The sequence below is a fragment of the Saccostrea cucullata genome, unplaced genomic scaffold (assembly GCF_032062105.1).
Source record: "Saccostrea cucullata isolate Sc308-1 unplaced genomic scaffold, CSIRO_AGI_Scuc_v1 ctg2296, whole genome shotgun sequence".
In the NCBI taxonomy this organism is placed as follows: Eukaryota; Metazoa; Mollusca; class Bivalvia; order Ostreida; family Ostreidae; genus Saccostrea; species Saccostrea cuccullata.
The window spans coordinates 220,457-364,635 of record NW_026930278.1 but is presented as its reverse complement, the minus strand read 5'-3'; the positions used below and the strand labels follow the sequence as shown (position 1 = coordinate 364,635).

Sequence of the window (144,179 nt, the reverse complement as noted above, 5' to 3'; positions counted from 1 at the left end):
GCACTAGAACCCCTGACCCTGGGGCCATGAAATTCACAATTTTGGAAAAGGCGGTCATTTTCAACTTACATATGCACTTGGTTAGTTTGTTTAATGCCAAGGAGCAGAAAAGAAGAATTTCAAAGAAATAATGCATTTTCACTATATAACCTGTTTAGCCCCGCCCTAGCTCTAGAACCCCTGACCCTGGGGCCATGAATTTCACAATTTTGGTAGAAGATTCAATGTTGATTACAACCATACCAACAGTTTGACTGTTTGATGTCCAGGAGTAAAGAAGAAGATTTTTAAAGATTGCACCAATTTTAGTGGTTTTAGCCCCACCCTCAAGGCCCCAGGGGGGCAGGGACCATGAAATTCACAATTTTTGTTTGCCTTTACCCATAGATGCCATATGCCAAATTTTGTTGAAATTGGTTAAGTGGTTTCAGAGAAGAAGCTAAAAATGTTCAAATGTTAACGCACGACGAACGACGCACGACGGACGACGACGGACGAAAACAGATAGCAATAGGTCACCTGAGTTTACTCAGGTGACCTAAAAATGCAAGGCATACCTCCTCTGCAAGTCTGAATGACAAAGATCTTAGGTTTGCCCAATAAACTGGACAGTTGCTCTCGTCAAACAGCTTAAATACACTGTCTAACTGGAGTTTACGACCATCGCTCCCAAAAATATAGGCGTCCTCTCCGTGACTCAGAAAGATTGGGACATAACGGAAAAATCACTTTCAATTCGGTGTATAAATAATTGACTGACAATTATTATGAAAAAATGTCAGTTAGCATTTGACTCAATGATAAATTGTATTTGCTGAATATAAACAGGATGTTACTCATGTTCCCTCAAGTAAAATCAATTAGCCTTACTCGGCTTCGAAAGTAATTGTACACTGAATATTTCTTGTGTATCAAATCAATTGAACACCATTTGCATATAATTATAACTATATTGCTACATAAATAAAGAAAGTTGACGATAGAAAAGGTAAAAATTTAAAGTCTTCGCTTTTATCATTAATTTTAGATGTTAGGTTTAAATTCATATCATTGTGTAGTTAAATACTAGTATACAAAAATATAAAGAAAAATGTAACCCTCTGTGATGTTCAAAGTTCTACCCTTCTGAAACCATCCTTTTTATTCTGTACAAATACTTGTCACTTCACATTCCAGTTTAGTGAAATTTTGATTAAAATTTAAAAACTACGCGGTGAAACTTATTAATTTTATTTATGAAAACATAACCCAAGTAATTATTTTCAAAATTTCTGACAAAAGTTTGTTTGTATTAGCTGTCTTTATAGGAGATACATCTATGTACATATACTGAGTATGTATTTCATGCCATTATGCCCAAGTCATAACACATTTTTTATTGTAAGAAGGTAATTGCAATTACATGTATATAGATTTTTTTAAAATAGCCATTAACCTTGAAACAATTGCAACAGTACTTATGTGTATCACATGTACTTAAAGTATCGATCTAGCTTAAAACAGTCGTTTTTCAGTAATCCCGACAACTCTGTCAACGATAAAATTGTCATGATAAATAAATTGTCTGCAAAAGTGAATCCTTTCTCATAGAACATTTGGAAACATGGACACCTGAATATGTAGTAGTATATAAAGTGAAGAAAATAAGCAAATAACTATACTTTTTTATTTAGATTGATTTTTATTTTCAGTGTTTGATAAGAGGAATTAATGAAAAAAGATTTTAAATGTACTCATTTTAGAGTAAGCAATGTTCTACATCCTTTCTGTGCGAAAGGAAGACTTTTTTCTCAAAAATTTCTACCTTTACTAAACAAGAAGAATCAATACCCCATACAGACACTTTGGGAAAGGCATTTGTCAATCAATAAATATAAAACAAATGTGATAGAAATTTATGACAGAATTGCCTTTACACGAATGAAACATATTAAATTAGAAAATTAATATATACAAATGCAACTAAATGATATTTTTTTAAACCTTCTTTTAAAAAAATACGCATCGTACGTAAAGACAAAAAATCACAATGCTTCTATTCTCAACAAGCTAATTCAGAGAGTTTGTGTCCCCCGCTTAGGGAAAAAGTAAACCATGCGCAGTTCGTGGAGGGGGGGGGGTGTCGGATCCCCCTGACTTAATTTGTAAATAATTAAATTTGTAGAATTATTAAACGTATACATGTATACTGAAGCATATAAAATACATTTATGTCAATATGCATATAAAGATTTGATTGCTTATTCTTTATTATGTGTATAGAAGATTCTTTTTATATGGAATATTTATCACACTGTAATAATGATTTTATAACCTCATAAATTTTTCATTTCACATGCTGAATACTATCATTGAGTAAAAAAAAAAAGTATTTAAAAAAAAAAGAAGAAAGGATCGACCGAGATTCGATCCTGGGACCTCTCACATTTGAAGCGAGTGACATGACCACTTGACCACAGAATCACTTTACCTGACATGAAGTATATGCAGAACTGAAGTCACATACATGTATATATTCATGTTTTCATGTTCGGTATTCTCAAAGTTTTACACAATCCATGGTGTTTGATTTATTTAGCCTTTATTAAACAGTTCTAATAGATGTAATAAGAACATAAAGTCCGCCGAGAACCTGTTTTATACGCAATAACTCTCCTCATGCCCCTGCGCTAAAAATAGCGACATGTAATACTATAAATACTAATAAAACAAACGGGGCGGGACACTTTGAGAGGGGCGAGAGACGTCCTAGGGAGTTTTGGTATAAAATTACATTGCATAAGCTCAAGATCTTCTTGAAATATCACCCGGAAATGATAGTATTACACAGACAGAATGTATAAATTTACGACCTTGAACTTTGACCTTTTGACCTCAAAATCAATAGGGGTCTTCATTAGGCCACAGGGAGTTGTTATATAAAATTTCATTGCAATAGCTCAAATGGTTCTAGAGATATCGTGTGGAAACGAAAGTGTTTTAACAGACAGACTTTTCTTATTTATGACCTTGACCTTTGACCTTTTGACCTCAAAATCAATAGGGGTCTTCTTCAGTCCATAGGGAGTTGCTATGCTAAATTTCATTGCAAAAGCTCAAAGGGTTCTCGAGATATCGTGTGGAAACGAAAGCGTTACAGACAGACAGAAAGACGGACGGACGGACGGACGGACAGACGGACGGACGGACGGACAAACCCAAATTAATATCCCCCACTTTTCAAGCGGGGGACAATTAGGGCTCATTAGAGGTTGATTGTAAATTTAACAATAATTTTCTTTCAATTTTTTAAAAATTTAAAATCAGACTCATTTTTTTCTCAAAGATCGTTATTCCTAAAGAGCTATGGATGTCTGAGAACACTGTGGACAACCCTCGTCTTTGATTATTGCAAGCTTAATTTCAGGTGAATGAAAACAAAATTAACAAGCAGAGTTCTATTATCGATAACGTACATTCGAAATATTCTTGATAATCATTAAAAATTCTCCACCCAATCGTTCAGGTATGTCACTCGTGAAATTTGTTAAATCAAGGATTTATTGAGAAGTATATTTTGGATAAGTACTCATATAGAGTGGCTCAAAATCGCACAGAAAATAGGTGGTCAGTGTTCATCTTACTAATCTACGGCACAATGAAATTGATCTTTTTGCACTTAAAATCTAACTCTTTGGTTAATTACTTAAACCTTAATTATATTTTATCAGATGTAATCATGGAAACAAGTATTATCTTATTTTACGTAAAATATTTTGAATAATATTTATCACTGAAAAAATCTTGCAAATTAATGCGCGTAAATTATTGTGTGACTTTTTTGCACTAACAAGTAACATATTTTGGGGTTTTAAGAAACTAAATAGGCATCAAAACATTTTCTTAAATCAAGCTTTTTACGACTTAAGTGCTGATCAGTCACAAGTATCGAATACTTTAAAATAATGAAAGAAAAAATTGGGGTCAGTGATGTTAATTTTGAAATATTGGTCAAAATATGTGATTTTCCGGCAAAAAATGGTGTAAATTTTATATTGACTTATTTGACATATCTTCATTTTTTGGCAAAGTTTGTTGAAGGAAGGTGTAAAACTTGATCTAAAAATATGAAGTAAGACCTATATTCAATATTCCTTGCAATATCATAATGGAAAATATTCTCCGAGTAAAAGTATGTGGGGCTAAAGTTCCAAAATATTAAATCTAATAAATGTGCAGATTGCAGAATTATCTGCAAAATATCCTTCCACCAAAAAAAGGGTCCCTTACAAATTTTGCTTCTTTGTAGCTTTTTGAGCAGTTTTTTCATTGAATGTTAAATTATTAACATTGTTGAAATTAAATATCTAATAAAAATTGAATTTTGAGAAATAGTTTTGAAGTAAGAGGATCTGCGTGAACTTTTCTAAAAAGCTGACGAGTGACCTACCTTAAGGTAGATCGCGGGTTTACTGTCTGCCTGAAAACATAGGCTACAAATTTGTCAGCTAACTCCTCTCGTTTTAAATTTTACTTTCTGAAATTTTGTTGCGATTCGTCTGCGTGGTTAGATTGTAATCGTAATCCAAATGCGCTAATGTTGATGAGAACTGGTGACGCTTTTTCAATGAAATATATAGTAAAATGTCCCTTTTCTGCCGGTATATGCATTTCAAAACCATAATCATAACATTAAAACGAAGCAGACGAATTTTATATTACTCTGTACAATGAATGTGAAGTAAATTTAGAATCGATTTATTAAAAAAAAATTAATATGTGTTCTCGTTCAATTTCTTGCAAAAAAACTTTAAAGTTTTACAATTTTTCACCAGAAGTATTATATTTTCATCACGACGTTATATTACGTTGGTGCGACTTCATTATTTTCGTGTGCCTGCATGACTCGAAAAAAATTAAATTAATCAACAATTCACGCAAAATAAAGCATGCAATCCGTGAATTCAATTTCCCGATATAATCATTACCATATTTTACCAACATCGTGGCACTATTTCAATGTGTGCTTTCTTTTTCTCGCAATAAAGTACAGAAAAATTATAACAAATGTACATGGATGTAAGAAAAAATACATCTTACCGGATTTGAGAACATTTTTCAAACATATATATTTTTTGCATCATTTTTATCTATTAATAAAACGTACCCGATTCTAAATCGGAAATACTGCAGATGAATTAATTTTGATTCAATTTTCCTTTGAAAATGTCGTAAAGGCAATTTCTTTTCATTACTTTGCCGATATATAGAATACTAAAGAAAGCATATACAGTATACTATATAGAAAACAGGTATTAATACCAAAGAAAACATTACTAGTATTTACTACTACAGTGTATTTGCTCGTGTCCCCTCAATAACAACGCCTGATACTCCCTCCTTTTTTATGCTTGTCAAGGAATTTTTGGTTGTTGATAGTAGCCCCAACTGAAAATATAAACGAGTAGCTGTGCCCCTGACTGAAATTGCTTCCTACGGGCCTGCAACTCATGCCTTGACCCCCCCCCCCTCCGCACTCCAACACAAAACACCAATTGCAGCTGTAAGCCGAATCGCTATTGATTGCCAATAATGAAAGGGTCTGAGTTATAGATGACAATATATAAGACGTATATATTTCATTTGGTAATGTTACCTAAATCATTAACGTCTCTCCTGTTGAAAATTATCTACCCCCCCCCCCCTTGCCCCAAAAGAAAAAAAATCATCAGTAAGAGAAACAGTTCATTAAGCATATTGACGTACCTTATACTGTCCATTACTTTCTCGTTTTAAAAATCTTATACCTGCACTTGGTTCAGACAATATTGTTGCGCATAAAAATATTACCAATCTAGACGTACATCATCATGAAGAAAATGGATACCTTGTATAATGAGATAATTGTAAAACAAATAAAAATAAAGTAAATTAGTATGTAAATTAAACAAACAAAAAAATCATAAAAGTGAACAAAAAATTAAACTGCAGGGCAGGCGCCAGACACACCGGTTGTGGATCTGTTTTTGTATTGAATCAACAATTAGGCAATAGTATTTTGATTTTAGAAAGGCACGTACACACAGTAGATATCAGCGTTAAAAACTACTTATAATGTAAAAGATAACCTTGATCAAAACATCATTTATTCTCAATTACATCCAAAAAATATTTCAATACACCAAACAACCTTTAATATACATGTATATATTTCTTTTTACTGCATATAGTATTTTTTCCTTGCTAATATGAACGCGGCAAGCTTTTTACGTCAAATCCCATTGTGACGTCAGCAAACCCGCGATCTACCTTAAAGTATGACAAAAATTAAATGTAAATTTAAATTAGTCATGGTCAAATGTAAATTTAGTACCACTGGCAATATCACTGGAATCCCTCTTAATTCAAGTACTAGTCAATTTTGCTCCACCCATCATCTGTCGTGAAATGTAATCGTCAAATTTTCTTTGGTATTCACGTCCTTTTTTATCATTTCGAGTCCAACAAAACATACTTGCAACTACCTCAAAATGTTCCGGAAATTCGTCTGAAATTTCTTCGATTGCGGTCATATAGATGGCTATTGGATGTGTACACCCATCCAAGAGAGAAATTTTGTAAGCATGAATATAGTAATAAAATAATCTATTTTTGAGATTTCTTTTGAAATCTTTTTGCTCTATCATTATTTCTTTTTGCAGCTCTTTGTCTTCAACCTCTTCCGTATTAAACAATTCTTCTGAAATCGCGCGCTTAATACAAAGAATTGCTATATCTATTGCAACGGTTGATATATTGACATTTTCCATTTGATACTGAGAATAACTGAGATCGTAGAAAAATGACGCTAATAACGCAAAGTTGCGCGATTTTTCTGTTGGTATTCTCATCCAAGCTAATGTAAAGTCTACTTTCCAAGGAACAACATCTTGGACAATTTTAAAACTCTCATTTGAACAGCGTGTAAAAATGTCAGATTTATTGTTCTTATCAAACAGCTGACCCAAAATCCCTCGTGTTGTTTTTTGCTTAAATTCGCGTATTCCCTTGAGAAAGAAGTCAGAAAATGTTGGTCTTTTGAGGGTTTTTTCTTCATTTGGTAGATGTATTTCCAACATTTCCTCAAACATTTTTCGAATCAATTCAAATGCTGATTTGTAAAATCCTAGACGACAAAAGAATTTTGAAACTCGTAGTGTCATCGGGGCAAATTTTTTCCGGTACAATCCATTCAAATTTCTAGACTTTGAAAACCCTTTGCAGTCATTTAAAACACCTAAACGCAGATTTTCAGTGAACGTGTATCCGTGTCTTCTCGCAACTAAGCTTACAAACATCGCTGGAAATAGACGCATTGCCTCGACAAAGACACATATAGTGTCAATTTCATCCTCCGTAAAATCATCTATGATATTGTTCGATGATATGAAATAATGTGGAATATATCTCCTTTTCAGATAGATAATCATCAATGAAAGTGTTCGTAAAACACACCCAGTAAGATTTGTCTTCCATTTCTGTTGAGGTATTTCCTCGCACGCATACAGAAAAACTGAGAGAATATGCTTTCTTTTGAGTCCTTTGGTTAATATTCTAGTCGCCTCTTCGACCATAATTTTAACAACATGATAACCATGAATCTGAAAATTGTCTAGGGCTTCCAAAAAAAGAAAAGAATAGGCCATTGAAAAATCTAATTTCCATTCAATGTCGGGATGAACACTTAAAGGATGACCCTTTTGAATCAAAGTACATGTGCCACCACTCACAATCCTGGATATTATGTAGGAGGGTGGCCAATCGAATTTTCGATTGCGTTGTACCCATTCCTTTGCAACTGCAGGAAATTCTTTGCAAACTAATCCAACGCAGCATTGCCTTGTAAAGGGAGGAAGTGTTATTTCTTTGGGCAATTCTTGTTTTGTGAGGAATACTCCATCATTAAACCCAGGAACGCTTTTTGTGACAAACGAGGTTTGACTTTCTAAGGGACGTAACCAGCAATATCCTGGATGTGTAGCGCTGCAGTCAGCGTGCACAATAGACTTTTTGTTTCTTAGACTAAGACCAGCTGATTCAAACTGTATATAATTGTCACTATTAACAGCAACTACTGAGGGATCTCTTTTCATAAATCTGCATTGATTTTTAAATATTTTTCTCTCTTGTGTAAGATCTTTTAAAGCAACATTGTCACCAGTAGCAAATGTTCCAATACACAGAAACCATTGATTTTCGAGTTCCATACATCCACCTATGTAAGAGTAATTCTTAATACGTTCTTTTGGAAAAGTAAGCTTAAGAATAAAACTTAGATGTGGAAGAGGTATCCCAGTCAAGGCGTCGACATGCAAAGGGTCTTCAATTAGACAATCAAGCAAATCTGAAAAATTACAGAATAACAATTTCTCATAAGTCAAGGGGAAAAGATTATCATTTTCTACATGTATATCATAATCATTTTTGTTTTTTAATGATTGTTTTTATCCTGGAAAAATATATTATACAGTAAAGAACTATATGCGGTATATTGCATATGTTTGCCCCCACAAAAGTCAAATTTTGAAAACTTCCTGAAATGTGCTGAATTCAATAAATTGTACGAGAAATATAAGTTAACAGAAAATATTATAGTTCCAGAGCAGTGTATTCACAATTTCTGTTTTTATGACGTCACAAACTAGTCCGATTTTATATCCTTTTTCAGAAAGAGGACAAAATGGACAAAATTTCAACAATTTAAGCTTTAGAATTTTTAGAGCGCATGTGGGTTCAGGAACAATATTGACATATTTCATTGATATTATCATTCTACACATTATATCAAAATATTAATCCTGAACACACATGCGCTCGGTGACTTTCATTTAAAATATCGACGAAATATGTACATTTTTCTGCAAAATTCATAAAAAACTGAAATTTACGTCATATTTGTGACGTCATAACGTACATATGACGTCATTACTTATGAAATTATTCAGTGCTTTGAAGTCAGCATATACTCCCCTGTTTAAGGACTTAATTAAATATTACTCCATCAAAGTTTGATTTTGGGGGGCAAATGTTGGTTAATACCGCATATACTCGTAGTTCTTTATCACTGAAAAATCATTAAACAGTGTGCATAGAACCTTACCATTTGTATTATCGTTTTGGAGTTCATCTAATCCATAGGAATTGAACGTGGATATATAACAACTCTCTTGAGGAATCAATCTCTCTGATTCTTCTCTTTTCACACCACCCTGGTCTTCACCTTTTGCCTTTTGTGATAGTGAAGTAACTAACTTTTGAAATCCAATGTCGTGGATGTTCCCTTTGATACCAGCATCTTTATATCTTTCTAAAGAGTGCTTTGAAATTCTGTGCGATGGATATTTGCTTTCACAGAAAAGTGTTCGATGAAGAAGTGCTCCTGAAGAAATTTATTTCAAAAATTGAATTAGTTTTATATGTCCTGAAATTGACATATATTAATTGACAGAGAATGTATGGAACTAAGAAAATAATGGGTACAGTTCCTGAAACGTTCTAGTTTCCCATTTTCCGTTCCCTCACCCTTCGTTCACCGTTCCCTCCCAGTTCGCAGTTTTGCGTTCACTGTTCGCCGTGCGCTCGCGTTCACCGTTCACAAAACGTTCACCGTTCGCTCTTCGTTCCGTTTAATTTGCGTTCACCTTGCGTTCACCGTTCACTTATCGCGCAGTCTTCATAGTCATTCGGAACTCCGATGTGAATGGACTTATCTTTTTGATGGTTTTTACAGTTTTTTAAATGAAATAACTAAGATATCGTGATTGAAGAATAATTATTTAACCGCAAAAAGTATCATATATATATTTCTATTATTACTTTAACCATGAAATTTCCCTGGAAAATAATACATTAAATACCTACATGTATGTAGAGCGATGCTAAAATGTTAAATTTAATTAGGGGCAATGTACAAATGCTTCAAGCACGATAACATTTTGTAGTAATATAAAAGACGACAAATCATTAATGGATGGATATTAATCAAAGTCTTTTACAAGACAAGAATACACACACAAAAAAAATTATTTCAAGCACGTATTTGAAAAAAATACATCAAAACATATCAAAACTGCATGTAAGTCTGAGAATTATGAACAGTACTGCAGATATATTAAGTTAATTAAAAATCTTCAGAGCTAGTTAAATTGATAGTGTGATTCTAAATTTTAGAAAAAACCAACTGTTTAACATGTAATACATCAGAATTGTTCTACTTTACGTTAAGTCTATCATTAGAGAGGGAAAATCCCTTCCTTCACCGTACCTAAATATATGTTTGCTATTCAGTATGATTAAGAGCCCCCCTCCCCCTCCCCGGCGCCTTTTCTCCCGAAATCAAATTCTTAATTAAGTTTATTTTCAGCATATTTTATCTAATATCTAATGTGTATTGTAACACAAGAAAATCAGTCTGTAAACGAACATCAAAACAGTCATTAAACAATAGAGTATTTCAAAATATATATGTGCCGATAGTAATTTTTTTAAATTGGCAGGGAATATGCTTCATAATCATTTTCAAACTTAATCCTTCCAAGTATATATTCCCATTATTTATTTATTTCTGCAGGAATGCAAAAATCAGATCTGGAAATGATAGGGAAAATATGAAAATTTCTTGGAATACTAAGTGACTCTTTGCCTTCGGCATGTTCGATGAAACGTGATTTCCACACCTCCACTGTGTCGAATGATTTTGATTGATATGAGAAGCACGTGGACTTCGTGTGAACCGTGTGAACTTGAAGATGGAAAATAAAAGCTGGTGATTATCAAATGGATTTGTTGATCTTAAAAAATTCATTACTTTTACTGCTTGGAATATTTAGGAAAAATAAGAATTTTTATTTGATGCAACAGATATCTGAGAATGGAGGGGGATATCTCTCTCTCCTTTCTCTCTCTCGTGCGTGTATATTTCTCTGGTCAATAAAAACTATGACAGCCTATTACTTATTTAGGTTTAGAAATTTAATCTACTACAAATAATTTGATTGCCTCTTTCCATCATCTTGTCCGAGTATAATCACGGCCGGGAAATGTCTAGAGATACATGTACATGTAGAAGTTAGCTAAAATAATTTCAAAATACGAATGTATTTATGCAATATGTCAACAGATACGTATTTGTAAATAAAAAAAAATCCGCCACTTTACTCAGAATTGCCTTGGTACGGAAATATACATGTATGGTCTTTTCAACCGGGTACAATATATGTAATTCATTCTATAAGTAGTAGTTTTACCTTGTAAAGTCCACATTATTTTTTAGTTAAAAGAATAAGCATATTTACTATAAAAGTATATTAATTTTATATTTATACTACACGCGTTCAATAACAAATACACATGTTTTACGGCAATTGAAACCGTGATATTAAAATATCGATTTTAAGCATAGTATGTGCAGAAAAAAATGTTTTTATTACTTATTTATTTAGCTTTTGTTTATTTATATTTAAGCACCTGAAATAAGAATTATAGAATAATAGAATAATTTCAATGCAAGGAAAAGATCGGAGGCATTCCAAATAAATCGTTCATCTTGCGTTCACCATTCGTTTACCGTTCACTTTGCGCTTGCGTTCGCGCTCCGTTCGCGTTCTGCGTTCACCCACCATTCACCGTTCACAAGTCGTTCACCAAGTTGCGTTCAGCGTTCGCACATCGTTCACTCGTTCACATCGTTCTCTCACCGTTCGCTCTGCGTTCGTTCAGCGCTCGTTCACCGTTCGTTCACCCTTCAGGTGGGAAAGTAGAACGTTTCAGGGACTGTATTTAACGATACATACTGTACGTCCATAATTTTTCCCATTTCTTTGGACGAAGACTGACATAATGAAATTCTCCCAAATGTCCGAGGTAAATAATCAATGCTGGGTATGGAACATCTTTCCTGGAGGATTTCACTTCTGTGCGTCGAACATCATCTTTATAAATATTAAATACAACGGATTCAAGATGAAGAGCATCAACTATTGCCTTCAACATTATGTGATCGCTCCATTCTATCGGATTAGACATTCTTGTCAGATATTCTTCCCAGCTTTCGGAACTTAAAAATGATGTTATTGGACAACCATCCTCCTGCAAAGGATGGTCTCGGAGATACCTATAAATGGAAGAAAAAGTGTACATTGTTAGATATGCCATTAAAAAGCCTTTGAACAAATGCCAGTCAGAACCTCTAACTGAAAACTATTTTTTATAACATGTCAATTTAATTCTTATAACAGATTTAAATTAGGTAATACAAACTATGCAACTTTTAATTAAAAAAATTGTTTTCAAAGTCATAAAGAATCAAGATTTAGGGGAGGGGGGGTCGTGATGAAAGGATATTTAGAAGAAAAGTCTTAAATTCCACGCTTTTGAAAAAAAAATCATATTTTGGAACTTTATAATTATTTCCATATATTTATCACTCGGAGAATATTTTTCTTTTTCCAGAGACATGATAATACACAATAAAATTACTTTGTTTGTTGCTACCGGAATAAACGTTATCTTTGCAGGTATTGCAGAAAAAATTATAATTTGCTTAGTACCTGGGTTATGTATTTTTCGGCGGTCGCTGTAATATTTATTCCGATAATATTTAATGTAAGAAAGAAATTCATTGTTTTCAGAGTAAAATGTACGAGGTGTTAATCATTTTTGAAAAAAAAAATCTTGGACTGATGCGATAAACTTTATACTTTGTGGTTTGTGATTACAAAATATTAAAAGAACATAAAGCAACTAGAAATGAAGAAGTATTGTAAATTTATCTTGATACGCCGATAATTTTTCAAATTATCAAAAGATACAAAAGCCATTATATGACCACCTAGGTTGTTACTGTTTAGTTTCATAACGTGTAATAACATCATTGGTTCTCGATGCCTGCGCTCCTTCTACCGAATACACTTACTTTGATGACAATTTCCCTTTACTTAATTATTGACTTGAACCCGTCTTGTTTATATACCTTACACTGGCATGAACAGCTGATTTCATTGCACGATATTGTAAATTGTTATATGCAGAGCAAAAGATTCTCACTTGTTAAACTTGGCAAATTTTAAACACCCTGACTACAAATAAACACTAACTGTACAATCTTCATCTTCTTAAACGTTTCGGCATTTGAAAACAAGTACTCTAAATGCGTTTTATTTCTCTGTAGCCGGTTAATAAACATTTCCCGAGCGTATGCCATTTTTTCCTTTCAAATTTATAGAATATTGGAAATCGAGACCTCCTTACTCGTTTAATTGTTACTAATGTTTCTTAATTATTTAGATATATTTATTTTAAATTTACGATGAATACTCTTAGAAGGAAAATAATTTGGTACAATCTGCCAATTAAATGGAACAATTGTGTCCTATCGCGTGAGTGAAATAACGGGATTTTTTAATGATAAATGCCTATATCAAAAAAGGGTTTTAGTAGAATAAGGTCATTTCGAAGTTGTTCCGCCTTGACAATCCATTACTTACAAAACCAACAATTCATAAAAACTTAACATAATTTATTATATAGAAAATGTAGAATATACATTAAAACGATTATTCTATATTAACGTAAAAAAACCACTGATGTTCCTGAAGCAGTTTAATTCTATTGTGCTAGTCCACGAACTTTTTGATAACCCCTAGTAGATATATTAAATCAATGAAAGTTAAATATTGTTTTTCTTACTCAATAGCCAAATGTCTTAGCGTGTCTGTTGTATGGCCAAAGTGACCATTTATCATTAACTGGTCAGCAATTGATCGGAACATGCAACTTCCATCGGTTTTTCCATTCCACAACTCAAAATTATTATCCGTAGCAAACTTTCGGATTGATCTCAAGTAAACTGGCATATTCACAAACTGCTCTACACCTTTACCTGAAATTGTATGTTTTAAATAAATATTTCTTATGCAGAACTGAGAAAGACATTTATTTACTGAAATACTACCTTAAATGGAATTTAGTTAAATATGACAAAATTTGTTTTGACAGAACATTAATGGTACAGCTTCTGTACTTATCTTGGTTATTCTTGAGCCCACTTACTGTATCTACCGTCTGTCTGTGTTGTACTGTAGCGATCGAATCCCCCATGTATGAAGTCATCATCGGCTTCCCTCATCAGACGTCTATTACAGGACACTTGGTATTCGTCATCACTATCAAAGTAGTCTGTAGCATCGCCATCATCGTCAGAGAAATCCTCACATTCCTTCGAAGAATCATGTAACCTGTCAGATTTTCCTTCTTTTACAAAGTACATTTGGTTCGGATCAAAAGAACATTGTGCAGCACCTAATTCTGGCACATTGTCATCTTGTGGTTGCAATGGATCACTCTCGAAGAATTCTGTTTCTTTTAAATTATTGCTAAGTACCTCATCTTCACTCTCAACTTTAATTTCATCTATTTCTGCAGATGTCCCCTTTGTCCAAATATTATTTAGGAAATTCGACGATTTTTCGGTTGATTTTTCAATCAAGTGGGCAACACACTCTGTTGTTGAATAATCATGGAAATTATTTCTGTCAGATTCATCCATTATTTTCATTCACTTTAAAGCAAATGCGCAAATAGATTATGAATGTTCAAATAATATTTCAAATTTAATTTCCTTATTCAAAAGAAGGACGGAAACTGTTGACAAAAATACTTTGATTATTTATAACTCTTAAAACTAAAATTTCCGTTTTTAAGTGCATGTATTTTTTTATTGTTCATTTGTTGGTAATGTAAGAAGATTGGGGTCTTTTCAGCATATTTGATAGACATTTAGACCTCACAAATTCAAACATATTTCGTACTAAACTTAACACTTTATTCCATTAAGCTGTGTGGAAAATTTTCGTATTGGTATATGAAGAGATCTACTGAGACAAATGTAGAACAATTTATTACTGCCCTAAAAATACAATATTGTAAAACTAAAGAAAAATCATACTTTAAAAAATACATGTGAGTGTTTGTACTGTAACAGTAACATGTTGGTATAAAAATCTACACAATCTGTCAAAAAAAACTCTGGTCTAAACATAAGAAATCAAGCACAGATAAATGTTTGGTAAATAAACCAAATTCAAACAATGTGTTTTATTTTGACGACATAGGTAAAAATAAAAAAATTACATTCATATACATGTGCCATGCTTGGATTCATAACCCTTCATTTTTTCTGATGCCATGTATTGAATATTTTCTGATGTTTGTACTTGATTTGGAACATTGAAGGCTTAATTAACAAACGAATAACATTAATGAATTGTATATTTGACATTTCAATGAATAAAAGAAATCACCACAAACTCAATGTGTGAAATTGTATAAATGAAGATTGGATGCAAATCCAAAAGGAAAAAAGACTGTATACTTGAAAAACAGCAGTAACTCTGTAAAGAGCAGATTTACGGAGAAGAAAATCTAGAGGTGTTAGAGGAAAGGACAACACCTCAATAATACAATTCTGTGCTTACGTTGAAAAGAAATCACTATTAAAGTCCTGTTTGTGCATGTACATGTAACTATATTTTTTTAATGCTAGTAATACATGTACTTACACGTTCACTTTAGTGAAAACTAAAATAAAGCAAATTGAAATTTATTAGATTTATAAGAGTTCATGTCGGCCATGGTATACCAAGTGCTTGAAATTCAATTGCAGGGATGAGTTCTATCAAACAGAACACTCGTAGCAAGAGATCATCAAAAAAGATCCTCCCCTCGCATTGAGTATTCTATTAATCAAGATACATTAGGCATTGCACATCGATCCCAATAAAACAATTTATTTAAACAATAAAATGCTTTCTTTGTTTGTTATTACTGGAATGAACGGAAGCAGCTGTTGCAGAAAAAATACATAACCCGCGTAAGCGGGTTATGTAATTTTTTTCTGCAATAGCTGCGACCGTTCATTCCAGTAATAACAAACAAAGAAAGACATTTTATTGTTTATATTTATATCTGTTTAAATTATCATTTTAAGTAGGATTAAAAATATTAATTATTGTGTTAATGATGCGAACGTCTTTGTACGTTTCATTGATGGAACGGCCACTGGTCAAGAAATCTGTACAGGTGATATGCCTAATGTAGTTCATGCAGTGATGAACGCAATGGGTTTTCTTTAGAAATAAAGAAGAAAATATTCAGTGGATGTAAATATATGGTGAATAGAACGACCAGTAATTTTCATGAAATTAAAACTATGAGGTTTAAATAGTATGTATAAAAATAGTATTTCCTAATTACATTAGTAACATAAGCATGGCTTTTGAAATAAAAATATTACGTTTTTTTGTTTCCATAAAATAAAGCGAAACCATCTGAATGTTTGAGTCAACGTTCTTCAAATAGTTTTTATAGCGAAAATATTGATTGATTATAAAATCAAAGTACTGAAAGTACTCATGGGAGTTGAACATTCTTAATCTGAAAGATCCCACGGGAAGTATAGGAACAGTTTCATACTTTCAGATTTAAGTCAGCTAGAACTGATTTGTTGGAGATACAACACGAAACATTAAAAAAGAAATTTCTATTGCATTTGAATATGATCATAAGACAGCTCTTAAATTAGCTGCAGAACTGTAGCAGTCCGAAAAAAGATTTTGACAGACCGGAGAGCTACAGTGCCATCCATTGAAAAAACTGACTGTATATTTATTGCGCGCGAACAGTTAAGTTCTGTTCTGGATTTATTCTTTCTAATTCTTACCTCAACAATTTGACCAAACCAAACAAACAACCCCCACCACCAAAAAAAAAAATTTTCCAAACTCGAAAATACTATTTTGTGGGTAGGTTTCAAACTTCTTTCAGTACCATTTCTTACTCAAACTCAAACACTTCCTTTATATTTCTGAAGCATTTGAATCAAAACGCCCCCTACTATCTTTAGAAAGTGTACAAGATATTTGGTCCCAAGAAACAAACAAACAAACACTCTTTATATTCGATGTTACCATCACCAGACACTAGATTGTCATTTTTCTTCTTCTGATTAAAACAAGTATTTGCTATAAATGTATCTATCTTTATAACTTAATCATCAAGTTTTGTTATTCCATAATTTTAAATTTCATTTCAAGTAATTTCTATATAGAAGTAAGCATCTGAATACTTTACATTTTGTTTGTTTTGCGTTCGATAATTTTTCAATCATATTGAGACACTACCACTTGTCGATGGAGCTAGCTACATGCAAGTCTACAAATTTTTACCTATACACGGCACTCAAAACCATTGAGTAGTGAGGCATCGTTTTGTGCAAGCACATACTGCGACATGGGATTTCGGGTTATATGGTCTCATCAAAAGAGACCATATCTCATCCAAATGCATCCCACAGGATTCGAACCTGCGACGTAAGGATCAATTAACACCTTACTTCGAATCTCTAGAGCAAACTCTTGTAACAACTGTATTCATTAATCTTAACTGTTTTAATTATATAATAAAATCAAATGATATATTTTATAAGGTAATACTGCAATGCAAGTACATACACATTTTTAAAGATCAGATTTGGTGTTGTACACGTGACCAACTGAATGCTGATAAACTCATGAAATTAAGGATGTAAAATTAATGTCATTTGAAATTGTGAGATCGAATATCAACAAACTTTAATGCTATTATTTTTTCCCTTTACCAACGTAAAAAAATGAGCTAAAAATTTTCCAGTCTAACAGATCATTTTACTTGTCAGAGCAAATAAATGTCTGACAGTGATATTTTCCATAGTATTTTCTTTAAAAAGTAATGTTGTTTTGTTTCTTTATTGCTGAAACAAATTGAAAGGAGTTCGGTTAAATCTTAGCGTTCCTTTAACCTTACATCATTGTTTACATCTCTATATTTAGACAATCGCGTCATTGTCAAACCATTTAGACCAGTTGTTGCTCCTTTGATGACCTCGCACGTTTTGTAATGGAGCTAAGTGGAGTCAGCCGAGGATTGCCGAATGGTAAATGACGGAAAACTGGGACTTTTTTCATAAGGAAATCAAATTTACGTGTCATTTCTCAAGAGAGATGACAAAAATATGTTATTCAAATTAAGTTAAATAAAATTTTATTTCATTTACTTTCAAATCATTTATGAAAATTAGATTAATACAGAAAAATGAGATGGACTATTTTTATTGCGGATGTTTCTTCGAGTTTATATAGACTGGTGCGAGTTTGTATTGAATATCGCAGGGCAGTAAATTTTCCGACACAGAAACACCACGACAGCCGCTATATAATTGTAAAATTACTGCGCTAGAAACCGCGTGACTACCTAGGGAGTCTGAACATGTTTCAACTCCCAAAAACTGTCATCTGAAATATTATACTCTGAGATGGAAATGAATACAGTTTAAGCAATTTCAAGGAACTGAAATAAATTATTTTAGGTAAACTATTGTAAGTAATTAGTTAAGAAAAAATTGACAATTGAAACTATAAATCAATTTTTAAACATAGTTCAGATTTCAATGAGATGATAAGATAATGGTCATCAGTATTAAACTCTAGTAAGACAATTCTCATTGAATTGCTAAGAAAAGAGTCGTTTGAAAAAATGTTTTATTACAAGAGGATAACCTTGAGGTAATAGCCGAGTCAAATCTTCACAAGAACAGACGAATGTGCAAAGCGAACCGCACCGCTACACGACGTCTGTTTCTGAGTTTGGACTTAACTGTGAAAAAATACGTTTCTGACACATCCTAGGCCTGGGACTGCCAACCGGACAATACGACGTGCAAGAAATAAGAGAACTTCAAAATAAGGTCGATGGGTTCGTTTTGCTTACAGTGGACTTGCATGATATAACCGCTAGTAAGATCTCGAGTAAACCAGCAAGCAGTCAACAGTACTACTCCTGCATTGAATCTGGCTTTTATTACCTCTTGCTCGTTTACTCGAGGTCTTACTGGTGGTTATATCACGCAAGTATATTGTAAGCAAGACAAAATGTTCTGCCTTGAATTGGCAGGTTACACGCGGGTGTAACGTAGGTCAACAATCCTTTCATTTCTTTATCGACTGATGAAAAATTTCAGAGGTGGAAACGTTTGACTCAGCATGAATTCACCCTGTTGTGGCTTTTGAACTTGCATAAGAAATACCCTGACCGCCCAGAACAACAACACTACAACATTGTAGAACAACAGTTTTCAATATAAATACCGAAAAAAAAACATTAACATGAGGGCTATTTTAAAATTTCCAAGATATTCTGATCTCATTTTTGTTATTAGGTAATATATTCTTGGAATTCAAGTTAAGCATATTATGTGTAAAAGTAAGTTTTCATAAATTTAATTCAATATGATAATAATTAACGCATATTTCTTAATTTAACTTATCAGACTAGTATTCTCAAAAATTATTCGGTCTATACCCTTTTAACACATCTGAATCAATACCATTTATTTTAAAGTACGTTTGATCTATCTTGTATTAAGTTAGGTAAGCACTGTTTGAGTGGAATAAGTTTTGTCGTCATTGTATTTTCATTTTATTTCTAAATGTGTCGCTCTGCTTTAGAATCACACCAGGGTATCTTCCTATTCTTTCAACGATGTTTCGAACTCTCAGTTAACTTCCTCAAAGACAGCAATCCCTGTTTTACAAAAAAAAAAAAAAAACATACTCTACTACGAAATAAAATGTCGTGCCTATTACACATAGACACAGGGTTTATTTTTGATACATTTCCCACTTCCTTAAGCATATTCAGACTTTATTCTCGTGTTTTCCTAGTTATTAGTCGGTGCTCCGCGACATTCAACGGCGTCATTTATATAACAGTTTAGCTAAAAATATTCTGAAATCGTTCCTCCTGGTGTGATCGAATGGCAGGGGTTCTTACTCTGTTATGGCACTTATTTTGTAAAGGCATGTGAATGCTGTTTCCATATTTCATTAATTTCTTTTCAACATATCAACATGTTTACCAAAATTGATTTGTGATATGAAAATTATTTTGGTTGGCGTCATGATGTAATTTTTTTGCAACTTTTTAAGGGGATAGATTTCAGATATGATTTAGTACAACACTTTAATATCAATTCTCTGTAATTATCAAACAATATCAATAATGCTTGGCCACGCTACATTTTCAATTTCTATAAAACTTTCTGTGTGTACTCACATTGTCACATCATTAATGGTTTTATATTTTTTTTATTTCAAAAAATGTCTTGTTGCCATGGTAACAGCACCTATTGTTTCCCCTGTAAATTCTTCCTAAAATTTGACCAAAAAACGTGATTTTGTAGGTTTTACTGAATACAAATGAGCTTAAAAGAAACAAGTGAATGAGAAAATCTACTTTTGTTTCAAAACTACCATTATTCCTCTCTAGTATAACAACATGATTTTTTAAAAACTGTAATTCTACATAATGGCTTAACAACGCTTAGCTTTGGGGATTTTGGCATTTTGCCAAATTGAGAAAATTACCATTTTAGACCCTTTTTCAAAGCGATTTTTTAATACGTTGCACACTGATTTAAAATTCAGGAAACAGTGCATTGTGTAGATGGTACATAAGTTAGTTTAAACACATTAAAACATTTATGGGACACTTAAATGTTTTTTTTAAAAAGCTGATGAAAAATTACCCAAAATATGCAAAATTTCCGTATTTTAAGGAACATATGCACATTTCATTAAGTTCATATAGAAAAGAAATGTTCCTTTCTACCTGTTTTGATGTCATTTACAGTAAAATTAGTCCATATCTAGGAGAAGTGTCATGTAAAAATATTCACATCCCATTTCCAAGAGAATTAATACATGTAAACCTGTTCTTAGATAAGAGAACTGTGAACACCTGCACAAAATGCCCCCCTCCCCCTTTCCGTAAAATTGACAATTTTGAAGTACATGTAGACTAACCAGGGCATGTTTCAAGTTTCCTGAAACTATCCCCTTAGATTGAAACTAATATGAAATAAAATTTTCCCTATCCATTCTCTATTACTATGGAAACAGGAATGCAAGATTTGTTACCATGGAGACAGGAATACCAGATTTTTAACCAAAATGGCTGTGTTTAACGCAACAATATTCCCAAAACTACACTTATTTACTCTTTTATAAAATCTGTGTAATGAGTTAAATGTGAATGTGAACTAAATTTTTTGGCATCTTAAATTTGCATCTTTATGATGTTGCAAAAATATAATGCATTTTGTAATGCTATGTCAAATAATTGCAAAACCTTGTGGCTTTTACTTTTTCAAGATTTGGTCAAACTTGAAAAATTCTGAAATGAAACTAAAACAAGCAGGACATTCATAATATTTTACTCATTTCAACTTGTTACTTTGTATAATTATTTATTAAATTCATGGGCAACTGCAAACCACAGATACTTTGAATGAAGTCAAAAATTTACCCCCCCCCCTTTCTGATCTTTTTCTTTAAAACTTATGAAACACGGCTTTAAACTTGAGAAAAATTACATTGGTTTAAAAAAAAAATCACATCCTCTTGGGTAAGTTATCTTGGATTTAAACATAAATATCCAACAATGGAAAACTTTAAACATAGTGTTTGGCATATAGTTAATAATTAGGTTTACAATGGATCTTTTGTATTCTGTAAAGTCAGTTGAAACAATGCCCCCCCCCCCCCAATGAGTCCCCCACAGGTATCATTTTAAGGAAGTTCTTCCTTTCATTTTACTAGGTTCCTGCATACATCTCATCACACCAACTATATCAATCTCCTTTTCTTTTTTTTCACATGTAAATATAAATTCTGAAAACGAGAACTCTTCGCTTTTTTTTATTTTTCATATATGCAACATTTAGAGTACATGTATTCTCAACTATGGTACATATCATTAGATTTACGTGACAAATTCTACTGTTTCTGCTGCTCTGAAAATCTTGTCTCTGATTTTTCAATTTTAGAGTTTTTGTTGGTCAGGCATGTACCAGTAATGACCTACATTGACATACGCAAGTAACACTGATAATTATTTAATGAGAATTATGCTGAGTTGAGTTTTTTTGGCAAGGTACAGGATAAAGCTTGATAAGTTCTAAAACATATTGTTATACAGCATAAGATTTGAGGATGCCATCACATAATATGATAAACATGTTCCTATTATATTTGAACTTTGACATCTCAAACACTGATATCTTGAAGACAGACGGTACAAGTATGTTGATGTAGGTTGGAATTCAGCTTTCACTTGCCTGGTTTCAAACCTAAAATATGGCATCCCTTCTCAACCTGCAATGGTAAATAATTCCTGCACTTTCCAATATACACTGATTTCACTAATTAAATGTGTATGTAATCCCTTAGAAAGTTGTTTTCTTTATTCTAGTATAATAATTCTTCTGTTACTGGACAGGTATTAAATATTGTTTTAAAAAAAAAGAAATAAGCAAGGTTTAAATTTAGATATAAAACTGAAATATTTTTTAACAATTTAAGGACAGATGATATAAACTTTTGTCAAAGAATTTGAAAATAACAACTGGGGTCATGTTTAAATCAGTAAAATTAATAACTTTCTTCAAGTACTTTTTAATTTTTAAGTCATATTTGCATAAAAGTGGAATTTGAAGTGAAAAATATTTGTATAGATTAATAAGGATAGTTTCAAGAAAGCGCGCAGACTTTTGAACATCACAGAAGGTTTACAATTTCTTAATATTCTAGAAATTTATAAATAGCATCATTAATTTGCAATTAAATTATGCCAAAAAAATATATACCAATCCAGGCATCCATTTTTTGTTTGTATCATCTGTCCTTAATTTACTTTCATATTTTAAGAATGGTTTATACCTTGAAAAGAACAAAATCTAGGCTGTCCACTTTCTTGCAGTTGCACTTGAATTTCAGTCATGACCTATTTGGTCCTGTTTTGGTTTACTGGTCTTACTTTTTCTTTATTCATCTTATATGGTAAATCCTTTGATGAAAAAAATGATGAAAATAATTATTTTCCTAGGAACATGATCAAAAGGAAAATTCATTTCATTCATACACAGACATGTTCATGTGTGTGATCATCTTACCAGTAGTGAATATTTGCCTGAGTATCAAATAATTTGTTTAGAATATTATAAAACATTGTAGGTGTGTATAAAATAATTATCACTATAAATCAGAGGTGAATATTCTACATGTACATGTATATAGTTTTATTATACCCTCCGCTTGAAAAGTGGTAGGGTATACTGTAATCGGTATGTCCGTCTAGCTGTACGTCCATCTGTCTGTACGTCTGTCTGTCTGTTACGCTTTAGGGTACCCATCTCTTATTATCCGCAACTCCTCTTACACCACTGCAATGAGTGAAATTTAATGAACCTTTCACAGAATCTTAAGACATATTGCCATTGTGCACCTCCTATTTCACTTTTTGATTCGACACATATTTTGGGTTTCCCGGCCACAGTAAAACATGGATTTGTCATCAGTTATAACCATATGGGAAACAAAAATTTTAATAACTCAATATTTCCAGTGCATTTTTAACCTAGATCTATTTTGTCAACACATATAGTACAGTTTTGGAAACATATAATAAATTTAAAGTTTAAAAGATAGAAGCTATTAAATAAAACAATGGCATCAAAACAAACATGCTGTTTTCCTATTTTCTGCTTATGAACATCACATGACCATATTTTGCTGATATATACATTGTAGAATACTATTTTAAAAACTTAGCTACTTTATGCTTGTGCTCACACATTATAAACGTTTGATGCACTTTTTTTTTATGGAAACAAACTTGCTCTAGTTAAATATTTTAACAACACAGTTCTGTAAAATATGTGCCTAATGCCAATAAAGTTAAGAATTGAAATAATAGGATAAACAATGAATGAAAACTGACAGAAATGGAAATTTATATTATAAAAATAAATAATGTTCACTTAAAAGTCTCTCTCAGCACATCATAAAAAGTAAACCTACTGAATGGCACAGATTTTATACAATCTCTATATAGATATTTATATTTCGGGCGGGGGGGGGGGGTCAGCTGTATCAGCAAGTGATGTTTATATGCTTCAAATTCATTTTTATTAATAAAAATAATCAATTCATTGGTCGGAATGTCAAACTGTCAAAAGGTATAGTTCGCTTGATTTGATAAGGACCATTGACCACTACCGGTAAAACAACTGTGTATTGTAAGGCAAATAAAATTAAGAAAATATGCATTTGTTAATCTTGATATTTTTGTACTGCTCAGTATATACATGAATTTACCTTCTGTCTTCATTGTTTAAGATGTCTAGCCTTCTTCCAGACTGTAAATTTTTGATGAGATAATGTTCAGTGCTGTTTACTAAATACACATATTGTACCTCCAAACGTTACAGAGTAGTTCAAGGGAAGTAATTAGGAAGCAAAAAATGCTTCAAAATGTAGAAAATAGTAATCTTTACCTTTGAATTCCTTTTACATCTTTGAGTCTCCCACCAATATTTTACATATTTTGATATAATCAAATATCAGCCCTTCATAATTAATTATTACTAAATTTGTAATCAGTGTGCCTTTTTTGCTTTAAGCCTCCAAAAACTCCACTAAACCAATCACATATCTGATATGTTACAATATGTAAAATGGCCATTTACTATTGAGAGATTACTATTGAAAGATTAAATTAAAACTACAGATATAATTACTTTAATCTGTGGTATTAAATTTTAATAATGAAAACATCTTAAGTTATCCCTTTTCATCTCTGGACACATTTTTTCTTGATAAGTACACGTTTTTTCAAAATTAACGAAATTGAGAATTTTGCACCCCGTTTCTATGGCAACCAAGGGTCTTTTTCATAAACCCACTTTAGATTTTACAATTAATGACATAGCTGTTTAAAATTATTATAAAAAAATCAAAATGTTTTTCTATGCGTGGCCAACCAATTTTGATAATTACAGAGAATTGATATTAAAACTTACGAAAAGAAATACCTTATTTTTTTTTCTACTTAGCGAAATATTCGCATTGAGCTTAGGTACCATAGACTTATCAAGTACAGGCTTTCCTCTTGTATATTGTTCATCATTTCATAGATAAATTCAAACTTAAGATAATAAGGCACATGAGAAAATTATCACTGCAAGGTGTTTTCTTGATAAAGGGTATTAACATTTGTTATTAATTGACGTTCACCATACAAATATGGTACAAAATGTATGAATAGTTTACTTGACAAAAAAGTAAGACTTCTTTTAACATCTACATGTTAAGATACAATTTTATATTTCTATATTTCTATAAATGGTGTTGATTAATGCTTCTTCGAACACTGTTGTGAAAATGCTGAAAAAATACATTGATTCATTTGTTTAAAAAACACCATGTATTGAGAATATTTTTTTGGAATTTATTGAAACTATTTCCGTCCTTCTTTGGAATCAGGAAATTTGCAATATAAAAGTGAGTGAACATGTTTAAATACATATAATATGTGCTGATACAAAAGAAAGATATGGATGGGTCTGAAAAAGATAACATACAAGATTCTCATGATACCGTGTGTACTTCCCACTTGTGTGGAAAAAAAACTGAAAAATCATCCAATTTTCTGAACAGCATTTGGGTAAATAGGACCTATGAAGACAAAGACGTAACTGACAATAATGATGAGGTACTAAAAAAAAATTTAAAAGAAGTAGAATTCTTCAAGTATGATTCATTGCAACTGCGAGAAGATACTCGGTCTGTACAGAACTTTGCACAACCTCAGCAGCTATTGATTCCAGCAAATTGTACCCTGGAAAAGAAGAATCACACATTTCAAGTCATATGAAGGAAGATGACGATTTCTCAGACGATGAAGGCGATGCTACAGACTACATTGATAGTGATGACGAATACCAAGTGTCCTGTAATAGACGTCTGATGAGGGAAGCCGATAGTGTGTTCGTTCATGGAGGATTCGATCGCTACGGTTCAAGACCTTTAGAGGGAAGATACAGTAAGTGAGTTTTAAGACAATAAAAATAAGAAACTTTACAGTCTGTGCTAATTTTGTTCAGGCAATCAAGATAAGAAACTTTACTGTCTGTATAAAATTAACTTCCAAAATCAATAATCGCCTTATTAAAACATTATACATTTTCAGGCCAAGGTGTGGAACAGTATATGAATATGCCAGTTTTCTTGAAATCAATCCGAAAATTTGCAACAGATAATAATTTTGAGTTGTGGAATGGAAAGCCTGACGGTAGTTGTATGTTCCGATCAATAGCTGACCAACTGACAATAAATGGTCACTTTGGTCATATAGAGGACACACTTCGACACATGACAGTTCAGTAAGAACCATATAGTAAAATCACTTATATACGTAGGTGTATTCAAAGTTTAGCGCAACAACGTGGTATTTGACTGTTGGTATAATCATGCTTGCGTACATATAAGCGTTACGCATGTCCATGCCAAACATTGTCTTAAACTTAAGCCTAGTAAATGATTTTAGCGTGATTTAGCACACCATTGTCGGTACTTAATCCACTAAAATATATATTAAGCCTGCTTTTTAAAGTACAAATACAGTTTCATAATTACATACTGCGAGAAGTGGAAAACTGTTAACCCTTATCCTGCGGTCAAAGTTATGGCTTATCAGTTCCACTGCTGCGGCGAAAGTTAAGTGTAAACAGATATCCCAGTGAATGCATACTTCCTTTACTTATCAGCTTATAGCATCCTTATCTTTGATGCAATCAACATATAAGTTGTGTTATAAATATGAAGAAAAGAAAGAGCTTTTTATTCATATAAATTTTATTTCTATATTCCTACAATTTATCGCATTTACCTCGAATTAAATTGAACAGTATGGATAATGGATAATAAGTCCGAATAACTATTTAAATGCCATAAATATCAATTATAATGATACTTTAAATATCATTATTATACCTTTAGATAGTAGCTTAATTATATTCCTTTTAGTGTATAAACTTCTTTCCTTTCTTACAAAGCTCCGGAGACTAAAAGCATGCATATTTAGGTCAGCCATTTTGGAATATTTCTTTGTCCTGGAGTACCATCTATTTTGGATGGTGATTATGTGCATGATTCTTTCTGATTGGTGTATATTTTTACAAATTCTAAACCATTGGTTTATATTTATACTTGTTTCATTCATTGACATGGGATGCTCTGCTAAAAATAGCAGGGAAACAAGCATCAGATGAGGAAACCCCTCAAAACGACCTGAGGTCGCGATCCGCAGCAGCAGATCAGATAAGCCAGCGCGACTCAGAGTCGCGATTAGCAGGATAAGGGTTAAGTGTCTACAAATTGTAATTAAAAAGGGAGAGATTTTCAAAACTTCAAAGATGCTTATTTCAATTTTTTCAAGAATATCAAAACGTTTCTCTATAATATTAATTTTCTTCCTGTATTTATTTTTTTCTAGGTATCTTACGGATCATCCTTTGCAGGAAGATGGTTGTCCAATCAAATCCTTCCTAAGTACTGAAACCTGGGAAGAATACCTGACAAGAATTTCGAACCCGATGGAATGGAGCGATCACATAATGCTGAAAGCAATAGTAGATGCACTTCATTTGGAGGCTGTTGTGTTTAATATTTATAAGGACGACGTTCGTCGCACAGAAGTGAAGTTCTCTAGAAAAGATGTTTCGTTCCCGGCATTGACTGTTTACCTTGGACATTTAGGAGAGTTTCATTATGTTAGTCTTCGTCCAAAGAAATGGGAAAAACTTTGGCCGTATAGTACGTATTGTCAATATATAGCTTTATTTTATCGACTTTGCGGTATTCTCCATTGTTGATTGAATTGTCAGTAACATAATTCAGTTTTTTTTTTCTTTTCAAAACTCTTGTTAAAATACCAAAATTGAACCCAACTGAAATTTCTGTTTATTTGGTACATGTATTTTTTTTTGTTAATTCTCTAGGAGCGCCACTTCATAGAACTCATTTCTGTGCGAACAAAAGTTCTTCACATGGAATTACACAGAAATTTGAAAGATTTCAGAAGCTTGGTATCATAGGAAGCATTCAGGAACCTGGACTTGAGGAATTATTCTTGTCCTTATCAACAGGGACGATTTCTTCAGATACAAGGGATGGAGAAGATCAAGAAAATTCGACAAGATCGTTCCATCAGGAGAAAAGCTATCTTTCCCTGTTTAACTCCTATGGTTTAGATCAACTCCAGAATGAAGATACAGATGGTAATGTTAATTACACATTCTTTTGCATACATAAAGAGAACAAACAAGAAACGGCTTTGGCTCTTGTTTCTGTTTTTAAAGAAAAAATGCCCTTTTATTCCGAAAAAATGTAAATAAAAATATGTACAACAATGTATGATCGTCAGCCCGTTTAAGCTAAACACGATTCGTCAGCCATGTAGTATTCACTATATTTTACAAAAGCATATTTTGAAAGAGCAAGTTTGTTTGTTTTGTAACCAAAATTAACCCAAATATGATTTTGGGTGATGATCAGATGATTAGGGATCTGATAGGAATGTCATAAACATAATTGTTTCTCACAAGACGAAAGACCACCTTTAAGCAATCGCTTAATGGTAGCTTAATGGTGACTTAATGGTGGCTTAAAGAAGTTAATTCCTTTAAGCCACCATTAAGCCACCATTAAGCTGCAACTTACAGGTGCTTAATGTCCAAACTTCATTAAGCTACCATTAAGCCACCATTAAGCTGAGCTTAATGGTGACTTAATGGTCAACCCTCATTAAACTTTTACGCATCTTATATAGAATCTTTGAACTAATTTTTAGTTATTTTAATATCATTTACGCAAAATCTATTCCAACTCATAATTTTGTCTCGATCATAATTTCTACGAGTTTTTTGTCAACATGCATAAACTTGATCACTGGGAACAAAGTTAGCTAATAGCCACAGGGGCTTGCTCGAGGTGTCTAATTTTTAAAAAAAATCATTTACAGTGATAATAAAACAAGACATCCTGTATCAGAACTGTATATTAGTTTTTTTTAAAATAAATCATTATTACATACGTTGTTTTTATTTTTAGTGTATATGATTTTTAAAAATAGATAATTATTACACACCGTGAGCAAGTCCTTGTGAAATATCTTAAATTTACAATACCAAAAATCAATTTGTTCTTAAAATTATCTATATTCATGAACACAAAATATACATTACTTTTTAAAAACAAAATGGTATTTTTATTTCATGTGTTAAAAGAAACATTCCGCTACAGAATTCACAGGAATATAACTATATAATCTCCTGAGAAAAAAAAAATCTCTGTCCTTTTTTTGGGGGGGGGGCTACTGTTATACAAATATTTAGTTTTCAAAGATTGACTTTTACCATGAAAAACTTTTTAATGGCTTTTACATCATGAATAATTCTAATTAATTTGTTTTGTTTTTTTTTAATAATGCAGCGGCAAGTATCTGTCCAAATCTAATCGGTCTTCAATGATTGTTATTTCAAAATCGATTTTCAGAGGAACGGCCGATCAGACTAAACATGACATCCGACCAGATGTATACACATTGAGAAACGGGGTAAGATTAACAGATGATCAGTGTACAGTAAACCGACTGGTCAGACAATAGACCTTAATTAGGTGTCCCCGGTAAACTAACAGGAAACTATACATACACAACGTACACTGACAGATTTTAATAATCAATTATTTTTACAAAATTTAAATTTAACGCAAGCATATAACAAATTAAAAATTATGATTCATCGTAAAAAGTCAATTATTTTCATACCCATTATGATACAAAAAGAATTGAAACTGAATATGATATTCTAAAAAACGTTTTTGTGAACGTAATCAACCAGGTAACTCTTACGCGAGGATTGTCACTAAATTGTTGATACAGAAACCGTTAATATCCGCAGTATATTAAAAATAATAGTAGAATCGGTTTTTCCTCTTTCTTTTTCGATAATAGATTTTTGTGTTTTATCTTTAATTAATTTATTTTCAATCATGATTTAATGTTTACATTTCGAAAATTTTCGAAAAACAGAGCGAAGAACTCAATCACATTACATCAATCTAAAAGCCGAACTCAGTGTAGAAATATTAATGTGTTATAAGCCTTTCAAAAAGATCTACAAATAAAATTGTTTATATTTTGATTAATAAATCAATTCAAGACTTTTGGAAATGTTCAACAAAATACTATTAAATACCTTTACAAGTCCAAACAAGTTCTGAAAAAAAATAAAGGTTAAATATTTAATATTTTCCTTATATTATCAAGAGCGGCGATAGGCTAATGGATAAGGCGTTCGCCTTGCAACCCTAAGGTCATGGGATCGCGCCCCGACTGTGGGTTTTTTTGTTTTTTTTTTGAATTTTGAATTTCGTTCTTTTTCATTATTTTTACCAAATCAAGATATGTGCGAACTCTACATTTATAATATTGATAACAAATCACTATAAAAATAAATTTTCACCCATATAAACAATATTATCGACTGCGTAATGTGACTTAATGGTGGCTTATTGGTAGCTTAATGGTAGCTTAATGGAGTTTGGACATTAAGCACCTGTAAGTCTAGTTTAATGGTAGCTTAATTGTGACTTAATGGTGGTCTAAAAGTTACCATTAAGGACCTGTAAGCCACCATTAAGCTACATTTAAGCACCCATTAAGGACTTTGAGTTGGCTTAATGGTAACTTAATGGTGGTGTAAATGTTACTTAAAGGTACTTAATGGTGACTTAATGGTGACTTAAAGACAACCATTAAACCACCATTAAGGACCTATAAGCCACCATTAAACCGGACTTAAAGGTCGTGTTTCATCTTGTGTCTTTTATTGGAAAAATATTGTTTCATACATTGAACAAAGGTAAATATTCCTTTATTCCTTTTTATGATTTGATATTTCTTTTTCAATCATCAGATTTGCTTGAATATCTCATTGAAGACCCATTGTATGTCGACGCTTTGACTGGAATTCCCCTTCCGCATTTGGGATTTATCATAAAAAATAGCTTCCCAAAAGAACTGATTGAAGAGTACTCAAATGTAGGTGGAGCTAGAAAAAATGAAAAACAATTGTTTCACTGTATTGGTACCTTTGCCACAGGTGACAATGTTGCTTTATAAGACATTTCGCAGGAAAGAGAAATAATAAGATATCAATTTAAATTTGTACGTAAAGACCAATCTGTGGTTGCAGCATATATTAGCAATGACATACAGTTCGAAACTACTGATCATGGTAGTGGAGATATAAAATCTGTTTTACATGCTGATTGCAGCGGAACGCATCCAGGTTATTGCTGGTTACGACCTTTAGACACTAGAACATCCTTCACAACGAAAAAAGTTTCGGAACTAAATGATGGTTTGTTCCTCACAAAACAAGAGTTACCGGTGGGAATAACACCTCCTACATATACGCGGCAATGTTTCTTTGGATTTGTTTGCAAAACATTCCCCACTGTGGCCAGAGAATGGGTTCAGCGCAAGAGAAAATTTGACTGGCCTCCTCCATTTATAATATCCAAAAATTGTAAGCCAAGGTACATGCACTTTGATTCAAAAGTGTCATCCATCAAGTATCCATTCTGATATTGAATGGAAGCTTGATTTCTCAATGGCGTATTCTTATCTTTTCTGGGAAACCCTAGAAAACTTTCAAATCCATGGGTATCATGTTCTTAAAATTATAATTCAAGAGGCCACTAGAGTTTTATCTAAAGGACTTAAAAGAAAACATGTTCTCTCAGTTTTTTTAAATTCATGCGAAGGAATTCCTCAGCAGAAATGGGAGACAAATCTTGCTGGATGCATACTGCATACGCTTTCCTTGCTGATTTTCTATCTCAAAAGAAAATATTTCCCACATTATTTCGTATCATCAAACAACCTAATAGATCATTATACTGAGGAAGAAATCGAAAAAATACGTGTCTACTTGGAGGCTATTAGACTGTTTCCAACCATGGTGGTAGGCTTTATTTCAGAAAGACACGGTTACACGTTTAGTTGAAACCTAAATAGGCAAGTTTTAAATGAATGCAAAGATTTTACAAAATCTAGAGACTTGCATGAAATGTACCGGGAAAAATTTGTCCCCATTACCTTTCGAGTCTCAAAATTCTTCTGTCGTCTTGGGTTTTATTCGAGAGCATTCCGATTAATTCGAGAAGTGTTTGAAGAAATGTTAGAAGTTTCTCCAGAAAATGAAAAAAGAAACTTCGAGGCACCGAACTTTTTGGACTTCTTTCTTAAGGGATTACGTGAATTTAAGCAAAAAACATCAAGAGGAATTTTGGGTCAGATGTTTGATAGGAATAACAAAACTGAGATTTTTAAGCGTGGTTCAAAAGAGAGTTTCAAAATTGTCGGTGAAGTAGTACCTTGGAAAGCTGACTTCAGAATAGCTTGGATGAGAATTCCTACAGAAAAAAATCGAGACTTCTCGTTAATAGCTTCATTCTTCTACGAACTGAGCTTATCCCAATACAGAATGGAAAATATCAGTTTGGCCACACTTGCTGTTGATACAGCTATTCGTTGTATTGACCGTGCTATTTCAGAAGAATTGGTTAATATTGAGAATATTGAAGATAAAGAACTGAGGGAGGAAATCATGTCAGAGCAAAAAACTGCTAAGAGAAATCTCAAAAATATATTCACGTTTATTATATTTCTGACCTAGATGGTATTACCTATCCAATAAGCAAGTATTTGACTGCAATTGAAAAACTTTCAGAAGAATTTCCGGAAATGTTTGAGATAGTTGCAAATATGTTTTATTTTATAGGAAATGAAGAAAAAGGCAACGAGTACAAAAACAAATTTGAAGATTACTTTTCAGGACAAAGGAGAGATGCCCGGAGATTGTGGTATTGAGTTTAATAAGGAACTTGATAGTATGTTTTGTTTGAATGCTGTTTAACGCCCTCTCAGGATTTTTTTTCTATATGGACACGCTACCATATGCCGATGGAGAGCTACAAATTTTGACCAAAACCTGGCACTCACGGCCTCATCCCAAGGTCTCCACGTCCCACAGTGGGATTCGAACCTTACTTTGCGACTCTAGAGCAGACGCTCTTATCACTGCTCCACGCGGGTGACGACTTGAAAGTATGAAAACAATTCTTAATCTTCATTTCAACAATGCTAGTAAAGTTTGTGTCTTATATTTGTCTCGATCATTTTGTTTTTATTAAAGCTTTAAGTTTGTTTGACAAATAAAGAAACTTGATGTTCATTATCAATAACCAAATATGAATACATATATATATATGTTATAGAAGGAGGTTAAAGTTTATATAATTCTCAAACATGAAGAAATTGCTTTTGTCATTTTTCATGTAAAGATATGTGACTCCCACTCTTAGAAAACAGCTGCGTATCAATTTTATAGCAAATAGATGTACGTAAATCAACTTGTCATATATGCCCAATGAACATAGACTTAAGTCAACATTTTGATTCTGAATAACTTAAGCCTTTTTAACATATGTTCCTAAACTTTTACAGTTATGTATAATATTCAAATTCCAACAAATGATGCAAATATAGTTTCATTATTAATTTTGTCGTAAAAGTTATATTAATTTGAAATTTAGACTTTCTAATTTCGACTACCACAATAGGTCTGAAATAACAAATTCATCATTTTAAAAAAGTGCTAGTACATGTAAAAAGACCTTGAAAAAAAGTGCATTAAATAAGGATAACAATTTATTTCGCCACATACTACAAAAAATAACATATAATACTATAAAAGTTGACATATATAGAAGATTACAAGCACAACCACTTATTCACAAATGCTTTGAAAATCCTGAAAGCATTTATAAAAAGATAAGAAATGAGAAACTTCTTAATCTAAATCAAGATAAATGGAGAACAGAGTGATGTCACTCATACCATAGCTGCTAAATTAACTGCAAAGTATCGAGTAGCACTTGGTGAATATTTATTTTCTTAAACATTGTTGCTTGAACATTTTTCTCAGGATGCGGGAACATTCAGCAATAAATCAGCCCATAACAACATTGTATTATCTGGAAAAATTATATATTTCAACATTTCATTTCCCGAAAAATCAGTGAAGTACAGAAAACGTCGTACTCGCTCTCCTGAAAGTAGTGCTGAATGCATGTATATCTATTATCAAATATGCAAATGACTTTAAATGCAGCAATCAGCAGATATTTGGAGTAACTGTATATTTATCACAGACAGTTTGTTGAAACTTGAACACAGAAAAAAAAATACACTGAAATCGATTTCCTCAAAGTTACAAAACATGAAAATTTGTTGTAAAGCTAAATTATAAAAGATATCAGATCTCGTTCTTATCAAATAATTCATTCATAGCTTAAGTCTATCCAATCTATATATCACACTAAGAATACATCCTAATGTATGTCAGCAACACTATAAAGATATATTTTAATTATTAAGTGATATAACTCTTAGAGGTAAAAAATATTAATTAAATTCAACATATCTGATACGGTACGTACACACCCTCTCACTCCACATATACGGCTTCTTTAAATTTAACAGTTGTATTATGGTGTTCAGTATCATCATCAACATAGGACTCAACAGCATAGTCATGAGGAGGACTACTATAGTAACCATTAGAAATCACTGGGCCTATCCCTTTAACAGTCATTCCAAACTCTTTGTTAATGTCTCTGGATTGAATAGGCCTTGGTTTATTCACCTTAGGAGGAGATTTACGATATAAAGTCTGTTGTGTTTCCCTACTTGAGTTTCTACTTTCAAAGAGTCGATGTTCTTATTCCTCTGCTTCTGGTGTTTTCTGTGAACGTTTAGGTGGAATTGGTCTCTGAGAGGTAGCATAGCGACCAGGTACGTGATACCATGCAGAACGGTGGTGTACATTTCTCACTAGATCATGGGGAGATCGTGGAATGAGACTGTCTAAAGTCGAGTTCGGTCCCGCGGTGACCAATTTAGTATTCCCTGGCGTGATTGCATGCGGACCAGGAGCACTTCTTCGAGAATAACTACTTCGTACACTAGTCCTAGAGTGTGTACTGTAACCTGTTACGTGAGAACTCTGGTAGCTTTTAGCACTGTTTCCCCTATTTAATCCCCTATCTTGTTGTCGTGAAATAGATGATCTAGAACTACCTGCACTGCTATACCGTTTGAATAACTCAGCTGGGCCACTTTCCATTTGCTCTGCAAACTGAGTTCTCTTAGTTTCCTGCCCGACAGCTAAACTTTCAGTTTGACGAATTTCGTCACCAAAGCTATCTATTTGGGGATCGGCATCTCTCGTCTCCATATCCATTCCTTGTGGCCTTTCATTGCCGTCTTCAACTCTTATTTCAACCGTTACATGTCGTCTATGTGAATTCACCTCAGAAGAAGGAGGCGAAACTTTCAATTTTCTATCTATATTATCACCATGGAGCAGCCTTGGACGATCTGCATCCATAAGTAGCTTCTCAGACGCGCTTAGATGACTGACGCTACTATAGCGACTAAGATTTTGTCCATGAGAGTCCTCTTTATAGCTTGAGGGTCGAGACCTCAGCACAGATCCAGAGTTTCGACTTGCATTTCTTGACCTTGAACGTTTGTCTAAGTTTGCGAGATCTTTCTCGTGCCAGGAAAGTTTACTAAAAGGTCGGTCTGCTGTTCGTGTATCAGTCAGTCTCGCCGACCCAAACTCATTTATAACCATCTTGAGCGAGACTTCTAAGTGATACTACACGTATAACCAAAGAAAACCTTACAAATATGTGCGTAAGTATTCAATGTCTGTTCACGTTACTTAGTTTGTTCGTGTACTTTCCATCAAACAATTCTGCTAAGTGTTGCGATTAAAAGATGTCTGTATGGAATTCGTTTAAAATAAACACCACTGATAATCTGAGCATGAAATTAACCTTAAAATATTTTTAAACATACAGTTGTACTGTACTCGTAGTTACATGTAGCCCAAAACATACTTTCTAAAATATTTAGTCACATGACAAATTTGAATATCCACATACAATGTAGTTACTTATGTACCAAAGGTACGAAATCACGTGGTTGTCAATTTGTCAAAGCCATTAGTTAAAATAGAGAGACCAAATGTATAAAAGAATTTTTTTCTCTTCTTTACCTTGAATGAATGCTTGTTGTTTGTCTATTAAGATCCTTTAGTCAAAACAATTTTAATACAAATACCCAGAAGCCGAGAAGAAGATTTTTAAAGAATTATTGCATTTCACTATATAAATCCAAAGAGCCCCACCCTACACCGAAATACCTGACCCTGGGCCCATGAAATTAACAATTTGGAAATAGAAACCTTTCCTCAGTATACCTATACATTAAATTTGATTAATACCCAGCAGCAGAAAAGAAGATTTTCAAAGAACAAATACATTTTTACTCTCCATCTCCCTCTCTCTCTCAATATCATCAGTCTCGTTTAAAGTCATTATTTCGTAAGTTCGATACAATGATCTCGTCAGCAAATACAATTTATCATTGAGTCACATGCTGACAGAGTTTTTCATACGAATTGTTAGTCCATTATTTATACACTGAATTGACAATGGATTTTTCCGTTCTTTTCTGATAATGACAAGGAGCACATGGCGGGTGTGACCGGTCAGCAGGGGATGCTTACTCCTCCATGGCAGCTGATTCAATTTTTCGGCGATCCGTATTTGCTCTGCTTCTATTTAGTATTGTTTTATGGACTTTAATATTGAATTCTGTTATCTCCATCTCTCTCTCTCTCTCTCTCTCTCTCTCTCTCTCTCTCTCTCTCTCTCTCTCTCTCTCTCTCTCTCTCTCTCTCTCTCTCTCTCTCTCTCGCCCTGGGGTCATACATTCCACAACTCTGCTAAAGAACTCAATCTTTTTATAAACATGCGAATAGTTTGACTGCTTAATGAGAATATTTTCAAGGATTGTACTAGTTGTAGTAGTTTGATCCAACCTCTCAAGCCCGAAAAAGGAAACCATGACTTTGAAATTCAAGTTTTGTTTCCCTGCATCCAAAGTTGCTTTATTCCAAAATTGATTAAATTGGTTATGCAGTTTCAGAGAAGAAGCTTTAATTGTTCAAATGTTAACACACAACGCATGACGCACGATGCACACCACGAAACGACGGACGGAAATGTAATAATAGCAGTAGGTCACCTAAGTTTACTCAGGTAACCTAAAAATAATCATCTTGATTTAAGTACCTCCCAAAATACTCAGTACATTGTTTTGTGGGGGATTTTTTTAGAGGCTTATCATACACATATCGGTTTTAAGAAATGACTGACCTACATTGCAATGATGCATGTACTAAATATAATATCCATTTCACGAAAAGCCCACACGATCATATGCGCAGTTTCAAATTCGTGTAACCTTGAATCATGGCAGACAGAGGTTAGTTTTAATTTTTTCTTAAATATATATATTTGAATGGAGACTTGGACATTTGTCGACATTATTTAGTTAGTATTAACGGTTATTGAACTTATATTGGTGAAAATTTGCACAAGTTGGCTTTTCAAATGCACGAGCTTGCGAATGCATTTGAACAGCCAACAGTGACTCTTTTATTTTATAGCTACAAAATTTCCACATCATTTATAATAATTATTCCAACTAAAAAACTCAAATTAAGGATTTTTTTAGAATCGGTATTCAAATTAATGTCTGATTAATTTATTTACTTGTAAAAATATTTTTTTTATAGGAAGCGCAAAAACCCGCACACAACATTAAATTATATTTTCTTCTTCATAACAATCGTCAAAGAGAGTTAAAAATATTGAATATAGTCCGTTTTCCATTCATTTGACCCTGTTATTTCAGGAAGAGTGGAAACTTTCTCCATTTTTTGGTCATCACTTTTGTGTACAAAACAATATAAGGAAGCGGTTACCCTTTTCTGCACATAAAAATTAAGGAACCCTTTTTTCTATGCTGAAGCAGCCTATAAGTCATACCTATGAACGATAACTCATAAATCGGCACTTAGTTGGTCATTTTTCACAACTGAGTTACCTGTCATTAAAACACAACATCGAAGAAGTCAATTACAAATAATTAAACTTTTTAATGATTTAATTAAGGGTATGCATAAGTTATTGTCTTTTTTTGATAATTTTATGTACTTATAAATCTATGTCTGAAATGTTTTTATCATATGTGCAACTTGAAAAATTAATTGAAAGGCCTACTACATGTACATGTCGGCCACGAGTTTCGAGTGTGCAATCAGGTGTTACGAAAGCGAATCGTTTTTATACCCGTCTGACAGTTCCTATTCATGAGAAGTGTTCAGCTGTAATATGTATGACTTTAAAAACTTGTACAATGAAGCGCATTGAAGTGGTAAAATTTTCCATTTGGACGAAACGTTCTGAGTCATGTTTTGAACGTCAATTATAACATAACGACACGCCCATTTCTTTAGAAACGAGAAAGGAATATCCACTGTAATGTTTTAGGACACTACACTTCCCGTAACATTAGTTACATTGAAATTAAGAGTTTTAAATAAGAAAGAGCTATGTATAGAGTTCCCGCTTATGTAAAACACGCATTGCAACGAATTTGTCCATAATTATGATTTTATCATGTTTATTGGGGTTAACATAGCACATGTATCAGTCGAACACGTGCTTACTCGGTGTTTATGTAAACCGTCAATTTCATTGGATGTTATATTTATGAAATACCTGTTCTACAGGTATTCGATTGAATCATTTGACCGAGTTTTCCTTTCTAAAGAAATGGGCGTGTCTAAAGATAGCTCAAAACGTTCCATCCAAACAGAAAATTTTACCACTTCAATGCGCTTCATTGTAACAAAGCAACTGAATATATGTAGACAATGAAACATAGCTGCCCATAATGGATATAGGGCAAGGCCGTACACAGTACCAGATATATCGCATGTATCAGCTATTTGTCACGTGACCAGTATAAAATTAGAATTGTTAAGCTGAATGTAGGAAATGAGGATCCATAATTCAAGGATATTTGTTTGTTTTTAAAGACAAAAATTCATACACATTAAAAGATTTTTATTCTCTCTAATCAGAACGTGCCGGGAGCTAGTCTGTACTGTCTAGAAGTACTATAATTTTTGCCAAAAATGTTAACAATTTGAATAGATACAGATTTCAACTTTACTTTAATTCTGGTATGAATAAAAAATAATGTTAGATACATCAGAATCAGCTCCCTGCACTTTTCAAAATGTACACCATAAAAGTAATAAATATTCCATATTTCATATCAGTCAAACAAGTCTATGCCCTTGCAATTTTCCTGTAAATCACGAATGCTTTTCTTGTTCTAGCAATATCCAACATATTTCTACTCCCTGTGCAAAATCAATGCCACTAAGTAAATTTATTTCTACCTACGTTGTATTTAGTATATTAATTTCTTTTAGTTTTAATGATTTGGATAGAACATTATCGATGATTTCATACTAAGTAATTTTTTTTTTGTAATTGCCTAAACCAGTGAATCGAGTTCTCAGCATCACTTGTGCTGCGTCATCTCAAGGCTGATGACGTCATATTTGACAAGAGACTATCATCTATTACTCGACAATATTGTTATACAAGAGTTTATATACATGTATAATTAATTTTATCAATGAATTCAAGTTGTTATTTAAGCATTTTCATCTCGTTAATTTGATTGTTTTGGCACGTTTAATTTTTTTGACGTCTCAATTAAACTTCCAATAATGTGTACCATGAATGTGAACTCGACCTTCCTTAATATATCTGAGTAGAAATATATTTACTTTTCCATCCTTTTTTAGCTCACCTGAGCTGAAAGCTCAAGTGAGCTTTTTTGATCATATTTTGTCGGGCGGCCATCTGTCTGTCTAGCTGTGCGTCTGTCTGTAAACTTTTCACATTTTCATCTACTTCTCAAGAACTACTCAGCCAATTTCAACCAAACTTGCCACAAAGTTTTCTTAGGAAAAGAATTTAAGTTTATTCAAATGAAGAGTCACACCCTCTTCCAAGAGGAGATAATTCTGAATTAGAGAAAAATTAATGGCATTTTTTTTTAATCTTCCTCTCAAGAACCACTTGGCCAGGAAAGATAAAACTCATGTGGTATCATCCTCCTGTAGTGTAGATTAAAATTTCTTAAATCATGACCCCCGGGGGTAGGGCGGGGCCAGAATGGCCGACCAAAGATTTACGTAGAAATATATAGGAAAATTCTTTAAAAATCTTCTTCTCAAGAATTACAAAGCCATGCTTTATCATATTTATATGGAAGCATTGTCAGGTAGTGTAGATTCAGGTTTGTTCAGATCATGACCCCCGGGAGTAGGGCGGGACAATAATGGCCGACCAAATTTTTACATAGAAATATATAGGAAAATTCTTTAAAAATCTTCTTCTCAGGAATAACAACGCCATGATTGGTCATATTTATATGGAAGCATTCTCATTTAGTGAAAATTCAAGTTTGTTCAAATCACGACCCATGGGGGGTAGGGTGGGGCCACAATGGCCGACCAAAGTTTTACGTAGAAATATATAGGAACATTCTTTAAAAATCTTCTCAAGAATCACAAAGCCATGATTCATCATATTTATATGGAACCATCCTCAGGTAGTGTAGATTCAAGTTTGTTCAAATCATGAACTCCGGGGGTTGGGCGGGGCCACACTGGCTGACCAAAGTTTAACATAAAAACATGCAGTAAAATTCTTTAAAAATCTTCTCAAGAATAGCAAAGCCATGATTGGTCATACATGTATTTATATGGAAGCATGCTCAGTAGTGTAGATTCAAGTTTGTTCAAATCATTCCCTCTCCCTTTCAAGGATTAGTTGGGACTACTTTTGGCTTTAAAATTTTCAATAATAAACTAATTTCTGCTTTTATGCTAGCCACAGTGCTCAGATGAGCGATGTGGCCCATGGGCCTCTTGTGTTTATTTGCATGTATATTATAATTATTTAGCAAAAAAAAAAATCTTGCAACCATTCCTAGCATGTCATTGTTATTTTCAATATCGTTCTGGCAATTTCATTTCCTATCACCCGGGGCATTTTGACAATATTTTTAATAATTTTGGCTTACTTTTTAATCGTCTAAAATTCTGTAACCTGAGTTCCTATACACACAAACGTATTTGCAACTGAAAGAGCACGTAGTCCGGTCGATTCCATTAATTAGATAGCTTTATTTAGAGCAAAATAACCTTCCTTGTCGCTTTTTTTCTTTCCAAACAGCAACACTTTAGTGAGTTTATATACATGTCTAAAGCAAAAAGTGTAACTACATACATGTATAATTTATTATTTATTTTTACTGAATTAATTCCGCTTCTCCTTACATAATTAATGCACATGTCGATTTACCCTCTCTCACGCTTATAATTATTATGCATATTTTGAAAGCCTTGTCTTAAATTCCCGAGTGTAAATCACACCTTAAAAATTACTATAAATGACTAGTATGTTTATTAACTATAGCTTACTCTAGTTAACAATTGTATTAAATAAATTTTCTACAACTTTTGGTTTACTATAATAAAACCTTTGAAACTTTGGGTTATTACGATGAAAACTTCCGAACATTGATTTACCATTGTTAAAACTTTGGAGCATTGCTTCACAACATTTAAACATTGAAACGTTGATTATTATTGATAGTGATAACATTGGAACACTTTAATAAAAAAAAAAACTTGGAATTGCGATTAACTATATTAAAAAAACCTTTGGAATTTTGTTTAATTATAGTTAACTATACTAAACTATTGTTTACTATATTTTTGTTAACGACAAAACAAAATTAACGCCTTAAGGATGTCAAAAGTACTGTTTCAAGTGAAAAACGAGTGAACGCTGTCTGCGTCAGGTAGTTGACGTTTCATGAAGGGCTATTATATAGGATTTTTCATCGAAACACGGGTGACTGTCTAACAGGTGTAACCTTTTGCTGGTAAAGTGCGAATCGAGAAAATCTTGGTTTCGGACACCAGCTACTATTGGTTCACATCAATGAGGCAGTTCATATCAACTAAATGATCAGAAATGATAGAACGTTTGATTAAGACATAATTATTAATGTTCAGTATGGTTTTATGAATTAGAATTGCTTGTTGGTTAAATACATTTAAGTAGCAATGCAGTAACTGCTTTAGATTACACCGCGTCAATGTATTTTACTGGATCTATTCATATTTACTTTTTACGTGTTCAACAAGATTTACACTACATTATTTAATATGTTAAAAGTGATATGCGTATATACTGCATGGATCATTTATGATTCCCTGTCTTAAATGTTTCACAAGATTAAAACTTTTGATGCAAATGCAATATAAAGTTTTCCGATAACAGCGCGAGTATGGCTGCTTTATGTTCTGTTTCATAAGGTGCAACGTTTTACTGCTGTATCATAAATGTATTGTTTTCCGCGAAATATATTTAGATTTAATATCGACACACCATCCGATAGTGTAACGTCCTTGACTAAACCCCCCAAACAATCTCCAAGTCTAGGACTCATTACTGGTTGCTTCTATCGAATATTAAAAATGTATTGCATATACACTTGTAGCACCCCCCCCCCCCCCAAATACATGTAATTTGTTCCATAATGTGAAAAATAGGATCTGAAAATACTAAATTCATTCTAGTTAGTTTATATTAGATATCATTCTTAAAAATCATGGACTTGTTTCACTAAAATATGTCACCGGAGTAAATGTTCATTAAGGTTCTATCCCAAAGTTTAATTAGTTTAATCAGATTCGTGTTGCAAGTCATGTTCAATTGACTATCTCGAATTTTAAGATTTACAAACTTTCTATGCACGCAGAAGAACCGAAAAAGACCTTGTACCCACCCCCAACCCACCCCGAAGAAGAAAAAAATGACCTCTCTTCAATAAAACATACATGTATTTGAATGGAATAGACGATGATGCAAGTGTGTTTAAATTGTTTATCCCATCCTGACTAGTTTTATCAACCTTTGGCTTGAAGTGATGACATGGACAGGTATTAAGTGTCTCCGATAATTAACTTGCAATTGTTTGGAATATTTTAACATCTCAACAAAATATTCTCATATTTGAATGATATAAAAACAGTGGTCTTTTTATTAAATATGTAGACCCGTGACATTTTTTTTCAATGTACAACGTATGTGTAGGAAGGATGAGATTCGCAGGCGATTGACAAGCCAACAAAAAATGTCAAATCTCGGAAAATCAAAGATCCAGAACTGTAGCGTTAACTTATGGTTTCATGTTTTCATCTTTAACTATAAAGACTCAAATATAAAACCATAACGCTGCTGTTCTGCAGCAAGGAAGAAGAGTTCTATTTCTTCGCATGTGTGGGACCTTTCACTAACTATTCCATTTTCCACATAGACCATCTCTGCTAGCCGCCAAAGGTTTCTGATACGTTACTTTCCTCATAAACTAAGGAGAATAGCGGATCAGAAACCCTTGGTCAGCGAAGATGACAACGGCTTGATTTGCCAACCTTAAGGTTAGCTGCAGGACTGTTGTCTTTGAAGACGGGTGAACTGCTGTGTCACCAACTGGAAAAATGTATATTCATCGATCATAAAAGTGCGCTGCTTCTCGGTTTCAAACTGTCACATTCTCAAAATATTTCTAACCGGGTGTTTCAAATGATTTTTTTGTAATTTGCACTAACTACGAGGGGCATTTCAAAAGTCCTGAGAACTGTTTAATAAAAAATTAACCGTTTTACGGAAATTATTGAGTTTGGTATCATTGGAAAGAACAGAAAAATACACACATATAGTGACGTCACTTTATAATTTTTATGACGTAATATCACCGATAATGACGTCAAACTTCCGCATACGTACAATACTGACCATAAAAATGACGTAACAAAAGACACAATTTCATCAATGTAAAATTTTAAAAACAACTTTTGCTCATTACTCGGGTGCAAGCTACCGGACGTAAATGACAGTTGGTAAAATCTTTAAATAGACTACAATCTATCATATGGTGGTCTATTTCAGAGATCTTCTTGTTCTGAAATGGTTTAAGCGATTGTCAAACATCTCAAGTTTTTATAGAATCTTGCTCAAAATATTGCGTAAAACCGACCCAACTGTTAGAATAAAGCAAAATTGGCAATCAAAGAAAAATAGACGATCATGTAACTTAATTCCATGGCATCAATTCGTCAGGTGTTTTAACCATATTTGTGGGATCGATGAAGGCTCAAGAGAAGTTAAGTTTAGTGTGGCCCATATTTTCTCGTAAAATCCAAAATGGCGCGGGCGCAGTTGTAACCCCACCGTACCTCCACATATTCGCAAAAATTAATTCCTGGAAATTAAATAAGATTCTACATGTCTGTGTAACTTATAAACCTTTTTTGGAGTTAAAAGTCAAAATCAGTACTGAGTTTTGGGGGCGCCGAAGTTGAATTAATGAGAAAAAATACGTACAGAAACAAGTCAGGGGCAAGACTTTTGTACATTTTATTTGTAAACGATAAGAGTACTGTTACTCAAAATATATTTGTTGAAAATTGCATTAATATACTTTAGTTTTATACAGATTTTTTTTTTATTTCATACAATGGAGAACTATATAAAAGACCGATAATACAATCGTATCATGTAACTTAAAATCTTGGATGAATGTCGATGATAGCATAACCGGACATAAACCTCGCTAGTAAACGAACAAAACAATGAAATATAGTATTGTTGATAAACAGTACCTTAGTCCTACTCAACTTCTTTGCAAATGAAAATTTACTTTGAAATATATTTTCAAATAAGCCTTTGGCAGCACTTTTAAAATTGTGCCATGTGGATATAAACGCGAGTTTTTAGTATGCTAAACATTCTATATTCTGACGTCATTTTCGGTAATATTACGTCATAAAAATTATAAAGTGACGTCACAATGTGTGTGTATTTTTCTGCTCTTTCCAATGATACCAAACTCAATAATTTCCGTGAAACGGTTAATTTTTTATTTAACAGTTCTCAGGACTTTTGAAATGCCCCTCGTATTTCCACAACAAACAATTGTTGTAAATATCCCTTCATGAAATTCAGACCATCCAACTTCGCAATTTTACTGTCATTTTTAAGATGGCAAGACACAAATCCTTTCGATTGCAACACGCTTCGTGAAGAAGTCTAGAGGTCATGATATTTTTTTTAGTTTTTGTGCAGTAGAGAAAAAAATTTGGAGGAATTACATGTAATTCAGTACCAATCACAGCTTTTGTGCATAATTTTCTAACAGATTTTTTTTTGGGTGGCACTGTAGAGCTTCGGTCGTTTGTCTCATTTTCCCCCAAACTAGTAAGTTACAGAAATGCAGGTAAATACGGTTATAAAAAAAGTGGGGGGGGGGCATGTCTATATAAAAAATATATAAACATTAATCAAAATGAAAGCAAAAACTATTTTCAGGAAATAAAGTATACCCAAACTTACTGGCATACTACGTGCCTGAGATGATATAGGATAAATGTAGACTAGACGCAACACAATTTTAAGGATGCTTTGAATATTTCTGAATTGCAAGGAAAAATATTACCATTATGTATTAGTTTATTGCTTTAAAATAAAATTGATCTCTTGATCACGACATTCGTATATGTATACCTAAGGCAGTTTTAAATTACTTGCTGTCAATGTCTTGCTCATTTATACAACATCAGTTTATTTAAATGTTTTAAACAAAAGAATATAACAAAAAACACACAATCCATAGAATAATTGTTGGAACAATTTCTATTTCTTCTAGAAAAATCATGAATGATTATAAACTACAAGAAGTAGTATAGTTTTCATGCAAGTTTGAATAATTTCATATTATTCACGCTAAGTAACATAAACCAATAGTCTCAGAGACGTAAACCAGTCGTCGCATTTACACAAATAAAAAGTCCCCAGTGTCAAAATTTTACAGAAACCAATTGTAGCACCTTCCTAAAGAATTTGCTAGTTATTGGCTAATTCCAGGGAAATAATTCAGTAAAAGCATATGTTTGGTGTTCAGAGCATTAAAAAATATTGAATTAAAGTTAAATTTATCCACTTAGCTGTTCATTTAGTTTTGTAGTACTTTATGCATCATTCGAATGCGAGTACATGAAAAATACTATGTAAATAGCCATTTGTCGATATTGAGCCCTTTTCGGGTATAAAAGCAATCCAATTACTTAACTATTTAATAAATTTGCTTCTAAAAAGTGCTTTTTATTGTGATATATCAAAAATATGTATTTAACTAGATAATTCACAGGTGCAAATAGTAGCTGGTGTCCGAAATCAAGATTTCTCGATTTGCACTTTACCAGCAGTGGTATATATTCCTACCATCAAACTTTATACATGTATCCAATTTGATCGCATTCGCAAAACACCCTGGATTGCACAATATTCTCCATGTCTTTCACATTTATATAACAGTAAAACCAATGGACAATTCCAATCGCTATTTTATTGATTTCACTGAGCACAAAGTCATGAAAAAATTAACACAACGATAAGATCCCTCAGTCATAAATATTTCTTGAAATATATAGCTTTATGTGCCTTAGCTCTCCTGCCAAACGACTGAGCTTTTTTTTTTTTTTTTTTTTTTTTTTTTTTTTGTTAAAGCAGCAAGAACAAACAGCATTGTTTAAAAGTGAAAGAATGTCATTTATCTGTAAGACGTAAATGTCGAAAAAAAAATCAGGTGACAGGCAGGTCTGTAACGGGAATAGTATATTTCGTAAGTGCAGAAAGCAAAACTTACAGTATATCTTGTACGTTTCTTGGAAAATGGAATACATTAGAAAACTGTGTATTAAAACGAAATGTTCTCTTTTATAGGATCTTTTATACGACATAAAAGATATGAAATTATTCTTCTTTTCAGAGATACCGGTATTTAATGAATATATATATGGGTTTTATTTACAGATCAATTATCAAAAATGATTAAAATATTTTAGTTGCTGCTCTGCTGATAGGGTAATTTGCTTTCTGGCTGCCATTTGATTATTTATAGTTTATTCAGGGGATGGCCAGGGATCATGCTCCCTATAAACCATTTAAAGATGTGCAACACACCAACCCAAAATCTTCCTGTATCTTAATTTTGGCTATTTTTGTATATTTATAAATGCCAATTTCTATCTTGAGTGTGTGCATTTCGGACAAAATCGTTCAGACCTAATATGTTCACAGGAATTCACTATAGATACACTATTTTACTTATCAAGAGTCCATGAAGTAATCGACCAACAAGTTATCATAGATGTCAATGCCCGTGGGGATCCGGGTTAGAATAGGTCCTCAGTACCCCCTTGCTTGTCGTAAAAGGCGACTAAATAGGGCGGACCTTCGGATGAGACCGTATTAACCGAGGCCCCGTGTCACAGCAGGTGTGGCACGATAAAGATCCCTCCCTGCTCAATGGCCCCAAGTGCCGAGCATAGGCCTAAATTTACAGCCCTTAACCTGCAATGGTGACGTCTCCATATCACTGAAATATTCTGGAGAGGGACGTTAAACAGTATACAATCAATCAATCAATCAATCATAGATGTCAAAATTTGATGAATCATTCGTTTAAAGAACACGCAATTATTATAGAACAGTCGCGGTTTAATGAATGGCACATAACTCAGTCGGGTTAGCATGGAATTATATGAAATATATGATTTACTGGAAAACTGGTTTGGTGAAGAAATTAAAGCTAATGAGTTAATGAATATCCTTGTAAGTAGAATCTGAATTTGCTGTATGTTTTCTGAAAAAAAAATCCTCTACAAAATGACGTCCTCTGCAACTTTTAAAGAAAATACGGGAAAATACACAAGTTCATGCTATCACAATCAGCATTTAGAAGATCATGTAAGAAAAACAATTTGTAGTATTTATCTGCATAGTCATTGGAAATTCAATAATTCAGTGGGTTGAGGTCAACTTGTCTGCTTATCAGATAGAAGAGAAAATACAACTAAAACGAAGACGAACTCAAAGACAGGAGGCTGACGCCATAGGCCGAGATGAAGACCGCTGTTAGACAATTAGATCAGTTATCAGGTTTATGGTCGGGAGTGTGAAATTGTCTATAAAACAATTACTCCACAATCCTCTGAAAGGAATTTTATTATTAGAGACACAGTATCCAGAACAAAATCACAAACACTAAGAGCTACCTTCTGACGTCATCAGTGGATTTGTTAGATTAGTTTACCTGAGAGAAAAATCTTTAAAGAGATATTTAATTGAAATTCAAAGGCATTATTTAAAAAGATGTTGATCATGATGTATGCCATATTTTAACTTTATAGTCTTAATGATTGGGACAACCCTCGTACATTAAACATGTTCAGATAATCAAACGATAATTACTTTTAAATTCTAGATATAACTGATGGTGAAGCCTTGCAAATTATCCGTCTAACCGGTGACGAAAGTAGACCTGTGGAGATAGTTGAACAAAATTTGGAAGCTATCATGATGCATCCTGACGTCAGAAATAACCCTGTAGTTGTAGTTTCTGTGGCTGGAGCCTATCGAACTGGAAAATCATTTCTACTCGGATTCTTTTTAAAGTATCTACAGTCTGAAGTAAATGTGTTTTAAAATTTTTAACATACAGTATATATCGATATACATTGAATATAAGCTAGTTAGCTAAGAATTTTTCTTAAACCCTTAATACATGTAGTTATTGCTTTTAAAATCATAAACTATCACATAATCCTAAATATACTATAAAGAATTTAACAGAATATTTATGTATAGATATTGAAACTGAGTTTTACAAAGATGTGATATAATCAAACAACTAAAATATTCCTTTAAGCTAGTTTTACATGTAATAGCGACTGAGACCGTTGCAGCTGTCGAAAGGATATGTAGCAATTACATTTATTATTTTCAGTTATCCACTACTTAGCGTCTCGCAACGTGAGCAGCACAGTAAAATTTGAAATGATAGAGTACACTGTCAATAGTTACATGTACTGTAACCGAACTTCATGTTCCTTACATGTATTCACACCCATGGAAATATTTAATTCTGAGTGACTCTTTTATGTTCGAGCTTCGATAAATTTTAATTAACGTGTCATTTTAATGCAATTATAATTAAATTCAGGACAGCGACTGGCTCAATGAAGATGATACAATCAGAGGATTTGAGTGGAGATATGGACCTGACGGAGTAACAAGTGGGATCCATATTTGGAGTGTACCATATCTTAAAGTTGACAGTTCTGGAAGAAGAGCAAGTCTTTTTTTCAAATATTTGATTTATTTACAGAAGCATTACGTTGTCCTCTGTTTTAGAAAATATCACTCTGCGCAAGTTAATATCTAATCGAACGTTCGCCTTTTTCATTGTAAAAAGTATTTGTTGCTGAAGAGTTTGATTATCAATTCATAAGAATGATAAAGTGAATGAAGAAAGAGATGTTTTATTACAAGTGCTTGTAGATAGTACACGCTTATCCTACCAATGACCATACCCCGATACACACCAATGTCCTATTTTGATGGATTTCTTGATCTCATTTATCCACAAGTTATCGTAGCGTTATCGTAGCTATCGCAGGAGAAGAAATTGTAAGTTGTAAAAACTTGTTTCTGATCTTTTTGTGTTAAACAAGAAAAGGTGTTCAAATCAAAAACTAGATATCGTTCTAGCATACTTTTCGTTATTTCAAAGAGTAAGAGCCACTTTCTTTTTCCTGACAATATATGAAAATTCAAAGCTGTTCCATCGTCGCAAAGCACGCCCAATATATACGATCCTCTCCTATTCTGGCCGTGGTTGAACGAGGTGAGAATTCTTCATAGCTCATTAAAAAATTGACCAATGCAAGTAAAGCATAGTCGGATGATGTATTTTATCACGACCTTTCGATGCGTCTTTTGCTATCACAATAGCAGTTTGTCCGTATATTTTGTACTACTTGGGGACTCAGTCAATAAGACTTCGCTAAGAAAACTTTCATTTCATTTATATACTTATGATCTGGTGATTTTTGTCATATTTTCTTTCCTCTGCATTCATTCAAAGTCTCTTCATGTGCCATTACAACACCCTTATCTAACTGAATTGTTTTCCGATGCACCGTAACGTCATCAATAATCGCGATTTTTTGTATATTGTGTTTACCACTTTCCCATTTCGAATGCTCGGGAAACTGACAAAAATTAACCAAACACCTTGAAAATTTTATAAAGACCACAAAATTGATTAAGGAATCGAATTATGATAACTTTCATCCCAATCTTATGTATTGAAAACTATTATTACGAATTAATTTTTTGTGTATTCTCTAATATAATCTTGTTGTTTTTACAGTGCGCCGTAAGACCGTACCCTGTGCACATTCAAGCAAAATAAAATCTTAATTTTTGTCTATATACGAGGGCTGTTCAATAAATAATGCCTTCGGTGCTCGGAAGGAAGCAAACTACGCTTTTCAATTATTTAGTCTTCATGATTTAACTTATTAACCTCTTTTAATTAAAACACATGTCCGTAACACTTTTTATCCAATTTCTGATTGTTTTTAGAACTCATTTTTGGGTATGACCCTTAGTATACTGGAAAATAGCAGATCCATTGATTTCCTGGACTTGTTTCTTCCTTCTAAAAGGTTTTTTTTTCAAGTTTGGAAATAGAAACAAGCAAAAAGGTCAAAGATCTGGCGAATATTGTTAATGTGAAAAAAAAACACTAACTTTGAGTTTATCCCAAAAACCTCTTTACTCTTCAGGACTTGCGGGGTTTGGACGCTGCCATGAAGAAAAATGTAGTGGATTCCTGAATCTGGGTCCTTCCTCTAATAAACCTCTCGATTTTTTTGCAAAAAAGTTGCTTTCTAGACTCCCCCAGAAATAAAACTATCTCCCCAAATACGAATTTGAACAACAATGCCACTAATATTTAAGAAAGTTGCACACGAATCTTTCTTTGTGCTTTTGGATTTCTTTCCTCTCGTCAGACTTTCGCTATTTTAATGAAGAACATCTTATGGTAAATTTTGTTTTGGGGGGTTTAAGCAATAAATTTAAGTTCCACATCTGTTTGAATATCAAAAACACGTTGATAACTACAATTACTGATATTTTAAAATAATTGTTAAGACATTCGTACACGCTGTCGTTTCCACTCATTTTTCCAAATATAGGGTAACCTTTTAGTACTAAGTTTTTTTTTTACCGTCAAACGTTTCTTACAAACAGTGCAAATTACTCTCGATATAATGTCTATCAAATTTTCTATGTGTCTTAAAGTAAAATCATACACCATCAAATATTATTTCTTGAAATACATAAGTTGTTATTTTATTTTGCTGGCAAGGACGGTACCCATTTTTGATGCCCATTATATAATTTTTTATCATTGAAATTCGACTGCTAATTTGCCTATAAAACAGGCATTGGTTGTTGTAAAATTTTACGTATTTCAGTGAATATTTCTTTGGGATTTTTAACAAGTTTTACACCAGCTTTAATAAAGCTTTTATTTTTACTCTAGTTTACTGATTCTTTACCTTTCATTTATAATGCAGTGTCTCGAACAGCCCTTGTTTTCCAGCTTCTCACAATGAAACTTTGCGATGAAAAGTGGTCACATTAACTGTTATAAATTCATTAAAGATTCAATAATGATAGAAAGTCAAGCTTAATGTCATATGATATCTGTATTGTATGTCATACAGTTCAGGACATTATTTATTGAACAGCCCTCATATTATCAAAAACATATTGATGCACTTAAATATGATGAATAAACATTTACTGAAAATATCAGCTTCGTATGCCAATTACTTTTTGAGAAAAATGCTTTGTCCACGATTTTACCGGACAGCCCTCGTTGGTATTTTAATAAAAGGAATTAAGGATAGAACTGAATTGTCGCTCATATTCATGGGATTACCTACACTACATATACGGGTAGTAAAGCCAATGTCTATTCATCAAAACATTAAAAAGCTAAATTTCTAGGGGAGATAGTGCTAATATTAGGTTTATTAAAATGGTTGGTGTAATTTCAATAGTGAATTTAATAGTAAACTCAATAAATGAATTAAAATGTCGGAGAACACAAAGAACAATTAATCCTTGTATTTTTAATAGTTAAAATATTTCAACAAGTCTTGCAATGTGGTATCAATAAATATCAAATTAATTATTTAAATCACTTTTGAAATCATAATTTCAATACTATTTAAATTTTTTTTCAATAATATGAACATTATTTCAATATTGGTTGCAACCTATGCTTGGTATTAAAGTGCATTCCAAACCACTATTGAAATAATTATTCCAAAAGTGGTCGTATTTCAATAGTGGTTGAGACCTATGTTTGTGATTGAAATGCAATATTTATTTCAATAGTGGTCGTTTTTGTCAATATTGGTTGCAACTGAGCTATATATGCGGACTCCGGACCGTGGAATGAGACAATGAAGCTGTTCAGTTTATGTTAAGAATGCAGTATTTATCAACAGGACTGTAGGTGATCATGTATCTATTGAAGATGACGTAATTTTTCCTCTAGTCAATGCATTATGACCTCATAAATGCGTCACTTTTACCATACCCTGTAAATTTCTTTAAAAAATGGCTGAAATTGAAGCCTTTTATAAAATTTCATTTAGAGCACAACGTTTATACCCAAACATGGAATTACAAAATGAAAGATCTGTTTCTGAGATTAAAAACCTTTTTTTTTATTTTTGGATTGTGGGTTGTGGTCCTATTTTAATTTGTTGTCGAAGGTAGTAAAATACGCATGTATTCTACAAAATTCAAGGACACTGCATTTTCTTAAAGCATGTTTTCCAATATACCTATATTCTCAAAAAGAAATTTTATTATAGAAAATGAAATTCTCTACTCTCTTTTGAAACATAAAATAGGAAGGATGATGATTGTCAATTAATTGATACAAGGACTGAGCCATTATATGCACAAAGTGTACCTAGTTCTTGGACTATTCAAAATGTTGATGCATTTACCACGTTTGACGATGAAAGCTTTATTAGAGAGGAATATATAGACAATAAAATAGCACGATTAATGACGAAAATATCTACCGAGACAAAAGAGATTGACATACTTTGAAGTAGGTAAATGATTTCTAAGCATTGATATTCACGAGGCTTCCAGTGTAAACAAACAAAAATGATAACTTAATTACGATCTTTTTCTTAATATGTGGGTATGATTTTTTATTAATAAAACAATTATTATTTTTATTACTGTGTTTGATTTTTCTATGTGAAATGCAAGGTTAATATGTGCTAGAAGAATAATTTTTTGAAAGAGGACAAACAAAAGTATCTTCGAACCATAAATTGACTGTGTGTCCTGTCTACAACAACTTGTAGTATCCATATGTGTATTACAGTAAAAGTCGCTTTATTGATTTAATCGTTGTAAATTTAGGTTGCTGTTTTGCTTATGGACACATAGGGTACATTCCAAGCCAGATCAACTCCGAGGGAAAATACTGTCATTTTTGCTCTCAGTATCCTTATCAGCTCTGTTCAGGTGATACAAGCAGTATTTACAATTTTATTAATTTAAAACACAGCTTCAATTTACAATGAAACGCTAGACATTGCTTTCATTAGAACACATGCACATAGAAACTAAAAAAATCAACATATTTTTTTTATTTACAGATTTTTAACGTGCAAAGAGCAATTCAGGAAGATCAGCTTCAGGATCTGTTGGTAAAATCAAGAGAAATAAAGAACAGGGTCACATATGGTGTTTTTGACCCTGAGCATTTCTTTTGAAAAATCGGAACTGCTCAGTTTTAGTTGACAAATGAATATATTAGATATAAGTTGATCCCTTGGAGACTGCACACCAATTAAAAATGGCATATTTTTTTCCTGTTATCTTTACACGTTGACCTCATGAATTGCGTCATATCTCTCAAACTTGAAAATTTCTTTAAAAATGCTTAAAATGTGATCTGTTTTGATATTTTGAAAAGCCCAAATATCTGTTCTGAATTGTTTTAATTCCATGTATATATACTGAAAGAACTGTTTCAGAAGATTCTTATCAGAAAATCGTTTTGTGGGATCGCAGGATGGATTCATATTTTATTCATTAGTAGATGATGCTAAAATTCACCCTTTTTTCTTTCAAAATTCAAGAATAATTAAGTTTCACAAAAAGTCTCTTTTTATATATATGTTTCATGTTAGAATGTGGACATTGACACTTGGTCCATTAATTCCTATAAGGACAGGGCCATTATATGGAGTTAATCAACATACATGTATCTCTTTACTAACTCTTCTTAAGTAATAGAATTATTTGGTTTCTGTTTGTCTGCATATGTTATACCTTTCTATCAAAATCGATGAATATTTCGATATTTTTACAGCTAAAAGTACAAATATATTTATACCTTCAAATCATTGTTTTTTAGGTATAATTTATAAAATTCCTAAGTATTTATGCTTTTACAAGTATCAAATAGAAATTATGAGCTCGTTTATACAGCATAAACTCATGTAACCTAGTTACATGTATTAAAATACCTAGTCATACATTTTTAATTAAACATTTCTTTCTTTTAGTTCTTCGCAAGTTATGGAAATTTAGCAACTCAAAGTAGTTCTGCAATTTCAAATGAGTTCCACTTATTCCAGGTAAGTTGAACAAAATATTTGTTGATTGTAATTTCTTATTATTAATTCATCTAAAAGCGACTGTACGTTTGCTTTTTAATTGAAATTTACCCAATATACCATTAAGGAAAAAGGCAAATAGTTGAAGTCAGCAGTTAACGAAACATAAATATTCTCTCCTCATACAAAATTAACGTAATAAGAATCTGCCGGAAAATCACGGGTCGTACAACTTACACTGTATATCTTTTTAATTAACTTGTACCGCGTGAATTCTAAAATACCGCATGCCTACACCTTAGGGTTTAAAGTTATAATTGAATATAAGGTAAAAGCAGTTCCCAAAAGCAAAATATCATAAATCTCCGATAGATTAATACTCGTTTACATTTTAGTCTACATTCAGACGAATTTAACATAATTTAGTACGAATGTTGATGTTTTGTGTATTGGGGTCCAGGAAAGGAATATCTACTAAATTATACGTCATCGCGGCAAACTATCAAACAAAATATTTTTGTAGTTCCACAAGTTCCATCCGAATGTGCACTTTAAATGGAAATATTTTTTATAAGTCATAAGTAGACTTTAATGTTAAGCTTACACTTTTTGCTTTGAAAACCATGGACATACGAGAAATAAAAACATGCATCAACGAACCTATAGAGAAGGACTTTTGCAAGCCCCACGTAATTGTCGCCTAAATAATACCGTTTCTTCTTCATCCAATGAATATATTAATCTCCCAACTAAATTTTTGTCAGGAAAGTTGCTTCTCCAAGCCCTGTTTTATGTTTCTTTTTCTTTTTTTTGGTCGACTTTGCTAACTTAAAAAGTTAAAAACTTTCTTATACTAGAGATTGATATTCCTTATTCGTGACTGGTAGTGGCCTGGACGTCATTCATACGGTCGTGATGGTGGTAGAAACTACACTGAGGATATGTTACAGGTACATTGATATTTTGGCTGAGGAGCTGGTTATGCATTCATTGCTTACTTGTCAGTACAACAAAAAAGTGAATTTATTCTTTTTTATTCTTAAACAATGACAATTATAATTTTTAGCCGGGCTTTGCTGAAAGCAAAGCTCTGGCTATAGGCATCATGATCGACTGTCTTACTATAAATAGCATAGTGAGCAAAAAACCAAACAGCGTCAAAGCAGACATCCCTGTCGTTGGAAAAGTTAATGATCAATATGTTTGCTTGAGAATTAAACTGAAAGAGAAATTAGGTATTTGCTTTATTGAGATAATTGTGATATAACAATTTATGTATATATGCTGCTTGATGCATATTGTTAGCAAACTATTTTCTATAGCGCGGACTTTTCGAAATGTTGAAATTGTTGAAGAGTTTCATGTTTCATATATCGTTTTCGTCAATGTTGTGTTAGTGGTTATATTCTGTTTTTGATTTTTAGCAAATTAATAGTAAAGTGAATTGGAATTTTAAGAATTAACAATGTACATGTATCAGTGTTTCTACATCTACTTGGCGTAAAAGTACTGTTTGTTTGAAACTAAAAGAATGTCCACAAAATACATATGTGCATTATTTTAACTACTTCAACACTGAATTTTTAAATTAAGTGAAAAAATGCTCATTGAATAGAAAATATGCGAGAATTTCTGGAAAATAATCGTTATAAAGTTTTATTTAAAATTGTAAAATATCTTAGGGTCTGAACTGTTAATTTTAATTACTGGTATATGGGATATTGTTTTAAATCATAAACATACAAACACTACCTGTTAAAAATCAATAGTTAAGAGGAAAAAATTAAATCTATACTTATTTCGGATCGGACAGTTTACTCGAGCAATTAAAGTTCGGCTTTCAGTTCTTTCAATACTTTGATTTAATAGAGCATTCATAACCCATCTGAGGAGACACGGGATTTGCGACAAAGGCTCTCTTCGTGTTTTAACTTGATTGAAGGGTTTCTTCTGCCAGAACCCGGAGAACAAGTCCGAGTAAATGAAACATTTGACGGATCAATACCAGGTATTCCTTATTCATTCCAAATAGAGTTAATGTGTTATTTGTAGTGCATTGTGTACTTAAAATATCTTTAAACCGGTGCTCTTAATATACTTAATGAAAACGTATTAGCAAAATCAATGTGATGTACCCCCCCAAAAAAGGAAAGTTGTCAGCATTCTTTCTAAACTATACATCTAAGTCTATAGTTAACTGTAGTAAATTTATTCGTAGGGTCAAAATAATGTCTTAAATTTGTTTAAATCCTCCACATGGTTTTAATTGCGATGCATATATTAAATTAAATTGCATTCTTACTGACCACTTCCATGATAAATCAAAAATTGTTTTCTTTCCTTATTTTAATGCAGACATCGGCGAACATTTCAGAAATCATATCAAAGACTTTGTAGAATTTGTGCTACATGTACCATTAAATATCCGGGATACAAAACGCATATGCAGCAATGAGGTGAGCGGCGAGGAACTGAAGACATACATCAAAGTAAGTTTTTAAGTGTCTCTAAAGGTAAGAAAATGTAACAATAATTTGCAGAAGTTAGTAAAACAATAACGTAGACATTCATTGTTCCTTTCATGATTCTGTCATATAGTCAGTTTTTTGGACTTTTTTTTTTTAAAATATGCTTGCACATGTAGATAATAAGCTGAAAAGTGGGTATGCCCCTAACAAAAAAAATACCATAGTTAACTAAAGTTAATCAAAGTTCCAAAGTTTTCACTAGGGTGAATTCACCTTGCATCGGACACCCTTGTACTTCAACAAGTTCTAGCGATATCGCTACCGAGGGAAAATAATCAAAATGGAGCTTGACACTTAGTATGTGATTAGAATATAAATTTGGGACACAATTATATGCCTTTTATTGAGAAAATATCACCAAAAATTTTTTTCTAAATAATTCAAAATTCACCATGGATCGCACATTATTCACCATGCATCGGACAGACGGTATTTCGACCGAAAAAAATATCATACCTTGATCACAGTGGTTTAAAATCTTTGATATGGATATACTTTTATATTTTATCTATAAGAAATAACCCTCAACTTTAATTGATGATATCGTCGCACGAATGTAGAACGATTCAAGATGCCTCACTTTGCCTTAGAAATGCTTTAAAATGCTTGTAATGCTGTAATTCGCGCCTTTTTTCTCGTGGGTTAAGATAGTCTGGTTTGGAGAAATAAATTGAGTCAGATCCATATATCGATAACTTGTATTTTGACTTAAAATTTAGAGTTTTTATTTTCTATTTCCGCAAGAAACAGCTGTCAGTTGGGTTCTGTATGAAAATGGTAGTGATTGCCTATGCATCGGAAAGTGTCCGATGCATGGTTAATTTGTGTCCGATGTACGGAGAAATAAACATACTAAAAAACCAGCTTGAAAAAGAACCATACAAACATTGAAGTGGAATTTCTTTAAAATTTATGTAAAATTACCAATCTTTGACAAAATTTACCAAAGTCTCAATCGTTCCGTTGAAGTCGAATTTAAAAGAACGATAACTCTAAAAATTTTCTAGTTATAAATATTACGTAACCTCAAGGCCATTCTCGGATTTTTATCTCAACATGATAAAAACAATCGGTATGATTTTAAAATTTAAATCTTCAGCTTCAATTTAGAGACAAATAAATACACAGAACTCTTGTTGAAAGTTGAAAGAGAGTTTATTGCCTAAAGTTGTCCGAAGCAAGGTATGTGTCTTATGCATGGTTAACTCACCCTATAGTAAATCAAAGTTCTAAAGTTCTTACAGTAACTATAGTTAATCAAAGTTCCAAATTTCTTGCTATAGTTAATCAAACTTCCAAAGTTTTCATTATTGTAAACCTTTTTTTCATTAGTTTCAAAGCTTATGTTTTTGTTTATTAAGTTTTTGATGATTTAATTAATGTTTGTTATGGCATGTGTACATCTGCATTTAAAGTAAGCATAGTAATAAATTCAAATGCAATATTAACATTAGAACATATATAAATTATGTTGACTGCAATTGATGTAGCAAATATTTTGAATATAAATGACATAAATTTTATTTTATAGTATATTACATTTTTTCTCCATAAAAAAGACTTGTGTAGACACATCTGCATAATATAAGAATTAGATAGATATAAATAAATATTGCTAATTTATCGGCGCAAGAGAGAACCTTTTCATTAAAATTCATTGCTTGTATATTAGTCTTTTTGGGAACGGGTCGGGTTTTTTAAAAAAGTTGTTAAAGCTGTAATGAATCTTTGAAATATCATAAAATGTGAAGAATGTGAATGTGAAAAACATATCAAGGGTTTCTTTGTACTTATTCAAAGTTTAAAAGTTATCACTATTAATAGTAAATCAAAGTTCGTAAGTTTTTACTATAGTAGATCAAAGTTCGTAAGTTTTTACTATAGTTAATCAAAGTTCCAAAGTTATCACTACAGTAAATCATAATTCCAATGTTTTTACTTTGGTACTATTATAGTTTTCCATAGTGAGTTATAGTTGACTATATTTTACTGTGGTATTTTTTGTTAGAACATGTCTTTTAATATGCTTTAGATTACCAGCAAGTTTTGAGTTTCTTGTATATTGACTTCCAAAAATCAAAATACCCCACAAATAATGAGAATTTTTTATACAGTTTTTTTTAATTATGCATCTAGGTAATTATTTTTAAGCTGCCCAGGTCACACAGTAATCTATTGATTCCCTTTTTTTACCCGTCGATGTTCGATGCGCAGTGCCCAACGGTCATGAAACTTTGAAAAGTTTTCAATAAACCATTATACACAATTCACAAATTTACACTACACTATCTTTAACAAAAGGTAACAGTTTGTTAATATCATTGTCTACCTACACCCACTCTACACTGGGACCTGCGGGTGGGGGCAAATCCGTCACATTAAAAGCAGATTGCATTGCAAATCTTTTCTTTTGATCATCAAGTCGTTAAGCTATTTGCATAATGATCATGAATCAACTGTAGATATTGTCCAAAACTAAGAAAAAATCTAGTTCACTGTTTTTAATTTTTTTTTCTTTGCTTACATATAATTTTAAATGAACTGGTTTTGCTATGTCTCTTGCGAATGTGTTACGGATAAAGTCCTAGTTTTATCTTGACTGACCAATTTTACAAACGTCATGGCATTAAATCTGGAAGGGCTTCTAATTCTCTGGATTTTTAATTCATCTAATCAGGTGACCTGCTGCCATCTGTTTTATCTGCGTTGTGTGTCGGTCTTTAATATTTGAATATTTTCAGTTTCTTCTCTTGAACCATATATTAACCAATCTTAACCATAAAAAGTATGCATGGTCCTTCAGTTCTCCCTGTGGCCGTATTGTGTGGAACTTAAAGCATCTAAATAATTCTTCTGCCTGCTTTTGGAAATAAAGCAATCAAACAGTTGGCATGATTGTAACAAGCCTTATGTTCACTACCCAAATTGTGAAATTCATGACCCAGGGTAAAACTGGCAGGTTCTTGAGTTTGGATTGGGCTCTAATTATAATGTAGTAAAAATGCATATTTTTCTTTTCTTAAATCTTTTTTCTTAATAGTATAATGTAAGACATCTGTATGAAAAAAGACAACATCATTACATGCATAGTGAATCTTTAATATATTGAAGAAATGAATTAATCTTATTTATATATTGTTATGATGAGCAAGGTTGACCTGTCCAGAATTATGAATTCCATGCCCCATGGCCAGGGGCTCCGGTGTTAAGGCGGAGTTCTATTGAGTAGATAGTGAATATGCATTACTTCTTTGAAAATGTTCCTCTCTACTCCTTGGTATTGAACAAACAAAGAACTTTTTTTTCTTTTTCAAAGAAATTGACTTTCATCAACTACGTTCCTCAAATTACTTAACTTGACACTCATCTAGTGTTCTTCTTCTCTGCCTCTAGGTATATAAAAAATAAATAGATACCAAATTATGACGAGGAAAGGTGCCTCTTCAAAATTATTTCTTTCATGGCCCCAGGGTCAGTGGTTTTGGTACTAGGGCGGGGTTGTATAAATTTTATAATACAAATGCATTAATTTATCGCAAATCTCCTCTGCTCCTTGGTATTAAAGAAACAAATTTTGTACATAGCTAGAACTCTTCGAAAATTATTAATTTTCATTACCACAAGATCAGGGATTCTGGTGTTAGGGCAGGGCTATATACATGTAAGTGATATATAGCGAAAATGCATTATTTCTTTGAAAATCTCCGCCTCGGCTCCTGGGTATTACGCAGATGAAATGCTTATGATGAGCAAGAGTCTTTTGTTACAAAATTGTGAATTTCAAGCCTCATGCGTCAGGGGTATCATATAGATGGGATACTGGTCTTATTGAATACTGAAAAAGAATGAAAGGATTGGACAGGTTTCAATATACATGTAAAGTAAAGCTTTCTCAGATACATGTAGCTTTGCCGTCTTTTACAATGACTTAAATAATTAACTGACCTATACCTATATCTATACGTATAAAGCCGTCTGAATTTTACGTGTTAGGATCAAGGTGAGTAAAAAAACTGATAAGAAAATACAAAGCCAAAAAATGCTAAGGTTTAATACAGCTTGATAAGAGTAGGTCATTTATCTGTTGACTAGGATTGGGTGGGAAAGGCGTTTTACCAGACCCAAGAACCAAAATGTTTATCTGAAGCCTGTGGCAGCCCGTTTTCATCGTAAGAAGATTTTTTACAACTCGACAAATCCGTCACTGTCGAACAACAACAAATGCAAACAATAAGATCAATAAATAAAAAAAAGATATTTAGCTGATTCCACCCACATTGTCACTCTGCGGTCGAACTTTGATTTCTTTATGACTGCGAAGAGAAACAGTGCAACACTTTTTAGTAAATGTTTATATAATAATCAGTTTAAAAGATTAAATACATTGTATAACATTTTTTATATTTATACATGCATATGTTTATCTGTAGGAATTCGTGGAGATGTTTCAAGGAGATCAATTGCCAGAACCACCAACAATCCTGGAGGTATGTACGATGGTTGTCCAAAAAAGTCGTATACGATGTTAATAACTTTTTTAACATGTGACTAATACTAAGCAAATTTTGCAAAGACATATATAATATATTCTATGCTCTTTAAAATTGTGAATTCTTAAAGATATGTCTTTCATATTAATAATATTAGGACGAATTATATGAAGGCCGATAAGGGATGTCGCCGCTCTAACAAATTTCGGATTAATTTACTCATATAACATTTGCTTATATTTCTTTAATATTATGTACTGTAAATAATGTATGATATTTAGCGTGTACGATATTTGGCGGAAATTGATTCTTGAACGAGTTAGAGTAAATTTGATTTAGGGCATTTCTCAATGTTCTTATTTATGTATATATGTAACAGACATTTAGCGTTGTACTTGAATTAGCGGAAGATCCTTTCTGCCAATAGCGCTAAAAAGAATACACAGCCAAATGTAATACGTTTACAGTATAACATTGAAATCAAATTTAAACCATCGGGACCAGCATCAAAATCTAAATAATGCATCAAAATTTCGTATAAATTGCTTTAGAAACAGACGATTGGTGTCATGATTTTCAAAGTGCTGTTTGAAGATTGTTTGTTGCAAATGACGTCGTCAAACGCTTAACTGTGGCACGGAGATGTAAGAAATTGTTTTGTATATGGTTTATATACATCAGAGACGGAAAAAAGTCAGAAGTGACATAACACACTAGAATTAAATAGAGAAGTCATTTTTAAAAGGCAGTAAATTTAATAATAGTCTTTCTTCTATACCGAAAATAGTTACAGTATGTAAAAAGTAGAGGACTGTTTGTTAAACGCAAACAATAGGCACAGACGATAGGGAACAATCTAGGCCATGAACGAAGTGAAACAATGTGCATTCTCTGCTGCCTACAATATACAGTGTAAGGCAATCTTTCGATTAATTTTCGACTGAAATTTGAATCTGCTTAAAAAAGATGGACAGTAGTGCATTTAAATATACTGAAAGGAAAAAGAAACGCATAATAAACTTTTGAATAAAATTAAAACTTTTATTTCCAATATGTTTTCCAGTATTGTTATCAAATATTTTAATTCAACTTTAAACAATAAGTGACCGAAATCTTGTGTGACTTTGACTGATAATTCCTGAGTTATTGAAATTGATCTGTCGATACCCCGTAAAATTAAAATAAAAATTCTCATCGTCTCCCTTGCGCATCAGTAACAGTCTTGATTTTCTTGTGCATTGAGTTCGCCAGAGCGTTCATCTTTCTCATAGGATTACATGTATCATTCAAGCCTTTCGATGTCTTAATGGTTGAGAGTAGCTGTATTCCAAAGCCAACAAATACCCCGCCCAATGAATCCCACGAATTTTCGATTTAGGATAGAATTTATAGATTCTAGCTGATTTGGTACAAGTGAATGTTTGTAAGGAAGTATCGACAAATACTAGCTACATTTTCCCAATGTGAACATGCTAAAACATTACGCATACGGCACTTACGTGCGCGTGTGAGAGTAAAATCGACGTAAAGTTGCCAGGCTTCTGTACCAAATTAGAGCAGAGAGTTTCTGTCAGTATTAGGGTGAAAATATGAGTAGGATTTCCTGCTGTAAAAATATCGGTTTCAGTGATAATGACTTGACAATAACCGAGGTAGCATGATGACAAGCCTTATCTTGATGTGACGTTGTTACGCGCCAACGTCACCCTCATGGTTGGTTGGAAACCTTTTAAGTTACTCTCTGACAACCGAAAAAACTTTTTAGGTTGAAAACAAACTGCACAGCAACATGTTGTTGCCTTTTTATTCACTTATGCAACTCAGTTACTAGATCCAATGTAACTTCCGTTAGCCATACCATGATTGCAAGAAATTTATACTGACTGCAAATATCGGAAAACGATGTCTATAACACTAATGCATCTCTTGGCACTACAAAATGTGATCAAATTGTCATCATCAACATGCACGTGTATTTGGCATTTTATCGCTTCCCCTACATGACACCATACATTTCATGGTAAAGTAATTTTGACCAGCGATTTTAGTGCACAGTAACCAAAATACACATCTGACCAATTTTCATAATTTTCGACCACATAATTAAATATTTTTCGCTATTGTGCTATTATGCGTTTCTTTTTCCTTTCAGTATAACTCCCTTAGTCAAGAGGTGTCTTTTACTAAAAAAAAATATTAAATGTTAACAGACGAGTGTGAAGCAGAAAAAGAAATCATGACGTTATAAGATTCGCGTTAAGCTCAGTTCAAAACACAGTTTCAAAGAACCTATCCAAGAAAGCGTTGCTGAGTTACAGAAGAGAACAAAGTACTCACTGACAGATATTAAGATCATTGTACCGTTTTATGTAATCTATGTATTAAAAACTCGCAGTTTTTATTCGAAGCGTATACACTGTAGAACAGATTGATTGATTGATTGCATGTTGTTAAACGTCCCTCTCGAGAATTTTTCACTCATATAAAGACGCCACCACTTGCAGGTGGAGAGCTACAAATTTTATCCTAGACTCGGCACTCAGGGCCATTGAGCAGTGAGGGATCATTTTTGTGCCAGCACATACTGCGACACGGGACCTTGGTTTATACGGTCTCATCCGAAGGACCGGTTTCCACGTCCCACAGTGGGATTTGAACCCGCGACGTAAGGATTGACTCCTTACTTCGCGACTCTAGACGAGACGCTCTAACCACTGCGCCACGCGGGCGACCTGTAGAACAGACCAAAGGGTCAAAAATTTAAATTACGGGAAAATTTTGAAGACCTATAATTACTAAGTCGTTATAAGAAATTGTGCGTCTCGTAAAACATTAATTATAATAGGTTATCCAGGTAAGTCTAAGTAAATGTTTAATTGCCGATGCTTGTTTAACTTTTGCAAGTTAATTAAGATTTACCTTATGATCAATAATTTCAAAATGCTCGAAAATACAAACAGTACTAATTGTCACTTGGCACTGAGTTGAATGACAGTTAGCATTACTCTCATGCATACGATTTTAAAGCAATACATTGTATTAGCTGCATTTTTGAAAATTTTATTTTGCTGTTAAAATGTGCTATTATGATAAATATGTATGTAAATTAATCCTTCATGATCAATTAGACTAAAATAAAACAAAAGAAAGACTTCTATATATAATCCCATATACCGTTTTATATAAGAAATTATTATTGTACAGGACAACAATAATGTAATTTTGATATAAACCAAGGTTATAAATAGATTTTCCATCGCAAATATGAACAAAAGAAGTTTATTAGTGTTATTTTTTTCTGTCATTAAAATAGTTATTTACAATTTTGGAACAAAAAATTCTGACTTCGAAGCTGCAGCTCGTATTGCTTTAAAAATTCACGCGAGTTGTATTTTTTTTACTTCTGTGAAATTAACGCATTTGAATTTTACGGATTCATAAAACTAAAAAAAAATTATTTTTACATAGCACCAAGTTAAAATACCCGTTATACGGTATTTGTTTATGTGTGATCTCCATGGTCTAGAGGCTAAAAAAATTACTCAGAATTACAGTAATGTTAAGTTTCAGAAGAAAACAAAATACTTTATGACATGTATTGAGATCATTGTGTTTTTGTCATATGTTTATGATTGTCCTGTATCATCGTCGTTTTATATACTTTGATATTTTTCTTCTTTAATAAGGCTATGGAGACGATGGCTGAAAATAAAGCATTTAACGATGCTGTTTGGTTATACCAAAGGAATATGGAAGAGGTAATTGTCGTATATAGAGTTTTCGCAGACCAACATGTAAGTGTATAAATAATGTACATGCGAAGTACAAATTAGAATTGCATGTGCGCGTTTAAATCACGTTTCAACTCACCTGAGCCGAAGGCTATGATCAAAATTTCCCTTACAAAAAAACTAACTATAATAGTTAACTATAGTAAATTAATATTTCGTATTATAGTAAATAAAAATTTAAAATGTTTCACCATAATAAATCACAGTTCCAAAATTTTTACTATGGTTTATTGAAGTTTCAAAGTTTTTCCAAAACTTTATCAGGTTTCTAAGGTTTTTTTTATTTCTTCTAAATTTAAAATGTTTCACCATAATAAATCAAAGTTCCAAAATTTTTACTATCATAATGGTTTATTAAAGTTTCAAAGTTTTTCCAAAACTTTATCAGGTTTCTAAGTTTTTTTTTAATGTTTTTAATTATCTATGTATTAATTATTTGTTTAATATTTTGATTATAAATTCGTTTTATGGGTTGGTTAGGGTTAAATGGTGTTTTACATTTTAATTTGAGTATATAAAGTACGAAATTCAAATGCAATATTCAAATTTTTTAAAATTTAATAAAATGTTGACTGAAGTTAATGAAGCAGATATTTGATTCTAATTTGTATCACACGTTATTACATGGCATTTTTTCTTCACAAATAAGACGCGTGTTACATCTGCAAAACATTGAAATTGAATAGATTTTTATGAAAATCATTATTTTTCGGTGCAGGAGACAACATTTGCATTGAAACATTTCTGTTACCTTTTTCTTTGAGGGGAAGGATTGGATTTTTAAAAAGTTCTTTGAAGTTTTTTTTTTTTTTTTTGTATGAATCTTAGCCTTGAATTATCATTAAATGTAAAGAATTCGAATCAAAAACATACTTTTACGGGTTTTATCCTTCTTGACTAAAGTTTCAATATTTTTAATATTTATAGTTAATCAAAGTTCGAAAGTTTTTACTATAGTAAACCAAATTCGAAATCATGACCCCCGGGGGTAGGGTGGGGCCAAAATGGCTGATCAAAATGTAACACAGGAAATTAGGAATATATAGGAAAAAATCTTCTCAAGAACCATTGAGACAGGAAAGATTAAACTCCTATGGAATCATCCCCAGGTAGTGTAGATTCAAATTTGTTCAAATCATAACCCCCCGGCGGTAGGGTGGGGCCAAATGGCCGATAACAGTTTTACATAGGAATTTCTAGGGAAACCTTTTAAAATCTTCTTTTCTAGTACTTTAAAGGCATGCTTAGTGATATTTATAGGGAATCATCCTTAGGTAGTGTGGATTCAAGCTTTGTTCAAATCATGACCCCCTGGTGGGTTAAAATTCAAGCTCCCCCCCCCCTCAGTTTCAGTTCTGATCTGATGTGTGCTTTTTCCTAGCCAATTGCTCAGGTGAGCGATGTGGCCCCTGGGCCTCTTGTTTATTAGAGTTGTCCGATGTCTGTTGTTGTCGTCGACTTCGTAAATGTTCACATTTTAATTTTCTTTTCAAGAACTACCCGTCAAATTCCAACCACACTTGCCACAAAGTATCCTTGGGTAAAGGGGATTTAAGTTTGTCCAAATGAAGGGTCACGCCTTCTTCCAAGGGGAGATACGAGGGTCAATCAAAAAGTTCCCAGACTTGGATTCAGAAGCATTCCCAAGTAGTGTTGATACAACTTTGTTTAAATCATGACCCCCAAGGATAGGATAGAGGCATAATGAGCGATGAAATTTTAACATAGGGATAAAAGAGAAAAAAAATCTTTCAAACATTTCTTCACAAGAACATAAAAGCTATGATTCGTCATATTTGTACTGAAGCATCCTCAGGGAGTGTAGATTCAAGTTAGATCAAATCATGACACTTGGAGGTAGGTTGGGCCACAATGGGCGATCAAATTTCTCGAGAACAACAAACCTATGATTGGAAATATTCATATTTTTTAATGCTGAACTGATTTTTTTTCTGCTTTTTCCTAGCCCCAATGCTCAGGTGATGTCGTGCATGGGTCTCTTGTCTTATTATGCACTTAAAACTTGTACGTGAAAATGCTCTACATTAAAACGTCGTTTTCTTTGGATAATTTCATATTTTTGTAGCTGTATCTACTTTAGTTTATAATGTACATCACTAATTTAATTGAATATATGCATAAAAATCAATGTGTTTTTATGTCTGAATAAAAAATGATTTACCATGAAATCATTTCTTTCTACATTAGCACTTGCACTCATTCGTTAGGTTTATTTTTTTTAAAAAACCCACAAAGGACAAGGTATGGTAACGCCGAATCTGGTCCCCTATTTGATTTGAAAACCAGAAAACAGTTGAAATTGTGAAAGTTTGTAGTTATGAACTTAGAATTATGTTTGTTGCCTTAAATTCAGCACTAATTTTGATTCAAGACTGAAAGAGAGACCAAAAGTGAGCACAGATCAAGAAGTATGACGTTTTCCCGAATTTTCTCAATTCTCACTTTTGAAAACATGGAGCACAAGCTTGCCTATCTAAGATTTTTAGACATAAGTTGCATTTCTAATAAGTGTATGATATAATTATATAAATTTAGCAGCTAGGCAAGCTTGAGTTTTGTATTTTGTGAAACAAAACATGCTATAAAATCGATGAAAATTTGCAAAAAAAAAAAAAAAAAAAAAGAAAGAAAAATCGGAAATTGGAATATTTTCGTATACCTTTTCCTTACCTCTATGTATGTTGTAACTTAGAACCAATACTAATTTTGTGTCAGGGGCGACAACAGATTTGTCGAAAAAAAATTTAAATCATTCCAAAACACAGCTAAAATCAGGGACCAAAAAGGGGTCTTACCCTATATACTCTGTATCCCTGCACAAATTCCCAAGTGACCTATTGCTGCATGTATCTAAGTTTGTATGTCGTCGTGTGTTAACATTTAAGGGGGGACCTATGTCGTTCTACGTCAAGGCAGCGTTATGTGACGTCACAATAGCGACGTTTGTTTTTACCTGTTGACTTTTGCAACTGTGATATAGGCATAACATTGTTGATAATCAATTACGTACACAATTTACAAAAAGGAAAATCTATTCATCATTAATCACAGTTTTATTTGATTTGTGGAGTTTGTTAATATTAGAATTTCCTTCCTTTGGTTGATAATTCATAGCAATTTCTGTTGTTAAAAAATACCTCGATAATATGCTGATATATCAGTGCAAAAAAAGAGATAAAATTCACCAAAGAAAGCGGCTTAAATCAGGGGAATATATTTAATTTTATAATTACCATTAATCGATGTTCTGGAGAAAACTAAGAAAAAAAATTAAGAAATGTACTTGTACAGGTGTATAATTGCTTATTGACTTATATAGTACATGTAGATTTTATTGTATAAAGTCATTCCTAGGTTATAATAGGCACTGGTTGTTGACGGGGAAAGGGGGGGGGAGGGGGAGAGAAACAGAATGAATGGAATGTAGAAAAAAAATTATCTATTTCAATTGTTTCTAATCAAAACAAAATACTCGTTTTCCGTAAAATTGTTTTATATTCAGGTGTTTGTCAGTGCTTACGTACCCCTTTTTTAGTGCAGAAAGGTCAATATCTATGACACAAGAGTACAAAAATAAAAGGAAACGTCATATTTCTCGTTTATTTTATCATAAAGGTATACTTTTTTCTTTGTTGAAATAAAGAGATGAATCATTTCTTTCAAAAAATATGAATTACAACATTTTCACACAAAGACTTTTTAAGATATTACCTGTTAAGTATGTCGGAATTTTAAAAAATATGACAAGAAAAATGGGGTAATACGTATACAATGTGTTCCATTATAATTTTTCATGCGAGATGCATTTCAATGAATTTGCCTCCATTTTAAAGACACAAGTCATATAATTTAAATAAGTGTTGATTTTGAATATGATTTGACATTTTTGGTTCTTTTTAGCGCATATTTGGGGTAGAACATTAATGACTGAAAATAATCTATTTTTAGCATTTCACACTGTTTTTGCACGTGCTCCTGTGTAAAAATAAGCATATAAAGGTATTGTTTTTAATACCTAAAAATTAAGAGCAAGTGGTCAGGAAAGAAATGTCAAAGTTTTGAAAATTTCACACAAAGACTTTTCGGACATAGGTCCCATCTTAAACATTTTCAGCCTATTCGAGACAATTAACCACTATTGACATATATGTATATAGCATCTTTGAATAAAAGGGAAGTACAAATAATAATGTTCATAGCCCATGCCGCCCTGGGGTCTGAGGGTGAGACTTAAACCATCAAAACTAATGCAACTTTAAAAAAACTTCTTTACCCTCAAACATCAAGTGGTAAACTCTTGAAATGTTTGCTATGATCTATTTTAATTATTATGATAACTTCGTTACTTATATATTCGTCCTACACACACACACACTCTCTCTCTCTCTCTCTCTCTCTCTCTCTCTCTCTCTCTCTCTCTCTCTCTCTCTCTCTCTCTCTCTCTCTCTCTCTCCACGACCTTAGTAAATAAAATCAGCGACATAATTTACAAATGTTTACGGTATATATTGTCGCAGATGACAGAATGTGCTGATGCGTTACTGTAATTTTTTATCTCGTCTATTCAGGGGTCCCGACCCTCTGCTATATATTTCACTTTAAAATATTTAAAATTTCTGATATTGCATTTCATGAACAACGATAAAATTAAAGTGGCATGAAAAAAAATTCAGAAATTATTTTATGTCAGATTATGATATGAAGAAAATTCAACACAGAGAACAGAAAGAGTAATGATTTATTATCACGACATAAAATTTGAAATATGAGGTGTGTTTGAAAGTAATAATTAATGAAATACCTATTAAAATTAGAAAACATAATAAAACTCTGCTTCCGAATTCTTAATATTACAATGTTGTATGTGGTTGTGAGAAAAAAAAATACATCTGTGAAGACGAGTCATCTTCTATATATTTGTTCATCTGAAATAAAAATGTAATACTAACTAGATACGATCTCGTTGCGAGCAACGAGAGGTCTTCCGTCCGATTCAGGAAAAAAAACCCTCGTAAAATTAAGCTGAAAAGTGATTCAAAATTTTGGTCACAAGGAGGATTGAACTCAGGTCGCCAACGTGAATGCACTTTTTTTTCTCTTTTATCCCTAACGCGCATACCATTATGCTATAATTTGGAGCACTGCTCTAAATATACTTTTGTATACTTTTGCAACAGTACATTTGTCTAAGAATTATAAAAGGCGGACCACTATTCATAATTTCGCGCTAAACGCCACGAGTAAATATTCGCGCCTTTTCTTTGGACTGATCTATTAAATAGGTGTGATAGCTTCAATGAAATTAAATAAATAAAACGTTCTTATGGCCTTTATTTTATTTCGACGTTAAGAAAATATATTTAACACATTGTACACATTTCATATCGTATCTAGCCCAGTTACACTAAAGCAGTGAAACGGAAATTAAGTTTCAAGATTGACACTCAATTGCAACGTACTACTACGTGAAAGTCCAGGTAATTTTTCACATTTCATGTATCCTTATGTCAGAATGGTTCAATCAAACGCTCAGCTGCCTCCATAAACCCCTACTCGCGAAATGGCGGAGTAGACAGAGACAGCCGCCATCTTGGGCCCGCTTCAGATTTTCAAATATTAATATCTAGAGTTCAGATTAACCAATACTAAAACAAATTATATAGTAAGCATCAATGGAAAGGTCAATATTAATATTCCAAAAATAAATGAAAAATATTGAAGAACAAAAAAGTTAGAAAATGCACTTTTTTTAAATTCGCATCTCCTATCGACAGGAAGTATTGACGACGAACGAAAGGTCGCGTCCTGGATAGTGAATATCACGATCTATAATCCCTGAAAGTTTCATGCTGATATCTTCTACCGTTCTTGAGATTAACCGTAGACAAAATGTCATTTTAAATTCAGAAAATGTCCCGTAACTTGGCACCAGAAAAGAATTTTCAAAAAATCTCTCGGAAAAAATAACTTCAGATAACAACACATAATTTCTGTAAATTTCATGAAAATCCACCCAGTAGTCTTCGAGAAATCGCGTGCACAAAATTTAGTGTACGGAAAAATGATAATAATAATAATAAGAAACAATAGAATCACTATAAGGTCTTCCGTGAAGACGGAAGACCTTAATAAAAATTATCTATTAGATACTTGAAACATATCAACCAAATTTTAGAAGGTTCCTAAAATATACAAGCTACCAGTATTTAATTTTTACGTAGTTGAAATTGGATTTAATTTTTTTAGTGGTCAAATGTATTAAGAAAAAAATGACAAAAAAAAAGAATGTAATGTTTCCATCCTATGTTAAAATTTATCGAATTGACTACTTGAAGGTCTACCTAAGAAAACTTAGATAAAGAAAACTAAGTTAGAGTAGTTTTCATATTTTGTACGTTGAAAGCTTTTAAAAGAACATACATGTACATGTACTGTCGACAATATGTAACTATAGACGACACTACACCTTGTACATCTATGTGCAGTGAGTTAATGTACATGTATGTACATATTATCGCAGACGACAGTATGCATAGAACAGAGATATGTACAATACCAAACGTTTGGTTTTTAAGTGTCCATTCTAATATTTTCCATTTATCATTATAGATTTTTACAACAGACAATGATGGCAATATAAATGTAGTGGAAAAAGATTTTTTTATGGAAAGACATAACACATATCTCCAGCAAGCCATGGATCTTTACAGAAATCGCACTTCTTTGATGGTTCTTGACAGAGATAGAAGTGGAGAACTTCGAGAAAATATACTGGAGATTTCTGGACGATTTGAGCAGACAGTCAATACGCTTTTACAAAATCAACACGACAAAATAAGACTGAAACTGTTAGTCGTTGGAGCACTTGGTTTAGCTGGTATAGGCATAGGTGTAGGAGTTACTGAAGGAATAGCTGCTGCACCAGCAATTACTGAGTTCGTTTCCGGAATGACCTCGGAACAAATAATAACAAGTATTACTGCATTTACAACAGCACTTCTGAATAGGCGCTGATTTCTTCCTTTTTTTTCTTTTTTAAATCATTTTTTATACAATGGAATATTTACAACGAATAGTATAAGAAATGAAAGAATCAATAGTAATTATACGGAATTTTCATAGAAGATTACATTAAAATTTAGTAAAAGCTAATTGCAAGGACAATAAGAAAGACTTGCTCCCTTCTCTTTCACCAGGGAGATTTATTCTGCACCAATGATAGCACACAGTTGTCAATGTTATTTGATATTTAAAACAATAAACTGAATATTTTGTACTGTTTTTACAGATTTGAAATAAATATTCTTGCCGAAGGTTTTCATATTTTAAGAAATCAAAATGTTTATCTAGAAGAACACTCTAACAATGAGAGCTGAAAAAAGTTAGAAAGCATCACGTGTTACAGTTAGATACATGTTGAAAATACATGTGCGAACGGATAGAAATAAGTTTAGAGTAAGTACTAAAAAAGGTATAGAAAACATTTACTACTGTTTGACGGAACTATCAACAACGATACACAAAAATGCATGCCTGAATGACTATTGTGTTCTATTTGTTTTTTTTTTTAAATCAATGATTCGGGATTATGAAGGTTTAAAGATAATAATGTAAAGCTCAGGAGAATCGAACCCCCACCCCTGCCTCAGAGGTGCGGGAAAGTTCTGGTCGGTAGTATCTTTGCAATTTTGCATTATAACAAGTGCATATTAAATATGTTTCAATAAACTAAAAAATGTATTAAAATTCTAAAAGACACTCTCCAGGCCTATAAATGTCAAAAAAGAGAACAATTTGAAACATTAACTTTTTGAAACCCCGGTTTGCGATAGTAAGTACCAACGATGAAAAAAAAACTGTGAATGGTAGATATTCTTTTTCATTTAAAACAGCTATGATTTTTGAAAATCGCGTGCAAAAAAAATGGAACTTATAATACGCAGTAGAAATAGAATCAACATGATAACTCCAGCTAAAATCAGTCTGCTTTACAGAATATTCCAGAAAATTTCATTTAAAATCATTGAGTTGTGGAAAATTGCAAATATATTTGGTCTTAGAATAAAAATCGAATTTATATGAAGACGTGAGCCTTACGTTAAGACACAATAGATAGACCAAATTTTTCCTCAAATTCATTTTCTCTGAAACTTTGATATTTTGTTTTAGGATACAAAATCTCTTTTTATATAAACCTAGGTAGTCAGAGATTACAGAGCTCACCTCACCAAATTTCGTCTTTAAGTAAGGCAAAGTCCCAAAATTAACTGACATTCTAGACGTCTTCATCCTCAGAAACAAAATTTATGCAATTTTGATCTGATAAGGCTGGCAGTTACTTGGAAATAGACCTATCCAAAAACTTCAAACTAGTCGTCCATTAAGAAAATGTAATTTGAATTCAGCATCTGAAGGAAGTTTAAGGTTGTTCATCCCTCGATGCATTATTTATGCAAATTTGGTTAATATAGGCCTTATAGTTTCTTGGTGTTAAACCCATAACTTTTACCTGGTCCATTATCTGGAAAATGTATGTTGGATACTTGGATTCAACATCCGAAGCAAGTGAGAATCCTTAGATCCATGCAAGTTTGGTCATCATAGGGCTCAGAATTACTTGCAAATGGGACCTGAACCAAAACATTAACCTGTTCACTCATCCGGAAAATGAAAATGTAGGTCAGATCCCGCATCTGGCATGAGCCTTTTTTAAATTGACATTAAATTACCTTCTTCATGCTTATATACTCACAAAACATTTTCAACAGCTCAGACATTTGACATCTTATGGATGTTTTTGAAAAACACGACACCCGTATTTGCCTTTTATTACAAGGCTACCCCAGAAGGGAAGAGGAGGAAAGGCCGACCAAAAACAACATGGAGGCGAACAGTGGAGAAAGAGCCTAAGGAGATAAATCTCACCTGGGGAGAGGTGGAGAAGATTGCAAAGAATAGAAAGGAATGGAAATCCCTAGTCCTTACCATATGTACCTCCGGGTTCAACAAGGACTAGGTAGGTAGGTACAAGGCTATCAAAATGAAATATGTTGTGATAATCAAGAGCAATATTCGAACTCAAATGTCTATTAAACATTACAAAATTGGAGCGGAGCAAATCCGCACCTCCACAACATCGAGGTGGGATCAGATGCCTTAGAGGAGTGAGAATTCCCTGTCGACCCTTGTTGAAAGAAAAGACCTTTAAAAATCATTGAACGCATCATCATCGACTTTAAACAGTAATATAATCTTTTAGACATATTCACACAACATTAGCAGCTGTAAAGTTATTTTTTTATTATACATTTATTGACTGAGTTCGAGGAATCATGCGTTTTGTCGGACCCAAGAATCATCCGTAATGTAACCTCAGAAACGTCATTTTTGAACAAAAACGAATGAAAATAAGATTAAGCTCTACCAATCCTGTGATGTAATCGGTCCAAAATCTCATCGATCGGTCAAAAATCTCAGTCAACGGTCCAAAATCGATTTTTATGCCCGCTCAACAAAAAATTTTGTATAGATTTGTACATGATCAAATTTAAAAGGTATAACAATTCCAGTTGTCTTGTATCAACAGTTGGCAGAGGTACAGTTGAGACTTGGTCCTTCTTCATTCAAACATCGAACCCCAATCCCTCTCTATATAGTTGAGAAAGCGAACAATGATATTCTCTCCACTGACTCCCATTTGAACAACAAATTCTTTAAACAAATGGATTCGATCAGTGCAATAATGATAAATTTTTTGGTTTCTAAGTATTTCTTTTATATAAGAAATGGTCCTTTACATCTTTATTTGCAAATAAAATAATGAACATGAACACCCATTAGCCATAAAATTGACCTTGAGAATTATCTTAATTATTAAGACTTTAGGCGGTTGTAGTGGTAACTGGCCAGCCAGTTATATCCCATGAGTTGAGAGTATAAACAGTCATTAAAATATTATAAAGTGGGTACATATGTATATGGCCATAAATCATTTTTGTCTCCTAATGTAATCTATATATATTGTCAAAAAATATATGGAAAGTACACATCACCACCACATCAATCACCGTTCCTTTTGTGTCTGTAAATAGATTACAATTTTATGAAAAATGCATTGAAATATCATTTCAATTCCGAAAGCTAATTATGGGTAAGGGCTGCTCTTCCCTCCGCCTAGTAAGTTTTCTGAAATCCAATGCAAATGACAAAAGTTCTCCTCATGTAATTAAGATGGATAAAATAAATCACCATCACAATATCTCATCCACATAAAATTTTGAACATTGTGGACAGTCAATTAATTATTTTCTTTCACTTTGCCGCATGACATGCGATAGAAAAAAATCTAGTTTCTTGGAATTTTTTAAATTTTGAAGAAAAGAGTTTTTGTAGTTTTCCAATGTCTATCATGAACCGAACAGAAATATTTTAGCAAAAGTGATTCAGGTATAACGTCCAGTTTCACCAAAGGTTTCATTATTTTTTCTCCAATTACAAGAATGCTGTTTTGACCGTGTTTCTTGCAGATATAATTTCTTTCAGGAGATTTTTCAGATTTTCCATTTTGAAGCAGTTTGATTTCATTTTAAAGAATTTTTCTCACTGTGGACTGCCTAATAAACTTCACTACTTATATTTCCTTTTCAATGTATTGATTTGGAAACTAGTACTTCTGCTTTGAAAACTTTTTTAAAAATAAAAACTTGAATACCCCCAGCGTGGTCCCCATTTATGCACACAATCCACGATGGGACTGATGTTATGAACGTTTAAGCCGCAGACTGAATCTCCGCTCAGGGCTACATGTACCATATATCGGTACCACTTTTTATCTATTTTAAATTTCCTGTACTAAAATTATTTCTTCGTTCTTTAGGTAAAGTGCCCAGGTGATTGATGTGGCCTATGAAAGTCTTCTTTGTTATACATGTTTCGTGTGTATTTAATTCTGAGAGAATTTTAATCATTTTGAAACAAAATAGCCTATTTTTATTTATATATCAAATTAAACTAATTGACAAATCCATCACCTTTTAACATGTAGTTTAATTACAAATAACATATTAAACACAAAATATTTCGTCGTTCGTGCAAAAATTAGTATATATTCATTTTTTTTTCTGATAAGTAGTGATCAAATTTTCTTTGGTATTCACGCCCTTTGTCACCTCTCCTTATCCAAAAAAACATTTTCGCAACTACTCCATACATTTCTGGAAACTCCTTTGAAAGGATCTCAACTGCTGACATATAATTATATATAGGATATATACAACCATCCAGAAGAGATATATCGTATACATGGATATAAAAATGAAATAATCTCGATTTCAGGTTCCTCTTCATAGATTCTTGCTGAGCCATTATATCTTTCCGTAGCTCAGGATCCTCTATTTCATCGGTTTTAATAGATTCGTCAGAAATTGCACGACTCAAGCAAAGAATGGCTGCATCAATGGCAACAGTGGCTAAACTTACATTTTCCATTTCATACTGGGAAAAACTCAGGTCATAGAAAAAGGACGCCAACAAAGAAAAGTCTCGCGTGTTTTCTTTTGGTATTCGCATCCATGCTAATTTTAAGTCAACTGGCCAAGGGACTAGCTCACTCACAATTTTGAAACTTTTGTTTGAACAACGTGCAAAAACATCAGTTTTGTTGTTTATATCAAACAATTGGCGCAAAATTCCTCTTGAAGATTTTTGTTTAAATTCCCGCAGTCCCTCTATAAAGAATTCTAAAAAGCTTTTTCGTCCAATCGTCTTGTCTGCCTCCATCGTAGGAAGGTTCAGGGTTTCTTCATACGATTCTTGAATGAGTCGAAAAGCCAACGAGTAAAATCCAAGACGACAAAAAAACTTTGCGATTAGGAAAGTAGTCGGGAGAAATGTTTTCTGATAAATTCCACTGATATCTCTAGAGATGGACAAAACTTTGCAATCATTTAAAATATTATTGTTAAGATTTCTACTAAAGATATATCCGTGTCTTTCTGCTACAAAGCTTACAGCCATCGTTGGAAAAAGACGAATAGCCTCGATGTATACGCAGATTGATCCGAGTTCATAATCAGTGAAATGATCTATTATGTTGTTTGATGAAACGAAATAATGTGGAAAAAATTTTCTTTTCAGAAACATAATCAGCAAGGAGAGCGTATACAAAATGCATCCAGCAAGATTTGTTTCCCACTTCTGTTGCGGGATATCTTCACATGCATATAGAAAAACTGATACAATATGTTTGTTTTTCAGTCCTCTTGCTAAGAATTTTGTAGTTTCCTGGATTATGATTTTGAGAGCATAGTATCCCTGAATCTGAAACTTGCTGAGGGCTTCCGCAAAAAGTATAGAATATGCCATAGAAAAGTCTAACTTCCATTCAATATCAGGGTGAATACTTGCAGGATGACATTTTGGAATCAAGGTGCATGTCCCGCCTATCTGGATTTTGGATATTATGTAAGGAGATGGCCAATTGAATTTTCGTTTGCGTTGAACCCATTCTTCTGCAACAGAAGGAAAAATAAGGCAAACGAATCCTACATAGCATTGGCGTGTATCAGGAGGAAGAGTTATTTCTGCTGGCAGTTCTTGTCTTGTAAGGAACAAATCACCATTAAGCTCGGGGACTTTTTTCGTTGTTATTGTAGGATGCGCTTCTAAGGGTCGTAACCAGCAATAACCTGGGTGTGTGGAACTGCAATCTGCATGCAGAACAGACTTTGTATCGCTTTGACCAAGACTTGTTATTTTGAATGTTATGATCTTGTCAAAATGTACTGCCACCACAGAGGGATCTTTAGCGACAAATTTACATTGAAATCTATATTCGTTCCTCTCTCGTGAAAGATCTTTTAATGCAACGTTATCGCCAGTGGCATACACTCCAATATATTGGAACATCTGAGATTCAATGCGTGAAGCTGCTACGTTTTTGGAGTATTCTATAATCAACTCTTTTGGAAAAGTGTTCTTTATTATAAATCCAATATGCTGAAGAGGTATTCCAGTCAAACTGTCGACAAACAATGGGTCTTCAATGAGACACTCAAGTGAATCTGAAATTTTTTAGGAAATATTAGGGATACAAAAATGAATACCATGCAAACTCTTACCATAAAGGCAGTCCTACAATTAAGGTTTATCGTACGTTTTTGATATATATTATATGAAAAATAAGCTTTTCTATTCACCTTAAGTTAATGAGGCGAAAAAAAGAAAATAAAATTGATTTCTGCAAAGATTCAAACCTCCAATTAAAAAAAACCTTTTTTGTTGACTGCGGATTTCACATCATAGATGTGAATTATTTCATAAACATAATTTTAAGTTCAAACTTTGAAAATACCATTTATAAAACAATTAGATATTTTTAAATAAAGGGTATGAATTTAATCTCACCATTTGTATCTTCGCTTTTGAGCTCATCTAAGCAATAGGAGTTGAACATAGATAAATAACTGTTCTCAAGATTAATTGATCTTTCTGACTCTTCTTGTTTTTCCAAATCCCCAAACCTCTGATTTTTAGAGTTCCCTTCTAGCGACAATGATAGGAACAACTCTTGAAATCCAGGGTCCTCGAAATTTCTAATGACAGAAAGACTTTTAAACCTTTCAAAAGCTTCCACTGGAGTTTTGAATGGGTAACTTTTATCTACATAGAAAAGGCACCGATGAAGAAGGGCTCCTAGAAATTACAGAGAAAATGAAAATGAATGAAATTGTTAATGAACAAAACCAATCTTTGTGTTTTGCATTTAAATTTCATGTAAAATGTTGCAATTTTTAATTAAGTAGCTTTAAATTAGAAATATTCAAAAGTACATACTGTACGGCCAAAGTTTTTCCCATTTCTTTGGACGAAGACTGACATAATGAAATTCTCCTAAATGCCCAAGGTAGATGGTCAATGTCGGAAATGGAAAATTTTTCCTGGAGGATTTCACTTCTGTGTGTCGAACATCATCTTTATAAATATTAAACACAACGGCATTAAGATGAAGAAGGTCAACTACTGCCTTCAACATTATGTGATCGCTCCATTCTTTTGGATTTGACATTCTTGACAGATATTCTTCCCAAGTTTCGGAACTTAAAAAAGATCTTATAGGACAACCGTCTTCCTGCAAAGGATGTTCTTTGAGATACCTATACAGGAAAGAAAATGTGTACACTGAATAATGTTTCAAGAACATTGAAAACTCGATCAGTATTAAATTTAAATAACAAATATTTTGATACAATTTATGATACTCACTTTGCTGTAAAAAAATTAATGTTTACATAATCTAAAGATTGTCTGATTACATGTATTCATCAGTATATAAACAAAGCTGAGCGAGATAATTTATAGATGTTTTAATTAGTTATTTACTGTCACTTAAACATACAATGACATGCCTATCAATGACAAAATTGTTTACATGCTTATTTCTACTTCATATGTTTAACATAAACACAAGAATACACAATACGATGACTTTGCTTGTTTGCTAGTACGGACATTATCTGTATCGTTGCAGCTATTGTAGAAAAAATTATATAACTTGCTTACATGGGCCATGTATTTTTATGTTATAGCTATAACATTAATTCCCATACTAACAAAGAAAGAAAGCATTTTATTCTATAATAAATGAAAGTTCACAGAGTAATATGTAAATAAACTAAATCAATGAAAAATTTCTTACTCAATAGCCAAATGTCTAAGCGTGTCTGCTGTATGCCAAAAGTGACCGTTAATCATTAACTGGTCAGCAATTGATCGGAACATGCAACTGCCATCAGTTTTTCCATTCCACAGCTCGAAATTATTATCAGTAGCAAACTTTCGAATTGATCTCAAGAAAACTGGTATGTTCATATACTGTTCCACACCTTGGCCTGAAAAAGTTTCATTTTAAAAAATAAATTTATTGTAGAATTGGGAAAAATTAATGCACTAAAAAAATACCTTGAACAGAATTTGACTGGAATGAAAAAAACATTTTTCACAGAACATAGACATTACAGGTACTTATCTTTATTGTATTGAAACCCACTTACTATATCTTCCGTCTGTGAGTGATGTACTGTAGCGATCGAATCCTCCATGTACGATTTCATCATCGGCATCACTCATGAGACGTCTCTTACAGGACAATTGGTATTCGTCATCACTATCAAAGTAGTCTGTAGCATCGCCTTCATCGTCAGAAAAATCATCACATTCCTTGGGGAAATCATGTGAACTGTTGGATTCTCCTTTTCCAAGGGTCATTTCATTAGGATCAATAGAGGGCTGCACATGATTTGGTTCAGAAACACTATCATCTGGCGGATGCAATGGATCATTCTCGAAGAATTCTGTTTCTTTTAAATTATTGTTAAGTACCTCGTCCACATTCTCATTTTTAATTTTATGTTTTTCTTTAGATGTCCTCTTTGTCCAAATATTATTGAGGAAATTCGATGATTTTTCGGTTGATTTTTCAAACAAGTGGGCAACATACACTGCGGTAGAAGAATTTAGTACATCATTTTTGTCAGATACGTCCATTTCTTTCCTTCACCTTTAGTAAATTTATATTAAAAATATCATTACTGTTTATTCAAAACGAATTTCCTTATTCAAAAGAAGGACGGATATTGTTACTTAATAATTCTGGGACTTGTTTTACACGCTAAAATATGATTTCCTTGTTTGTCTGTATGTATAAAAAAAATTATCAAAAAATACAGTTCAGTACGTCGGCATATTTGGCAGACGAATATATATAGACGCATTAAAATACGCATTTTTTCTGCAACCGCTACGATATTAATTTCCATACTAACAAGCTAAGAAAGCAAAATATAATTTAAATACCCACCTCTTTTTCACCATGTGTTATTGTTGTCGCTGGCTCTAATCTCTTTGTTCCTGGCATGATATATCTGTTGTTTAAGACTAGCATTTAAAATCTAAAAACAAAATTATACAAATATGTACATTATTTGTAAGAGAACGTTAACATAAGGTCGATGGGTTTGCAACAAGACTAGTGCGATCAGGTGCAAACTGTACTAGCATAAAAATTTCTCACCTACCTATCGACCAAATATTTCTAAACCGAATCGGGAGAGGGCAAGAAAACATTGTTCTGAAGGTGGCCTAAGAAAGACAAAATGTTCTGTTATAAATTGGCTGATTACGCGCATATGATAGCGCTCTGTTATGGTTTTGACTATGATAAAGAAATGCAATAGATAGTTTTCAGTAGACCAATTAACAAGAGTCATTTCCCGTTGGCCGCCATATTGGGTGTCAAGATGATCATAATTCCTTCTTTATTCAATTAACTTTAACATTTTATACTGGAAATTGTGGGGTAAGAAGCATTGGTTTTTTGGTTAAAAATATACATTTGTTAGAGCCTCCTTTATTTCATAATTTTTATTCAATAAGGATCCCCCCCCAATATTTCTAGTACACCCTCTTACATTTGGTAGGACAAAGAGAGACAATTACCGGGTTGACCACCAAGATGGCGACGACCAACGGGAAATAACTCTTGTACATTTTGGTCTACTGAAAACTATCTATACTAGAACCTCGAACACCTTGAGCCGCACCACTCTTGTAAAACAACCGATTTGACGATATACATACTGAAAAACGATGTAAATGATGTCTATTTTAAAATTTCCTAGACTAATTTTTGTTATAATGTTATATATTCATGAAAATCAAGCTAAGCATATTATCATGTGTAAAAATAAGTTTTCATGAAATTTCATTCCGTTTGATTCTAACACATATTTCATAAAATTAACTTTAAAGATTGTAGTATTATATAAAAAATTCGTTCTGTACCATTCAAATACAAGTGAATCAATACGATTTATTTTAAATTATGCATGAATTTGATCTATTTTTCATCAAGTGAGCTACTTTTGGAGTGGATCTAGCTTTGTTGTCCTTTTACTTTCATTAATATTTTTTTGCTGTGTCACTCTGCTTTAATGAGAACCACACCAGGAAATCTTCAAACTCTTTCACCGATGTTTCGAAGACTAAAAATAGTTATTATTTCCTCAAAGACAGTAATTTCTCTGATACAAAAAATAAAGGAATTTTCTACGAAATAAAAGGTCGTGCATATTACACACAGACACACTGGTTAATTTTTGATACATTTCCTACTTCCTTAATCATTTTCAGACTTTATTCTCGTGTTTTCCTGATGCGATGTCTGTGTTATTAATCGGTGCTCCGCAACGTTCAAGGGCGTGATTTATATAACCTTTTTGTTGAAAATATTTTGAAATTGTTCCCCCTGGTGTTATCGAACGACAGGGGATGCTTACGCTTCCATGGCACTGATATTGTGAAGGCCCGTGTTTGCTATTTCCGTATTTCTTTTTTTTTCAGCATATCAAACTGTTTTACCACAATTTCATTTATGAAATGAAAATAATTTTGGTTGGCCTCATTATTTGATTTTTTGTGCGACTTTTTGAAGGGATAAATCGCAAAAAGAAATACCTCATTTTTTCCTATTAAGCGAAATATTCGCATTGAGCTTTATTGGGTTCCATCATTTATTTCAAACATTAATATTTTTGCTTTAAAATGAAAATATTTACATACCTCAATTCAGCCAATCAGGTAAAGCCTACCCATTTATTACTCTGCTTCATCTTGTTCATTTATCAATCAAGTATAAAGCTCTAAGATATTGTTCATCATTTCATAGATAAAAACAAACTTATAGATAAAATCATAAACACATGAGAAAATTATCATGCAAGGTGTTTTCTTGACAAAGGGGATTAACATTTGTTATTAATTGACACCTACCATACAAATATGGTGCATGTATGAATATTTTACTTGATAATTAACTAATAATTATATAATTCCACTTCTTTTAACTTCCACATGTTAAGGACAGATGATACAAACAATTTTTTTTTCTTTGAAAAAGATTTAAAATCATGTCACAAGTTTAGGAATGTGGATGGTTCTTAGAATTTTTTCTCCTAAGAACTGGAATATGAAAAAGACTTGGAAAATATTAGTAATATTTCAATGAAAAAATAAATATAGACAAATCACATTCAGTAAAGGTTTACAGGTGAAAACAATTTTCAGAATATGTTAACATGGTGCTAAAAGTGTAATATAAAATTAAGAAAAATATACCAAGCCAGGTGAATTTTATTAGGAAAAGCTAAATGGTAAAAATCAGCCTATGTGATGTTGCTAATTTTTTGTCATTTTGATCTTCCTCTTAAACTTCATTTGGCTTGGTATATTTTTCTAAGGTTTATATTACACTTTTAGCGCCAAGATAACATATTCTGAAATTTATTTTCACCTGTAAACCTTTACTGAATGTGATTTGTCTATAGTTGTTTTTTTTATTGAAATATTATTAATATTTTCCAAGTCTATTTCATTTTCCAGTTCTTAGGAGAAAAAATTCTAAGAACCATCTATTTTTCTAAACTGGTGACATGATATTAAATCTTTTTCAAAGAAAAAATTTGTTTGTATCATCTGTCCTTAAGATACAATTTTAAATTTGAAAGAAAAAAAAAGTCATTTCTATAAATTGTGTTGATTAATACTTACGTAATGTGCAAAAATGCTCTTTTTTCAAATACTGTTGTGAAAATGCTGAAAAAATACATCGATTCATTTGTTTTAAAAATAGCATGTATTAGATATCTTTTTTTTATTTATCGGAATTATTTCCTTCCTTCTTTTGAATGAGGAAATTTGCGATATAAAAATGAGTGAACATGTTCAAATAATATAATATGCTTTGATGCAAAAGAAAGATATGGATGGGTCTGAAAAAGATAATGTACAAGACTCTCATGATACCGTGTGTACTTCCAACTTGTATGAAAAAACAACCGAAAAATCCTCCAATTTTCTAAACAACATTTGGGTGAAGAGAACCTATGAAGACAAAGACGTAACTGAAAATAATGATGAGGTACTAAAAAATAATTTAAAAGAAGCAGAATTCTTCGAGAATTATTCATTGCAACCGCGAGAAGATAGTGAGTCTGTACAGAACTTTGCACAACCTGCTATTGATTCCAGCACATTGTACCCTGGAAAAGAAGAATCACACAATTCACTTTCCGTGGGTGAAGGTGACGATTTCTCTGACGATGAAGGCGATGCTACAGACTACTTTGATAGTGATGACGAATACCAAGTGTCCTGTAATAGACGTCTGATGAAGGAAGCCGATAGTGAGTTTGTTCATGGAGGTTTCGATCGCTACGGTTCAACACCCACAGAGGGAAGATACAGTGAGTTTTCAGACAATCAAGATAAGAAACTTTACTGTCTGTGTACATTCTTTGTAAAGTCTGTGTAAAATTAACTTCCAAAATCAAAAAATCGTCTCATTAAAAATTATACATTTGCAGGTCAGGGTGTGGAACAGTATATGAATATGCCAGTTTTCTTGAAATCAATCCGAAAATTTGCAACAGATAATCATTTTGAGTTGTGGAATGGAAAACCTGACGGTAGTTGTATGTTCCGATCAATAACTGACCAACTAACAATAAATGGTCACTTTGGTCATACAGCGGAGACACTTCGACAAATGACAGTTCAGTAAGAACCATAGTAAAATTTACTTCATATGCATAAATTGGTGTATTCAAAATTTAGCAAAATCAACAGGTATTGGACTTTTGGCCTAATCATGAGTAAGCGTGAAACATGTTCATGCCAAACATTGTATAAGTAAATGATTTTTAGGGGAATTTATAAATTAGCGCATTTTGTCGGCACCAAATCCGATAAAATATTGAGCCTGCTCTTAAAAGTAGACATACATTTTCATATTTACATACTGTGAGAAGTGGAAAAAGTTTAAGTTTCTGCAAATTGTAATAAAAAAGAGAGATTTTTCAAAACTTAAGAAATGCTTATTTCAGTTCTCTTATCTGTTTATGAACACGTTTCTTTTTTATATTAATTTTCTTCCTGTATTTATTAAGGTCTTTCGACTTCCTTCAGAAGATATGAATGTTTTTTTTATGTTTCATAGTATTATTTTTATTCCCTTTTCATAGTACACGTGATTTCTCGGAAATTACTGAACCGATTTCAAAGATTTTTTTTCAGGAATGATGCATTGTTGTTATAACTCCAGACCATTTTTTTTTTTGAGAATCACTCCCGGTCGCATTTTTTGTACGATTTTCTTTTTTTAAATTGTCATATTGTCCACGCATCTTCTTGTAAACCTCTCAATATTGAATCACAATATTTTCAGGGGTGATAAAACATCTTTCTGCATGAGTTTAGATTTTGCATCTGCCACTTCCGGTCAATACAGGAAGTGATGTTTAATATCAAGTTTTTTTGAAAAAAATCAACCGTTTTGAATAAAGGCAAATAGAACTTATGTTCACATTTACATTCCTCAACAAAACGCATCCATTAGAGTAACTTCCAGTGTAAACCGGAAGTTGACGAAAAAGTAAACTTTCTCTTTTGATCAAAAGAAATAGATAAAAAAAATATGGTTTAATTTGAGTTTTTAAAAGTTTTTCTTGCCTTGTGACTTCGATGTCAGTCGGAAATGAAGCCTGAATTGTCGAAAGTCGTCAACTAATGTCACTTTCGTCCAAACCGGAAGTAGTCAAGAAATGCATTTTTTTCGGTTTTCGACATGTTTTGGTTAACTTGTGGCACTAGAAGAATACAACCAATTTCTTCATCCCTGGACACCATCTCCGGTCAAACCGGAAGTAACCAAAAAATAGCCAGTTTTGCAGGTATTGCGCAAAATTAATATTATAAAGTCACTGGAGAGGCCTGAACTCATTGCTTTCTTTTGTCGACTTGTCGGTCAAAACAGGACGGAAGACCTACTCGTTGCTTTGCAACGAACTTTGCTCTATTTTTTTTTCTTTTTCTAGGTATCTTATGGATCATCCTTTGCAGGAAGATGGTTGCCCAATCAAATCCTTTCTAAGTACTGAAACCTGGGAAGAATACCTAACAAGGATTTCGAACCTGATGGAATGGAGCGATCACATAATGCTAAAAGCAATAGTAGATGCACTTCATTTGGAGGCTGTTGTTTTTAATATTTATAAGGACGACGTTCGTCGCACAGAAGTGAAGTCCTCTAGAAAAGATGTTTCGTTCCCAGCATTGACTATTTACCTTGGACATTTAGGAGAGTTTCATTATGTTAGTCTTCGTCCAAAGAAATGGGAAAAACTTTGGCCGTATAGTACGTATTGTGAATATATAGCTTTATTTTATAAAATTCGAAAACTTTGACTAATTTATATAATAGTACATTTAAATGAATGGCCGTATAAGTGAAAAAAAGCGATGATATCACCTCTTTTTCTTACGTTTTTGTAAAATTTTACCAAAGAGAAATTATCTAAGCGATTTTGCGATACTAGCGCTAAAACAGTTTTCTCCATTGCTGATTGAATTGATATCAATATCACAATTCAGTTTTTACCCCTCAAAACTCTCGCTTAAATACCAACACTGAACCCCACTAGAATTTCTGTTTATATGGTACATGTATTTTTGTTAATTTTCTAGGAGCGCTACTTCATAGAACTCATTTCTGTGCAAACAGAAGTGTTCCACATGGCATTTCAGAGAAATTTGAAAGATTTCAGAAGTTTGGCATCATCGGAAGCATTATGGAGCCTGGACTTGAAGAATTTTTCTTATCCTTGTCCACAGGGACGATTTCTTTAGATACAACGGATGGAGATGACCAAGAAAATTCGGCGAGATCGTTCCATCAGGAGAAAAGTTATATTTCTATGTTCAACTCCTATGGTTTAGAAGAACTCCAGGATGAAGATACAGATGGTAATGTTGATTACACATTCTTTTGCATACGTAAAGAGAACAAACAAGAAACGGTTTTGGCTCTTATTACTTGTTTCAGTTTTTAATGAAAAAATGCCCTTTTATTCCGAAAAAATGTAAACAAAAATATGAACAACAATGTATGTTCTTCAGCACGTTTAACCTAAACAGACTCGTCAGCCATGTAGTATTCACAATATTTTACAAAAGCGTGTTTTGAAAGAGCAAGTCTGTTTGTTTGTTTTGTAACCAAAATTAACCCAAATCTGATTTTGGGTGATGATCAGATGATGAGGGATCTGATAGGAATGTCATGTCATTAACTTAATTGTTTCTTTTATTTGATAAATAATTATTTCATACATTTAACAAGAGTAAACTTTCCTTTGTTCCATTTTATGATTTGATATTTTTTTTTCAATCGTCAGATTCACTTGAGTGTCTCATTGAAGATCCATTGTATGTCGACGCTTTGACTGGAATACCCCTTCCGCATTTGGGATTTATCATAAAGAATAGCTTCCCAAAAGAACTGATTGAAGAGTACTCAAATGTAGGTGGAGCTAGAAAAAATGAAAAACAATTGTTTCACTGTATTGGTACCTTTGCCACAGGTGACAATGTTGCTTTAAAAGACATTTCGCAAGAAAGAGAAATAATAAGATATCAGTGCAGTTTTGTACGTAAAGGTCCCTCTGTGGTTGCAGCACATGTTAGCAATGACATACAATTCGAAACTACTGGTCATGGTAGTGGAGATATAAAATCCGTTTTACATGCTGATTGCAGCGGAACGCATCCAGGTTATTGCTGGTTACGACCTTTAGACACTAGAACATCCTTCACAACGAAAAAAGTTTCGGAACTAAATGATGGTTTGTTCCTCACAAAACAAGAGTTACCGGTGGGAATAACACCTCCTACATATACGCGGCAATGTTTCTTTGGATTTGTTTGCAAAACATTCCCCACTGTGGCCAGAGAATGGGTTCAGCGCAAGAGAAAATTTGACTGGCCTCCTCCATTTATAATATCCAAAATTGTAAGCCAAGGTACATGCACTTTGATTCAAAAGTGTCATCCATCAAGTATCCATTCTGATATTGGATGGAAGCTTGATTTCTCAATGGCGTATTCTTATCTTTTCTGGGAAACCCTAGACAACTTTCAAATCCATGGGTATCATGTTCTTAAAATTATAATTCAAGAGGCTACTAGAGTTTTATCTAAAGGACTTAAAAGAAAACATGTTCTTTCAGTTTTTTTAAATGCATGCGAAGGAATTCCTCAGCAGAAATGGGAGACAAATCTTGCTGGATGCATACTGCATACGCTTTCCTTGCTGATTTTCTATCTCAAAAGAAAATATTTCCCACATTATTTCGTATCATCAAACAACCTAATAGATCATTATACTGAGGAAGAGATCGAAAAAATACGTGTCTACATGGAGGCTATTAGACTGTTTCCAACCATGGTGGTAGGCTTTATTTCAGAAAGACACGGTTACACGTTTAGTGGAAACCTAAATAGGCAAGTTTTAAATGAATGCAAAGATTTTACAAAATCTAGAGACTTGCATGAAATGTACCAGGAAAAATTTGTCCCCATTACCTTTCGAGTTTCAAAATTCTTCTGTCGTCTTGGGTTTTATTCAACAGCATTCCGATTAATTCGAGAAGTGTTTGAAGAAATGTTAGAAGTTTCTCCAGAAAATGAAAAAAGAAACTTCGAGGCACCAAACTTTTTGGACTTCTTTCTTAAGGGATTACGTGAATTTAAGCAAAAAACATCAAGAGGAATTTTGGGTCAGATGTTTGATAGGAATAACAAAACTGAGATTTTTAAGCGTGGTTCAAAAGAGAGTTTCAAAATTGTCGGTGAAGTAGTACCTTGGAAAGCTGACTTCAGAATAGCTTGGATGAGAATTCCTACAGAAAAAAATCGAGACTTCTCGTTAATAGCTTCATTCTTCTACGAACTGAGCTTATCCCAATACAGAATGGAAAATATCAGTTTGGCCACACTTGCTGTTGATACAGCTATTCGTTGTATGGACCGTGCTATTTCAGAAGAATTGGTTAATATTGAGAATATTGAAGATACAAAACTGAGGGAGGAAATCATGTCAGAGCAAAAAACTGCTAAGAGAAATCTCAAAAGGAGATTATTTCATTTTTATATTCACGTTTATTATATTTCTGGCTTAGATGGTATTACCTATCCAATAAGCAAGTATTTGACTGCAATTGAAAAACTTTCAGAAGAATTTCCGGAAATGTTTGAGATAGTTGCAAATATGTTTTATTTTATAGGAAATGAAGAAAAAGGCAACGAGTACAAAAACAAATTTGAAGATTACTTTTCAGGACAAAGGAGAGATGCCCGTAGATTGTGGTATTGAGTTTAATAAGGAACTTGATAGTATGTTTTGTTTGAATGCTGTTTAACCCCTCTCAGGATTTTTTTCTATATGGACACGCTACCATATGCCGATGGAGAGCTACAAATTTTGACCAAAACCTGGCACTCACGGCCTCATCCGAAGGTCTCCACGTCCCACAGTGGGATTCGAACCTTACTTTGCGACTCTAGAGCAGACGCTCTTATCACTGCTCCACGCGGGTGACGACTTGAAAGTATGAAAACAATTCTTAATCTTCATTTCAACAATGCTAGTAAAGTTTGTGTCTTATATTTGTCTCGATCATTTTGTTTTTATTAAAGCTTTAAGTTTGTTTGACAAATAAAGAAACTTGATGTTCATTATCAATAACCAAATATGAATACATATATATATATATATATATGTTATAGAAGGAGGTTAAAGTTTATATAATTCTCAAACATGAAGAAATTGCTTTTGTCATTTTTCATGTAAAGATATGTGACTCCCACTCTTAGAAAACAGCTGCGTATCAATTCTATAGCAAATAGATGTACGTAAATCAACTTGTCATATATGCCCAATGACCATAGACTTAAGTCAACATTTTGATTCTGAATAACTTAAGCCTTTTTAACATATGTTCCTAAACTTTTACAGTTATGTATAATATTCAAATTCCAACAAATGATGCAAATATAGTTTCATTATTAATTTTGTCGTAAAAGTTATATTAATTTGAAATTTTGACTTTCTAATTTCGACTACCACAATAGGTCTGAAATAACAAATTCATAATTTTAAAAAAGTGCTAGTACATGTAAAAAGACCTTGAAAAAAAGTGCATTAAATAAGGATAACAATTTATTTCGCCACATACTACAAAAAATAACATATAATAGTATAAAAGTTGACATATATAGAAGATTACAAGCACAACCACTTATTCACAAATGCTTTGAAAATCCTGAAAGCATTTGTAAAAAGATAAGAAATGAGAAACTTCTTAATCTAAAATCAAGATAAATGGAGAGCAGAGTGATGTCACTCATACCATAGCTGCTAAATTAACTGCAAAGTATCCAGTAGCACTTGGTGAATATTTATTTTCTTAAACATTGTTGCTTGAACATTTTTCGCAGGATGCGGGAACATTCAGCAATAAATCAGCCCATAACAACATTGTATTATCTGGAAAAATTATATATTTCAACATTTCATTTCCCGAAAAATCAATGAAGTACAGAAAACGTCGTACTCGCTCTCCTGAAAGTACTGCTGAATGCATGTATATCTATTATCAAATATGCAAATGACTTTAAATGCAGCAATCAGCAGATATTTGGAGTAACTGTATATTTATCACAGACAGTTTGTTGAAACTTGAACAAAGAAAAAAAAATACACTGAAATCGATTTCCTCAAAGTTACAAAACATGAAAATTTGTTGTAAAGCTAAATTATAAAAGATGTCAGATCTCGTTCTTATCAAATAATTCATTCATAGCTTAAGTCTATCCAATTTATATATCACATTAAGAATACATCCTAATGTATGTCAGCAACACTATAAAGATATATTTTAATTATTAAGTGATATAACTCTTAGAGGTAAAAAATATTAATTAAATTCAACATATCTGATACGGTACGTACACACCCTCTCACTCCACATATACGGCTTCTTTAAATTTAACAGTTGTATTATGGTGTTCAGTATCATCATCAACATAGGACTCAACAGCATAGTCATGAGGAGGACTACTATAGTAACCATTAGAAATCACTGGGCCTATCCCTTTAACAGTCATTCCAAACTCTTTGTTAATGTCTCTGGATTGAATAGGCCTTGGTTTATTCACCTTAGGAGGAGATTTACGATATAAAGTCTGTTGTGTTTCCCTACTGGAGTTTCTACTTCCAAAGAGTCGATGTTCTAATTCCTTTGCTTCTGGTGTTTTCTGTGAACGTTTAGGTGGAATTGGTTTCTGGGAGGTAGCATAGCGACCAGGTACGTGATACCATGCAGAACGGTGGTGTACATTTCTCACTAGATCATGGGGAGATCGTGGAATGAGACTGTCTAAAGTCGAGTTCGGTCCCGCGGTGACCGATTTAGTATTCCCTGGCGTGATTGCATGCGGACCAGGAGCACTTCTTCGAGAATAACTACTTCGTACACTAGTCCTAGAGTGTGTACTGTAACCTGTTACGTGAGAACTCTGGTAGCTTTTAGCACTGTTTCCCCTATTTAATCCCCTATCTTGTTGTCGTGAAATAGATGATCGAGAACTACCTGCACTGCTATACCGTTTGAATAACTCAGCTGGGCCACTTTCCGTTTGCTCTGCAAACTGAGTTCTCTTAGTTTCCTGCCCGACAGGTAAACTTTCCGTTTGACGAATTTCGTCACCAAAGCTATCTATTTGGGGATCGGCATCTCTCGTCTCCATATCCATTCCTTGTGGCCTTTCAATGCCGTCTTCAACTCTTATTTCAACCGTTACATGTCGTCTATGTGAATTCACCTCAGAAGAAGGAGGCGAAACTTTCAATTTTCTATCTATATTATCACGATGGAGCAGCCTTGGACGATCTGCATCCATAAGTAGCTTCTCAGACGCGCTTAGATGACTGGCGCTACTATAGCGGCTAAGATTTTGTCCATGAGAGTCCTCTTTATAGCTTGAAGGTCGAGACCTCAGCACAGATCCAGAGTTTCGACTTGCACTTCTTGACCGTGAACGTTTGTCTAAGTTTGCGAGATCTTTCTCGTGCCAGGAAAGTTTACTAAAAGGTCGGTCTGCTGTTCGTGTATCAGTCAGCCTCGCCGAACCAAACTCATATCTACCCATCTTGAGCGAGACCTCCAGCTGACTGAGATATTGTCTTACAGCTCGGCTGTCAATGTGATCTCCACCTTAGAATGAGAAAAGGAAAACGGTTATATTGAGTAATATTACTTGCTGATCATATCTTCCAGGATTAAGTAAAAAATTAGATGTTAAGATGATTAATCAATAACTTCTACGTTCATCTTCGATGCCAAATTTGCTTAATAAATTTAAGTGACTTATTTTTAACTAGGTATAGTCATAGTGTATGGCGCTCTGCTATAAAGCACGCCCATTTGAAAATATTTATTGAAAAAATTATTCAAGGACAAAATTGTAAATAAAAAATGATAAAAGTTTGGCTTTTTCAGTGAATTGTTTAACCTGCATAGCTGTAGTATTCAATATCTGATCGTAAAGTACGTGATCATGAATCGTTGATTAAATGAAATGATATCAAAAAATGTTTTAAAGCATAATGAAGACTGCAACAAATCACTAACATATAGATTTCTTTATTTGGAAAATTGATACTGCAAGGTGAAATTTAACCCAAATCATATGATAAGAAACAAAGACAAACCTGGACTTTAATCAAGGACGATAAGCGATTAAAATCCACCCATGAATTACAAATCCTTGACATTAACCTTTCTGAACTATTGACAAGGTCAAGGACTCTAAAAGCCATCTGACACTTAGACAATTGATGTTATAACATCAAGTACTTACTAATTTCAAAATTTAGTAAATAAATGTATATGATAGCTGTGATGATACAGAATTCAAATATGTTTATGAGGAAAATTTTTTACTCTCTAAATAACCAGATAGAACAAAACAAATTATGTATCACAAAAATTGTGATGCTATAACTTGCGAAAGTATTCAATATCTGTTCATATTATTTGTTCATGTACTTTCGATCAAACAATTCTGCTACATGGAAGTATTGAGATATATGTCGGATTAAAAGGTGTCTGTCTGAAATTCGTTTAAAATAAACAACTCTGATAATCTAAGCATGAAATTAACGTTAAAATATATTTAACATATGACTTTTGTATGTGAGTTACACGATCGATGCAAAGAAAAAAAAAACTATTGTCACGTAGGTAAAAGATTAGAAACAGAAAAATCGCATGAGGAGTGCATTTAGGCACACCACAATACTTAAATACTGTTCTTATAGCTTGGTCGGCGGGCTTTTATATTTTTTGTGTTATTGAAGATTAACATCACCAAAATATAAAAGAAGGGCTTACATGTTCTACATAATGCTTATTCAAAGATATTTGGAGTTTTAAAGGTTAAACATCTGTTCAGGATTCCTTGATAAAAATCATCTCTTGAGACTCGCTGTAAAGATAAATTCAAAATATTTTGTTGTAATTATCATGTTTAATTTTTCTGAAAGTGCGCATTTTTTTTTTGCCTTATCACTATAGGTATATTCACATATTACAAATCTTTACAATTACAAACTCTTTATACAAATAAACAGATAACACCAAGAAATTAAAGCTATTTTTTTTACTTTTGACAATTTATTTATTCTATCCTAGACCTATGACTTTGCAAGCCAGTTAACAGTTTTCAAAGCGTTTTCTTTTAGATAAAATACTTATTTCTGATTTTAAAAAGAAGAAAGATAAAATACAGACGTCAATAACTCTCATGTGAATATTTCAAACCAATGACATTTCTGCAAAAAGTCGAGATATCTTGCAGTTAAGTCGACCCTTAAAACATACCTGGCAGCTTGAATATATTTTCCTGTATACGAGGAAAAGAACGTGTTGGAACCTTCATGATTAACTCGCCAAATCAAAAAAAAAGTATCGCAATATTAAAAATGTTATCCTCCAAATGTCACTACATAATCTTCCATAAAGTTTTCAAAAACATTTTAATGCCTGACCACATGGAATACAAATGAAAAGTTTGCGATACTCAAGTGTCCATTCTCAGGAAATAATTTATGTTGTATATTAATTGTCCAAATTTAACTCTTTTCCTATCGGACAATGACTTCTCCTTCTGGCAAAAATCAACTGGTTTTGTGTGTCTCTAATCAGAGTTTCCTAACACATGGAAACACAGACCCTGCTATTCTATACAGAGATTTCGATTTAAATGTTAAACCAAAACTTAATCGGGTATGATTAATTATCAAACGACTAGGCCATTGACAAAGGCGCGCACACCAGAATAGGTTTACGGGAATCTTACAAAACTAGTATAATGGTAAACTGATGAACATAAATATTTGAATTTCTATACGACAAAAAACGCATAAAGCATTGGACATGTAACGAAATACCCTAATTGTTCCTTCGACAATGCTACGCGATAAGAAATGTACAAATGGATTCTCCAAGGGAATAGGATGACGGGCAAGGTATTTAGACCATTTAAAGAATAACTAGGAATTGATTGAATATGGTGAAGCTGAAGAAAATGAAATCTGAAAAACTGTATGTTTAGTAACACTTTTTTAGCGAAAGTAAGAAAAAATATAACTAACAAGTCATCATGATGCACCTGTTTCCATGAAATTAAAGCGACATATAGCAGAATATGAAAGCTGACAATCATATATCCAAGTGAAATACCCAAGTTATCAATACATTTCCGACAAATTTAAGTAAAATTTTGTATTACCCTTGTAAATTGTTTTGGTTTAAGAAAATACACATATTTTCAATTGCTATTCAAACCTCTAACAAAAGTCAACACTACTTTCTTTTATGACTTTATGTAAACAGGTAAGGACATAAAACCTTTGACAAACTGGTCAGTAGCGCCTCACACCTTTTGAATGGACAATTTACAGTGCTTTCCAATGGTGTTTAACTACCCTTTCTCTGATTTCAGATGAATACACTTTCTACTGTATGTATAAGGGGGTGTTTGGACTTTAATTTGTAAATATAATGCATTGCATGCATGGTGCTCAAAATTGAACTCGTGAACTTTCTTCAAGGCAATGTTTGTTAAATTTCAAGGGTACATGCAAATGTGAATGCTTTATACGCTTTTAATACCTTAATTGCAAAAAGAATTTTCAATTCAATACACTCTGATAACATTTCCATATCAACTTTAAAAAAAAATTGAAATATAAAATTAATTTCAAGTTTTAACCTCCTTTCCGTCCTTTTATGAATATACACATCAAGCACCTAATGTATCTATTTCACAACTCTTCAAAATCTGCAAGTGTTAGAGTGTAATATATTTCCACAACCCATAAATCATTTCTACAGAGTCATCGGTATTATGCAAGACAACCGTTTAAGTTGAATTTACAAATGATAACATTTTTACCACACGCAGACTTTTGCAACTAAAACGATCGCCATTTGACTTTCCTGGGCATGTAAAACCAAAAGGAAAAAAAAAAACTGTAGTTGTCAGTTGAAGTGTCATTTTTCTGTTTCTCTACTGACGAGACTTTTAAAATTGATACCAATCACAAAAATTATCGCATCAATATTAAATACTGTCGGCAAGATAATGCATTTATCAGATTGCGCGCTCGTGTGGGTCTTCATTTATATTTGAAATTGTACACTGCTGCACAAGATGTCATAAACTGCACGCGGTAATAAAAACATTAAAATTAATAATATATATTTTATACATGTACATATGTTAGCATCTAAAATTGATGACCTCTAGTAAGTTTACATACCGAAGATATTAACATTTTTCCGTTTGGTGAGAGAATTTTGAGATATCTTCAAACAGGACACGGGTTTTTCTATATTTTTCTCTTGTTTATCCTCGTTTGTGATTTCTACCTCAGGTCTTATCCCTGTAGTTATATATTGTCCCGGCTCTGCGATCCGAACTCGTTTCAAAGTCATTTTTCTCTCTCACTCTTTGCGTTAAATCCCAAATAAAACAAACTCTACTATAAATTCTGTTGAATTACTTCAAGCGACACAAGTATTTGATCGCATAAATATTTGTTAACAAATCGTTTTTTATGATGTCAGTCCAGAGCATTATCCCTTAATGCCTAGACATGTATTGGCATTATCCTAGCTCGGTCACTATATGGTTAATTCTATCCCAGAGGTTACCAGTCACCAGTCGCAAGCAAGAGAAGCAGTAGAGGGTTTCCCTTATACTTTGTTTCACCAAACATTGACTCAATCTTACGAACTAAAGATTAATTTAATTTTTTTTCAAGGGTATTGTATCCACAAGGTCTTCTTTCCACAGTCAAAACTGCCAAACACAATACGATCGGACACTACAAATAAGTTTTAGCACTTTCCAAACTGATTATTAGGCATGGAACCGTACTCAAATGGAAATGAATGATTTCGTTACTATAACGAGCAACAAGCAGCTCTCATAAACTACTTGGAATCTTTACCAACCACCACATGAATAAATGAGCATTGCTTCACGACCCGAACTTTAAAAATCTACACTCTCCCTATAGGACAATACAGAGACATTACACGCTATCCCGGTACTCAGTAGAAATCAATGTGATATGGGACTACATTTAAATCCCTTTCTCTGGTTTGCCGCTTTGTTTAGAAAATTTATGGATAGGTCTAATAAATATTGATAATAAGCCCAATATGGCAGGCTTTTATCAATTTTCCTTTTGTTCATTATCCATTTTAAAATGGGGAAATCAGTGGTGGTATAATAGAAACTCAAACTTAATTTCTTATTAATGAGCTATACTGATAATATTTGCGCTCCCAGAGAAATAGCATCATTTCCATTATGTTTTGACGTATCGATTTCCATATCTACCTAATTCGAGGTAACAATCTAAATGGTTATCGAAATTCGTCGGAAAGAATTAACAAATCTATAATACATTAGAAAGATATATCATCAATAAGTAAAATTTTCAAAAGTTAATTTTAAAATCAAAATGCATTGCTTTTAAAATTTTATCGCGAAAAAATCGAGTACGTCTAATATGATGGTTCCAATTTTTAAAAGTAAAAACAAGAATTGACGTTAGTAAAATACATCATAATAAATATAAAAACTTTTACATGTATTCCCCTTCTAAATATTCTGTTGAAGATCATCGGTTAGTTTTAAGTATTCCAAGAACAGTTTTGTTGAAAAAGGCTACATTTAATGATTACATGTTGATGACATAAATATTACAGACAATTTAAAAGATATAAATCATCAAAAATGTTGCATTCATAAAATAGCTTTAATCAATGTCAAATGAAAAGTGTGTTCCCTAAAATCTGCATGTAAACAATGCAGTTGGGTTATGAAAAAAATGACTCGTTGATCAGAGAGGTGAATCTCTGCTGAAAATAACTGAACCAAAATTATATTTTTGCTTTAAAATCGCAAAAATTGTTCTCTGCACACAAGTAGCGTAATATGTTTAATTCCTATGTACGATTAAACGAATATCCATTATAAATACCATTCACTATAATGATGAGTTTCTTTCTTTTTTTTTTTTTGACTACATGATACCTGCAAAGGACAACGTTCATTTCAGATAGAAATATTAAAGGTTTTTTTTTTGCATCGTCATTTCATAAAGGGGCTATGAAGTCATTTAAATAAAGAGTAGTACAGATCTAGCATTAGTATTTTTATACTATACAGAATACATATTTAGTGCATTTAATCTGTTGAATTTAGCGATAAATGTCACAACTTTTGATTTTTTGTTTTAAGTTATTATTTGAAGTATGAAAGATAATATGCAAAAAACGATTGAATAACAAAATGGGTTGAATGTCAGATTGAACAGTTGATTTGTGTTTGCTGGATATCTAGATTGCTTACAATTGATAGACGATTTTTTGCAGTGAGGTTCAGCAAAAGCTGCTCAACCAAAAGTACATTACGATATTTAAATCATTGCTTTTGTCAGTGAAATATCAATGCTGATTACTTGCAGTGATGCTTCAGATAATACAAATATTTTCCAGCAAAAAAATTAGATCTAATAGCATCATTTTGCACTTTAATAATTTAAAAAAAAAACAAACTAGTATGACTAAAAGGTACGTGTACATTGTGAAAGTTCAGAGGCAATTTAAATATCTACACCCAAGAACTTGATCAAGAAATTGACATAACGAAAACATGATCAATCACAGCCTTCGGCTTGTAAAACCTTTAAAAACGTCTCTAATTGTATTCGCACATAACATCAGATTGACAAAACAATTCTTTTATCTCTATGACAAATAGTTTAATCAGAGTGAAAATAAGAGCAATACAAATATAATACTCATTTATAGATCTATCTCCTCAAGCAAGCATGTAACAACACGAAGACTATTCCAATCATATAATCAAGAGAATGGTCAAGAATAGTCAAACACCATATTTTTTATCATTTCAGACATCGTATCATCATGATACATCGTATGATGGTTTTAATTAACCAATTTTCTCCTACTTTGATGTACTTCAATACCAAATTTCCTCTAAGTCTTCATTTGCGAATGTGTACTAATATTCTTAATTCGTCCAACTTTTTAATCTATTTTTTAAATTTTGATCCGTCGGATGGAACGTTAAAAAGTGCCCAGTGTCAAGGATATCAACTTCCTTGGCGCGTCAAAGACTTTTTGCTAGTTTTCGAAACACAGAAGACTATCTGCTGGGGCCACCAGAGAAATAAAAAATCTCAAAAATGGTCATATTTTCTTTATTTGATTGACGAAATATGACTGAAAAATTGCTGACTCGGCGTTAAACAATAATAATCAATCAACCAATCTTAATCCGTCACCCAAATACTAATTGTTTAAATAAAATTATCTTACACATATTTCAGACATGTGTAGTGTTCTTTTTAAACAATAACTGTACAAAAATTAAATAAAGTACTGTATTATTAAAAAATGCGGTAAAATCTTACCTAGTTTGGTTGTTCTGATATCAAGAGCTCTACGCAGCAACTGCACAGCTTCGCACTTTGCTGCATAGTTTATTTCATCTTGTAAAAGTTTTCCTAAAAAAAAAAGAAACATTGAAAAGAGAAGGACTTAAAAGGAAGGCCTTTTATCTAAATTCATGTTGTTTTTATGGAGACCTTTAAAACAATTTATTCCTAATGTATTCAATAATTTATGTCAAACTCCTTTACAAAGATTGAAACGATGTTCAACAAAGGTAAAAATCTCAATTTAAAATAGAAATTCAGAAAATTTCACAAATAATGCTTACTTTTATGTCCCATTCAATTTTTATTGTTGATGTTTTTTAGAAATAAGATAATGACAAAAACTGTGTATTACCTAGCTGGAAGAGTATATCTGCAACAGCCAGGTGTTCCTTTCCCAGGCAATCTTCCCTGATCTTAAGAACTTTTCTGTACACACCCTCTGAACGAACTCTGTCGAACCTGCACATTTAAAATCATTCATGATAAAAGATTTTCTTCTCTTTTGTAGATCTATTTAAATCAATCAGTGCAGAAATTTTGCTTAATTTCCATGAACTTTTACATTTCTCATTCTTATTTGCCAAAATGAAGACAGTATTGACAAGATAGCAGAATTCTTCGTGAAATATTAACTGCTTAATAATTTATCAAGCTTACCCGCGATAATTGTCGGGGTTTCCCATGATTTCAGCCAGAGCATAAAGAACATCAGCAACAAGGGGATGAGATTTCCCAAACCATTGCTCTCTGATGTTCAGAGCTTGTCGTAGACTTGATTCAGCCATTATAAAATCCTGCTGCTGCATTCTACAAGGTAGACAAAAATCAAAGAGATTCTTTTCAGCTCTGTGAAAAAATTTCTTTAAAATATTTGAATAATAAATTAGAAAATCCCAAAGTTGCATGAAATACTAAAATGCTACGTCAGCAATTGTTGCTCTGTAATTCGTAGAACAAACTTTCGCTTTTTTTTATTCAATGCTATTACGTTTATTCTATGAAATTGATAAAAAATAAAATTCAACAAATTTCACAAGAAATTCCTTACCTCAAAAGGCCTAGATTGTACAGAATGGTGGCTTTAGCACTTAGATTTCCGCTGTTTTCTACAGCATCGCGAGCTTCTGTAAGCAAGTCTTCAGCACTATCCAATAAGCCTTCATTCATACGAAGACTACCCAAATGTGAAAGAATTTTACCTGCAATTTATATGAATACAAATATTGTTGTATAAATTCTTACTGTAATGTGTCATAAAAAAATCAGCAAAACATACAAGTACTCTTCTTAGAAAGTTTTTTGCTTTTTTCATATTTGGAAAAAGAAACTTTAAAATTCAATCTTTAAGAATGTTTTGTTTGCCTAATTTACTTGGAATAAGGAATTCAAAAAATAAATCTATAGTGATATCTAATGATCTTTTACCTTTCAGATTCTCTAATTCCATGAAATTAAGAGTTGATTCCTCGTCAAGCTCTGAGAGATCGGTAACAATTCGGAAGGACTTCGTGAAATACTTTTCAGAAAGGTCCAGATCCCCTCTCTGTTGGCAGTATTTTCCGAGGGATTCCTGAACACGAGCATGTATCAACATATCCTCGTGTTCAAGTGGATAACTCTGTAGCAAAAAACAGCTACATGTATATCATAAAAAGGTTTGGGAAAAGGTGAACTTGTTTCTTTTAATACATTTAAAAGTGGTAACATTTAAATATTCAGAATTGTCTGCAACTTCAGAGAAAAATTAGCAATTGAAAATTGGATAATTGATACACTGTTTTCGACTTTCAAGGACATCTGAAGCTTGCCTTTATAATTTCCATTTTTTTCTTTAAATATAATGTTTAAGCTACAGTTTAAAAAAAATGACAACCATTTATATGACAGTAAACTCATACGATGATAAGATGACATTCAACGAGTCCGACAAAAACTGCAGTTTAATTTGTAAATCTATACTAATCAAGTGCTCTTGTGTAGTTCTTTCCCAAAACCCCAAATCAACTTTGCTGGTAGCCTCCTTTGCTGTGATGCATTTAACTAATTTTATGTAAAAACTGATCTTCAATTGCAAGCAAAAGCATTTTCTGTATACAAATATCAAGCAATATAGGACGAGTATCTGAGTGTAGAACTTAGGTCTGGTCATGCAATGCAGGATAAAACCTGATTAACACTTAAAACATACAAAATGCTTACTCCATACATCTGAAATTCAATTGATGTATACATATATCACTACTGTATAACATTTCTGCGAATGGTTGAAGAGGTGATAAAGTTAAAAAGCATATTTTATTTCGGGGTACATTCGAAATTGAATACTGTCAAACTTAAATATTTTTTTTAACTAATTTTATTGCATTTATATATTTTGTTCTTCAAAATTTTTTTTTCAAAAACAAAATTAAGAAAGCACTTCATGAGTAATTAGTAATAAAAAAATCACTTCCTAAGAAAAGATTCATTCGAGAGATACTGCAAAACAATACCTGTATATATTTTTAAATAATGACCATTCGTTAGAATTTGAATAAAAATAAGATATTTATATATACGGGTGTCCAAGTTTACTACAAGTATGTACCTTCACAAGTTTTTTGTTCAATGCTGTCAGTATTTTCTCTGTTACTTCTACATGACCTAGATCTTTGAGGAAATTCGCGATAAGCCAGGCAATTTTAATTGTGTTGCAAATTTCGTGAGTTTGGTACAACAACGGGGAATCCGCACCTAGAATAAACAGGAATTAAACATCTTAATGTCATAATCTCAGTTACAAAAAGGTGAATTTAATAAACAGCCAAGTTACTGATAACAAAAGAGCAATCAATATTCATTCGTCATTTTCACCTGGAGTTTCTGCTTTCGTTTCAGTTAAAAATACAGCACCATTCTTATCCATGGGTTTTGTCCTTCCACTTTCCTGAATAGACGATTTATAAAGATAAAAAATACTCAGTATATATACATAATTCAAAGTGATCACGTGCTCTTAATACTTAATGCTTTAGCAATACTTTCCATAATCTCAGTCTATGTATGCTTTTTAAAATTAAATTTAACGTCTCTTTAATATAAATTTTCAGACAAAGAAGAGAGATAAGTGAAAGAAAGAGCTGCAAATATTATGGAAATATTTTATAAAATGAAGCAAGTAAAGAAAAAGCATCTTCAAAACTTTTATAACCAAATTCATCGTTTCAGACCGACTCTGATATTGACCTTCTGTTCATCGTTGGGATCTTCATACACAGTCTCCTCCAGCCTGTGATGGTGAGGAGTCCTGACCCCCAGGCTGCTAGTGATGGACTCCTCTGTCACTGCCGACAACTCCCTTGTCGGAGGATAAGTCACTATCCTAGGAACAGTCATGTTGAGGTTCTCACTAGAAGAGGTGGTGGTGTCATCATCTTGTGATGAAATTTCACTTGTAACACTATCCAATTCCAGATCCTCTGCATTCTAAAAGGTTTTAAAATTTCATATTTCATTGCAATAAGTCTTTACATGTAATTTTGCCATCCTTTTCACATTGTCAAAATTTCCCACATGTATATAATTCTATCAAATATGCCCACATTTCACTTCCTCGATGATACATAGCCATCTCCTCAAATGTTTCTGATACATTGTACACATAAATTACCTCGTCCTGCATCACCCCTCTCTCTCTCTCTTCTTCCATGGTCTACATTTATTATACACTCAAAAATTTTCTAGTCTATTGCACAAACATCTTACCTGGTCATGCATGATTTCCTCTCTCTCTTCCTCCATGATTCCAAGCCTCATCAGAAGTTTCTGGTACATCGTACACACATCTCTTCCATCCTCCTTAATCAGAGACCAGAAAAAGGCCAGGTCCAGTTTGTTTGAAGGGTTCTGTCTCCTCTCATCAAGGAAACCCTCTATCATCCTGTTTATTCAAACAGAGAAATAAACAAAGAACTAGAATGTACAGGTCTGAAGAGAATACAGTGTATCAGTTCATGAATTCAAATAGAATATTATAAAGAACATTTCGGGGTAATTTTTCACCAAGCAAATCTTAAAAACATAACAAATTATAACACATGGGAAGATGTTCATAATGTTGCCTCTTGATTCCTATGTTAAATTTAAGATATGACATAAAAATATCATGGGTAAGACTGAAGGCTTAAGTTTATATTTTTCTTCAATTAGATTATTAACATTTAATAACTAATTCAAATTTTCACTCACAGTGGATCATTTAAAACTTGAAGAAGAGTATCCATGTCTCCAGACATCAACAGTTGCCAAGGTAACTCCTCCAGGACCCTTTGGTTGAATGGCTGTTTGAGGAAGTACTTTGCCAGCTGTTTATGGAACCTGTTCTTTTGACCTTTCCACTCTTTTTCACATTCACCAGAAGAAGCAACTTCTACCCCACCACTGCCCGCTTTGAGGGAATCTTTAAGGTATGGAATAGTGAGATAAATATTTTTCATGTTTTGAGTGAAGAACCTGCTGAATTGCCAAAACAGTGCGATTTGGAAAAAAAATCATAAGTTATAAGTATTAGCTACAAATGATAACATATAATATTCATTGGCAATAAGTCTATCTTACTTAGAATTTACTTTGAATTTTCAGAATTTTATGGTTTCAATTGTAAATCTGTTTATTCTTTCAAAAGAATCTTATTTTTCCAAAGTAGAGAGGTATTAATCTAAATACATTAAATCCATCCAAAAAAATTACTCAGTTGATGAATTGCTTCAGCTACACATAAGTAAAGCTGTAAAATTCATGACATGTGTTAAGGATGAAGAGGGATTTCAGCGTGACCAAGTAGTGACAAATATTACCCTGTGATATAGGAGTCAGGGGATACTGTCTGTGAGTGGATATTGCTTGTGAGCCATGAAAAAAATGTTTGCAGATTTTATTATATTTTTTGCAAATTATTAAAACTAAATACTTATCACGTAATACAAGGAAAGCATCAACATTAAATATTTGCATATGTTAACCGAATGTAATGAAGCAAAATTTAAAGAGATGTATAGTCACATAATTCTATATCTAATTTTGTGAAAATGGCAATAACTAAAAATTTTCAAGCATTAAATAAAATTCAAAATTTAATTTTTGTTAAATGCACACATCAATCAAATGACATCTAAAAAAATGCAATGGATCATTCTCAATTGCATACATGCATGTATGTTTATAAATTTCATTCATGGTGAAATTTTTATCCATTAAACCAGCTTCGAAGCAACAAATTGTTCAAACCATATATAATACGATTGTTTTAATGGAAAGATTGGATCATTTTCGATGGCTGATCAAATGCAATCTATCTACTTCATATGCAAGTATACCAATGCATCAGTGGGTAATCACAAAAGAAACCCTGGGAACATACAAGTGTAGAACATATATTGATTTTCATTGGTTTTTTACAAAAAGGAAAAAAAAAGTGTGATAGATAATCTTAGGAATGCAGGGTTGGATCAAGGATTTTCAAAATTTCTGCAAAACGAACAGTTAATATTTAGCCTTGTATTAGAAATGTATTAATCAAAACACACAATAATAAAGTGAGGTCAAAGATCAAACCTACTGATATTGGCCGTTTTACGGCGCGGACTAACATCCTTTTTTGTTGCACCTCCTAAAATAATATTTCATAGTCAAAAAATAAGAAATACGTGGTATTCCTTGATCTTGATGATTTAAAAATTAAGGGCACAGATACATTTTACATGTTAACTTGAACAAAAATAGTCATTTTGAACATTCTGAACAAGCATAAGCAAGTATATAATATGCTTCATATTAAATAACTATTTTTGCATTGTGTACGTTTTTCATTAAATAATTTAAGTAACTTTTACATAAGCAATATATATATGTATAGTGGTTTAAATTTAGAAGACAGGTTCTCTATATGTATTACAATTATAAATACAAATATTTTCAACATTTTACCTTGTATTTTTAAATTTTGTTAATGACAATTGAAATTCAAGAAAAACATAATTATTATAATAAAACAAATGAGAGAGTGCAAGGGTTTCCTTTTAGCGCAAGTTCATGCCATGAAAAAGGGTTATATATGTAACTTGAATATTCATGCCCTTATTCTGCACAATAGTTATATATCATTCATGCAATTAGTATGCAGGAAAAGATTTCCATTTAATACATTTTTGATCATTATCATTAAATTGACAACAATGAAATCCCATAGTTTCAATTTAACAAAATACATCTCATGCAATAAGAGATCTTTGCCATTTCAAGGAGGATGTTGCTCCATGCAAATAAGCATGGTCATTAATACAGGTACAACGCAGGAATTAGGGAGAAATGTCATTGAACAAGACCTACCAAACTCTTTACACTATGATCAAATTCATTCAATATTAACTCTGGAACAAAATCTAAAATGAAATACAAAACTAAACAAGTCATTTTTCTTTCTTTTCAGGAACTTAATGCTTCTAGCAATTTAAAATCTTCAGACAAGAACTAAATGAGTAAGTTAAAACACTGGTACTTACGAAGCAAGACATATTCCACTATTTCTTTCAAATGTTGGTGAGCAAATTGTATTTGTCCATTAGGCAGCTCATACACCCATTCTCTGAAGCAGGTACAGAACTGAAGCCACTGGAAGTTCCTGACTTCTTTGGAATTTCTGTAGCCTAGCCCCCTCAATAATGTAAAAATGTCAGACTGAGAAAGACCTGTTCTTGATACAGCTAGAAGACGCAAAGTGTCTGGAATCCATCCCTCTAGTTCTGCAAGTACATGTATGGAGACTTGAAGAAATTTATTCAAAGGTGGTTGAATCACTGAATTTTTTTCTGTGATAAAACTAGGCACTATTAACTTATGTTCATTAAAAAAATAATGTTTTCATTTTGGAAGCAAAGGCTAATCCCACTCCTGCATTTTATCATAGGAAAGGTCTTTATGTCAAAAAAAGTCTTCATATTAAATGCAGAGAGTTATTTTCTTTCCTGTATTTTACTCTATGAAATGTCTTTATCTTATTCTAATGAATTTAAATAACTGTTACATTTCTCTTTCAGAGTTCTACCCATCCTTTTCATCCATCTTACCGAGAAGATCTTCATCATCCAGCTCTCCATAGAGATTCTCTTTGGTCCAGCTCATCTCACGTGACCACCTCTGGAAGCAGCGGAGACAGTAGTCCCTCAGGGAAGATATCTTCTCCCCAACTTCTTCCAGGTATTCAAAAAGACCAGTGTACACACTGAAACAGCACATCTCTCCAGCCAAGAGGGAGAGAAAGAGAGGTCTGTTAGAGAGCTTCATGTCATGAACTTGGAGGAGGTTCTCCTCATTCAGGTGATCAAAATGTTGAAGCATGGCTTCTTCCAGGAATGCTGTCTGGATTTTGGGGGTATGGAATGATGGAACAGTGTGTAGGATCGTGTCTTTCCTTGAAGATAGGGAATGGTAGGTCAGATCTGAACGACAAGTCGTGAAGATAATTCTGCATTGAGCAGGTAAAGGGAAAGGCAGCCACTTCAACTCCTTTACCTAAGAACAATTTTTACAGACATTAAATGAAACTTCAATTGTTAAGTGTAAGTACTGACAAATATTGTAGTAGTTTCTCCAAAAAAATGAAATGACTTTTTTTTTAAGGTTAAAAGTTTCTTTCAACAAATGAAAAAAAAATCAAAGTACAAGAAGTACTCAGGGTGCTTATCCAACATAAGTAAATTCTAGATATATTTTGTCTTGTCACAAGTAAAACCAAACAGTTTTCCATGTTTCTTCATAAATAGAAAAAAAATCAAAATATCAGATGCACCAGTGGTACTTATCCAACATAAGTCACTTTTAGCTATAATATACAGATATAAACTTTAAGGTACATTTTGCCTTGCCACTAGTAAATCAAACCAACCTGTCTAATGGTGAGTCCGAGTGTGTTGCCAATCTCATCCAAACCATCAATAATAATAACAGCAGGACCCAGTGAGAGGGCAGCCACAAAAGCCTGACACACCTCCTGGAATGTCCAGGGCTGGTCCTCCTCAGTTAATCCACTCTCCGAGGAAGATTCCACTAAAATATCACCAAATATCACTTTCATTTAATATATCTTACCAAGTAGGATATCAAATGTAAAATCAGAAAATATATTAGGTTTTAATTTGTAAAAGGGTAATGCAATACATGAACTTGTATAAATAAATATATTAAAGGGGTTTCAACATAAGTATCTTAAATTAAATAGGTAACTGTAATTATAATATATGTACAACTTTTAAGTGGAATTTAACCAAAAGTTGTCAAACACCATCACAACACAAATATTGTGCTTATTCGTGCACTGCTACATGTGAAATATGAACTCAGATGGTAAAGATGAATTACAAGCACCAGATTAATGTCAACCCTAATCTTTAAACTTTTTAATTTTTTTAGAGTTTCCAAATAAACATGAACAAAGATACCTCAAACAAACAAACAAAATATCCGATCAAATATAAACAGTTACCTGGCCTGAGGTATTCTTCTCTGAGTTCCTTTATACAGTGTCTGAGAAAGACTGAAATGTCTGCTGACCTTCCACTGCAACCCACATACTGACAAATGACCTTGACATCATTGTGTTCAGCCTTGAACTTTTGGATCCAATTACTGATCAGGGTGCTCTTTCCACTTCCTCTGTCACCATGAACAACCATGATTGATTTATATCGTGCTACAATTGCCTCCCTGCAGTACATCAAACACAAATGAACCTCAGTCTCTTAAATACATGTATTATTATCTCAAAATTATATAAAATAAATGATCTTTCAAAGTAAGTTAGAAGTACTAAAAATTTCTTTGCCTCTGAATATATGAAATATTTGGAAATTTCAATATTTTCTTCAATGCTGAGTTCAAAATTATGAGGCATGACTGTATCAGGTAATAGCTAGGAAATACAGTGTTATCATCAGAGACTTACATGTACATGACTTTGCAATAGATATGACCATCATTTATTACATGAGAAGATACAAGTACTTTAAAAATGTGAATCTCAATAGTGCCATGCTTACTTCTTTTTCAGCAAATTCAGAATAGAATATGGTCTCTCTATCATTTTTTCTTCTATTTCATAAACATTCTCATCCAGGACCTCCAGAGCAAATGATGTCATCTTCTCCTTCAGACCATTCAGCTCAACAGACGTCACAAACACCTGTCTTCTGCTCTCAGCAAACATTTCATTGGCCACCCACTCACTGTAGTCCTCCGATTCTGAAAGATTTGTGGTATTAATTTAGGTGTATTGTTTCACCCATCTTATATGTGCACTAGCTGTCATATATGTAGAAACAATTTTCCTCCTATTTAGTTTAAATTCATTCAGAGACAGACAATTTTTAGTTGTGTTCAAAAATACTGTCTTTGAAAACTTCATTACGCTTAGGCTTTGAATTTTTTTCAAAAGCAAAGTACTAAACAATTAATTCTTGTCAGTGGTCATTATTTGGAATAAATTAAAATACAATTTTTGTTTTATTTGAAATGTTGGGGAAGTAGATTATTTCAAGGCTAAAAACTACTAGTTAAATTTATATATATATAAAAAAACAATGGTTCATTGTGCATGGGTGTATGTTGTATGTATCAAAATGTATTGTCAATGTAGAATTCATTTATAAAGGAACTAATAATTGGTAACACATTTAAGCAGTATTTGTAAGCACAGTTCTTTACATAGAGCTTCAAATTATCGTATGGGTTGTTACAATTCTTTTGACATTCAAATCCGTGTGGGTTACAAAATCAGCCTACAGGAACTTTCCAAAGGCAATCACATAATTTCTCTTTTGTCAAATATCAACAAAAAATATCTTCAAAGAAAAGAATTTCCTACGATTTTTTCTTAATTCTCACAAAGATCTCATAATGCTTCAGCAACTTTACAAAGGCTTATTGATAAATCAATGTACTTTAAGTTATATTATGTTACATGGCCAGTAGACATATATTGCAAAACTGCTTTGATTTAAAGGATCAGGAAAATCATTTAAAAACAGTAGAGTACAGAGATCAGACCGATTTTCTTCCATATACTGTAATCCCTTTAAGCCATTATCAAAGCACTCAAGTTGCTATATACATAATAGATCCATAAAACACTTGCATTGAATGCTATAGGCCTGAGAGGACCTGTAAATCATATAATGCTAAGTAGGTAGTTTATCTGGAATCATAAATGGTATTGGGGGGTGCGAATATGTTGACAGATATATCTAATATAGGCAATATAAAACTTGAAAATTTTACATGGTTTATTTCATGAGTTTTTATGGTCCTGAAATATTTCAACATGTTGAAGTACTCTTGAATCTGAAATATCACATTTATGCATGTTCTTTTAAAAGATTTAAATATGATGAATTTGAGGTTCAATATTTTTATCCCCGTGTAATGAATTTGGAGTGGATATAGTAACATCCTTGTGAGGGTGCATTTGTTTGTATGTCTGTTAGTAATTTGCATTGGGATCAATTTTGAATGTGTCTCAATGTCTCAATTTATAGATATGCTCTGTGCATGGGGGATTCTCCACTTTGCAATGCACCTGACAGTGTTGACTTTGGCTTCTATTACATTTTGTAACCAGTGGTATTTTATCTTTATCGTAAAAAAAAAATCAAAATTTACTTAAACCAAACAAAGGTGGATTATCATGATTATTGAATAAAAATTAATAAATTAAACATTATGAATTTTGTTTTTAACATGTTTAATATAATGCATCATTCAGTCATTTACTTTGTCACACCATAAAATATCAAGTATTGCAATGATTTCATGGCCTTAATAATGATTTTGTTTCACTTCAATCCACCTTAAAATCAGTTGAATTATATCTATAACTTCTCTTCTTTTTCATGGAGGGGGGGGGGGATCGATAAATAGTATAAAAGATACATATCTCTCTGGAGAAAAAAAAATGAAAGCCTTACTCACCAAAGGAAGAGAGTGGGTGCTCTAGAGTAGGATACACCACATCTATAACAGCTGTCCAGTCCTTCATCACATGTCGACCAAGTTCTTCATTAGTTCTAAAATATTTCACTGGCAAAGCCTTCTTCACTATTCTCTGCTTCAAATCTCTAATATTGAGATCAGCATATTCATTTTCTGGTAAATGTATCTTGCTGAGCTTAGATCTCTTTTCCTCTGACAAATGTCCGAATTTCACATCCAAATGTTCAGGTTGTCGGTAATAGAAATGGCAGTATCTGTTGTCGCAGAGAAATGCAGCCTGAATTATCTCTAACTCTGTGAAGCTTGTGTTCTGATGACTTTCTTGTAGCACCCATGTGTAGCCAGCTGAGGCGGCCATTAGATAATTTTTATCCATCCAATCCATTTCTTCTAGATCTTCCACACTCCTGAATTTTTTCGGAAGAGGTGGTCTCTCCACTGGCCTGTAGGGCCCATAACTCTCTCCAAGAAGACAGACAAAGAAAGGAGAACTCTTACTTATGTAATCTAAATTTAACTTCAACAAATTTCCTGATGCCGCTTCTTCTCCATTGGGATTCCATCGAATATCGTACGGCAAGAAGTTGCCCCCTCGTAACTTGCACAGTTCGTGAATTTTGGGAAACACCTCTCGGAAGAGGAAATCTTTCTCTTCGTTGAAGTCCTCTGGAGTCGAGCATATGTAAGGTCTGATTGGTTTACGTAAAACATATTTCTGTTCAACTTGCGACACTTGTGCCTCTTCATCATCATCATCGAGAAAATTCTCCAACTTCATCTTGATCTGAATCCAAGTCCTTTACGTCAAATTAAAGGTGCTGATGCCAGAATTAACTTCAGTGATCAAAAAAGGTTACTTTTCATCTGAAATATAAAAAAAGTAAAGTTGAAAAAAATATATCAATGAAATAATACACTGACAGATTTTAGCTTTTCTGATGTAAAAGAGATTATATTGAAAGAAATTAAACTTATACCCATTCCACACATTTTAATTGTAGACACAGACATGATTAATACATTTTTTGTAATACACTGTCCCTGTGATCAACTTTGAAGCTCAGAATTTAAAGCCATTAACTTAATCCTTGACCTTGCATGGTGCATCAAAAGACATTGACTTACAAAAAGAAAAACATTCTTTTACTCAGAGTTTTCTAATAAGAAAAAAATAAATTACAAAGGTATGCTGTGCACTATTTGGTTTCTCAGTAAAGTCTCATAAATAATGCACTTAAAAGCAAACATTGACTGGGATCAAACCAGGGGAACACCCATAGCAGAGCAGAAAAAGAGACCTGGTTCGGTTGCTCAGGTTTTTATTGATAAATTTCTTTACATATTCATTGTTGCTGTCTTCAAACTAAATTGCAGTTTTTTTTATGTCTATATACATGCTTGCTTTGCATGCTCAGAGAGGGTCATTTTTTTCTTCCCGTAATTTGTTGTTGTTTTTTCATTGCAAAGTCTTGTGGTCCAAGAATATGAGGGTATTTTGGAACATTCATGTCATATAATTTTTCTTGTTATTTATATTTATTTAATAGATGTATCCATGCAAATACTCCAAGTTTGGAGTTTTGGATTTCACAGGGGATGACAAATCCCATTGCCCGACGCCCGGGGCTAGTGAATTTTAGGATTGGGCAAGTAAAATTTTATCAACCATTTGCCCGTGGGCAAGTGACTTAATCAATTATCAAAAATAAAATCAATATGTATGCCAATATTTTACTCAGTATTTGTCTTTCTCTTTTTTGAAATATTTATAAATACAGTATAAGCTAATGGTAGGGCAGGCAAAAATTCAGGTAGGGCAAGTCAATTTTGACCATGTACTTGCCCTTGGGCAAGTGCCTTAATAATCTATTTGTCAGCCTCTGGATTTCAGTTCATACTTGTAAATTTAATGATTTTTAAGCTTAAAGAATAAGGCCAACTCGTTACTACTGTAAATTACATGATTCTTGTTATTTTATTCTAAAATTGCTGAGGCAAATGTGTTAAACATTAAATATAACTGTACATGTACTAGCGATTAACTTACCAAAATGTACAAAAATACAATCCATTAATATCAAAAGGACATGTACATTAATTTGTGTACCAGTACTTTGTTTAAAATTCTCTGTTGTATATCCTAAAAGAAACCCTATTTCAAAAACCTATTTCATTTCCTTAAGGAATGAATTTAATAGCTACCCATTTTATACGGTATAAACTGGGTTGGGGCAGTTTACGCTTTATAAACCGCGTAGCGGTTTATAAAAAAGCGTAAACTGTTCCCACCCAGTTTATACCGTATAAAATGGGTAGCTATTAAATTCATTGCTTATAATTTAATTTTCATTCATTTGATGTAAGAAAAAAAAAATATTGTTCTGACAAAATGACTTCGAATTTTACAAAATTTGAATGTAACGTCAGGCGGATTGATACGTTTTTGACGAAAGTCATTGTGTCGTAGGCAACCCATTTTATACGATATGAAGTAAATTTTTCATCCAATCAAATACAGTGTTACAACCAGAATTAAATTATTTACAATTACAGTCAAAATATGAAAATGGGAGTGCTGTCATAATTCAAGAAAGATTTAAAATAAATGAGAAAATTAAAATACTCTTAATGGATTTTCAATTCACAATCATTAAATGGATCTTTATAAACTGTTTAAATGCAAGATCTATCATGTATAATGCAATTACAACTAGACAACCACTTTAACTCAATGTGATAAAAATCATCAGTGTACATTAATATTTATCATGTTGATATATATATATGAGTCTAAAATATACTGAACTGCACTGAAATGCATATGTTGATGGCCTCATATCTCTTTTCCCCTTAGACCTTTCCCTCCTTTGCTCCGTGGGGATATAATTGCTTGTCGTACATATATCTGTCACAAAAATTAGGCCCTGATTTAAATTTGCAGCCCTTCACCGGCAATGTTCTCCATATCAGTGAAATATATACAGATCAACTTTCAAATTGATATATCAGGTTAACAATAGATGATTCATCATAACATTAGAAATTTGATTTACTCAAACAATAGAATCTTGGAAAGTCCCATCAAAATTCAGAAAAATGGCGGACTGTTACATACGATGATTTTTGAGCATATAACCCATAATTACACAATATTTTCTCATCCAGTAAAGCATTACATGAAATTCAAGCTATAAACTGAAAGGTAAAATTATCTATATGTGTATAACATTGTAAGTATACTATACTCCAACGTAAGATAAAATTTTGTGAAGTTCGGGACTGCGCAATGCCAATTTCGTTACCTGTTTCTCACAAATTCAGAAGTAACTTCCATTTTACACAGATTTATAACTATCAATGTAGAAAATAATTATTTTAATAGAATTGGGTCATACATTAGAATGAAATTTTAACAGAAATCATACAATTTATTGATTTCAAATTAAACTTATAAAATTGATAATAAATAATAATTTAACCATCAATTATATCATCACACATATTCTTTATTATTTACACAGGCAATTTTGGCTCCATTTTACATGTTGAAAATATCTATTTTTCATTTTATTTTTTAACAGAAAATTCCGATTGAAATTATGTAAATAGATTTGAAAAATTTAATTTATTACGAAAAATATATAATACATTGTTTTTGTTTGTTTTACTGCACCCCAATTTATCTATCTGGGGCAGCCAGGCAAACACTCTAAGGATATGGCCAGTGCGTCAAATCGTGGCATTAAGGGGTAAAGAGATATAATGACATATATCTCCAAAAATTAGATTTAATACAGAGTTTAGCATATATGTTCATATACCCATGCACAGCTTAACAGTGTATTTGAAATATCATGATTGTTGATTAAAACATGGGAACATAGATATTTAAAATAAACTGATAACTTAATGGCCTGCAAAAAAATCAATGGAGCTAACTAAATAATATTCAATGTTATCTCCGGAAAGTTAACACAAATTAAGGCCCCACATCAAGTGCTTGACACATTGGCTGCCAGAAATTTTCGTGACCTCTGGTAAAATCTGCCATTTAATTCATTGTCAACAACTTCCATAGAACTCCATGCCTTTGCAATCATCTGATAAGCCTTATATAGATCCTAAATTAAACATGTTAAACAAGCGGGTATGGATATATGTTGAACTTGATATAAATAAAATATTATTGTGTATTTTGAAATCTTCATAACCGAATAACCTGTTTTCTTTAGATGTGGTGGGGGCTAATGAACTGCACTTCTTTATAATTATTCAACTGTCTTAATATTTAAATGAACTGTTACTTACAATATAAAAAATACAGTATATGCACATACACTAAATAATGTCTAGGATTTTTATTATTGAAGTTACTACAATTTGGCTTTAATAATTCAATCAAAATGATATATTACATACAGCCCTGTATACAATAATTTATGTTATGCATGTACATGAAAATTAGTGGGTTTTTTTTCATTAAATAAATATTTTTTTCATTTACGTTTAACATGATAACAACTTGTACAACTTTTTTTAAAGAACTTAATTGCATTAACTTTTGAATGTGCTAGAAAAGGAGAAAAGTTGCATATAATTCTGAGTGTTTTAAAAAAAGCAAATTATATATTAGAATATATTTCTAATTATAAATCTGTCAAAAGTAAGTGTAACAGAGATGAGTTTGTGCTGCTAAAAAAATTTGAACCCTGGACCATTGCATGCCAGTTCATGCAGTACTCTTAGTCTCTTACAAACATTTGCTACACTAGTACAGGGTTAGGATAACTTGCTTGCCCAAACTAAAGTATTTCACTGTGATACATGGAGACTGCCTAGCTGGTCCTTTGGATGAGAGCGTATAAACCGAGGTCCTGTGTCGCAGTATGTGCTGGCATGAAAAAGATCCCTCCCTGCTCAATGGCCCTAAGTGCCGAGATAAGAACAAAATTTGCAGCTCTCCACTGGCAAGTGGTTGCATCTCCATATGAGTGAAAAATTCTCAAGAAGGACGTTTAAGAAGAAACAAAAAAAAAAACTCAGGTGAGATGTTACGTACTGTACTATCGGATCCCCCCACCAACCCGCTCCATACTGACAGAATGAGATGTCCGTTTTTTTTAAGTGCCAGTCCACCTGTGGGGTGAAATTCTGGATGTTATTCCCTTCACATACTAGAAAATACCTGGGGCCCCAAACCTGACACCAATTACATGTACATAAGAGAGACACATTTTTTGCCTTTGCAAGAGATTGAACCAGCTGAGAACTCTGGAATGCCAAGTCAGACAGTGCTCTAGATTATAGCTAAAGGGTTAACATGCTATCCCAAACTCATAAGATTTCATGGATCTTACCCTACCACACAGCTCATATTACATTCAGATTTAAAAATTGAGAAAAGGTGACTTCAGGTGTAAAATTTATATACAGCTTTAAAAAAAATTCAGTATTATATATTACACGTATTTACATTATTTCATGATTAACTCATAAAACTGGTTAAATTTTTAATGAAGATTTTAAAAAAATCAATGAAAAATATATTCAAGCTCATCAGAATTATTTATTCATAAATCATTTTTAATGTTAAAATAATCAATTAGGCTACACGAATAAAAAAAATGAATTTTTATATTAATTTGAATTTAATAACCTGTACGAAACAGTCCGGGCGGCTTAGACACGGCTCAGACACGGATTCCGTCTCCTGAAACCCGTGCTTTAGCATTCCGTGCTCCTATGTAAAGCATGTATGGAAAGCCGTGCCTAAAAGTGGTCGAACGGACACGGCATATATATGAGATCACACGGTTTTACAAAACCCGTGTCATCAAACCCGTGTCTGAAACCCGTGTCCTTTTCCATATATGGAGACACGTTTTTTTTTAAACCCGTGTCATATAATATAAGGAGTTTCTAGGTCATGGCCTTCAGAGAATCTCCTGATGTAACTGTGAATGCCAAAATGGTGAATTTACTTCACATTGCTTTACATTTATGCTTTAAGTTTTAGAATTTCAAAAGTTAAAAATCTTATATGAATATGTACATTTAGTTTCTGTTAAAGATTAAATTTATCATTACAATCCATGCTATTTTTAATTAATATTTTAATGATAATGTACATTTCAATTGTAATTTAATCTAAAAATCTGATTTAAATTTTCACTCTATATAGACAGTGATGTCACATAAAATATATATAAAGGATTAGTGAAAGTCCAATTAAAGTCATTCAAATAAGCCTAAACTATTTCATCATGTTCATTGTCAACATTGCAATACAGGAAGATCATGAAAATTGAAAAATTCACTTATTTATTCTAGATTACACTTATTTAGTTCAAAAGTGAAGAAATTATCCCAGACTTAAATACAATTCCAATTGACATTTATTAGTTAAATATCCTTTAAATAGAGCAAAAAGACACATTGACTTAGCTCATGACCATGAATCCCTCCAAAATAAAATATTATGATTGAGCATGCTCAGTAAAAAGCCGTGAGATATAAATAAATAGTTTGAAGCAAAACCCGCCTGAGTTAAAAACCGTCTCCCTAAGACGGGTTTCTATGAGTGAGGATTTCACTTTCAGACACGGAAGCCGTGTCCGTGTCTTGGACATGCAGAACCCGTGCGGCTTTTTAAAAACCCGTGCGGATTCCGTGTCTTAGCCGTGCCCAAGCCGTGCCTATTCCGCCTCGAACTTTCGTACGGGAAAATATGAATTGGATAAAAATTCAATATAATTTAAATTCCAGAGCATGTACATGATATGTTGATTGAGAGAATCCTCATAAGCAACGGGTCAATAAACATATAAAAGTGAAAATGAATGTTTCCATCATGATCAAGTGTTAATATTACATTTCTGCAAAATGACATACGTTTTTCTGTTTAAATTTTGATCTATCGGTATTCTTAAAGCATCATTACATTATTCCTTTCTTATATTACCTTTTTAAAAATAAAATATTAATGAATTCGTCAACTACTATGATCCTATTCTTTTTATACACACTAAAAGTCATAAGAGTATGCTCCCTTTAAAGAGCATTTTTTCGGAGAAATAACAAATTTTAACTCAAAGAGTGGATTTTCACATGTAAAAATTCCTCTGTTCAACGTTTACCTTACCTTCATGTCGCCAATTAACTGTTTCATCAGAAAGATTTTTCCTTTTAGTAAACTGACTATTGACAAGTGAAAACATCGCTTTCTTTCGCACCATCTCCATGTAAACTAAAAATTTCCGGAAGGAAGTGCGAGAATTCTTGATTTCTATTTTTACAAAACGGAAACAAAGTAGGCCCCGTTCATGCAAAAAAAATCTGACCAATCAAACAAAGCCAAGTTGGATGAACTCGGTTTTAACTTGTGATTATTTGATTGGTCAATTTATGGATCGTGTTGAACTTTCATTGGTGTATTTCGATATAAGGGAATTCCCTCACAGCAAGGCAGTGCGACGTGCAGACAGCCATTTTCTTGTGTTTTGACGTTTTGACAGGACTTCAGCCAACATCATAAACAAAATATCAAGTGTACAGGAGAATGAGGTGGAAAACCTTCTATCTAGGACTGCTTTGTGTGTTTGTGCTGTCTGGTAAGTGGTAATGCAGTCGATCTTTTAGGTCATTCTTGCAAGACGCATGGCGTTCCTCTCCAACGTGCGCCGGTGCCAAGAAACTGATCCTTGTAATATGATAATCTCATATAAGCACGACATTTAGTCATACAGGCATGATGTCTTAACTTCATATTTTAGCTTGCTTCAGAATGAATGACATTAGAATTGGAACAAATTCTGTTTTTCTCTAGTTTTGTTAAAGGGGGGGGGGGGGGGGGGGGTGTTACACACGCCCATGCTCGTCTCGCCTAAAAATGATATTTTGCTATTTGTCACATCAGAAAACATTTCACATTCTACAATTCTATATAGTAGGTAATGAATTCAAGTAATGGAGTTATGAAAGATGCTTGCAGTACTGCACACAGCATCAAGGTTATTCTCAAAGAGAAAGTAGGCCTTTAATCAACAGAACCTGTGTGTATCTACGCATCAGTTATTTCCATGTATCCTCTCAATGTCACGTCTTGCCTTTTAGGTCTGTGTTATGCAGCTGATGAAGAAGGTGAAGTGAAAGTAGAGGATGACATTGGCAAGAGTCGTGATGCTTCCAGAACTGATGACGAAACCGTCCAGAGGTAAATAGAATTGATGCAGTGATATCACACACAAACTGGAGGAGGTGCCATTTTTAACTTCTTGGCACAATGACAAGCACTTGCAAATCTAATTAGATGCACACCTGTCTGCAGATTTATTTTCCTAAATTGAAACAGAAGTGGCAATCTGCCTCTACATGGTTGTCAATAGAAGGGAACATATGAAAGGCTGTAAGGGGTATGGGGTTCCTCTACTAATTTAAGGGGGGTGATGGGTAATATAGCAAAGTGATATAGATGGAGAAATTCCCTGGCCTATCGGTCTCAGGGACAACATTGCACTAATAAAACATGGTGTTTGCTAGAACTTAACTTTGAAAATGTTTTATAAATATTATAGAAATTAAGACAGGTCCTGTTGCAAAAGAATGTAAACTTTTCATCATTGTGTAGTGAGTCTGTCCAAAGTTACAGCATGGAAAGGAGAAGACATGTGCAGTAACATTCAATGCACATAAATCCAAATTGTCACAAGATTGGAAGGTTTCCACAGTAGACTGTACAAATACACATGTGTAGTCTGTGCTTAATTATAATACAAGTAGACATAGTGTTCTCAACATTCTCTGTCTCTCTTTGGTAAAGAAGCATGGATCATTGGTTTGTTAGATCGTTGGTTATATAGTAAATAGTTTTTCCTTCAGTCCTTGATTTGCTTATCAAAATAAAGAAATAATAGCAGGTCTTGAATGAAGAGTTTACAGACAAAGGCACAAATGAATTATAGGTAATCATCTTGACCAGGAAGGCTTGTTTCTTCTGTCTGATTATTTCTGGAACCAATACACTGTTTATATGTTAATCTATAACTATCAAGTCAAATCAGACAATATACTTATATGATATATGACTTGTATTACCGGTAAAATTTTTTCGGTTGGTAAAAAATTTCATATACAGGACCAAATGTTATTTACAAAAATTATGGCCAAAATAAATCTAATTATTAAGAGGTATGATGGTCCAGTTCCCCACAAATATCCTTTATTGACCAATTTAGCAGTAATACCTGATTAATTTTTATGTATTACAACCCTGTCATGATCGTTTTTATTCTAATTTGAATTTCCTCTGTCAAGAAATAGAGCTCTTTAGATAGCCCATACGTAGATTTGGTTGGGAAAATATTTAGATAGCTCATACGTAGATTCGGTTGGGAATTTTTTTAAAATGATTATTGAACATGAGAAACAATAATGAGTTGTTTCTGGGCTTTTAAAAAACAAATGCAAAAAGTGCATATTAGATTTAAGAAAATATTTGATCAGTGTTGTTGTATAAGTTAAATTTGAAGGAATAAATGTGCAATTGTATTTAAATGATACCTTTTACAAAGGAAAATTATATATATACCAATAACTGTGATCCATTTCAGCCAAAAATTTAAGGTTAAATTTCACAGTAAACTTTAAAATTAACCCTTTTCATTCAGTATCAGCATGATGTAGAGATTTATATAATATATATCAAAAAGTCATCTTAAAAAATTGCTTGGTCTGGAAAAATTTTATTCTTACCAGTTTTGTTTGATAAAAATTTTTAACTCTTTAGTTACTGCTATCACAAGAGAGCAATTTTATTGTAATATATATACATGTATGACTTGTATTTAAATTAAAAATGATTTTTCTGTTGTATTGAATAAGATTGCATCTGGAAATTCATCTAGAAACAGTTATTTACAATAGCATATTAAGATCAATCATTTTTATAATAAATAGGATTATGTGCATTATGTAAGTGCTGTTGTATGAGCATGATGAGTTGACCCATTAAACACACATCACATCAAGAAAAGTGTTATTTTGTATTTCATGGTGTGTAATATTGATGTCAATATTCCTGCTATTTATAAGGAATACAATTACCCACCACATGATTATGAATGGCTCTGATAATGATAAGAGGACTATCTTTAATCAGACAAGAGCAGAATTTGATGGCTTGCTGTTGATGCAGAAAGTGTTTCCTATGTGTGATTTCTGTCTGGAAAAAAAATATATAAAGAGGAGAATGGCAATTTTTGCTTACATCTGCGAGTTAGCAGCTCTTGATGTTCTGTGGCTTTTATCTCATAAAACAAATGAAAAACAGGTGGCCATTGTCTGTCAACTGGAAGATGTGTTATCTTAGGCCATTGTTGGTACAAGGATGTAGGTCTTAAGTGCAATATATGTGCACATCCTTAAATTCTAAATGGAATTGAATTTTTCCAAGTGAAATTTGATGAATTTCACCAATAAATGTGATCGTGGTGATTACAGCCAAAAATTAAGGAATAATTTCTGCATAAACTTTAACATTAAGTTTTCATTTCTTTTATCAGAAGTGTTGTTGCAGATTGAATCTATATAATATATATCAATTTCCAGTAAGTCATCAGCTTATCAACTTGTCAGATCAATATGAAGAATTTTTGGAGGCCCCTGTTGAAGTGTTCTAGTTTGATATCTGTAGCATCTGTTTCTCTTTTGTTACTTCATTACAGAGAGTTTTTATTGTATTATATATGATAAGGCCCATACATGAAGACAGATATTCGATGAGGGTAAAGGTGGGGAGATTTGAACTTCAGTCTCATGCGCCTGCACCAGTATCTCCAGGATATCCATAACATTATCAAATGAGTATCATGTAAAGTCAGATTGGATTGTTCATACATTGTGTGATGTATGCTAGCTGTCAGAGAAAGGAAACCACCTGTATCTTAGATTGGTACAGCACACAACAGACAAACTTGTGTTATACACACATCACATGCCCAAGATAAAGATTTATTTTGTTTATATTATGGTGTGTAATTATTGTAAGTGATATATTCCTGCTCATATTAAAACTACACCCCACCCCCCACCCCCCCTTTACAGCTCTCATCAATCATTTAAGAATATCTATCATATCAACACCATGATCATGTACTTATCATGCTTATAGTTACATAATTCTAAAAATTTTGTGAAATGTGAATAATATGCATGTCCCAAAATCCTGCAATGATGGAGTCATTGAAATGGAATTTTTCATCCTTTCTTGCAGGCAGTGTAAAACAGTTGTTTATTGGCGCACATATTGGCTAAAGTGAAAGAGAGTAGAACATTAGATTTACACATTCTTATTAGATAATATATTCCAGTATTTCTTGACAAAGAAATATGCCGGTCAAGAAAATGTTTGTGTGATGTCAGGGTTCATAAGAGACTTGATCTGCTTTAAAATTGTAGAAGCAAACAAACACATAACAAGTATACATCATGCTGACTTCAACAAGTACACTTGCCTATATAGAGATTAAGAGAGATGCCAGATTTTATCCAGATTATTCCACTGTTTGACTCCCACCTGGTAATTGAGATGTGATGAGTTTTTGTTCATGGTTTATGTGTGGGGGAGAATTGCAGGTGCCATATGCTTGATTGATGGACAAACATTATGTTTGAAAAATATATAAATATTGATTGCAAGAACATGTACTTGCTTAATTGGAAAGAATTTGATGTATGTTATAAATTGTAAATAGGATAATTGCAGGCACTGAATATGATCAGAAGGATAGCATTAGAACATATTTTTGATAAAAATTTTGTTCCAAAAAATCTAAGAGATGCACATGCCTCACCTCTCTTAAAAATGTGGCACTTTAAAAAGAGGTTTACAAGATTTGTGTCACATCTGATCAGAATATTTATAAAGTTATACATGTATTAGATTAAAATTAAAAGCAAATCAAATGCTTAATATTTTATTTTTTTAAAAATGTTTGGGGAGAAAAAAATGCTAGAAATCTAGGTAACAATTTTTTTTCATTTCAGAGAGGAGGAAGCCATTAAGTTGGATGGACTGAATGTTGCTCAAATGAAGGAACTCCGGGATAAGGCGGAGAAACATGCATTCCAGGCGGAGGTCAACCGCATGATGAAGCTCATTATCAACTCCCTGTACAAGAACAAAGAGGTACCATTAACTTATATACAAAATCAAAGAGGTACCATTATACAAGAACAAAGAGGTACCTATAACTTTTATGAAATCATAAAGGTACCGTTATAATACAAAAACAAAGAGATATCTTTTAGTTTATAAATACAAAACATTTAGGTACCATTAATTTAGATAATATGTCCAAAAAACATAAATGTTTCATGTTAAAAAACAAAGAGGTTTTTATTTACAAAAACAAAGAGGTACCTTATTTGAGTTAAAAAAGAAAAAAAACAAGACTGTACAAATATGGAAACTTAACTGTTAACAAATTCTATAACAAAGAACAAATTCATACTCTCTTCTTATACTGTAATTCTCTCATTTTAACTTGCAAGTTAACAAATTCCTTAACAAGTTAGCAAAAATTTGTAATGAAAATTTCATTTTGTATTTCAGATTTTCCTGAGAGAGTTGATTTCCAATGCCTCTGATGCCCTGGATAAGATTCGCTTCTTGTCACTGACAGACAAATCAGCACTAGCCGCAACGGAGGAACTGAGTATCAAAATCAAGGTATGTATTTAAAAACTTTGCTCATAAATAATATACCCAACCATTTCTTTCTATAGTTATGTTAGTGTACACAAAAACAAGATTAAGGTGGAATGACCCCTCTGCTTAAGGAGGAATGGCTATGTGTAAAGGGAGACAATTTTTTAATCCATTCCTTTATTCCATTAGAAAGAGGGGGTTCGGGGACAGGTTGAATAATAAGAATATCACTGGCAACTGTTTACATTCCTGAGAGGGGATATGCAAAAAACTGTCACAAGTACACTTAAACCATATTCTTTTACGCAAGTTTCTTCTGGGAGCATGTTATTTTGATTACTAAATAGAACTTTGAAATAGATGTTTGGCACAGTGATAAAGCAAAGCACAATTCATTAACTTCATTACACAACAAGATACACTGTTTTCCTAAAAGAGGCCTGCGGGTGTTTAGGTTCACTTAATGTGTAAACAAACCTTACTGTTCATCAAATACATTAGCCTTTTGTTGCCAGTCTGAAATATTTATACAAACTCACACAGCTCTCATTCTGTGTATTTGCTCAAACATCATTGTTTACAACAAGTGAACAGCTTTATTATAATACAGGAAGACAACTTGAAGAATTTGATGGGGATATCAAATTTCTGGGTTGTATTTTGTTATAATAAAGTCTCCTTTTCATTCAATCATAAATATACACAGGGTCACCAGAAATGACTGTGTATCATATTGTTCGCAGAGGCTGCAAAAGTTCAAAGTATAAAGAAAGCTGTATATAATGTGTATGATTATTTAGATAAACAACATCCTCCTCATAATGTTAATGTCAAGATTCATGTGGTATTATGTAAGAGTACAAAGTCAGGTGTATCAGATTGAAAATTAGACTGTTTCGATGCTTTCTTTTTTTGAAGTAATGCATATTTGAAGCCAAAGAATATATTCAAAAATTTCCAAATGACAGATTTAAAGAGTATACTTTGGTAATATTCTAAATTAAATTATGCAGCTGATTTGATAGATGAAACATTGTTATTGTATGTCGTAACTGCTGATTTTGTTTTGAGACGGTCCCCTATTGTTACATCTGAGGAGAAGCTGGTAGACCTGAAGGCAGGTAGCATGCCAGAGACTTTATTAATAGAGCAGTTATAAGGAGATGAGATAATTTATTTTGACAATAACACAATTTCTTTCTATGCAGTTGCTTTAGAGATACATTGCTCTGTTGGTAATCATCAGAGTTAAAATTATTGTTGAGATAAAATGCAAATTATTTTTAAGTAAGATTCAAGAAGCTTAAAAAAAATTGCAGATGTCAAGAGTTGTTGATCAGTGAAATATTTCAGAGTATTAATAATAAGGTAGCATATTTATGAATCCTTGAACAGTGGGGAATTTGATCATGGTTTTGCAATACTTATGCCTAGATTCTAATTAAATTGAGCTGTTTACGATGCAAGTGTTCTATAGCTGCAATGGGGAGTCGAAAGATTTCCACATCTGTTGGCAATAGAGGGGAACAAAAAATAGAAATAATTGTAGATACAGAGATTAGGAAAAGAGCGTTTTACCTGCAGCATACTGCACACTTCTAATGACTGAGTAAATAAAGTCACCACTGTGATATTCCAATGACTTATAAAGATGAAAGCAGGTTGAAGATACTTTGAAATGGCAAAAAAAAATCCTTGGAATCAATGTCAGAGATGAACTAGCTTTGATTTCTAGATGTCAAAATGAATTACTGTAGATTCCCAAACAAGATTTGTAGTACAGCGTACTATCATCTGTAAATGTATAAGTGTATAATGTTATATAATTAACGTAGAGGTAGGAAAGAAAAATTGTAGAACAATTTACAGTTAAAATGAAAAATCCTGTTTCTTATAATTTACCACTTAATTCAGTTCTCCTCCTCCCTATACATATAGCTACCAAACCCAATTGCTCAATAATTTTAAAAGGTGTATACAATTTCCATATATGTATAGATCATATTCATTGTACTTCTGCATTGAACTAAATCAGCTGCAATTAACAGAATAGTATTTAGAACACTTTGAAACTGGTAAAGGTGAGATTTTTATGTGATCCTTAATAATTTTTCTCAAATTTTTTTCTTTAAATTTCAGGCTGACAAAGAGAATCATGTCCTACACGTCACAGACACAGGAATCGGTATGACCCACAATGATCTGGTTAACAACCTGGGTACCATTGCCAGATCCGGTACCAGCGAGTTCCTGACCAAACTCGGAGAGGCGGAGTCACAGACGGAGATGTCCGATCTTATTGGACAATTTGGTGTCGGGTTCTACTCTTCTTTCCTTGGTAAGATATGCCTTCATTTCCATAAACAAATTGGTCTGTGTTAATGAAAGATGTTCAGTGTTTGATGAAGAATAGCAGAAATTCATTTAATCTGCCACATTTTACTGTACAGCATTTGATATTTGGTTATTAAAAACAAATAGTGGTGATAGATAGCTTAATTATGATGAAATAGTTAATGGATATTAACATACTTGAATGCCTTGTGGTACATTTATTTGATCATCATCAGTAATAACATTTACTTTTTGGTCCTGATGGTAAACATGTGATTATTTGACAATTGAGGAAAATTATAAATTGGGCTATTACAATAAATTATAAAGAAATGGATAAAATATTCAGTATGCACCTGTTTCAATCATGTTTATCATGTGTTAATGTTTTAGATCTAACTCTGAAAGATAATCAGAATTTTTTGTCACTTTTAATAATCTGAATTAAATATTCAATATGCACCTGTGAATTAATGTTTGTCATCCAAGTTTGAAAATTATTGACACTTTTCTGCCTAACAGTTGCTGATCGCGTCATTGTAACATCTAAAAACAACGACGATGAGCAGTATGTCTGGGAGTCGGACTCTGAAAGCTTCGCTGTTGCTAAGGATCCCCGCGGTAACACTTTGGGCAGAGGAACAACAATCAGGTATTGAGGTCACATAGCATCTAGTGGACTTTTTTCTTTATTTCTTAAAAAAAAAATCATTCTAAATAAGTAAGCATAGTACTGCTGTATAGTCTCTGAATTTTTGGCAGGGAAACAATTTCTATATCATGGATAAAAGATGACTGTTCTCAAATTGAATCTCATTGTTGTTTTGTTATCTTTTGCAGTCTTCATCTGAAGGAAGAAGCACATGACTTCTTGGAAGAGAACACACTGAAGGAGCTTGTCAAGAAATATTCCCAGTTTATTAACTTCCCCATCTACATCTGGGCCAGCAAGGTACATCAAACAGTTCATATGTTCTTTTGATGGATATTGATTGCTTGAAAATAATTCTCTAGTGGCATTCCTGATTTTTTATGTCTTCATTTGACTCTCGTGTTTTAATAAGGAGGAATAATTGATTCTGTGCTTACAAATTGCAAACTAAAGATTTTTTTCCCTTAAAAAAGTGCATGAAAATAAGTTTTTTTCCTCTCTGTGCTTACATACCAAGTACTTAAATTAACCTGAATATTTCACCTGTGTACTTACTTCACTTTACCTGACCAATGATTTTCGATTTAATCCTTAGACTGAGGAAGTTGAGGAGCCTATTGAGGAGGAGGAGGAAACCAAGGAGGAGGCAGCTAAGGATGAGGACAAGGAGGAGGATGAGGAAGGAAAGGTAGAGGAGGAGAAGGAGGAGGACAAACCCAAGACAAAGAAAGTGACCAAGACTGTGTGGGACTGGGAGCTGATGAACAGCGTCAAACCAATCTGGACCAGAAAGTAAGGAACTGTTTAAATCTTTTAGTTTTGTCAGGCATTTGACATTATTTGGTGCCACTGTCTTAATTCATTCTGTCCGACATTTGACGTTTATTACTTTGACTCCCAGAGTGAGCCTTATTATCATGATTGTACAAAAAGAATCGTGAAAAAGCAGCTTCCTTTAGTATTGGTGTCATTGTGCAGTGGTTTCAACCATAAAATTTCCACTGAAAATACACAACACAGTATACTGATTAGAATAGCAAATTGAATATAAAGTAATAGTGCTTTATTAACAGAAACATCTTTATAAAATTTTTGTCATCGACGTTTATAGATCTGATGATGTGACAGATGAGGAGTACAATGAGTTCTTTAAGTCCATCAGTAAGGAGAGTGAGCCTCCCCTGGCCAGGACCCACTTCACAGCCGAAGGAGAGGTCACCTTCAAGTCCATCCTGTACGTCCCTAAGTCCTCACCCCACGACATGTTCTCCAACTATGGCAAGAAAATGGAATCCATCAAGGTGGGTTACATATGAAATGATACCAATTGTGATGATTTGCAGGTACATTGTAATAAAGAATGCTTGATGTGGACTCTCTTATATTCTCTTTTATCTTACAAGTGTTCTTTCCCATTGTAGATGTATGTCAGAAGAGTTTTCATCACTGATGACTTTGAGGATATGATGCCTAAATACCTCAGTTTTATTAGGGGAGTTGTAAGTAGATTTCTCTGAGTTTTTGCCTTTAAAACCACCTGTGTGTTATTCTTATGTGATTTTATAATCTCCACCATGAAAATATTGCTTTGCAAAATTTGAAAAATTAGTTTGTTTAGATTATTATCATTTGCCCTTGTTGAATTGCTTTTCTCAGGAAGTATTTGATTATACTGTAGGTTGACTCTGATGATCTTCCACTGAACGTTTCCCGTGAGACCCTCCAACAACACAAACTCCTGAAAGTCATCAAGAAGAAGCTGGTGAGGAAGACCCTGGACATGATCAAGAAGATCGGCAAGGACGACTACGAGAAGTTCTGGAAGGAGTACAGCACAAAGTATGTATAGAAATGTCACTGATCTAGTAGAAGAGTTTGAAAAAAAAATCTACTGTAAATTTCAATATCTAAATGCAAGCAGGTTATGAAAATCGAATGAACATTTGTAGAAATTTATGGAAACCAGTAATTGAAAACAGATCAGGCGAGAGAAATTTTAAGTCAACAATCTCTGTTGTCTAACAATTCTCCGTGGTTAAGAGTTACTGCCCTTTGACTGTAATTGTTAAGCATTCATACCATGCAGTGTAAAAATTTAACCCATGATCCCAGACTTTGAGTTCGATGGTGAACTACAAATGTTCTCATTGAAATTATGCTCTGGAAGATAAATGTTTGACAGCAGTCTACCATTGTCAAGATTTTATTTCTGTCAATGATGTATAGTTGTCTCACAATTCTACAAACTGTGATATTCAGTGTTACAAGCCTGTTAACATTCATTGGATAATCTTTGTTCCATACCCTATATGATTTGTTCTTCCTTTCAGCATTAAGTTGGGAGTTATTGAGGATCAGTCCAACAGGACCAGACTGGCTAAACTGCTCAGATTCTACTCCTCCAACTCAGAAACAGAACAGACCAGCCTGCCAGAATACATTGAGAGGATGAAGGAGAAGCAGGAGGCCATTTACTTCATCGCTGGAACCAGCAGGAGTGAGGTCAGAAACAAAAAAAAAATAATATCAATATTTAAAGGTTTGATTTGAATAATTGTGAAAAGCTCCCACTTTCATAAAATAAACTTGGTGTTTGCAGTTACTGTTGAGGTAAGGGAATAATATGTTTTTTGTTTTTTTTTTAAATTCAGGTTGAGAAATCTCCATTTGTGGAACGTTTGCTTAAGAAAGGCTATGAGGTGCTTTACCTTGTTGAACCTGTTGACGAATACTGCATCCAATCCCTCCCCGAGTTTGACAGCAAGAAATTCCAGAATGTTGCCAAAGAAGGCTTGAAGATTGACGATGACTCGGAAAAGACCAAGGAGCGCAAGGAAGCCATGGAGAAGGAATACGAACCACTGACCAAATGGCTGCAGGAATTGGACGCTCTTAAAGAGAAAATCAGCAAGGCCACTGTATCTGACCGCTTGACCACCTCTCCCTGCGCCCTGGTAGCCAGTACTTATGGATGGTCTGGAAACATGGAAAGAATCATGAGATCTCAGGCTTATGCCAAACAACAGGACCCCTCACAACAGTAAGTCCCCTCTCCCATGATTCATAATTTAAGTTTCCTGTTTAAAGCATTTCAAAAGTTATAAAATATCTTAGACATGATCAGGGCAATTTTCAGTCAAGTAGTTTTGGTTTTGTGTCATTTTGAATGTTTTTCTTTATTATAGATTTTACTCAACTCAGAAGAAAACATTAGAAATAAATCCCAGACATCCTCTAATCAAGGAATTAAAATCAAGGGTTGAGGTAGGTACTTTAAAAAAAAAAATGAATTCTGCAATGGTGCATCCTAATATTCTCTAAAAATTTTATTTAAAATCTGAAGAAAAAAGCCTTAGTGGCATTTGTATCACCCTTGAATTGTTATTATATATTTTGTGCAGGCGAATGCTGAAGACCAAATTGCCAAAGACCTGGCTGTAGTTATGTTTGAAACGGCCACTATTAGATCTGGATATGTCCTACAGGACACAGCTGGGTTTGCTGAAAGAGTTGAACACATGTTGAGGGAGGCCATGAACATTCCACAAGATGCCAAGGTAAGTCGTAAAGGTCATTCTTGATGTGTTTAAAGAATCTTATGATTTGAGGTATCAAGGGTAAAATTCTGAAAGGATAAGTTGGTGAGACTTGGTGGGAAACAAATTGGCATGTCCATAATATTCAAGATATCTGAAAGATACCACAGTGCAACTGTATCTTCTGTTTATGTCTTTATCCATAGTGAACCACCTGTTAAAAAAATGTGTTTGATTTTCTTGAAACCAACAAAAAGTCAAATACAGTCAGAAAATTTTTTGAAGGGGAGTTACTCTGGAATATTTGACAAAATATTTTAATAGTTATCCCTTTGCCATTTACTTTGATGAAATTTGACAATATTTTCTGTTTGTAGATTGAAGAAGAGCCAGAAGAAGAGGAGTCAGCTGAGGAAGAGAAGGCAGAAGAAGTTAGTGATGATGATGAAGGTGCCAGTGATGACGATGATGATAAGGTAAGATAAACTTCAGACACAGTCTTCTCACTGAGAAAAAGGTCTTGTTTTATGCTTTACCTTTCTAGAGTTATGGTTCTTGTTCTCTATATTCTGCATATATTGGATCTATTTTCTGAATGATATGACCTTTTACTGCGGAATTTGATGAGAATAAAGATTTTAAAATCGCTTCTTTATTTGGAAATTGAAAATAATAAATATTTTTATTGGATGTGAAGTAGAGTTTAAAATTTCAAGAAAGGAAAGAATTTTATAAAAACAGGATTGTGTGAAAATATAGAGAGCAAGTTAGTTAAATGAGATTTTGAAAAAAAAAGTTTTTGTTTTTGCATGATTGACAATGAGTGATGTTGACTTAGATCTTATATATCCCATCATTCCATTCAGCTTTGCCTGTGTTTGTTACCAACATTCACCTTCTAAAAAAAAAAATCAACAAAATTTTCAAATTTTTCAGCATGATTTTATTGTTTTGATGCATGATAGCTCCTCTTGGACAAATCATCATGCGTGGCTTATTGTGACAGCCCATAGAATAGAAGTCACTAAATTGTTCCATCACAGTAACTCATTAAAACACAACACAGGCGACGTAATATGGGATGATGGGAGAAAATTCTTTAAAATGAAAGTTTTATTTTGCTCTGAAAGTCACTCTTAGAAAATATGTTTTAATTATAAAGGACTTTTACTTGTCTGCAATGCATTTTAGGATACTTAGAAAAAATAAAATATGGTCCAAAGAAGGCCTAAAATTTGATTAAAGCATTTTTCTTATTTTCATAAGTTAAAAAGTAATTCAACAATTGAAAGTAGAGTCAGAGAGCTCAAATAAAAACAAAAAAATTTGTGCAATGATCTGTTGAATAATTTTGAGATTTCACTATAAGGAATAGAGAAGGAAAATTTAGCTGAATTTTCTCCCATCTGTTTATTTCAGAAATCAGAAGAAAAGAAAGATGAAGCCAAGGATGAATTATAACCCAGGATTCTCATAGCAATCATTTTTCACCACTCTCATTCATTTTCCACCCAGACAGACCAAAATGAATTTTAGTGCTATGTCTATGATGTCAAACTTTAAACAAGAATTCCATTTTTATGTGTTATGCAAAAAATCTTGCGACAATTTTTCACAAAGTTGTGATTGACTGAGAAAAGCAATACGTTGAAACATTCTCTCAAGAAGACTTTTCCATTTTCTGAATGTGTTATGTGATTAGATAATTTTTGTAAATTATATTTATGTGATACATGTATATGCGAGTGTGTGTGTACATATATGTTTCCATGTCTGAGCCGTTTGTTGATGGGTTATTTTGTACTTAGATACTTACAGAGTATGAATGTTAAGATTGAGTGTGTTTTTGTTGTTGTCAAACATGTTCATTCAACACACACTAACAGTTCTACCCCATACTGACCTGCATAATGATGCATCCATTGTTCTGATTTCATTTGGGAAGCTTTTCATGCAAAGGGACCATATTCTACTTATAGAAATCAAATAAATTAAGGAATAGCATTTAATGAAAAACTCCAAAGAAGTGCTGATAATTGTTTCAGTATCTCTGCTGTTAGGTGATATGATAGTGTGTGTATTGTGTACCTGCAGTAGGTCCAGATTCTCAGAGTCTATATTTTTCTTGTTTTTTGAATAAAAAACATTAAATATGATGTATGTTTGTTTAAATTTCTTGTCTTCTATCCAGAAATTTTGTGATGTGTCCCAGAAATTACGTGCAGGTTGGCGTTACATGTAACAGTTTTACTGACATTCTAGGCTATCTTTAAAAAATGGTTTGGTTGCCCTACTGTTTGACTAAAGTGGCTAGACTCAAAACTTTTTCTTCCATTCCAGGACACATTTTTTATTTCACTTGAGTTTACTCAGGTGATCTATTGCTGTATGTTCTTGTACGTTGTTTTGCGTCATGTGTTGACATTTTCAGCACTCATTTGCAACCACTCAGCGAATTTTGGCATAAAGCATCTACGGGTAAAGGGAAACAAAAATTATGACATTGATGGTCCCTGGCCTCTTACGGCCCGAGGGGTCGGGCAAAAACAACTTAAATTAATGCAATCCTTAAAAATCTTCTTTACTCCTGGACATCAAGCATTTAAACTGTTGGCATTAATGTAATCAGTATTAAGTCTTCTATCAAAATTATGAAGTTCATGGGCCAGGGTCAGTTGTTCTAGTGCTAGTGCAGGGCTAAATGGATCATATAGTGAAAATGCATTATTTCTAGGGAAATTTTTCTTCTCTGCTCCTGGGCATTAAATAAACTAACCAAGTACATAGTTAATTAAAATAAGGATGCCTCTTCCAAGATTGTGAAATTCATGGCCCCAGGGTCAGGGTTTCTTGTGCTAGGGCAGCGCTATGTAGATAATATAGTGATGCATTGATTCTTTAAAAATCTTGTCTGCTCCTGGGTATTAAATAAGCTAACCAAGTACACAAATAAGGGTGCTTCTTTCAAAATTGTGAATTTCATGACCCAACGGTCAGGCATTCTGGTGTTATGAGGCTCTTATGAATATTATATAGTGAAAATCCAAGAATTCTTTGAAGATCTTTTTCCTCTGCTCCTGGGTATTATGCCAATGATCTTGGTACATATTTATTATGAAGAAAGGCACCTCTTTCTAAATGGTTAATTTCAGGGCCCCAGGGTCAGGGGTACCGAGGGAGGGGGGGGGGGTACAAAGTCTGAAAATAATTAATGCTTTGAACCTGCTCTTCGGTATTAATCAACTATTTAAGATGAAATAAAAGAAGATGGGCGTATAAGGCGGGCAGAATGCCTATAGCGCGACAGATAAGAAGGGGAAAAAATTAATGTCAATTATATCCAAATTTTATGTCATATCTCATCTAATATTAAAGAATACTTAATGTAAAATTTCTATAATTTACAAAGATCTCACAAAAACTGAAAATATTTGCCCGTGAAAAAGCATACACAGACTTAAAAGAACAAAAACGATCATTTTTTCATACTTTAACAAAATTTTTCACTGTGAGTGGGTCTTCGCTCCATTTTTTTGAAAGATAATTCTAATAGTTTGCGATAAAATATATATTTTTTGGTTTACAAAAAAAAATGGAGGGAAGACCCACTATACCTTAAAAAAAACACTTTTATGACAAAACAATCGCATCTTTCCGAGAAATACTTCAAGTCCATTAAGTCAAAGGTCATATCACAAACATGATTTAAATGCCACTACAACACATGAGCCATGTAGCATAGTGGTTAGCGCGTTAGTCTCAAAGCAGTCTGAAACTTTGGTATTTTATTGCTGGGGTTCGAATCCCACGAATACCATATGAAAAATTTTTATGAATGAAATTTTTCAAAGAGAGTTATTTTTCTGAGAAAAAAAAAATTTCTCATAATTTCATAAATTTCAATAATGAGATGTAAATTTAAATACTCAATTTACATATCAAATGTGATTTCTTAATATCTGATGCTATAGGCATTCCGCCCGCCTTATCCGCCCATCTTCTTTATGATAAAATTTTGAAATATGTGGCCTCAGGGTCAGTGGTTCCTGTGGGTTGGGGTGCACAACAAGTTATAAAGTGAAAATACACTTATTTAATTGTTGGACAGTTGTTACATGATACTCGGGTGACCTACACATATAAGGGCTTCTTGTGGACTACTCATCGCATGAACAAAGATGTTGCAATTTTGTAGGAAAAAAGATTTTCCCACCTACTAACTGAATAATTGTCAGGAGAGAGCAAGCAAACAATATTTTAAACATATGAGACATGTCTGTGTCTTTCACAATATAGCAACTTCCTTGTTAGTAACGCCTTCCTTTGTTAGGAACAAAATCAGAGCAGGTTCCTTTTTTTCAGTTTTTGCTAATCTACACATCATTTTGTATACTTGTAATAAGGAAGAAGATGCAATGGTAATGAAATTTATAGCCTAGCTTTAGTGTAAATGTTCTCGTACATTGATGCCTATTTTTTCAAAAATGGGTAAAGATCTGCAGAAGCCTAAAAAGTTTCTCCATGATAATGATTTGTGATTGGTTTAATTAAAACAAGTGTAACTAAGATTTACCTCAAAAGTTCATTTCAACAGAAATCAGGCTCTGAGATGACTGTGCTTCAAGTTTTAGTTAATTGAAGATTCTTATTTCACTCGTCTTTTATAGTGATGAACATCAATGATATTCATAAGATACAGGTATTTAGAAAAAAGGAAAAAAACCTTCATAAAGTGTTCTGTTCAAAAGAAAAATAGCATGACTTTACCATCCCCCACCCCGATTTGCAAATGAAGTTGCTTGAAATGTATATGCTGATGATAAGACCTTGTTATCAAAAACAAAAGACATATAATTATAATTGAAAATGCCTGCAGACCATCCATCCCTGTCCCAAATGATAAAAATAAATACATTTATGATTTTAAATCAAGGAAATAATGGAAATGGTAAATTATGAAAATTGAACTCCTGTCTCTTGGCAAAAATGAAGTCCTTTGAATTTACGAAGTTAATCCTTTTTCAAAAAAATGTATTTTAAAAAAAATTAAGCTTCGTATTTTAACACTATTAAAATTAATATTTAAAACTATTGTGAAAATGAAGAATGTAGTCCTTTAATACTTTCAAACTCATGATATTTGGCTTAGTAACAGTGTTTTACCTAGTAAATGGAAGGCTAATTTTGTCCAAAGGTCACAACATTTAAATGCGCATGAATCTAATTTTCTATAAATATTTTATTTTAAACAAGCTCCATTTATTTTTCTGTAGATTTTTATTACATTTTTTATGGATGGCTTTAACCCGGAATTTAAACTAGATACATCTAGTTGAGGCATGTAATCGAAAGCCTTGTATTCATGTGTACAATCTTTACAAACCGTCTCAATCTTTTTTAAATAGTCTAATACAAAAGGTTATCTGAGATCACTTATGATTTACAAAACGTGTTATTTTTGGGGGGCAAAGATAACATTCAGCGAAACCCTACAACAGGGAAGTAGGAAAGATTTTTCTTCAAGTTATTTTTGTCCTTATAGAGCTGTTTTTAAATTCTATTAATTTCCTCTTGCACTTCGTCGAGCTACATGAGACAACTTGTTCATATATAATTGGGTAATTGTATTTTTTCTATCATACTTCAAAATGATGTTTTTCCCGGAAAATGTACTTCTCTCCCGGTAGAAAATCTTCTTAGATTTCTATGAATCTTGTAAAGTAGACACCAGGACATAATAATGTAAACAGACAACAAAATGCAAGTGACGTTCAAGAGGGTAGTACTTGTGTAATAATAAACTTGATATACAACAGGGTAAGCGACAGCGAGGTAATGTCCGTGTCATTGTTTAAAATGAAACCAGAATAAGGTCCTTCATTCCAGATATAGTATTGTGTGCTAGAAGATTGCTTTAAATTCATTATTTAAAGCATATTCAGTGTGCTAAGTACATAAGAAATGTACATAGTAAGAACAGAATCTCAAAAATCTAACCTTGTTTTTCAGTCTAAACATCTAACAGTCAAACTTGCCTGAATCAAAAATTAATTCAATACAATTAATTTAACAAAGGCTTCAGAAATCTTGATTTTATGGGCAGGGTGATCTGGGCATGTTGGAAAAGGAGAGTTATTGACGGTAAGATATCCCCTCCCCCATTCCCCATTTACTGTATAACATAGTATACATTTAACACGTAAATCAGTATCGTGTATCAAATACAGCTATATACATGTACCTGTAGTGTTTTCTATACGCAATGGACATGGAGTTTTGAATATCGATCAGATACTTGCAACATACAATATGTAGCTTTAGTTTTCAAATGGACAAGCCCGTTGAAATGAGAAGATTTTGAGTACCATAAGTTAAAAGTTTGCGTAAAGAATTCGCAAACTACTAGTATATGTCCTCAAGCAGCAGATTCCAATGATAATGTCAAGGCCATGTAATAAAGGTCAATTATTTTATATTTTTGAAGTTCATGGATATAATTTTTACTGCACGTTTGAGCATCTGGAAACATGCATGGTAATTTCATTGATGACATCGCATGTATCAGTTCATCTTCAAAATAGTAAGTATTTTGCTAACAGGCTTTATAATATGAATTAAAATGACGTAAATAAGCAGGGTGTTTAATATTTCATTTTGGCATTTTATTCTGATAGAAGAACAACATATAGAAGATACGAAAATCTGTGAAGTTTCCAGTTTTAGAACTTTTGATTCAGAATTAATTTTACGAAAAAAAAAAAATGCATTTCTTTGTTTATAATTGAATAATTTTCGAAATGATTTTTTTATATAAATAATTCTCAGCTATATGAATTTTCTTAGGGGCATAAAAAATCATGAATCGACAAAATAATGATAAGATAGCTTTGTCTGTATGCTCAATTCTTTTATAATTGTTATTTTCAGTTTTCGTGTGGATCAAATTGCCAACCTCGTAGAAAGCTGCTCTGGTTTGGCGAGGACAAGAATAAGGACAGTGATGGTGATGGTATTCCCGATCACCTAGACGATGACGATGACAACGATGGAGTCCCTGATAACAAAGACAATGACGACGATGGTGATGGCATAAGTGATGATAAAGAATACTGCGATAAGGACGGTTGTAAGAACTTGAAAGATTCCGACGGAGATGGAATTCCAGATCATCTTGACAATGACGATGATGGTGATGGCATTCCAGATGACAAAGAAAAAGATACCGATGGGGATGGAATTCCTGATTACTTAGATGACGATGATGATAATGACGGAATTCCTGATGATCAGGATGATGACGATGATGGTGATGGTATTCCGGACAAGAAAGAGGATTCAGATGGAGATGGCATTCCAGATCATTTGGATAAAGATGACGATGGTGATGGCATTCCAGATGACAAAGAGAAAGACACTGATGGAGATGGAATTCCTGATTATTTGGATGATGACGATGATAATGATGGAATTCCAGATTCCGAAGATGACGATGATGACGGAAATGGAATTCCCGACCACTTAGAAATTGACAGCGATTGGGATGGAATTCCTGAATACTTGGATGATGATGACGATAATGACGGAATTCCTGATCATTTAGACAAGGATGACGATGGAGATGGTGTCGCAGATGATAAAGAGAAAGATACCGATGGGGATGGAATTCCAGATTATCTTGATGACGATGACGACAACGACGGAATTCCAGATGTTGACGATGATGATAGTGATGGTGATGGCATACCTGATAAGCTTGAGGTTGACACAGATGGTGATGGAATTCCAGATTATCTTGATGATGATGACGACGGAGATGGGATTCCTGATGCTCAAGACAATGACGATGATGGTGATGGAATTTCGGATGACAAAGAGAAAGACACAGATGGCGATGGAATACCAGATTATTTGGACGATGATGATGATGGAGATGGAATTCCAGATAGTGAAGATAATGATGATGACGGTGATGGAATTCCCGACAACAAAGAGAAAGACAGAGACGGTGACGGAATTCCTGACCATTTAGATGATGACGATGATGGCGATGGAATTCCAGATGATAAAGAGAAAGACACTGATGGGGACGGTATTCCAGATTATCTTGACGATGATGATGATGGTGACGGAATACCTGATCATCTTGATAAGGATGACGATGGTGATGGAATCCCAGATGATAAAGAGGATTCAGATAATGATGGTATTCCAGATAATCTTGATAATGACGACGATGGAGATGGGGTTCCAGACGATAGAGAAAAAGATACCGACGGAGATGGAATTCCAGATTATCTAGATGACGACGACGACGGTGATGGAATTCCAGATGATAAAGATAACGATGACGATGGTGATGGAGTTGCCGACAATAAGGAAGACTCAGATGGTGATGGTATTCCAGATCACCTCGATAATGATGATGATGGTGACGGAATTCCTGATGACAAGGAAAAGGATACTGATGGGGATGGGATTCCAGATTATCTAGATGATGATGATGACGGTGATGGAATTCCTGACGATAAGGATAAGGATGATGATGGTGATGGAATTTTAGATGATCAGGAAGATTCGGATGGTGATGGAACCCCCGACCACTTGGACAATGATGATGATGGAGATGGAATTCCAAATGATAAAGAAAAAGACACAGACGGTGATGGAATACCAGATTATCTAGATGATGATGACGATAATGACGGAATTCCAGATTCTGAAGATGAAGATGCAGATGGTAATGGTATACCAGACTACAAAGAAAAAGATACGGATGGAGACGGCATCCCTGATTATTTAGATGATGATGACGACAATGATGGCATTCCGGATCATCTTGATAATGATGATGACGGCGATGGAGTCTCTGATGACAAAGAAAAAGATACAGATGGTGATGGAATCCCAGATTATCTTGATGACGATGATGACAATGATGGTATTCCAGATGATAAAGATAATGATGATGATGGTGACGGAATTCCAGATAATCAAGAAGATTCAGATGGTGATGGAATACCCGACAGTCTTGATAAAGATGATGATGGAGATGGCATTCCTGACGAAAAAGAAATTGACACTGATGTTGATGGAATCCCTGATTATTTAGATGACGATGACGATAATGACGGGATTCCTGACGAATTAGACGATGATGATGACGGTGATGGTATCCCTGATGATCAGGAAAAAGACACTGACGGAGATGGTATTCCAGATTATTTAGATGATGATGACGATGATGATGGAATACCAGATGCTCAAGATAAAGATGATGATGGCGATGGTATTCCAGATGACAAAGAGAAAGACACTGACGGTGACGGCATTCCTGATTATCTCGACGACGATGACGATGGTGATGGTATTCCAGATGACCAGGATAAAGATGATGACAGGGATGGTATTCCAGATGATAAAGAAAAAGACACGGATGGAGATGGTATTCCTGATTACTTAGATAAAGATGATGATGGCGATGGTATTCCTGATGATAAAGAAAAGGACACGGATGGCGACGGTGTTCCAGATTATTTAGACAAAGATGATGATGGGGATGGAATTCCGGATAATCAAGAAAATGACGATGATGGAGATGGTATCCCCGATGACAAGGAAAAGGACTCTGATGGAGATGGAATTCCAGATTATTTAGATGACGATGATGATAATGACGGAATTCCAGATCACCTAGATAAGGATGATGACAATGACGGGATCCCGGATGACAAAGAGTTGGACACAGACGGTGATGGAATCCCAGATTATCTGGACGATGATGATGATAATGATGGAATTCCTGACAGTCAGGATACTGATGCCAATGGAAATGGTATTCCAGATTTTATGGAAAAAGACACAGATGGTGATGGCATTCCAGATTATCTAGACGATGACGATGACAACGATGGTATTCCAGACGATGAGGATGACGACGATGATGGTGATGGTATTCCTGATGATCAAGAGGATGCCGACAATGATGGAATTCCAGACCACTTGGACACAGATAGTGATGGTGATGGGGTTATAGACAAACTTCCAGATCTAGATGGTGACGGAATTCCTGATAAATTTGATAAAGATGATGATGGCGATGGAATTCCAGACGTTCGAGAAGGCAAGAAAATTATTCCTTCGAAAATTTCTAAATCTAATAATCCAAAATCTAAAACTAAAAATGACGATGAAGACGACGATGATGATGATGACGAAAACGATAGTCAAAAATCTTTATTTTCTAGAATTGTGACCTCTGTTAAAGAAATGGTTTTTCCAAGTGGTGATTCATCGGAGGATAAGTCTAAAAATCTCAAGAAAAATCCCAATCCAGCAAGAATCAAAAATAAGGGAAAACAGTTAAAAGGACATGAAGAAGAAATTGATCTCGTAGACTTGGTAACAAGTGCTTTTTCTAGTGAAGACGACAAGACCAACAAAAAAGGGAAGAATAAACAGAGGAAACCTACATGAATAGTTTCAACAAGTTTGTTTACTTACAATTCTCATGAAAATTAGAGAAAAGGGGTATGTTCTTATGATAATAATAAGTTTCAACATTGTTTTGTCTTTTACTATTCTTAATTAGCATCATAATTTTATCTATATTCAAAAACAAAGAAAAGTGATATCGAAAAATAATTACGAAAAGAGTTTATGGATTTTTTTTTCTAGTGTTGGTTTGTTTTCCATTATAAACTATATACCTAATTTTCTTTTTTAAGTGTTTTGCATTTTTTTAAAGACGTTTAAACAAAAACTTTTAAAAAAAATATATAACATTTGCACCTTCATTAAACATTCCCCTTAGGTTTCAACGAATCTTTCAAACACTTTGTTTTATTTCTATTGCTGGGCTGAATATTTTACTTATGATTATATTAAATGGTTTCACTCCTTAATTGTTTTGTTGTCAACATTTTTTTACTTTAAAGAATCTTATGGGCATTAGTTTTAAAATACTTATAAATTGTATAATATAAATATATTTCTAAAAATGATATCTTTTGTAAGCAATTTTTTTTTTCAATCAATAATATTAAGGATGTGTATGTGCAGGCAGGATGATTGAAATTTATATGATGGTAAGTTTATTTTACATGTTGTCCGTTTTTGTAAAGTGAGAGAATTTATTTCTTATTATTTTAAATATTTGTATATGTATTAATAAGATTATTTATTTTTTAAATCGTATTATACAATCTGAAAAGTTAAATTAAGTTGAAATGAAATTAGTTTTACACCACGTATTTTCGCTATTTGTATACTTTATTTTAATTGTATGGCATTAATGTGAAAATAATAGTAATTCCAGTGTTTATTTTCTCCAAAACACCTGATGTAACAGCTGGCTCTGTTGACCACAATAAAAACTTATTTTCTCCTATATAATATAACGAAAGGTTTTTTTCATTAAAAATTTTTTGTACACAAAAACAATACTAATTGTTCTGACTACTGGTGTTATTACATACTGTATAAGTGAAAAAAAAAAAACTCATTGTACATGTATTGTATTTGAAAGATTTATTTATGTGTGTGTTATATAGTACACAATTAATACTGACTTTGCAATAGAATTGAATTTTTAAGTGTTTGTTCGAAAATTGTAAGTATTTGGTGCCATAACTATTTTTCTTCCTATTGTTAATTGCAGGAATATCGCCCGGCTTTACTATTCAGTTAAAAAGTATGAACTACACTTTACATGGCTAAAAATATTCCAAGAAACTCAAATTTTGAAATTTAGGTTTGAATCAATTCATGATCACTCTTGTATTTTTTATTCTTTTAAACAAAAAATATTTTAACTAATTTAACAAAACAGGTCCACTTCATTATTATTCATTTTTTTTTAATTTACGTGACTCAATGTCTTTGTTGTCAGAAAAACAGAAAGTCAATTGAATTTTATATAATTTGATATATATTTTTTATGAAAATGGAAATCTTTCAACCTAATTTTGAAAAGGACTTTAAAAAATTTAATGCCAAGCGACTTTCAAATTCCACAAAACTTCATCAAAACATGTGTTGTGTGAATGTGTGTACACTTAGAATATTTTGTTTGTAAGATTCTGACCTCATTAATAAAATACTCTGAATCATATTCTTTGTATTGTGTTCTTGATAATACATGTAAGACAATTATGTGTCTGGTCGTTTCAGAAATTAGCTTATCTTTTCTTTCGCTAGCTTTCCCGATTACTATGCTTTGGGGTTATTCATTAATTTAAGATTTTATTACTGTATCGTGTTTTGGCTGACATGTTTTATACCAATGCTAAGGCCTTTGTATTTACTGAATTTAAAATACAGCACTGAAGGTTCCCACTACCTGATCCATACAAAGGTGACCGGTCAAAGGGGCATCTTTACTCTTCCTAGGCACCTTATTCCACCAGGAGAATTCCAGGGGTCGGTGTTTTATTTTTTCTTTTATATTTGTATTGTTTATTGCATTGCATTGCAGGCATGCTGTACGCTTTGTTCCCCAATCCCTTTGACTTTTTATTTTCAAAGTTTCAGATACCATTTACATGATATTATGTTTTAATGTAAAGCTCTCGTTCTGATCTTTGCAATGCAAAATTTTGGTGGACAAACTGGAAAAAAAAACAGAATCGGTTTTTAAAAAGACCAAGATTTAATTCTTGTTATGACTTAATGCATGAAATCATTTTAAAATATCTAAGGTAAAGTTAAACAAGATGTTGTAATACATGTAATTTTAAACAAAATCTCTGATATTGAAATATTTTACAGTCAACTGAAGTTTTTGGTCTTTCATAGCCCTACGTTCTGCTGTAAAACGGAGCCCAGGCTAAGAGACAAACATGTTGACAGACAGAATAAAGTTAGAAAAGCTTGAATTATTGATCAAGTTTGCATTTTTACACTGGTACCATCAAAATAAGTTTTTTTTTCTGTGTTTTACAAAGTAATTGTCTGTAGTTTCATAATATAAACAACTAAGTGAATGTGGAATTATATGTCATCAGTAATCATTTGTAATTTCTATGGTCGATACGATGATCTTGTTAGAAATATTATTACAATCTATGATTAGTCAAATATTGACAGTGTTTTTCATCCTTAGTCTTAGACTAGTTGTTAGGCAATAACTTTCACACCTAAAGCTGAAAACGACTTGTAATAAGACTAAATGCTATATTTTTTCGATCTCCCGCTATATCTGCTGGACCCTAGAACAAGAACCGGTCACTTAGACACTTTTCAGTATTATGAATTGTTACCGTTGTACATGGACGTATGTTAACTATACCAGGGACCTATTTTATGTTACTTATCCAGACTCGGTGCTATACAAATTTCTTTTCATTTTTGGATATGTTACTCAACATACAGGTCCCTGGTTATACAATACTAAGTAGTGACAAAATATTAACTGTGTACTTTCTCCAATGTAGGAAGGTAAGATACCAAGAACACTTCACAGGTCATTGCAGTATTCAAACAAATATGCATTACTGCAATAAAATGTAAACAAAGGTGTTCCAAGATAACCAGCACGAATACGGGTCGCCATTCTACGCCGATATCTATGACACGCCAAATTCACAAAAATGAGCAAAGCATATAGTTTCCCAGTTGATAGTTTACAGAGCGTAAACTATAGTTTACAACGTTAATCTATTTTTTACATCTGTAAACCATAGGTAACGCGATAATCTGTTTCAGAACCGTAAACTATACTTAACACTGTTTTATTTGCGATTGAAAAACACAGATTATCTGATAAATACAGTTTCACGATTTGTAAACTATGGTTTATAACTCTTAGCTATGGTTAACAATCTGATAAAAATAGTTTTACGATTTGTAAAACTATGATTAACAACTCTTAACTATAGTTCACGATTGTAAATTATGGTTTACAGACGTGAATCTATGTTTATCAACAAAATCAATTGTTAACGTTTTATTACAGACAGATACACTTAAGTTAGCATTCGTAAACTATAGTTAACGTCCGTTAAATATAGTTTTGCAAATAGTTAACAAATTGTTTACTATAGTTTACGGTTTGTTTACAGTCGATAAACTTAGTTTATCAACTGTGAAACTATGTTTAATTCATTTTTGTGAATTTGGCTTGCCATAGACATCCGTGAGTAGTCAGGTGTAACGAATGTGATGCATATATCCCGATGCCCATAGCTGATATCGTAAATAGTATTGGATTAAAAATGGCGTTGACCTATTTACGAGTCGTGTTCAGTTTTTATTGTCGACGTATTTTCCGATATTTCCTGATCTCGATAAGGAGTATACTGAGCGAGCGTGACCGAACGGCAGGGGATGTTCACTACTCCATGGCACCGTATCCCATCTCTGATGTTTGAGAGGCCAAATTTTGTTCTGTTCCTGATTTGTATTTTTAATAGACTTGACTTGAGCTTGAATACAGTTCCTTA

At 32.9% G+C, this 144,179-nt stretch overlaps 7 protein-coding genes across 10 annotated transcripts; 4 read left to right on the top strand and 3 right to left on the bottom strand.

The window, feature by feature from the left end:
* Window positions 1-6,320: 6,320 nt before the first annotated feature.
* LOC134283560 (uncharacterized) lies at window positions 6,321-14,594 on the bottom strand. Its single transcript, XM_062766079.1, has 5 exons — window positions 14,068-14,594; window positions 13,705-13,897; window positions 11,811-12,130; window positions 9,119-9,397; window positions 6,321-8,362 (listed from the first exon to the last, which is right to left on the bottom strand). Exons 1-5 carry the CDS (start codon window positions 14,570-14,572, stop codon window positions 6,384-6,386), a joined length of 3,276 nt encoding a protein of 1,091 aa, XP_062622063.1. The 5' UTR covers window positions 14,573-14,594; the 3' UTR covers window positions 6,321-6,383.
* A 10,904-nt stretch (window positions 14,595-25,498) lies between these two features.
* On the top strand, window positions 25,499-27,962 carry LOC134283554 (uncharacterized). Its single transcript, XM_062766068.1, has 4 exons — window positions 25,499-25,989; window positions 26,137-26,329; window positions 27,442-27,756; window positions 27,947-27,962. Exons 1-4 carry the CDS (start codon window positions 25,818-25,820, stop codon window positions 27,960-27,962), a joined length of 696 nt encoding a protein of 231 aa, XP_062622052.1. The 5' UTR covers window positions 25,499-25,817.
* A 25,507-nt stretch (window positions 27,963-53,469) lies between these two features.
* On the top strand, window positions 53,470-72,784 carry LOC134283548 (atlastin-3-like). Its single transcript, XM_062766064.1, has 9 exons — window positions 53,470-53,573; window positions 53,708-53,758; window positions 54,623-54,694; window positions 55,531-55,623; window positions 56,543-56,681; window positions 57,029-57,162; window positions 61,632-61,688; window positions 65,378-65,449; window positions 72,113-72,784. Exons 4-9 carry the CDS (start codon window positions 55,615-55,617, stop codon window positions 72,515-72,517), a joined length of 816 nt encoding a protein of 271 aa, XP_062622048.1. The 5' UTR covers window positions 53,470-53,573; window positions 53,708-53,758; window positions 54,623-54,694; window positions 55,531-55,614; the 3' UTR covers window positions 72,518-72,784.
* A 3,805-nt stretch (window positions 72,785-76,589) lies between these two features.
* Window positions 76,590-81,064, bottom strand: LOC134283559 (uncharacterized). The gene is made up of 5 exons (XM_062766078.1): window positions 80,554-81,064; window positions 80,199-80,391; window positions 79,337-79,656; window positions 78,908-79,195; window positions 76,590-78,564 (listed from the first exon to the last, which is right to left on the bottom strand). The coding sequence occupies exons 1-5, from the start codon at window positions 81,044-81,046 to the stop codon at window positions 76,601-76,603; spliced, it is 3,258 nt and encodes a 1,085-aa protein (XP_062622062.1). The 5' UTR covers window positions 81,047-81,064; the 3' UTR covers window positions 76,590-76,600.
* Window positions 81,065-84,259: 3,195 nt separating this feature from the next.
* LOC134283558 (uncharacterized) lies at window positions 84,260-90,113 on the top strand. 3 transcript variants are annotated; one of them, XM_062766077.1, is made up of 6 exons: window positions 84,260-84,801; window positions 84,922-85,114; window positions 86,431-86,750; window positions 87,080-87,358; window positions 87,787-87,911; window positions 89,674-90,113. In XM_062766077.1, exons 1-6 carry the CDS (start codon window positions 84,303-84,305, stop codon window positions 89,806-89,808), a joined length of 1,551 nt encoding a protein of 516 aa, XP_062622061.1. In that variant the 5' UTR covers window positions 84,260-84,302; the 3' UTR covers window positions 89,809-90,113. The 3 variants fall into 3 exon arrangements, with proteins under 3 accessions (XP_062622061.1, XP_062622060.1, XP_062622059.1); XM_062766076.1 differs by having other exon boundaries at window positions 87,787-88,410; XM_062766075.1 differs by having other exon boundaries at window positions 87,787-90,113.
* A 485-nt stretch (window positions 90,114-90,598) lies between these two features.
* Window positions 90,599-111,347, bottom strand: LOC134283557 (uncharacterized). 2 transcript variants are annotated; one of them, XM_062766073.1, is made up of 18 exons: window positions 110,493-111,347; window positions 108,566-108,767; window positions 108,013-108,233; window positions 107,416-107,576; window positions 106,598-107,042; window positions 106,034-106,273; window positions 105,091-105,141; window positions 103,722-103,932; window positions 103,239-103,413; window positions 102,720-102,959; window positions 102,348-102,420; window positions 102,082-102,227; window positions 100,920-101,112; window positions 100,543-100,693; window positions 100,152-100,301; window positions 99,847-99,953; window positions 99,468-99,560; window positions 90,599-92,664 (listed from the first exon to the last, which is right to left on the bottom strand). In XM_062766073.1, exons 1-18 carry the CDS (start codon window positions 111,289-111,291, stop codon window positions 91,409-91,411), a joined length of 4,914 nt encoding a protein of 1,637 aa, XP_062622057.1. In that variant the 5' UTR covers window positions 111,292-111,347; the 3' UTR covers window positions 90,599-91,408. The 2 variants fall into 2 exon arrangements, with proteins under 2 accessions (XP_062622057.1, XP_062622058.1); XM_062766074.1 differs by lacking the exon at window positions 105,091-105,141.
* A 6,595-nt stretch (window positions 111,348-117,942) lies between these two features.
* Window positions 117,943-141,850, top strand: LOC134283556 (serine-aspartate repeat-containing protein I-like). Its single transcript, XM_062766072.1, has 17 exons — window positions 117,943-118,123; window positions 118,626-118,725; window positions 122,556-122,697; window positions 123,124-123,240; window positions 125,359-125,557; window positions 126,076-126,205; window positions 126,394-126,505; window positions 126,801-126,997; window positions 127,317-127,506; window positions 127,627-127,704; window positions 127,884-128,044; window positions 128,536-128,707; window positions 128,857-129,245; window positions 129,391-129,469; window positions 129,607-129,762; window positions 130,119-130,217; window positions 136,669-141,850. Exons 1-17 carry the CDS (start codon window positions 118,072-118,074, stop codon window positions 140,212-140,214), a joined length of 5,919 nt encoding a protein of 1,972 aa, XP_062622056.1. The 5' UTR covers window positions 117,943-118,071; the 3' UTR covers window positions 140,215-141,850.
* The last annotated feature ends 2,329 nt before the right edge of the window (window positions 141,851-144,179 follow it).

Excerpts from the sequence above, each read along its gene's own strand:
- LOC134283557 (XM_062766073.1), bottom strand. The coding sequence starts at position 111,291 with ATGAAGTTGGAGAATTTTCTCGATGATGATGATGAAGAGGCACAAGTG. Across the intron at positions 105,142-106,033 it reads AGTGGAATATGTCTTGCTTC|GAGGTGCAACAAAAAAGGAT; the intron begins GTAAGTACCAGT and ends ATATTATTTTAG. Across the intron at positions 100,694-100,919 it reads GGAATTAGAGAATCTGAAAG|GTAAAATTCTTTCACATTTG; the intron begins GTAAAAGATCAT and ends TATAAATTGCAG.
- LOC134283560 (XM_062766079.1), bottom strand. The coding sequence starts at position 14,572 with ATGAAAATAATGGATGAATCTGACAGAAATAATTTCCATGATTATTCA. Across the intron at positions 9,398-11,810 it reads GGAAAAATTATGGACGTACA|GAGCACTTCTTCATCGAACA; the intron begins GTATGTATCGTT and ends AAATTTCTTCAG. Across the intron at positions 8,363-9,118 it reads CCAAAACGATAATACAAATG|ATTTGCTTGATTGTCTAATT; the intron begins GTAAGGTTCTAT and ends GTAATTTTTCAG.
- LOC134283548 (XM_062766064.1), top strand. Across the intron at positions 56,682-57,028 it reads ATTTGACGGATCAATACCAG|ACATCGGCGAACATTTCAGA; the intron begins GTATTCCTTATT and ends ATTTTAATGCAG. Across the intron at positions 61,689-65,377 it reads AACCACCAACAATCCTGGAG|GCTATGGAGACGATGGCTGA; the intron begins GTATGTACGATG and ends TTCTTTAATAAG.
- LOC134283558 (XM_062766075.1), top strand. The coding sequence starts at position 84,303 with ATGCAAAAGAAAGATATGGATGGGTCTGAAAAAGATAATGTACAAGAC. Across the intron at positions 84,802-84,921 it reads ACCCACAGAGGGAAGATACA|GTCAGGGTGTGGAACAGTAT; the intron begins GTGAGTTTTCAG and ends ATACATTTGCAG. Across the intron at positions 87,359-87,786 it reads CCAGGATGAAGATACAGATG|ATTCACTTGAGTGTCTCATT; the intron begins GTAATGTTGATT and ends TTCAATCGTCAG.
- LOC134283559 (XM_062766078.1), bottom strand. The coding sequence starts at position 81,046 with ATGGACGTATCTGACAAAAATGATGTACTAAATTCTTCTACCGCAGTG. Across the intron at positions 79,196-79,336 it reads GGAAAAACTTTGGCCGTACA|GAGCCCTTCTTCATCGGTGC; the intron begins GTATGTACTTTT and ends TGTAATTTCTAG. Across the intron at positions 78,565-78,907 it reads CAAAAGCGAAGATACAAATG|ATTCACTTGAGTGTCTCATT; the intron begins GTGAGATTAAAT and ends AAAAAATTTCAG.
- LOC134283554 (XM_062766068.1), top strand. The coding sequence starts at position 25,818 with ATGAAGGAAGATGACGATTTCTCAGACGATGAAGGCGATGCTACAGAC. Across the intron at positions 25,990-26,136 it reads ACCTTTAGAGGGAAGATACA|GCCAAGGTGTGGAACAGTAT; the intron begins GTAAGTGAGTTT and ends ATACATTTTCAG. Across the intron at positions 26,330-27,441 it reads CTTCGACACATGACAGTTCA|GTATCTTACGGATCATCCTT; the intron begins GTAAGAACCATA and ends ATTTTTTTCTAG.
- LOC134283556 (XM_062766072.1), top strand. The coding sequence starts at position 118,072 with ATGAGGTGGAAAACCTTCTATCTAGGACTGCTTTGTGTGTTTGTGCTG. Across the intron at positions 118,124-118,625 it reads TTGTGTGTTTGTGCTGTCTG|GTCTGTGTTATGCAGCTGAT; the intron begins GTAAGTGGTAAT and ends CTTGCCTTTTAG. Across the intron at positions 125,558-126,075 it reads GTTCTACTCTTCTTTCCTTG|TTGCTGATCGCGTCATTGTA; the intron begins GTAAGATATGCC and ends TCTGCCTAACAG.